At 46.4% G+C, this 144,179-nt stretch overlaps 3 protein-coding genes and 1 pseudogene across 4 annotated transcripts in view; 1 reads left to right on the top strand and 3 right to left on the bottom strand.

Annotated features, from left to right (window-relative positions):
- LOC142564935 (uncharacterized) overlaps positions 1 to 11,231 on the bottom strand; it is a 22,211-nt gene extending 10,980 nt beyond the window's left edge. The window contains exon 1 of the mRNA XM_075676143.1: positions 10,906 to 11,231. Coding sequence (XP_075532258.1) covers positions 10,906 to 11,094 — 189 coding nt within the window. The 5' untranslated portion in view covers positions 11,095 to 11,231. The remainder of the gene's footprint in view (positions 1 to 10,905) is intronic.
- Positions 11,232 to 24,275: 13,044 nt separating this feature from the next.
- LOC142563404 (scoloptoxin SSD14-like) lies at positions 24,276 to 53,409 on the bottom strand. Its single transcript, XM_075673957.1, has 6 exons — positions 53,288 to 53,409; positions 41,651 to 41,773; positions 33,690 to 33,787; positions 30,841 to 31,033; positions 27,205 to 27,368; positions 24,276 to 24,433 (listed from the first exon to the last, which is right to left on the bottom strand). The coding sequence occupies exons 1-6, from the start codon at positions 53,407 to 53,409 to the stop codon at positions 24,276 to 24,278; spliced, it is 858 nt and encodes a 285-aa protein (XP_075530072.1).
- Positions 53,410 to 62,674: 9,265 nt separating this feature from the next.
- On the bottom strand, positions 62,675 to 108,192 carry LOC142563972 (uncharacterized). Of its 2 annotated transcripts, XM_075674727.1 has the most exons (8): positions 107,922 to 108,192; positions 107,070 to 107,210; positions 104,624 to 104,710; positions 104,413 to 104,534; positions 100,637 to 100,754; positions 92,233 to 92,519; positions 74,173 to 74,380; positions 62,675 to 68,093 (listed from the first exon to the last, which is right to left on the bottom strand). In XM_075674727.1, the coding sequence occupies exons 1-8, from the start codon at positions 108,094 to 108,096 to the stop codon at positions 67,993 to 67,995; spliced, it is 1,239 nt and encodes a 412-aa protein (XP_075530842.1). In that variant the 5' UTR covers positions 108,097 to 108,192; the 3' UTR covers positions 62,675 to 67,992. The 2 variants fall into 2 exon arrangements, with proteins under 2 accessions (XP_075530842.1, XP_075530843.1); XM_075674728.1 differs by lacking the exon at positions 107,070 to 107,210 and having other exon boundaries at positions 107,922 to 108,187.
- On the top strand, positions 88,930 to 89,892 carry LOC142564419 (uncharacterized; annotated as a pseudogene).
- Positions 108,193 to 144,179: the final 35,987 nt, after the last annotated feature.

Below are 144,179 nucleotides of genomic sequence, written 5' to 3'. Positions count from 1 at the left end.
TTTTCTATTTCCTTCTATTTATTTTAAGGCTTTTTTTGTTCTATTAAAAGTTTGTGTGTGTTCAAACCAACGGCTTTGTCCTCAATTGGGTTCTCGGAGGCTCCGCCTAAGAGAACCGTTAAAACCTTTGAGTGCACGAACCTTTGCCCCCATATTAGGCTCACAAACATGCATCACAAACGTGCACCTAAATCTAAGCACACGGGTGTTTTCGCATTTGGCCCCCATCGAAATGCGGCCGCCGGGGCCGGGATCCGATCCCGCGACCTCGTGCTCAGCAGCCCAGCACCATAGCCACTGAGCAACCGCGGCGGGTGACGCTTACTAAGAGAAGAAGCGATGAAACGTTCGGTTGACCAAAACGAGAAGTATAACTTGGCAAAAGCCCGAGTGCATGCCGTGCCGGGTATAGGACTGTAAGCCGCAGCCTCGGGATACTAGCCGAAGGACCTAGCGCTATTTATGCAAAGCTCTTCGATGGCAACTGACGTTCGGTATTGGCCGGCCGCCTTCGCTTAAATGCCTGACAACGATTGGCTAACGTCACTTGCTAGGAAAAGTTCTATCGCAAAAATTAACTTCTTCGCGAGTACAGGACTTGTTTGGTTGAGACTACGCGCTTCGAATATTCTATGTTCTAGTCAGGACATTTTGCCCGCCTAAGAGACATAACAAGATGGACAGCCACCTTTTAATAATAACCGATGGGAACAGACTCAATTGCGTATGATGTTCAAAGTATGGAAATCTATTTTTTTTAAAATGCCGTTTGGAGTTGATTTCGCGCAGTCAACAGATATTTGCGAAGAAACTGCAAGCCAACTGGCACGTCCCTTACAAAAAATATTAGTAACATTGAATAAACTTTCTTTAGACAAATGTTACTAGAACCTATCGACATTCAATAAACCGTGTTTAGACACCGTAAGAACTTCCTAGTAACCTGCTACCGACTATTGGCCACCGATGTTGAATTGAAAATATAGATATAAAATGTCGATAGAATTCTTACCGACTGCTAGTTACCTTATGTCGGTAGAATGTGTCAACTGTGAAGCGACTATTTATTAACCACCTTTATACATCCTAACAACTTGCTAGTAACATCCTGTCGACTATGTTATTGACATTGACAGGATGTTATTAGGAAGTTGTTAGGATGTATAAAGGTGGTTAATAAGTGGTCGCTTCACACTTTTTAGGAAGTATACAAAATGTTATTCAGAGATAATTACTTTTGCAATTATATATTGCAAAAATAACCTTTTATTATCTCAATAAAATTTGTATGTACTTCCTAAAAACTGTGAAGCGACTATTTATTAACCACCATTATACATCCTAACAACTTGCTAGTAACATCCTGTCAACTACCTGTCTGTGGCGAATAGTGGTTGCCAGGTGGCTAGGTTTGGCATGGAACAGAAGAAGACAGGTTTACATGTGTGCTTGAGCACATCCACTTAATATCCCCAGGCTATTAATGAGGACGAGTTCTTCAGTTGCCCTGGAAGTACGCTGAAATGTTGCGTTGCATAGTCTAGAAAAGAGAAGAAAAAAAAGCGATATATTGGTTTCGCTACTGTGACATTGCAACACACCGTGCATCTGTTTCTGAAAAAGGAAGTGCACAACACACAAGTTTTCAAGCCTGTGAGCTCTAAACATCTCCACTTGTTTTGTGCAAAGTCGTAAAATGCATGAAATGGCTGAATTAGTGCATTAGAGCTTGGAGCGTGATGGATGTGCGTAACACCAGGAGATCACGACACATAACCTCTATCATACCAATTGTCATCTAAAACAAAAGCTGTAAATCAACTTCAGTTTAATGAACTTCGATATTCGTATCGTGACCAGTACATGGAAGTTTCATGTGTGACTTATCTTGGGAAAGGCAAGGTGCCAGTCGAAACTGTGCTGCAGCTTTGCTTGGGCACAGGCACATAGACGAGTTGACTTATGTGTGGCACTTAAGAACCAAGAAATGATACAAGCAACATGTAACCAGTTGAACAGGCATTATGGACGTTCTATACAGCAAGATTATAAAATGCCGTTGCTGTGCAGGCAGACATTGTCAAAGTGAGCTTCTTACTAAACATGTTAGCTTTCCACAAGACAGGATATTATATTATCAGTGCATACATATGGACAGGACCTCTATCACAAAAATACATATGCCGACAGTAATGACAATGTTCTAGTTATAGTGGCAAGGCTTGCATTATAATACGCTATTATGATCAGGTTAATGGCTATTTTAACAGGAAAGAAAGCACTACCCTAAGATAGCACTGCAATTGCCATGAAAGGAGTTTTGTTGAAAACTGCAGAAAGAATATTAAGATGCTTATTTGTCACACACGTACCGAGTATGGCATTGACGTTCTTGGAATCCAACGGATCCTTCTGTGGAAGGCATTTGATGGCCACCCAAAGAAGGACTGCCCTTCAACCTCTTCTTTTGTAAAAGGAGCTTTAAGGAGGCCTCCCCCCCCCCCCCGAACTGAAAGCCTGAGTTGTTAGCATCCAGGCGCAGCCTCTTCAGCAGGCCCTTTTCAACATATTCATCGTCACCGATGTCTACCTGTGAAACTGGTGTTAGGCTGCTGAGCACAAGGTCGCGGGATCAAATCCCGGCCACGGTGGCCGCACTTCGATGGGGGCGAAATGCGCAAACACCCGTGTGCTTAGATTTAGGTGCACGTTAAAGAACTCCAGGTGGTCGAAATTTACGGAGTCCTCCACTACGGCGTACCTCATAATCAGAAAGTGCTTTCGGCACGTAAAACCCCATTATTAATTTTTTTTAATTTTACCTGTGAAACCATAGAACAAGCACAGATTCATTTTATACACTTTTAATCAAGGAATGGTTAAGAAATAGGGTAAGGTTTGCAAAAACGGAAGTAGCTGCTACTTGTTAATTCTGTTTAAAGAACAAAGCAGCCTTACCTACACCATGCATGCATTGTGCTGTGAACTGTGTATTTTCATTTAAGAATAGAAAAGATTGAGAACTTCAATACAAAAGAAAGATATGCATCTGCCTAGACCTAAGCAAATGCGTCTCACCCCTTCACACAGAGTGAGATCTGGTGCTGTTCTAGCGATTAGCAGACATTGAAAGCTTCAAGCTTGATTGAGTATTGGGCCAAGGGTCAAGTTGTGCTCGATTAGTGACGCACAAGGGCTCGAGAACTGTCAAACAAGATGCAATTGACTTCGAATACAATTGTCTGACTTCCCCTTGCAGATATGCAGTTTTCAATTTACTGACTGCACTTGGGTGTCAAGATTTTGTCTGACAAAGTGAATAAACCACATACACAAGCAGCATTTTCATAGCATAGTCATTAATAGGTACTGATAACTTCAATTTAGAAAGCCCTGTATGTTGGGCCTCATCAAACTAATTTCATAAAGGTTTGTCAAGGTAGAAGTATAGAATTTGAGTCAGTAGAAGACAGGCGAAGTGGGGTAATTATTGCAATTATTGCTGAAAATTAAATTTTAGACAGCTCATCTCAATGAGAAATTGATGCAAGCAGTTTGTACATGCCACATAAGCATTTAGATATCAAAAATAGGGATTAGAGAAAGCCTTCGCTTGGAGGTTCATTATTGCAAGCAGCCATTCCCTCGAGGAGACAACTTCTTTTTCTGTAGGCAGAAATGAGGCTCGAGTATTTTGTTGACACATACATGTACCCATGCATGTACGCTAACTCTGTTGTAAACCTTTTTTTTTTTTCATGTATATGCAAGGTTTGTGTGGAACATCTAATTGTGCAGAAAATGAAATCCATAAGAACCCGACAAGAAGCTAAACAAACAAGAGAGCAATCCCAGTGACAAGCCATGCTAAACCAACGAGACAGCAATCCCAGTAACAAACCGTATCCAAAATTTTACTGACACGGATTCTGACCTTTGAAACATAACATGTGTATATGAATGCTATCTACATTAGGGCGATGGACAACTTTAAATAATGGCTACGCCAACATCAGAACTATGTGGATAAGAAAAAAGTGGCATCAAATGGTTTGGCAGAGCATGCAGCAATGACTAAACACAACAGTGACAACATTCGGCCAGGAAAGAAATTGGAAGCCATGCCTGTACCCGGATTTCCTAGAGATGCAATCAACAGGACACACGCTCATCTGAAACCAAGGAGCCCACCCCCGTCTTATGTTAAACGTATTAAATATGCACTTCTACTTCTTTTGCCCCATTGTGAACAAGGCTTCCATATGGAAGCCGAAATGTATTGCTTTTAATGTTGTATTTGGTTGATCTACCTCTTTCTTTGTCATGTTTCATACCGACCACACTGGCGTCCGTGAAACTCTTGATGATATAATTTTTGTGCGAAAGCATTGCTTAAGGCCCTTTTTCCTAAATTATGTCTTTAGGTGGTAGAATACATGTTTCTAGACGCTCTAGAGCACATTATTCACAGCACGAAACTTCAATTCGTGGTTCTTAAAAAAGGCAATTTGGCTAGATTAATATAGAGTCTATATGGAGTATATCAGGCATAATTACTCAAGCACCCAAATATATTTAACTCTGAGGAGGCTACTTTAAGTAAATTCATTAAACTAAGGGCACTCCACCAAAGCATAAAATTCGTGATCAGCCACTAGGAATCCTGAAAATGGCAATACAGTAAAATGATTGCATATTACACAAATGTATCCTACAACTCGAAAGGTAGCGCCAGTTTTGTATGCACCTTTGTGAAAGCACCTCCAGAGCTGGCATCCTTTTCTGAAAATTTGGTTGGTCTATGTCTTTCTTAAAGGTCGGCGTCTGATTGAAATGTCTCGATTAAAAATAAACCTCGTTATTGTAATATCGGCCTATATCCTCTCTGCAACATAGAAGACAAATACGCGAAAACACTCAAGAACATAAACAATACACACAGGTTCTCGAGACGCGGACCTCCAAACCGAACTGTATACATACAAAAATCGTCATACAAGCTTCTATCTGCTTGAGTGTCAAACATAGCAATCGTGTGCCCATGATACATCGGCGTGTACATTACACATGTACTCTGCTTGCGGGAATGCCTATATAACGAATAACTTCTTGCCAGGAAACTACCGAACGAACAGCAAATTTCAGTGTTTTAGTAACTGTGTGCCCATTCAGACATAGGAATCAAGGCGGGTAGCATATATTTCACAGCAGAATACAAGTACGCTGTAACATCATAGGAAGCTTTCATGAAATTGCTAGCTAAATGTGCACAGCAACATGGCCAACCTACGATCAGAAAGCGCTCTGCTCTAGCTAGTTACACAACTCTCATGTATAGATCGTAGGCTTCAAGAATACTCGCAAGCGCCAAACTTGCTCACATTTCAAGACTTAGAAAACAATCCTTCTTCTCACAGGAACCGAGGCACCGACGTTTTTCTGGCACAACTACTGTAGAACTACCGATGAACTCGAGCTCCCACAAAAGCAAAACCTTCAACAGTCTTCCAAACGCTACGATTCGAAGCCCCAGCACCAGACTGTTCACGAGAGCGCGGGCAGACAGCTCGGCCGGCAAAACAAAGGCAGCTCGGACAGGCACTGTATTAGGACACTCACTGTCAACACTGGCGGATCACAAGAAATACACGGCGAACTAATGGCGTTACACGAGTCCGGAGGGTTTGCGATGGTTAATGCACACGACCAACTAAAAGATTACATTATGTCGAATACTGATGCCTAGTCCATACTCATAACCATTCTTTCAGGGTCCCTTCATTTCATTTTCATTGCCATACCGTTAGGCTTCTGTTTTTGCATCACATATACATTCGAGTTAACAAATTCTACTGTGTTCGTCACGTCATCTACGCAGTTACTTCATCAGTTGTCAACGAGATTGTGTTACTGAGCTTTTTTTCATGACATTTATGCATATGTAATTCTTCAATCATGGTATTTATACTAAAACCTGTAATTTTCTAACCATTTGTTGAAAACTGCTGTACTTTTGTTTTATTACGTTTACTTTGTAAAGGAGGTCCCATTGCAGTCTTTGACTCCGGGACCTCCTCCTGAATATTAACAACTTGTAATCATTCTAATGATCTCAATAAAACCAGTAGCACATTTTGTCTAGGCACTTCTACATTATAATTCAACTACCGCCTTAATGCAAGGAGCCTTAATAAAACCAACCTATTACGCCAAACTACAGTGTACTAGAATACTGTAGTACACTGTAGCCAAACAAATGCTGCAGTAGCGCCACTCTGCGGTGTTTAGAAAAATGTATGTTAAATGAGAAAATTGAGTGTTTTTTCATAATAACAATCGGTAGGGACCCTTTAACAAATTTGTTGGGTCCAAAAAGTGTGTACTTTGTAAAAATATATGCTTTGTACTTTGTCATACGAAGTTTAAGGAAGTGTATATAAAAAAGAAACGAAGCGGATGTTGCCTTCAAGATTCGCAACCGCTTCAGGCGCATGCAGTTTTGCAGAAGCGCGGCCTTCGAATTTGTCACTCAAAGGGAACCGTAGCTGGGAGGAGGGCAGGCATTTAAGCCCCAATTGTTGGGTTTACAGTGTCTAGGCAGGCTTCCTTACTTATAAAGCATATACAAGAACTTAAGCCGAACCATGAGCGAGCTTTAGTTGGCGAACACGAGCCAATCAGCGCGCCGTCCGTGCAGCTCCGTCTGCTTGCAATGGTGGATGGTCACGGGCTTCTTTGACACCTACTGAGCACAAATTCATGATCACCGCTCATATACACGCTTCCTATGGCGCTAGGTGTCGTGTTTTCGAGAATATGTGCCCTCTTCTTGAATTGGTGAGACCATATTTCCTCTTAGCGTCCGGTATTAGGAGTAATTTTAATGAACATTCTACTATCATCTTTTACTAGGAATTTGATTAAAGATTAGGAAAACAGTTACTGTGCAAAAAAAAACCTTTAAAGGCAGCCAGTCTTTGCATATTCATTCATAATTTAGATTATGTCACCGGTTCATTTTTCAATAATTCATTTTTACAAATTTTCTAATAACCAGTGTTATTAGAAAGCTGATTGAAAATGAAGCAAATTTACACCTGTGCATGAAACAAGACTGTCTTGCACAAGCCATGTTCACTGAATAATTATAAGCTTATTAAAAATGTTCATGCATGTTCTGTAACTTGTGTTGCGCACCTTATAAAGCATAATTATTTTTATTAAATTCCTATTAAATGGTGTTTCTAAAAAGTTAAAATAGTGTGTCTTAACGTTCTAGTGACTCTTTTTTAACATACTGAAGTTAGAAAAAAAAGTTACCAACTTTCTTTTGACAAACGTTACTCAAAAGTAAAGGTCTATAGGATGTTACTAAAGTTGACAGAAAGGTAATACATGTTCTTAAGAAAGTGAGGAAGCATCTTTGTATCGGATATTCCTAGTGCTTTGCAAACTGCAATAACTCCGCTTTCAACTTGCCTTGAAAGTGCGTATCAGTCGTGCCAAAAGTTAGTTCCAAAACCGATGGCTCACAACAGAACCCAACACTTATAGATGCAAGTCCGACGGTGACACAGCGTGGCCAAGCTTGCCGGACATATGGAGATCGAGTTAGTTAAAAGGATGCACATGATTTTGCTGATTTGATGTCGACACGCGGTACTTCTTTTTCTTTCGTAGGGTGGGCAAAGGAAGAACAGTTTCACGTAAGCTCTTGGGCAGCTCTCTCGTTGTGGGGCGGAGTGGAGTGGGCTGGCTGTCACTCGTTCGTTCGTTCATTCGTGTTTTTCACTCACATTGACAATTATCGTCAATGGTTTCTGCACAATTTTTGTTTACTATCTGTGATTTGAACTATGCAACCAACCACCTTCGTAATCTTTCTTGAAGTGAGCATTAAAAAATCACAAAAAATAACATTTTTGTTTCACTTACAGGTTTCAAGCATTGCCAAAAAGTAGGCATTTGGGCTGCTTGGTTCATGATTACGAGCAGAAAACAGCGCTAAACAACTGGACGGAGAGAGGGACACAGACCACAGCGCTGACTAACAACCAAGTGTCCTTATTCTTTCAGTCAGCATACGTATACTCTACCGCCATCTCAAAGCATAAGGACAAGAGAAACTCAGCATGCGCAGGGGAAATAAACTGCAATCAATGAGATATTTCCGATGCCTTTCACATTAATAATAGCGGCGGTCTCCTCTCCATTTCTCTCCTTCCGAAGGAGATAGCCTTCCTATCTCATTGATTGCAATTTATTGCCCCTGCGCACGCTGAATTTCTGTCGTTCTTGCGCTTTGAGATAGCGGTAGAGTATATATATGCTGACTGAAAGAATAAAGACACTTGGTTGTTAGTCAGTGCTGTGGTCTGTGTCCCTCTCTTCGTCCTGTTGTTTAGCGCTCTTTTCTGCTTGGTTCGCGCACCTTTCGTTCTTTCACTTAATAATTTTCGGTAAGCATTTCTTTCTTGCCTTATTTATCACCTGAATTGGTCATTACGAACACTTTCTTTGCATAGCAGGCCATAAATATCGAAGCAGAGTTTTGTTTTGCAGCCTACTGGTGGCGTGTCAGGAGGTGATCTCCTGAAAATTGGCACGCGGAGCTTTTCCGGAGTTAGAAGGCGAGTTTCCGAAATAAGATATCTGAAAGAGTGATTTATTTCTGGCTTTTTTCAATGCTTGCCCAGTGACGCAAAATCTGGGGGTCACTTCGAGGGCGCCAGTCTCCCAGGAGCAGGTTACAGACCATGGGATTCGGTTATGGTCGCGCGAACTTTCTTTCATCGCATGTCATGCGGAAGAGCGACAGCATTGCCGGGCGAAAATTGTCCATGCTTCACCAACAACAAATACAAAATGTGTGTTCCACGGTCCTGCGCCACCACAGCACTGGACCATGGCTCCTTTGCCTTGCGGAGCAACTGGGCAGACATTGTAAAAATGCAGGACGCTGTAACAGAAGAACTGTGTTTAGGAGCAGGAACCTGCTCAGTGGTCGTCACGCCATGAGTAGCTCGTAGTTTTTTTTTTTTACTATTTATACTCGGTGTTCTTTGAAAGTGTTCCCAAGAGTCGGCTCAAGACCTCAGCAGACGCCGCGGTGGTCCAATGGTTATTGCATTGTGGCTGGTGAGCACGAGGTTCCGGGTTCGATTCTCAACCTCGGCTGCTGCATTTCCGATGGGAACGAAGTGCCAAAAAAAAAAACGTATGCTTTGTTTGCGCGCTCGTTAAGATAGACGCGGGTGGGCAACGAGCCGATCCTACGGCGTCTCACGTAACCCACTGAGCAGTTTCGGTTCGTCAACCCTGTATTTCCATTCAATTCACCAAGATATAAAACACATTATGTGCGTGAAGTTTCATGCAATAATCACTGGAGGGAACTCAATAGCACCAGTGTATACGGGAGCTGCCGGCAAAGCGTTTAAGCCAGCGTGAAAATGACGGTTAGTAGACAGATTTAGCTTAGGTTGGTCCTTCTGGCTTCAACCGGCTCCGTTACTTCATAAACTCACCATTTTCAACAAAGTACTGCGTTTTAAACAATTGGATAAGCATTGTTACGAGTGTCAGACGGTAGGGTTCGAACACGGAACCTCTCGCACTTGGAAGCCCAATGTGGAAACCATTACGCCACGGACGCATGCATCGGAAAGCGGCACAGAACGCCCTCATGAATTCCTCGAGGACAAGTCAGCGCGTTGAGACGTTTGGCGCGTTTCGATTTGGCCAGCTCGACAGGCTGAACCGGTGCGACTATGCGTGTTCGCGGAGTCCTCTGCATTCACAAAAGTATAGGTTGACTTGAAATTTAAGAAATTGCAGGCAGGTAAAGAATAAGAAACAAAGCCATAACAGCGTCAGAATCCACAAGCACGAAGAGCAGACAAGTCCGTGTACCGCCCATCATTCCCGTGGTAATTGAACGATTGCAGCGCCAAAGTTCCCTTTTGTAAGTATTTTAGGAAACTCCATGGTTCTATATCAGTAAGTATTTTTAGTGCAATAAACGAGAAGACAGGGGGGTTAACCGAGGGAGCCGATTTTTATTAATCATAAGAAGCCAACAAACATTGACACCAAGGACAACATAGGGGAAATTACATTTACTTAATGAGTGAATTAAAGAAACGACCAATTCATGGAAATGAAAGTGGATAAAAAAAAACAACTTGCCGCAGGCGGGAAACGATGCCACGTCTTCGCATTGCACTTGCGATGCTTCCAGAGCATCGCACGCGTAGAGCATCGCACGCGTAACGCGAAGATCGTTCCCCACCTGCGGCAAGTTGTTTTTCCTCCACCTTCATTTCCATTAATTTATCGTTTCTTTAATTCACTTATCAAGGTAGAAGTAATTTCCCCCATGTTGTCCTTGGTGTCCATGTTTGTTGGCTTCTTATGATATATTTTTAGTGCAGGTATATATAACGAGACAAAGTGGCTGCAGGCAGTGCGCGTTGATTATGTCATTCGATAGGTGGGGGGCTATTCTGCAAGTGTCCACCGAGTGAACCTGTTCATTTCGTCTGGTGCTGAAGTGCTGATTGCCTGGGGGCGCCTGTCTTCTGACGTGTGCCCCAGCACAGCCCACCAGAACTCCAGCAGCAGACAAAATGGCCATGTCCACTAGGTGGACACTTGCATAATAGCCCCCTCCACTACTCACCGCCTCCTGCTGTCTTTTACTCTGTCCTCTCCTCTAGACTCACCACTATAATCTCTCTATGTCCTTTTACTACCTTCCCATACTGCATCTCTGCTGACCACCGTTTATGTGTCAGCATACCGCGCTACACAGTTACAATGCGGTCAGAAGCAATGTCCTTCCAATCCTTTTCCTTTGTTGGTTTTGTTCATTTTAATAAACAACCACTCAGGCCTACTTCTTACCTGCGCCACTGTGGAGATGGCCGGGAGGCCTCCGCTGCCGCCGAAGGCGCCCACCAGCTCGGAAGGCGTGGCAGACTTGGTGATGATGGTGGGGACCATGGAGGTCATGGGCCTCTTGCCGGGACCCAACTGGTTAGCCGGTGATGGATCCAGGTTGAACTGCTTTCCAGGCTTGGCGAAGGCGTCCATGTAATTATTGAGCAGCAGTCCGGACGAGGACTCGAAGCCACTCCCGAACCTGTGTTGTTAAGTTATGCGGAGAGACCAGCGGTGACGAAGCCCGCTTCGCGACTCCATCTCTCTCATACTCGCCAGAATTTGACTTAAAGACATGTATTAAATTAATCCAGCATCGGAGCAATGAAAGCATATCACGTGTGATGTGTAAATGGCACTATAATATTACGATAATATTATTATGCAGAAAACACAGGTAATTTTGAATAGCCTGGCAAGGGAACAAGAATTCATGATCCGCAGTCAATCTCTAGAGTCTGTGCAGAAGTTTGTCTATCTAGGTCAGTTACTCATACGAGACCATGATTTTGAGAATGAAATTTACAGAAAAAAACGGGTTTGAGTACATACGGCAGGGATTACCAAATCCTGATTAAGAGCTTATCGCTATCTTTGAAAAGAAAAGCGTACAATCATTGCATTCTACTGAAGGTTAACAAAGAAAATCGAGAACAAATTAAGGACCGCGCAAAGAGCGAAGGAAAGAACATTGCTAGACGTAAACTTAAGAGACAGGAATTGAGCGGTGTGAATCAGAGAGCAAACAGGGATAGTCGATATTCTAGTTGACAATGAGAGATAAAAATGAAGCTGCGCAGGCTACATAATGCTTAGAGCAGATAACCGATGGACAATAAGAGTTACAGAATGGGTTCCAAGGGAAGAGAAGCGCAATCGAAGACGGCAGAAAATTAGGTGGAGTGAAGAAATTAAAAGTTCATAACTTCAATATCATAGCGAAAAAATATTTCTCATCATTAATTATCTCGTCATGACATTGCCTTCACCTCTCCTTTCCCTGTATAATAGCTTGATATATGTATGATTTTTTTTTATTTCTCTGAATGAAAACTTCCATTACCTGATGAGTCAACAAGAAATCCAAACTACCTTGTTCGTCCACCATTTGTATACTATGTATTAGTATTGAATGTATAATAGTTTAGCGTTCTTTCTTATGGTTCCGTCTGCTTGTGTGTTTTTTTTTTGTTTGTCCTTATTACTTTTTTTTATACAAGATGAAAATTGTGAGCTTCATCTATTGTTATCACGCTTTCAGTGCGAGTATGCAACCTATACCCGCGTGCCTTATTCCACTTCAGCATTGGGCCCAGTAATAGCCTTTGGATATGACTCCGAACAGTCCATGGAAATTCGATGTACGCTTCTAATCAAATAAAACTGACTTGAATGAAAACTTAAGAAATTTGCAGGTGTAGGTTGGAATCGGCTAGCACAAGACAGGGGTAATTGTAGATTGCTGGGAGACGCCTTCGTCCTGCAGTGGACAGAAAATAGGCCGATGATGGTTATACTGATGATGATGATAAATATTATGAAGTGAATTCTGAAGGCGTTTAATGAAAAAGGGCGGCTGCTTGGGCTGGTTGGTGAAAATTGCGCTCTGTCCGGTCGCCTTCTTCCTTCCTTCCTTCCATCCAACGACTCTGTGCGACTTTTTCAAACACTCTCTTTAGTGTACGTGTGTGCGTAGGGGAGGGGGGGGGGGGTGTTGAACAGGTTGGCTAACGTTAGCTGGCGCACCCTATATACAGCAGCTGAACTGTAGCAGCAGCAATTGTAAACTAATTGTTGTAAAGATTTAAAGTTAGCGCTACTTCGCCGAGCACATACGTGTAAGAGGACGTGTTTAGGTATTCTAGGTAACATAAGTATTCCGAACACGTTTCGTTATGAATTTCGCCTTATTCTAGCGTATCTCGCTTTTTGTTGCTGGGAAAGGCCACAGAAGCTTCAAGGTATCGTCATTCACCTAACGAATTGAACGCAGCATATTTAGGGGCAACGTAAAGGACACTGACACAAGCGCTGTCACCACACGTGCTGGGTGGTTCGGACACTTCAAGGTGGTGTCGCGTCCTGCAATCCACCTCTCGGAACGTCATCTGTCATACCAACACTCCGTGGTTGATCAAAGGGACGCGGATGGTATCGAGTAAGAGTGATGTATAAATGAATTTCTGCCGGCAATTTTCTTACCAGTAAAGATGTTCGTGCGACTATACGCGGCGTAAAACAACGAACAGAAACACCCACACCAATCAACCGCGCGTAAAACAGTTAAGGCTCCGGTCCCACAGCTCCGGTTCTATTTCAACCGAAACTGTCGAACCGCAAAAAATGCCCTGACGCTATAACCAATAAGCGCACCGTTCACAGCAGCCTCGTTGTCTTTGCAAAGTTTGCTTCCCTGGAATGCGGGTTGAGATTCAGCAAGGTTGCGCTAGTCTGTCGCTATGTTGTTGTTTTTTCTCTTTTTTTTCGTTCTTTATAAATGAAGGTTCGTACAGTTCTCATTAAGCATTCACAAAAGGACAGGACACTTACGCAGCGCTATCAGTTATCAACACACAATCCTAAGACATATGCAACACATAGACGAGCACGTATCAAACGTTCGAAAGCGATAGCTTTGATTACCGTGCCTTAACGCCAAGTTTCACCTGATGTGGCTCAGGACTGCGAACGAGTTGCGACCTTTTCGCGTTGTAAGGTGAGGAAACTCACATTCCGTTGAGTCCGGACGTGACAGACAGAGCGTCGCCGCTGGGCGCCACGATGGTCAGCTGCGCGCCGCCAAAGTCCTCGTCGGGGACGTACTTGATGCCGTAATTTCGTGGCGATGCCAGGGGCTTCGTTTTGTCGTAATTTTGCGCAGCGAATCCGATTACATCGGTCACAATGCTGGTCTGCCTCTGTAATACAGAGACAAATCAGCCCTTCTTGGCGCTGTTCGTGGATAAGTCGGTTCGTTCGCGCAGAAAAGTAGTTAGTCGGGACAAGTTGGTTGACTAACCTTGAAGAAGCATAGTAAGTGGCCGTAGAGTGTTTTCGAGAAGAGATGAGATTAGATAGATAGATAGATAGATAGATAGATAGATAGATAGATAGATAGATAGATAGATAGATAGATAGATAGATAGATAGATAGATAGATAGATAGATAGATAGATAGATAGATAGATAGATAGATAGATAGATAGATGGTACGTGTGTGTGTGTGTACGTGTTTGTGTGTGTGTGTTTGCGTGCATGTGTGTGTGTGTGTGTGTGTTTGTGTGCCTAAATGTTTTGTCGATAGCGATGACAATTAATTCTGTGAATTTACATTTGCCACCGATTTCTTGAAATGTACTCACGTCTTTGACGTTTTGATCGTCTCCAAGCTCCGGCCGCTTTGCCAGGGCAAACTTCAAGGCCTCCACGAAACTTTGAGGAAGAAAGGGAAAGCGCGGTACAGCGTCTCAATCGAGATTTGTTCAGCACAGCTCCAAATCAAATAAAACGAACAGCTTACGTATCAAACTTAAACGTACGTATATATATATATATATATATATATATATATATATATATATATATATATATATATATATATATATATATATATATATATATATATATACGCGACAGCGTTAAGGGCCCTGGTGTTGTAGAAAATCCGGCGTCAGCGTCACACGTCGGCGCCCAGCGTCCAGTGTCGGACGTCTCGGTAAAAAACATTTCGCACCACCTATACCCAGGTCTCCCATGTGGCGCAAGGAGGTTACTGAAATAATTGAATTTCTCAAGCTACAATACGCATAAAATCGTAAAGTACGACTTACACACAAACCACAGACACGATAGCGTCGTATCGTAATTTGGTTTGACTGTACGAGAAAACATAATTCTGTTACGCAAAAACTCAAAGAAGCCTCTTTTTTCACCGTTTCTGCCAACCATAGACCGGCCACGACATCCGTCCTTTGCGCGCGCCGGCACGCGAGTATCTTGGAGACCACGGAGCGGCGCGCCCGGTTCTTTGCAATACCGCCAGATGGCTTCTCGCTTTCGCCGCATCTTGGCCTACGCAAGAGGTCGCGTTTCTACCATAAAGCCCGCCTTCGTTCATAGCGTTCGCGGCCAGTGTTTCCAGTAAACATTACGGTTACATACGCTTTAGTCGCTGGGAAGCGTGAGAAGTCAGGGATCATTGAATGCTATCGCATTCCACTCTGAAGAGTGGGACGCGCCCAATTCCGATGCGGCCTATTCAAATACATGTAAAACGCAAAAACGTTTGTCTGAGATAACTGCTGGACCGATTTTAATAAAATTTGTTGCATGTGAAAAGGGAAGGTTTTTCTTCAAGCGAAAATCGTTCGCTTTTTGCCTGAGCCTACCCACATCATAATGATGTAAATAAAACTGACTTGACTTGACTTGACTTGAAGGTAAATTCTAGTCTCCGTTGAGACGGAATTTCGGTTTAGGGCCTGAATTTTGTTTAAAAGATTTTCAAAATTTGGGAACTTGAAAAAAATAGAAGCCCGAAGTTTAAAAGTGATAACTCTGCATCAAGAACAGGTATCGCGGTTCTGTAAACGGCACCCATTAGAGCATGGAAAGCGGACAAATTTGATGTGTCATGTTATATCTTACGTGAATTTGTTACGTATTGAAAAAGGATTCTGCAAAAGCTGTATTTTCATATTTCTAATGTTTTTAGATTCATGTGTAACATCGATTTTTTCCGCTTTAGATATACTATTAGATGGAATTCACAGCACTCTGATATCATTTTTAATTACTGAGTTAGAGTTGTTAACATGGTAGTTTCGTTTTCTTAAAATTTTCGACATTTGCCAATTTTTGATACAGAAATTGACGACCTAAATGAAAAATTCGAAACCAACAGTCACTAGATTATAAGTTTTCTTTTAAATGCAACAAACCTTGCCAAATATGGTGCAGTGGTTGCCGAGAAAAACGAATTCTCCGGAACGTCCTCCAAATTTTTCTAACTGCAATGGCTGTGATGCTAATAGCTTCGCCGAACAGTTCCTTTCATTTGGCCAGCAGCGGTCTCTCTTGTTTTTGCCTCTGCCATTTAGCGCTGTTCCTTCTCCTCAGATGGATTATTACAGAAAGGAGGGAATGCCCTACGAACCACAATGTGAAATTGTCTCTAAGGTTGCCAACCGTCCCGAATTAGATGGGACCAGGTTTTGTTCACAACGCCTGAGATCTAGCTCGGTTGCACATTCTTCTCTTTTGTCTTTTGTTCTGTTCTCGTAAACATAAAGGCTGTTTAGTTGTCGTCGCGGTTATATTTGAGTTGTTGGTGTTTGTGTTAGCGAGGCAATCAATTACTGCACCTTTCTTTATGTAAATCACCGACGCACGTGGTATAAGACTAAAAAAAAAAAATCGTACCTCTGTTCCACGTAAGAGTGCTCGGCGATTGAAACGCGATACTCGGAGCGCATATGACAGCCGGTCTTCTTGCGACCACCTTGGGCGCTGGAGAACTGATGCATTGCAATATGCGTTGAAAGCTAACGCCGTTATGAGGCATTGTGGCTGAAATTCGCGCCCCAGCAATCAACCGGCGCTCACCAGTAGCACGAAAACCGCCGGCCGTCATGTGGTGTGAGTACCACGTTTCAACCTCTCAGCGCTACACACCGGGGGCTCCTAGCACTGACAGGGTGGCCAGCCGCCAAACACCTCCGCCAAGCCTCTTTAAAACCCTTCGGGACGGAGCTACGTTGGTTAGCGGCCTATTTCTAAGCAGAATTCGGCCGTTATCACTCGATATCTGCGCCTGTATCAGTGTTCCTACGTTAATTCCTTTGAGCACACACCTGCCTTTACCCTTTAATGCCAGTAATATTATAGGCGCAGCATAAGAAGTTCTTTCAGCAATCTTGACTTCAATTATCCCCTCGTAATGGGATGCCGTGAATATTTCGTGCGAATGCCAAACTTCATATGATTTTTGGGAGTATTCCGGAAATTCACGATATCAAGCACGCAGGCCAAACAATGCTTCACACTTATTCGAAGAAAAAGAAGTGAGTCTGAGGCAGTTCCTGGCTTAACTTGCGCAGAGCTGTTTATTTTTCACTAAAGATGACCAGATAATTAACGAATTGCCGACACGACGTTTTCTGGTAACCTATGGCTGGTGAAAATAGTGAAATCATTGTCATTTTTTTTTGCCCTTTCCGGTCGCCAAAAAAAAATTTTTGGTTTTCCTTCCCACCCTATATAGTCGCCTGCATTGTTGTCGTGTGCGGCTGACGGCTGGTCATTGTCTGGTGCTGTCAGAGCTGACGCTGGCGAGAAGCACGAGGCGTAGCAAGGTGGGAGGGGGAGGGAGAAGCATTGCGAACACGTCCCCCCCCACCCCCACCCCCCGCACTCCTCTAAAATTTTGCGTACCAAGGATACCCGTCATAGAATGACATGCGACAACACCCGCCTGCCCCGCCCCCCTACTCAGGTCCAGTGCGGCTCCATGCCCACAAAAAATTTTCCTGGCTCAGCCAGTGGCTATAGGTAGCTGCTTCCCCCGGCCTCTCTTCCTTTCAGGCTGCTGTCATCGCTTATATATCTTCCGGTGCAAGGCGCCCGTGATCCCCTAAAAATCGTAAAAGGACCTAACGTTCCTTCATTGCCGAAAAAAAAAAGAAAAGGCTGTTTCCAAGTCGTTGGACAACATGTTGCTACAGCCACTGAGTGCCGCAACTGCTGAATGGCGCGAATTCGCCACACACAGGAGCGAAAGCGGTAGCGCAAACGTAAATTGCATCCTCAAGCTCACTACACACGCGTCGTAATATCTAGGACGTAAACAATCCGAAGAAAATTTTGTAAGCATGCCGCTGTACTTCCGCAAAAGTAGGGCGTGCCACGAAGTAACCATCTCGGAGTGGCTGAGTAAGGACGGGCCACCACATCTACTGCGGGAGCCGGCCTGGCCAAGTGCACGGGTGTGTTGGTGGCGCCTGAGGAGCATCTAATGTCATGACGATCGCCCATTCACGCGCCCAGCGCGTTCTCTCCGAGATGCCAGTACCAGGCTCGTCGTCACCACTGTCGGTAACATGCATGGCGTACCATAAAAGTGCCCGATATAACGCGATTCACTTACTTGTGTATCCTGGCAGGAGTCATGGTGGGATATATGTGCTCTATCCCAGTCTCTTTGTGGGACCTAACGCTGCGATTGAACAAGAAGTGTACCACGGGTACACGTGCGAGCGTAAAAAGCTTACAGTTGCCAGACTAGACAGTTGCGAGATCGTGCTGCACTCTGCCTAGCATATGCTTGTCTAGAGAAAGCGGTAATGGTACATTCTACCGCAAAGGTTTAGGCACCGCGCGATCTGAGAGAACGCAAGATTTCCGAGCAGTATATGTGACTGCATAACCTGTAAAACCGTACAACATAGTGTTGGTTGGAGCACACTGGTACTAAACTGTAACTACGCTCCAAGGCTGCGGTGGTATTCAGTATTTTCTGATATCCTGCAGTCCGTAAACGTTTGCGGTGGAATTTGCATGCGCCGATTGGGACGTACACTTCGATATACATATGCGATGTCAAATCATGCGTGGCGGTAAAATGTGTACACTAATTCCACATGAATATCAATTAGGTAAGTTAATAATAATATTTGGGGTTTTACGTGCCAAAACCACTTTCTGATTATGAGGCACGCCGTAGTGGAGGACTCCGGAAATTTTGACCACCTGGGGTTCTTTAACGTGCACCTAAATCTAAGCACACGGGTGTTCTCGCATTTCGCCCCCATCGAAATGCGGCCGCCGTGGCCGGGATGATTAGGTAAGTTGTTGTCATTATTATTATTATTATTATTATTATTATTATTATTATTATTATTATTATTATTATTATTATTATTATTATTATTCAGAGTGCTCAGCGATTGAAACGCGATACTCAGAGCGCGTGGCTGCCCGGAACCTTTTACGGTGCAGATGGTTGCCGGGAACACCAAGCTGATGCATCTTTTTTATCACCTGAAAGCGAGATAGTTTGTGATACATTTTCGCATTCACTGGGCCCCTCAGCTATTACTCATGCCTCAGCAGGGGCCCTATAAAGTAAAACTATTGCCATCTCTTTTTATTCCACTCTCCTGATGTCAAATTTACGTAACTGCCGACGTAAGCAAAGGGAAGTGACCCACAGCGTTGTCTTAATAGCTCAATCAAACGTTCTCCTCGTTTGTAAGAGGTCACTTTTGTTTGCTTTAGAAACGAACAACAATACCTGCATTGCGCGGCGTTTATCATCTCATTGGCGAGACGAGAGGCGAGGAGAACGCTCAAGTGGAGAGGGTTTCGATGTGGCCGAGCCAGCGCAGTGAGAATAGATAACCGAATGAGGAGGGTGGTGCCGGCGTCTGCCATTGGTCAGCTACACCTAACTTTGCTTGCGGTGGCTGGTCGAAAATTGGGGCGGCATGCAACGGAAGGTTAATAATACCGCTAGAACGGATCCTCAGCAAGGAAGAGCTGACAGAACGAGGTCGTAAAGGTGCCGAAAGGGCTCGAAAACGTTGTACTGCCATGCAGAAAGTTTTATTGTACGCAAATAAACCCATGCTCTCTGGCAAGCGCGAGTATCCAGTGCCTGATCGGCACTGGCTACTTTTGATTCTTTTCGGAACAGGGCAGTCTCTGGCTATTAAGAACAAAAATCCTTTTTGTTCGTTGTATTAATGCATCTTTAATGCGTACGCCTCACTTTGACGTGCTGAGTTCTCGGGGTTTTGGGACGTCACGAGATAGACAGGCGAAGTAGGCGCAGCCCGAAAACTTTTGGCGCGAAGCAGATGGCTAATGGCAAAGGGTCGCCCAATCAGAAATAATACCGCTTCTTTTGTTCGGCCTAGCCATGCATAATCCGTGTGCACATATTATATCAGACGGCGCGTTTCCATGGTTTTCGTGACATTTTCGTGACAGGTGAAGTGGGGGGGATGGGGGGGAGCCCGTAAATTTTTTGACCAATCGTGAAGGGCTGATTGCGGAATTGGAATAGAAAAGTTTGCAATAGCTTTACGTTATAGCATGAAAAAATTTCAGGCCGCCCTGCGCTCAGAGTACTGCCTTTCAATCGCCGAGCGCTGCGCATACAACGCAACGCGCTCCGTACTGTCATTTACAGTTTCCAGAGCAGAGCAGCCGAAATGCAGCGGGAATATACTTCTCGTTAAATAGTCGCTCTATGCAATATCAACATAGCCATGCGTTATCAGAAGTTGAGAGAGAACGGTTGAAGGCCAAGAAAGATTAGCCAACACAATTACTATCTCATGATGGAGTGCTCGCGGAGATTACTCAATTTGCACACGTTCACGTGACGAGCCTTGCAAATTTCTCGAGGCACACGCAATCGGTCGCAGTGGCGCCTTCCCGCTCTATACATCACTGATCCCTGCAAATCTGTCAATTGCAAGTTTTGTGATTTCAGTAAATACTCATTCAGGCAGTCGTGAGCTCGGTCCCTGCAAACATCCATCTCGGCACGTCTTCTCGTTCTGTCGTGGCGACGATCTTTTGAAATCGCCTGCGGACTAGTGCTGCGGGGTCATGGATCACGACGATCATGGACGATCATCGATGAGCCTTTTAAAAGGACGCTAAACAGCAACAAGCTTTCTTTAGTATTGTTTAATTTTTTGCAGTTTTTATTGCATGCAGTTACGTGCCAAAACCACGTAATAATACGTTTCAGTGGCGATTTAGCGGTATATGCGAGAGAAATGCGCTGACATTACGTCGCACCACCTTGAGGTCCCGATTCGTAATCTAAACCGCGTTCGCCACATTGAAAAGTGTTGTTGAGGAGATCACTCAACACAAGTCCTGCCTCTTAGAGGAGCGAAACGTATACCTACTTGTGGTGGTCCGGAGCAGATTATATGTTAACGCGACAGCGTTAAGGAGCTCGTGTCGCAGAAAAACCGGTGCCGTCGGTGTCGGCGTCCGCGGCGTTGGCCGTGAGCGATAAATCCCGGGAGGCAATAAAAAACAACTTGCAAAATGGGCTGGGTGGGAATCGAACCAGGGTCTCCGGAGTGTGAGACGGAGACGCTACCACTCAGCCACGAATTCGATGCTTCATAGCGGTACAAAAGCGCCTCTAGTGAATGCGTTGTTGCCTTAGAAACGAGCCGTAGAAAGTTATACTGCGGTGTATATCGGTAATTATGACCATGTAACTTACAGAAGTCGCAGTTACACGAGTAGCGAAGTGCGTTTCCGCTACATTTCTTCTGCGCTTTCCGCACACACAGAGCCATCTTGCGGCAAACACAGAAGACCCCCTCCTCTGAATGTACGGCGCTGCCCCGACAGGTGGCGCGCCACGCGTGCATTGGGGTTGTGCGGGGACCGGTGCGGGGACCGGTGCGAGGCGCGTCGCCGCCAGGACTCACGGGTTGCATAATCAAGCGCCGTTCCTTTCTTTAGATTACTATCTGTCTATCTCTCTGCCCGTGCAGATCACGACGTTTGGCTGGCGTGCATCGTTTCCCCCTCCGAGACACCGAGTTCTTTGGTTCGTTCCGCTTGCTCAGGCGCACGTTTCGTTGCCGCACCGAACGCTGCGTTGCTCGACGCTCACCACGTCCGATGCGGGGCGCCTCGTAAGTGATCGCTGCGCCGTAGCCCATTGTCTTACACCCCTTGGCGGGTCGACGGGAACGCTGTCGCGTTCCACTCTTGAAGGCGAAGCTTAAGCGTCCTCCAATTTATATATATATATATATATATATATATATATATATATATATATATATATATATATATATATATATATATATATATACAACACACACACACACAGAGAGATTATATATATATATATATATATATATATATGTATATATATGTTCTTTCAATACCCTACCTCTACCACGTGACCAACTTCGCAAGCTTCACACACGTACCCTTTCTTTCTACTTTGACACTCTCATTTCAGCGCATTACACAAAGACATCAGTCACTTTGGGCTGGTGAAGTGATATCTCGAGACTTCATTTTCGCTAATTTGTCAAGAAAGTATTTGCTATTATCGCAGCAATTATAGGCAGGAGTTCTCGTTCTTGAATGTAGTGTCTAAATCTCATCCGATAATAAGGCAATGTCACGTGGCATATTTCTAAGTATTTCTTTTTCGTATTCAGCTCGCCTTGATGCAGGAAAAAGTGTCCAACAGGCATAGGTTACATATTTAGGTTACTTATAGTTGACATGTCTTGTTTATCAATACAGAATTAACGATAATCTAGAGGCTGGCAGAATGCAAAACGTCACGGCATGTTTGCGTGTGATGATGTTGGGGACCTTCTAATGGCATCCCCTTTGATTCAAGGTTGCGACAGACGGTCCCCTATTGCCTGCTTCAACTACTTTCCTATTAGTACCGTATTGAAATCTATCACTCTGCCATTTTATATCTGCCTCATCTCGTTAAGTTACGTATTTGTGTGACAGTCGTGCACCCGTCTTTAGCTTATTGCTTCTTTTTTTCACCAATACTAGTATTACCTCGACCTCTGACCAGTTAATGCTCAGGTCGAACCCCTGCGCTTCTGAAATGTAGACATTCCCTGCTATTCTGGCTGGCCAAACATCTTGGAATGCTGTTACAACAAGCGTGAGAATACCGTAAAGTAGGTTTCGAGGCAAATATTAAATCAAATCAAGAAAAAGAAAGGCGAATATCGAATACTAGAAAATTTAACGCAAGGTATAATGCGTACAAATTTTGTGCAAGAAAACACGTGCATAGTTGTCTTTGAATGTTTTCTGCAGCAGGCACACGCTTTACCCTTTTGTGAGTATTTGTTCCTGTATTCTTTTTTCCCCGGCAACTAACCCGGACCTCAAAAAAGAAAGCCTTTTTTTTTCATTTGTTCTTTGCCCGTCTCCGTATAAATTCGTGGTCTTTCTTGTTTCCATCCTTTGCGTCTATTTTACCGTCCCTAGTTGTTTCTTTGACTTTCTTTTTCGCCAGTGCGCGTTGTTTATGGGTACTTCCGCTGACCTTGTACTTGATCTCCAACTTCCTTGTCGTCTCTCTCCCTTGTCTGTCCATGTCTTTGTGGTGCAAATATATGTGCATTCTCGCTGCCCATTGCTTTTCATCCATGCTCCGGAGCCTTTCTTCATAACTAACTTTGCTATGCGATTCTCTTACTTCTTCGAGACCCAGTCAATGTCACCTTGAACTACCTCATTCACCGTGGCCACCCAATATGGATCGGCCCATCGCGCTTTCGTTAGCATGCAACCCCGACATGATATCCGATTTTGATCACATAACGGAGCTTGCAAACGTTAGCGCAGTGAGCATTATTCGTTTCCGAATCCGTCGCCCGATTCTCGTATTTATTGTAGCCCTAAAGTACCCCGTTTCATCACAGGCGGATACCGCTCTCACCTGGCTCTCCTTTCATCAACAGCTTTTCTTTGTGCGCATTCGAGCAAACTATTCCTGCGTTTGTGTGCATTTCCAGGTATTACATTGCTCTACTTCAGTGTGATGGCGTCTGTAGACAAGCATCCTGAAGCTAAGGGCCCTTCACTATAGCCTACAGCGCCTTGAAATCAAGGGCGGTAGCGCCACTTTTGTTTTCGGCTTTTTATGTGCTAGCTTACCCGTCGGCCTCATCTCATGGAAAGAGAGACCGCTGTCGTGTTACAAGGATGTATAATTTACTGATACAGCTTAACGTATTACCCATCTTTGTCTTTGGGTTCGACAACTGACGCTGTGATGTGCGCGCGTGCGCGCGCTCGGACTGGTTCCTGCTTCAAACGCTCTCAACAGCCGGCGCTGTAATAACGTGAAAGCATCGGCTAGATGGCTATCCACAGTGAGGCGGGAGCAGCGATAAAGAAACGAACACAGATGAAGGCACATCGAAAAAGGCACGCTGCGCAACGTGTCTTTTTCAATGTGACTTCGCCTGCGTCCACGCCTTCAGTTCTGCCTCCCGCCTGATGCTGTAATACTTGAACATTTCAACTGCAGTGCCATGCAAGCGGCAAATGCGCAGCCGAACCGACGCTCTTTCGCGCCGGCGGTTCTCGCTACCCAAGCTCACTCAACGGGCTCCTCGCTTTGCCTGAAGCTCCCTAGTGGAAAGGGTGATTAGTGCCGCTTAATGCAAGTGCATATATTGGCGTGCCGTTTTCGCCACGTCTCAAGGCAGCATCCTCGGCCTCCCGTCGGATATGCGCGCAGTGCGGCAGGGCGACCCAAAAAAAGCAGGCGTGCACGTGAGACAGAATGACGAAACTCACGCCACGGTTATCTGGTGGACGGCCAAGGCTAGCACAACGCCGGCGCCCGGAATGGGAGCCGAGTGTATGTGCTGGCTGCACCCTATCCTGGAGGACAGCGGATCCTGCCAGACGGGTTGGTATCGCCACAAGTCGCTTTTCCTGAGGGACCCACCTGCGGAGAGAGTGCGAAGATGGAGCGAGAAACGTCGCCCGCGAAACGGCGTACTGTCGGTGCGGATACTTCTCACGAGCAACCCGTCGCAGGATCAAAACAACTCCAGATTATGATCACGAAATGAAGATTCCCTTCCTAACCACTGCGTGGCGCCGGCTGACCTTGTACGACGTTTCCAAATTGCATCTCCGTCTTCTCGCGGCCCACGTGTTCGCGACTATACTGTGTTTGAATTGAGGCACTCCCGGAGGGACCTCACATTAAACTAGCTGCCCGGAAACACTTGTATCTTGCGAAATACTCAAAACCCGCCGAACGAGCTCCGGCTGATTCGACAGCCTGCTACGCTGCTACATCGGCCAGCGCAGTGAGTAGCAGCACAGCAGACGATCGAACGAGCCGGGGCGACTGCCAGAACATCGCGACGTCCTATCGCGGATGTGCGCCCTGATTAGATAACTGTACATTTCGCATCGCCGGCTCGGCCAGATAACACGTGAAATCTTTGAAGCGCATCGCACGGGAAAAAAAAAGAAAATTCTCTCTGCGTCAGCCAGCCATCCACACTGATGCGAACAACGTTGTCCTGGGTTCCGTACTGGTGCAGTGGCAAGGTGGCTCCGAAAAACTAATCGCCCACGCCAGCCGAACTCTCTCTCTCTCTCTCGTGCGGGGGAAAACTACTCGACTACCGGGAAGGAATGCCTCGCCGCGGTGCTGGCAGTTATCAAATTTCGCTCGTAGTTGTACGGCCGTTTATTCAATGTTGTCAGCGACCATCATTCTCTTTGTTGGCTAACTTAAATACCCATCTGGCCGTCTGGCGCTCTGGAGTCTCAGGCTTCAGGAGTTCGACATGACCAAATTTACAAATCATGGAAGAGGCACATAGATGCCGACTGCCTATCGCTGCCACCCGTCGATTCCGCAGGTACCGATGACGTGGACGCTATATGTTTTGGCGTCGTCGACGCCGTCACAATTTGACAGGAGCAGCGCCACGACCCAGACCTAGGCCGAAGTAAAGACGTTCCGCGACTCTATGCAAGGGGACTGCACTCGTTTTGTCCGTAGAACGATGTCCTCCGTGAGAACTTTTCTACCAGTGGCAGCACGTACCTGCTTGCCGTACGGACACCACTTCGAAAAGAAACACTAAACGCGTGCCACGGTGAAGCTACCGCAGGTCACCTAGGCTACGCGAGAACATCGTCCAGACTCCAACGCAACTACAACTGCACAAAGCTACCCGCTGCTGTAAAAAATCACGTGCAAACGTGTGCCCACTGCTAAAGACGTAAAACACCTCGCAGCAAGCGTGCAGGTCTCTTACATCCAGCCCAGGTACCAGGCCAGCCATTCGCCCAAGTTGGAATGGATTTCCTGGGCCCATTTCCAACTTCTGCAGTTGGCAACAGATGGATCATTGTTGCCACCAATTACCTGACGCTCTACGAGGAGACGAAAGCTACACAGCGGGGCACACCAGCCGAAGCAGCTCACTTTCTTCATCGAAAACGTCGTCCTTAGGCACGGCGCCCCAAAAGTAGTCATCACAAACAAGGGAACTGCCTTCACTGCCGAACTCCTTGACTCCGTTCTCAGACTCGGTGGTAGAAGCCACCGGAAGATAACCGCACCTCTCTCCAGACCAACGGACGGTTAGTCGTACCTACCGACGTTCAATTTACTCAGCGCGCCAAATAAGCCAGACAGCTTGCCCGCGTACTTATCTACCTTCAGCGAGACCAAGATGCAAAACGATATGATCTTCGACACAGAATCTGGATACCCATATGCTGTCGTGGCCTTTCCGAAAACCTGCTAAGACGGTACTTTGGGCCGTACAGAGGGATCCGCCGCCTGGGCGACGTGCATGAATTACGAGGCCGTTCCTGACAGTGACAACAGCTCCAGTCGCCGCAAGCCCTTACCCTAAGTGGTGCATGGGGTAAGGATGAAGCCGTACTTGTCGAACTAACTTTAGTTTGTTTCTTCGTTCCTTGTCTTTCTTTTTTTGCCTGCGTTACTCTGTGCCGTTGTACACCGCCCTCATACACTCAAATTGCACTTCGAGACGATGCCTATAGTTCGGAGGCACGCAGATGCCGCGCCTGTTCTCCGACGAAGAAGAGAACAATGTGAGTATGCATGAGCGTTTTTATCAATGCGTAATGAATAAGTCGCGGTTGCGCTCAGCATGAAAAAGGCGACCTGCCGCTGTGCCTCCTGAATAGTGCTCTACGACCCCTGTTTCTTTTCTCTTTTTTTGACGTTGCCACAATATTAAAATGCTCCAATAATTTTGGTAAAATTTTTTGCCAGTCTCATTTCATACGATTGCATGATTTATACGATGAAGAATGCATCAGGTTTATATACATGTGTGTGCAATAACCGTTTCCACATATTGCACGTATAGATAGTAAAAATACAAAGCAGCACTTCTTGTACAGTTCGGGCTCAGATATAACACGAATACTCACTGAGACTCACTAACACCGACACATATATCGCACACATGCTACAGGAAACGTTGACACTTTCTATGAAACTGCAAGTATAAAATTTACCGATGTTACAGGCGAATAAACAAGTACATAAAAACAATAGGTTTACCTACAGTAAACGTAAGTAGTAATTGGGATGAAAAAGGATGGAAAACCATTATTTTCCATTACCCATAGAAATAAGACATCTATAGTACGTTAGCCACCATTATACGGACGGTGTGAATGCGCTGAATCCTGTCTATATAAGTACATTACCGGCGTCAGCAATGTTCTTTTCGATCTCGTCGGCGAGCTCCCCTTGGTAAAGGTACTCCGGGCCGCGTTCGGCCAGCTTTGCCAGCAGCTCGGCGAGTTGCGCCTGGACGAGCTTGTCCCCCTCGCGCAATAGAGCGCCGGTGGCGCTGTTGGAGAATCGCTTCCTGCATCAAAAAAAAAAGAGAAAGAAATGGGGACCACGCTGTTCCAACTAGGGATAGTTATGTTTTTAACGGGGAGATCTCTCTCTCTCTCTCTCTTCTTTTTTTTTTTTTTTGATGTGCAGAAGCCATCCACGATTATTGTCCACGTAAGCGAATATCCGAACGCTTCTAGAAAGTTATTCGCTCTACGTAAAAAGGAACGATGCGCTAGAAGGCGGGTATATGTTGCAGCGACGATATAGATAATAGATATAGAATAGACATAGATAATATAGATAACGTTTGTTGTTTCCCTACGTACTTCCGCGAAGAACAGAGCCGCGAATACACGCAGTTGTAGGGGTAGTACAGGTAGATATAGACCGTTTCATCGGGCGAGGAGGATGGGGCGCGCGGAGAGGCTTTCCTCCTCTTTGGCTTCGGCGATCCGGCGCGGCGCTGCTTGAAAGTATTGCAGTCGCGTGCTGCGGAACGATTTCGAGGTGTTTTAGATGGTACTTTGTGATATCTGCGCCATGTCCGTTCATATAAAGTCGTCAGGGAAGCCTTTCGGTGCATTGGTAACTACAGTAGGCGGAAATATCTCTTGGGGGCACAAAAATGTGACGCGCTTTATCAGCCGCGGTGTACGTACATCATCAGTCGCGGTGTGTGTGTTGTGAACTATTTTGCTTATATCGGTTTTAATTCAACAAAGAAAACCAGTGTCTCTGTATTAGCAGCATAAAATGGTAAATCTGCTCACTATCTGATCGCTTGGCGTAGGGAGTAAAACATAAAGCATAAGAGCGCATGCTCGTGCACGGCCAACCTAAGGCAACCACGAAACATCTATGCGGCAGGCGCTATCAAATATTTGTGATGCACCGGCATCGTTCTCGCGCACTTCAAGTCTAGTAGGCTCCAAATTACCATATTTCTACGCTAGCCTTCCTGCATGAGGCCGATGGCGCTGCTCAGCACAGCGATCACTGCGGTTGGTGAACCAGCACGATACATGTGTAAGCTGTGCGCTTCGGCATTGCCTTTTTGGCCTGCATACAGCCATAATATATGAGAGGGATCGCATAAAAAGAATGAGGACAGAATTTTTGAGGACAGAATTTTCGTAATACATGTTAGTGCGTTGTAGAGAACGGAACGATCACACAATTGGAAAAAAATTCGATTATCATTCTCTTTCTCGAAAAAGCAAGAGGAAACGGGCTAACGCCGCAATAGGACCTCGCATAGTCACGCCGCACAACGTTTATAAATATATAAACGCTGATGCCTTATGCTTGGACCATGCGGTATATAGAACAAAGATATATGTAATCCAGCACCTACCACTGCTTAGGACGCTCGCGCAGTTCGTAAACAGTCCCTTTGCTGGACAAGCTTAATTCAGACTGTAAGGTATGCTGCTATTACTTGCCAAAACTATTTTATTCAGGGGCGGAAACCTCATCCATCGAACCTAGTAGTCACGCAATGTAACCTGCAGCGAACAGGTTGAACGCTTGTCAAAGTATAACATCACAGCTCCTATCGTAGCAGAACGGTACCCACGCCGTTACGATCGTCGCGTATGTTTCATGACTCCTAAACTGCAGCTTAGAAATAGAGGGTAATACTGCAATAAGGTCAGATTAGTGATTGGAACATTCAGAAATACACAATTGATCTCCGAGGCTGATTGTAGGCTCAATTATGCGCGCACACATCGCGCTGCGTGTTCCGTCCACCTCAACGCCAGCAGAAATTCCGGCCATGACGCCTTAAACCACTTCAGCACGTCTCGCAGAACCGCTTACCACGTAGAAGACGCACGTCATACTAAACAGGCCACACGACCGCGAAAACAAACGCCAGAACCTCCCGACAAGCGTATACCTACCATGCAAAAGACCGCTTTCACCCAAGCCAGTATGGCGCTGCTCGTAGGCGGCGCCACTGCGCTCACAATATGGCGGCGCCTACGAAAAAAACGGTCTATACGTAGAAAGCTTATTCGTTACATGTGACGTGTCTCGTCTGCAGCGGCAAGGGCGCCGGCGTGCAAGGCGACAGCCATCCTCCTCTCCCGGAATCGAGGCCCTCTCCCGCCGCCTCCAGCAGAAGGGGGAACAGGACGACTGCCCTTTATGCAGATGCAGCTGCATCTCTGAAGATGCAGCTGCATTTTCATGCAGCTTCATGCAGATGCAGCTCTGAAGCCACCACACAGTGCCTTGCTGAGACAGGGATAGCAAGTTCAACGGACGGCGCGGGGCATATCTAAACGGCACAGAGGTCTGCAAGAAGAGCGCGTGCTGCTGGAACTCGGAGATGTGCCACTCACGTCCCGCGTTTCGGTGCCGCATTCCACCGACTAACCTCAACAAGAACCACACAATCTACAAATCTCTCGCGCGAGAGCAGGTGCGTTTCATAGAGCTACAATCGTTCGCTTTCGGCGGCGAACACACCCCGGGACTCGGTTGGGCGCGAGCAAGTGCCTTTTTTTTTTTTACATCGGCGCCTTTGTATCAGCGTTGAAGGTGCGACCACCGCCAACCGCCGCAAAAGAGCCAAAGAAAGCTACCAATGTGTTAGCACTCTTGGGGTACTTCACGCACCTTCTGGAAGGTACCTATCTGTGCATGTTTGTATCAAACTGATTTCCCGCCTCCGTGGGCCGCTGGGTATATCCCGTGGTCGAACGGTTACAACGCATTGGACTGCTATACTGAGGTAACAGGGTTCGAAACCAACTATTGAACCAACTTGGGTGACTGAGTGTGTGGCAATGTGCAAAGATGAGCACAGCGGTGGTGTTCTCTTGTCTTGCGCAGGTGACTTTGTATGAACCACGTCATAGTAACAAATATTCTGTTCCGGTATGACGACGTGCAGCGCACCGAACTATGTACAAACCATACGGAAAGGCCAAACTATCTTGGAATGTCGACGCCGTGAGTAATCGCTTCTTACGACGACAAACGCACAGCTACCGTTTGCACAACTCCAGAGCGATGGAGGTAGCCCTGCTTGCGTTTTAACCACAACTGCCATAAGGCATAGAGTTCCATGATAAGTGTAGTAGAGGGAAACCGGCGGCGATGCCCACATGCACGAGTAGTAAAACGACTAAGCCGGGGAGGAAGCGATAGGTATTTCATAGATGTGCGGGAACTTGCATGGATTACATAGATGCGTCCTCGTGGCTTCGAAGGCTTCTTTACAATTTATGATCGGAAACCAACGTTAGCAAAGAAATAAGCCGTGAACAAAAATATTTCATTGCCCTATAAGGTAACACCGCGAAGCTATTACGCTGCACAAGCAGTAAAAGATATGCAACGTTCTTTCTCACATAATTAGCGCCGAATCGTATAGTAATTTCTCTCGAGTGCCACAGTTACAGAACGATTGCAGCGTCACACGCTTCTCCGGCAATCTTACTATTAAGCTCATATGATCACTTTCTCCGGCTGAAGGGATCACATACCTGAGGGAAGCCGACACGCTAAGTACATTCTCATAGTTCGCCAGGGCGGCGGCAAGGTGGGATCCGACGGTGAAGCCCTTCTTGGCCAAGCGGATGGCCGGCTGGAACACGTCCTTCCAGGGAAGCTTGCCCACCTTGGTGTGCAGAACCTTCAGTCCTGCCAGCACGCCCGGCACGATCGGAGCGTTGGCGCCTGAGAGGACGGAACGCACCAAAGGCATGCACTGGCACGAGCATGCGCTGGTATTTTTCCGGTGACCATTTTCAACCTCTAACAAGTGTTTAATGTTACAACGGTTCACATCCGGGAACGCACGCGAGAACCCGTGATTACGCTGGAATGTACGATGAGTCGTGAATGAATTGCCGACGCTCCCCGTAGACTAAATATGGACGGCCGCCTACTGCCTGCCTGTCACTAACTGCCTACCTCAATTTGCCAATTGGGCGATGTTCCATAAAGTGAACAGTTAAAGAGCTTATCAGTCTATATTTAATTATTCACTCGAACATCATGATTTATCGTACAAATAATTTCCGTCTCCTCATGCAGGTCGTGTGAATGTGCCAATTTGCGCTATATGAGTGCTCCGTGCGATTTCTGAAATATTTGTTCAAACTAGAAAAAGATAAAGAAACGTTATATAAATGCCATAGCAATATATCTTGCGTCGCTGTTGTATGTTGTTGGCTCCAGTGAATGTAAGTCAAATCGAACCGAACTTTAGGTCTCACCTTACTTGGTGCCTATCACTATCATTATATTCGGCGAATTGTTATTATTCAGGACAGAATAGCCATTATTAAGGATAAATAGTTGCCGGTTTAAGACAGAAACGTGACAACGTATATACCTTTATATGGATGCTGCCGTGTTTGGTAAATTTCAAGTTAAAGAAACACAGCTTGCAGAAAGAGAAAGATGTATGCTCAAAAGCAATGGACTCGAGAAGAATAAAAGACGATCACGCGTAGTCGGGTCCTTGTCGACGTTTCTTCTGCACGGTCGATCAGTCGCGGCCAAGAAGCTTTTAAAGAACATGCTGGAATGGAAGCTCCCGCAGCTTTTGCCCCAACATCGCCTTTGAAATAGATAGAGCCTTGGCGGGTGGCGTCCGCTTACAGTTTGGTGCTTTGGCTGTCTTATTGTAAATGCTAGGTTAATTAGAAAATAATAGCTGGTTGCGCCCAACAAAAAATAATTCCTTCGACTGAGTTTTGATAATGTTATCGCCACTAAAGCATATCGAGGCGTTCAGGCTTCATTTTAAAACAAAGTAACACAAAGACGAACGCCCACCAGCCTCTGTACAGCAGATTAATCCACGTCCGTGGGGATTGTGATGAAAGCGCTTATTTTCGTTCTCTCTGAGCTAACGTACTATGATGCCCTTCCTAAGATGGCGGTGCTCCGGTTTCGCTTTTCGGGACATCATTTAGACTGCAGCACTTTTTTATCGACCGTTTCATAGCCCACTAGTCATAGGAGACTGAGCTAAACCTGCCCGACGCGTTATATTTCGCAATATCAATTTTAAACCAATTGGCTCGAAAGCGAAAAAATGCTAAATCCACATGGCACATTCAGAGTGGCCCGCAAGTTGTACCACACATGTAGCGGCGTCCGCCGTCGCCACAGCCTCGCTCGGACGATTGTATATTCTTCGATCCAGTCATATCTTACCATCTGTCGCTCAGAACGACCGATTATTTTGATAGCAGCAGCACGCTAGCGTATAGGAGACAATGACGAAAAATGGAAAATACTACTACTACTTACTACTTCTTACTGCTGCTGCTGCTGCCACTTATAATAATAATAATAATAATAATAATAATAATAATAATAATAATAATAATAATAATAATAATAATAATAATAATAATAATAAACAATATTAAAGAATAATGAGCACATCCCGTATGTATAAAACATGGTTTAAATATGTCGAAGCATCACATAGGAGCATCAAAGGCAATTGTTTAGCTTGCAGCGCTTGGCGGGCAACAGAAGCTTCCTTGCGCACACAGATCCATTATTATTATTATTATTATTATTATTATTATTATTTAGGAGCATTTGCCGCAGGTCAATTTCTCCCCAGAACTGCGCTTCAGCCACGCGGGCTCCGGCTGGTGCAAACTTGCAAGTGTAGCGCACAAGTGGATGCGAAACTTCAAGGTGTCCGTTTTCCTGAGCCCTGCGCTTGTATCCTGCGCTTTCAAAACTGTAACGGCTTATAAGAGAGAACCGCAGACATGCATCCTATTGTTCGCCACAATTTATGACATGCGGGCTAAAGTACTTGTACCGAACTGGACTTTTTGTAATAAACCACTGGTTTATTGCTTTTACACGTTACAGAAGCTGTACAACTACATTCCCCCCATTTTCCTTATTATCAAGCCCCCCCCCCAAAAAAAAAAGTTAAATAACAAAATTATCTGCCAGCGTTTCACCTCTAATCTATGATGTTTCCTTTCTACATTTCTTAACGCTATGCCTAACATTATACTTTGCATCGTGTGTGGTCATATGTTTACTTTCAATTTCCTTTGCACGCTTCCACATGTTTTCTTACATTAAGTTGCCAGTATAAGAACATCCGTTACTGTATATTGCTCCTAGTCGATTTTTACTATCGTTCAGGTTTAGAAATCAAGTTCAACGCCCCAAAGCAATCCGCGCTTTTGCAGACCTTCCCGACCAGAATGTGCGTGGCCGCTGTAGCCAGGATTCGAACTCATGAACTTTGCAGAAAGCACTCAACCATCGCGAAGGGTCCTACAGTTTTCCAAGTCACGGTAAGGGGAAACCCGGTGACTATCTGGTCAACGTTATAACGTACCGAGTTTCAACGCCGACGCATTGGTTGAAAACATATCCGGTGTGACGCTTGCCGGAGACACTCCCAGGGCGTCCAAGGCTTGGACCTTCATCGTGGACCTGAAACCGACAGAGAACAAGATTTATTGCTCCTTCGAGACGATTCCTGTCTGCAGGTAGCTTTGCATCCGTTATCCGAAATTTAGTTCACGCATGACTCTTTGCGGCCAAGGTTGGGGGGGAAAACGGTATTTGGACTTGGTATATTATTTTGACCGCCACCAAAATCAATTTTGCTCGTGTTAACAATGTTACTAAAGGCAGGCGTGCAAACATCGGCACTAGTATAGGAGCGAAAAGGGCAACAAGAAAGCCGACTGTCACTAAACAGTTCCACAGTGCCGCAGAACAAGGTACACCTCCCCCCAAAAAAAGCTCGTCTGCGCATGCTCAAACGCACGCTTCTCCGTTGTTATAAAAATGAATAAGCCTTTCTTGTGCATTGAAGCTTTGCATATTATTCATTCCGGCAGCACATGCGTAAGTCAGCCCTCGATTATGGTGCACAAAGAAAGATCCTTGTGCCATGTGTAAATCCACAAACACGAGCTGGTGAGTTTTGTGTCCTCCTAGCTTTCCGCTATACTCTGCGGCCCTTCGGTTGATAGCTGGCGTGTTTTGTTTTTATCCCTACTTGTGGCTGTGTGCACAGCACGCCTGCCTTACTACCTGTGACACTTGTGAATGTAAAAAAAAAAATCTAACAATTTCTGCGCATCTACAACTGTTACGGTATGCGTTAGACTAATATCAAGTACTGTGTACCTCGTTAGAGACACTGGACAGGCGGTCATAGGAAAAGACACTCGGACAGTCGTCACATCGGTCGTGAGTGATCAAGGAAGCCAGAGTGCTATCGTTCGCCTCGTGCGGTCTACTGGCCTGCCAGATAGACTGTGACGGTGACGCCTGCCACCTCATAATTTTGTGCTCCAAGTTCCGTTTGAATACTCCTGTTTCTCCCTCCCTAAATAGTCAGACATCCTTTCCCCCATATCGGATGGCAAACCAAACTTTTTTCTAGTTACCTCCCCTGCCCTCTTTCTCTTTCTCTCTCTCCTCTCTCTTACCAACTTGCTCAGCTCCCTGTCGTTTTACGACCGTAATTGCTGGTTGAACTAACTGCCGTCACGTGAGAAATATGACGACAAAGTAGACCGCCGAGGCACTATAGAAATGAGCGAGATAGTTTGCATCCATGCGCCTAGGGGCAACGACGACTGAAGAACACAGGGCGTCCTGTGTTCTTTAGTCGCCTTTGTCCCTGTGTGCTTTCCTTACCACGACACGCTATGCTGATGACTGTGGCATGTATTACAATTCTACTTCTTGAAGTGGATTGCTCGAAGAGACAGGTATACTTTTCACAAGAAATCAAACTGCTTAATTGACTAATTACCAAAACATCGCTAATTAAATTTACTGCACGTATTGCAATCTACGAATTCTGACCGGCGAGTCCGCAAGTCGTATCCCTTTGGAACGAATTTTTATAAACACAGCCGCAATACATGCCTGCACAAATGCTTGATTGTTCTAGGACATGTCAGCTTGCAAAGTCACAAACCTGTTTGAAGCGCAGGAGAACAAACTTCAGGCAAACCCACGCACTGCTTATCTTTCCTGCGACCCTTGAACCATCATATTTGCAGCTCCTACAGCCACTTTCTTTAATTATTATTACTGACAAGTTGACATAGAGGTTGGCACTTATGTGGCAACAGTTACTGCTCGTCGCTTGACAAAGAAAAATGTTATCACAAAACATTTCCCAAAATATGCCACAAAATGTGTCACTAATAAGGTCGAGCGCCTTTACAGTGAAATGACCTGTAAAACGAAGGGATTGTGAGCGTGACTTTTGCAACGAAGTGTCATGTACAACGAATGGTTTCGGGGGCCCCAAGCATGTCGGTATGAAGGCGTTCGACTGCATGCATAGCAAAGTCAGACAGCACGAACACAAAGATCTGAACATGACTACAGACATCCACAGAAGACCAACACGTACACAGCTGCGTATGCAAACACAAGCATGCACTTTGCATTGTCCGAGGACTCGCACAGCAGTTCACAGTTTCGCAGACGAGTGTGCAAAACTTTAATACTATCGGCGTGAAACGAAACGCGAACAGCGGGGCGCGTGGCCGAAGCATAAATAAAGGCATAGAGCGCGCCGTTCACTCATCGCTATTGAGAGATGTGCACATTCGGTTTGACCGCACTGCGCGATGATGCTCTCCCTACACTGCGATATTTTCGTTTCTGTTTTAGTTCTCTTTTATTGAAAGCGAGAAAAGATGGCGGCGCAAACTATACCAAGCGCACCGCTGTTCTCGTTTCATTTGACGTTTCATTACACATATAGGGTACTCCATAGCTGCTTTTCTACCTAACTATCTTAGACTGACATCACCCACAACCTCTCATTTGCAACTTAAATGTTAGATACTGTAAGACTCCGTCTTCAATCTACGTTACATTTTTCTGGTGGAGGTGCTGGGTACATGCTACCACTCCCAGATCGGACACAGCCTACAAGCCCAGTACGAAGTCCGGTCGAGCTGACTCCAGTTCACGTACGGACAAGCCGTCGACTTCAAGGACTGCCACCCGAGCACGAGCCTCTACCAAATCGAGTCATAAGGATGAGTACCTCAGTTCCGTCTTCTTCCTCAACCGGACCGACCGAGGTCGTCCTTAACCAGTCGCGAATCCCCACATCATTTCATGGGGACACCTTCGAAGTTGTTGAGGACTGGCTCGATCACTTTGAGCGTGTCGTGCAAGTCAACGGCTGGACTCCAGAGCGCAAGCTACGCAACGCCTACTTTGCCCTCGAGGACTATGCGCGGACATGGTTTGAGAACCGTGAGGCGGCCCTATCGACATGGGACGAATTCCGACGGCAGCTAATCAGCACATACGCCGGCCTCGACCGCAAGGAGCGAGCTGAATCTGCAATTCAGGCGAGAGTGCAGCGGCCGAACGAAAGCATCGCAATGTTTGTGGAAGATATGCGCCGACTTTTCCGACGCGCAGATCCATCTATGCCGGAAGAAAAGAAGCTCAGGAACTCGATGCGCGGTGTCAAGCAAGAGTTATTCGGTGCCCTAATACGCAACGCACCAAAGACCGTTGCAGGGTTTCTCACGGAAGCTGTATCCATGGAAGAGGCAGTGCAGCAGCGAACAACCGCGACGTGTCGACCCTATCGCGTGACCTTCTCGCTATACCCTTGGACAATACCGACGCCTTGCGGGAGCTCATTAGGCATGTTGTCCGAGAAGAGCTTCAAAAGCTTCAGGTGGCTCCGGTAACGGTACCACGACTCGCTCTGGCTGAGGTCGTCCGGGAGGAAATCAGGCAGGCTGCATGCACAAATCCCGGAACGAAGCGAGATACCACAGCACGAGGTACGGCCACCACAGCCTCGCATGTCGTATGCGGAAGCTGCGAGAAGTTCGTTGTCCCCGACTTTTGACGATGTGCGCGACGTCCCGGACTTTCATGGTGTGCGCGCCGTTGAAAAAGCAACTGGCGACTTCAGGACTCGCCGCACGCCATTCATGTCTGAAACACGACCACCCCGCAAGAGCGACGTATGGCGCACTGCGAACCGGAGGCCCTTGTGTTTTCACTGCGGTGAAGCCGATCACCTCTACATGGCGTGTCCTTACCGCCGAGCTGGGCTCAGCTGATTTTCACTGAATGCGCCGTGCCCGCGCAATGGTGGACGCCCCCTGGAGATTGAAGCATACCTCGCGGACGCCAGGACCTCGTTTGCCCCACGAATCCGTATCCCCCGGTCACCGTCACCCACCCGAAACAGGTCTTCCAGCCCCATCTTCACGCCGAGCGCAACAAGGCGTTGCTCACCCAATCCTGCCTCCCGGGAAAACTGAGTCCAGCGACCTGCAGAGGTGAGGTCGCTGACGTTGCGAACGATGAAGATCCTCCTCTAAGACGACCGCAAGATGACGTAATTGAGACGCAGAGAAAGCAGTGTAGTTCGGTGTCAGTATCTTGCGACGTACCAGATACCATAGATGATCACGAAGTCACGGCGTTAATAGACACGGGTGCGGACACGTCTGTAATGAGCCAGAATCTCGCACGTATACTGAACAAAGTTTCGACGCAATGGACCGGGACTCAGATTCGTACTGCAGGAGGGCGCCTCATAACTCCAATGGGCCGGTGCACGGCACGAGTCAACATTCGGGGCTTCATCTACATGGGCGACTTCGTCATTCTTTCTGAATGTTCCAAGGACCTTATACTCGGCATGGATTTCCTTCAGGCGAACGGTGCCATCATCGACTTGCAAGAGTCTAGAGTCAGCTTCGCTACTACGCAAGCCATAGCAAACAGCAATGCCAACGACCGTGACATCGTGCTTCGCGTAGCTGATTATCACGTCACGTTACCACCCAAGAGCAGCGTGCTTACCCTTGTCCAATGCGACATGGAGGACGACGCCGAAGGAATCGCGGAGGCAAACATCCCTCTGCTTCTTGAGCGCCACATTTGCATAGCCAGAGGGCTTCTTCAGGTGCGCAACAAATGATCAGTCGTCTTGCTAACAAACTTTAGCAACGAATATCGGCATGTACCGCGAGGAACGACAGTTGCATTTCTTCGCGAAATCATTGATGGTACTGACAATGCCACATTGCAAATCGCATCGTCTCAGCAATCTAAGTTACCCAGCCTAAAAGAACGGATTCAAGTTAGCGCTGCTCTGCCTGACCATTACAAAGACCGTCTACTGAGTCTCGTGAATGAATTTGCGGACTGTTTTTCAACGTCGTCCAAAGTACGGCACACGTCCATCACAAAGCACCGCATTATTACGGACGAGTCCTCCCGTCCTGTTCGTCAGCATCCCTACAGAGTGGCTCCAATGGAAAGGGAAGCAATCAAGCATCAAGTGAAAGAGATGCTCCAAGACGACGTGATCCAGCAGTCCACAAGCCCGTGGGCCTCTCCTGTAGTGTTAGTCAGAAAGAAAGACAACACACTACGCTTTTGTGTAGATTATAGAAAGTTGAACCGTGTCACCAAGCGCGATGTTTATCCATTGCCACGCATCGACGACGTATTGGATCGTCGACAACATGCCAATTTTTTTCGTTTTATATTAAATCAGGGTATTGACAAATCGAAGTCGATGATCAGGATCGGGAAAAACAGCGTTTGTGACACCTGACGGGCTTTATGTGTTCAAAGTTCTACCCTTCGGTCTCTGTTCGGCACCTGCCACCTTCCAGCGGATGATGAATACCGTGCTCGCTGAACTGAAATGGCAAACCTGCCTCGTATACTTGGACGACGTCGTCCTGTTCTCGAGCACGTTTGACAAACATGTCGCACGACTCGAAGGTGTCCTCGTGGCAATCCGTACTGCCGGCCTCACCATCAAGCCTGAAAAGTGCTACTTCGGGTTCCAAGAGCTCAAATTTCTTGGCCATGTCGTTGGTCCTAAAGGCGTCCGATCAGACACCGACAAATTAGCTGCCGTAGCAGAGTTTTCGCCACCCACAGGCAAGAAGGCTGTCCAACGCTTTCTTGGTTTGTGCGCATATTATAGGCGCTTCGTCGAGGAATTCTCGAGAATTGCTGAGCCTCAGACACGGCTCACACGCGACGATGTGCCTTTCATTTGGTCGGACAAGCAGCAGCAGTCGTTCAATGAATTGCGCAAGCGCTTGCAAGCGGCCTCAATACTTGCTCATTTCGACGAAGACACTGACACTGAAATTCATACTGACGCCAGCAATACGTGTCTCGGAGCAGTTCTTGTGCAGTGGCAAGCTGGTGCGGAACGCCCCATTGCTTATGCAAGCCGCAGTCTCACCGAGGCTGAGAAAAACTACTCAACCGCTGAAAAAGAATGCTTAGCGGTTGTGTGGGCAATTGCTAAATTCCGACGCTACTTGTACGGTCGACCTATTAAGGCTGTCAGCGATCAACCATGCCCTGTGCTGGCTTGTCAACCTCAAAGACCCTTCAGGCAGACTAGCCAGTTGGAGCCTCCGCTTACAAGAGTACGACATTAGAGTTGTCTACCGATCTAGAAGGAAGCACAGCGACGCCGACTGTTTGTCACGCGCAGCATTCCCTACAACGTCCTCGGACCCTGACCATGACTTGCCATTTGTCGGCGTTATCGACGCCATAAAGATGTCTGAGCACCAGTGCGCTGACCCTGAGCTGCTGCCGCTGATCGTGCACCTTCAAGGAACTGAAGGTGTCTTACCTCGGTGGCTCGTGCGCGGCTTATCATTGTACTCTTTGCACAACAACGTCCTTTACAAGAAAAACTGCGGAAGCAGTCCTTGTCGTGCCGTCAGCGCTGCGCCAAGACATTTTGCAAGCCTGTCATGATGAGCCATGTGCGGGACAACTGGGATTCGCTAAGACATTAGCAAGGATACGACAGAAGTATTACTGGCCCCGGCTTTTTTTCTTCTGTGCAACGGTAGGTCAAGACGTGCCGTGATTGCCAGCGCCGCAAGAAACCACCAGTTAAACCAGCTTGCTTTCTTCACCCTGTGGATCCTCGTCAAGCACCGTTCCAACAAATGGATATACTTGGGCCATTCCCAGTCACCTCTTCGCGCAACACATGGATAGTCGTCGCTACCGTCTACTGAACCCGGTACGCCGAAACCGAAGCTGTTCCGCAAAGAAACTCGTATGAAGTGGCCAAGTTCTTTGTACGGCACATCGCCCTACGACATGGTGCACCGTCTGTTCTGATCACCGACTGCGGTGCAGCATTTAGAGCCGAACTTATGGAGGACGTTCTACAGCTGACGCATTGCTCTCAAGAGCACTGCGGATCACCCCCAAACCAATGGATTAACTGAACGTCTGAACAGAACGCTGGCTGATATGCTCTCCATGTATATCGACGTAGAGCACAAGACGTGGGATGAGATTTTACCCTATGTAACCTTCGCGTATAAAACTGCTGTACAGGAGACTACACAGTTTACCCCGTTTGAACTTGTGTACGGGCGCCACGTCACGTCAACACTTGACGCCATGCTACCTCTGGTTGATAATAGCCCGCCCAGCAAACACGCGGAATAATTCGTAAAGAGCCGAAGAAGCACGCCGGCTCGCTCGGCATCGTATCCGGAGCCAACAGCATACCGCCACCCTTCGCTACAACCAGGGTCGACGCGACGTCCATTGCAATACCGGCGCCTTCGTGTGGGTCTGGACGCCCATCCGTCGCCGTGGACTCTCGGAAAAGTTGCTCCGCCGGCATTTTGGTCCCTACAAGGTTACACGCCGCCTCAGTGACGTGACCCTACGAAGTCGTCCCCTGCATTTCTGACCCCAGTTCGCTCCGTCGTCGTCCTCGCGCGAAAGTTGTTCGTGCAGTGCGCATGAAGCCATACTATGCGGTTAGGTGAACGCCGAGATGCACCTGAGGAGCTCCATTTCTTGTCACCGAAAGAACTTTTTGACGCGACCGAGACGGTCGCTTTTCGCATGGGGGGGGGGGGGGGTCAATTAACACAATGATGTGGGGCTTCACACCGCGGGACGGCGCGGCCAAAGGTCGGCGCCATGAAAGGCTATGAAGCGCGTGAGTTGCACGTTTTTCTCCTGGCCCGCCATTAAAGAGAAGCGTCTATATTATAAGACTCCGTCTTCAATCTACGTTACAATACGCTCAACGTATTCGTATTTTCTATGAAAAGCGACAAGCGCTTTTCTCCGCAGCCTCGCTGTTGGCCAAGAACCAAGTATATTTTTTTTTTGCTCCAGTGTGAATGGTCATTGATCTAGCGCCAGAGTTCCCTATAGTGAGTTTTGTCTGAAATCACGTAATAGTATACACTGAGTCCTTGCGGCGGGTGTCACCGCAAGCTGTCACGCAAATATGCGTAGAATCCGGCTCACTTGTCGTAAAGGACGGCCATCAGACCTCCGCCGATACCGGTGACATGTGGTGCGGTGACGCCCATGCACAGCGACGCGGCCACGGCGGCGTCCCCGATGGCACCGCCCTTGTCGAACATCTCCCTATACGGATAACAGTAAAAAGAAGTCAGCTATAAGTTAGTTGATCACTGATACGTGTTTACGAAGCTGTAGAAATTATACAGAACACGTTTTTGGGGTGTACAAGGATGCCACCGGGCAAGCGTGAAGGTTGAACAACATAAGGTGTTTTCATTTGACACTATATAACGTCGGTATAACGACAGAGCTAGCGTTGTCGACACTATCGCGACGTCATATGACACACCTAAATTCGCTGACATCCAGTGGCAATAACCATTGAGTTAGTATAAATAGAATGCTAGGCATGACGGTGTTGCTCGAAAAGAAAGAAAGAAAGCGTAAACATTTTTCCGGGAAAGGGGAGGAGATGGAAGTATAGAGCTGCAGACAAAAACAGCTTTGCTATATTTAACGTAAGGGGAAGGGCCCAAATGAGCCTCATAAGTCATCGGTTTAAAATGGTTCATCGTCTATAACTAAAACGAAAAAAGAATTACTGCATCTTAGATGCAAAGACCATGACGTTCTGGCAGTGAAGCATGCCGTACATAGTGTGGAACTCCGGATTAATTTTGACTACCTGGCTCTCTAAACGTGCTCCCAAATCTGAGTAGGCAAGCGTTTTCTTGCGGTAGCAATAAAACGTTTGTCAAGCCACAACGGTGGCTGGAAAGCCACCGTTATACTGTCCGGCTGACGGTGCATGCGCCCAGGGTTAGAAACGCTAAGTGCGTTTGGCTGCAAAGAACGACGAGCCGAGGTGGGTTTCACCGTCAGCTCTACGCACAATCACCTCGGCAACGGAGCAAGAGTAGTGATCTGCCTTCCGCTGCTGGCATGTGCGTTGTACGCAGGCACGTTATGTACAACCACACTGGCGTTGCTGCTGAGCTGCTGTGTGTATGCTGCGGTTGGAGTATGTGAACGTCAGGCTGACGTCGACTAATATTTCACTGAGCGCTGCCTAACGCTGACGGTTTACCGTTGGTCTCGCCTCGTTGCATCTTCGAGGTGTGACCGAGTTCGACGAGTGAGACATCACCTGCGGCGCTCGTCACACCAGCATCGTGAGACGCCTCCTCCATGGCACGTAGTTGTCCGGGCACTGTTGTTTCTGCCTGGCAAGAGTTGCCTGGTGTGGTGCGTCGCACCAGCAAGTCGCACCCGCGTATGTAGTGTAGAACACAATCTGTTGAGTTCAGGGTTTTCAGCGAAACGCTAGGCCTTGTTATCACCGTCAATGATTGGCTCTTCGGACGAGACTCTATTTCGCGGCCCCTCGAAGTGAGGCCAATGCGATCGGGATTGAACGCGTGACTTCGAGCTCAGCCACTACAGGTTACCGCGGCGGGTTACCATGTACGTATATAATCAGATATGTTTTAATGCGAAAGCACTGTATGCTCCATTACGCGCAAATCCGGCGGCAACGTTACTGAGCGATGGTACCAAAATGGCCGATGGCGCAAAGAGTTAAAACACTTCAAAAATGCTCGGATTGACGTCAGTTTTCTCAGGGAGGTTCCTGCAAACAAAGAAAACATTTATTTCAAAAGAAAATTTCGCACTTTTCGGTCTGGGTGGGAATTAAACCTCGGCCCCCGGGGTGCGAGATGATCACGCTTCCCCGACACTACGGCGCTGTTTTTTCTTTTTTTTTCTTTATTGCTGGTTTGGCGAACGAACAAGAGAGAACACGGTACATGAAATGTTTAAAAAGGCAGCCACCGCCATTGAGTGGAGCGTCCACCAAAAAACGCTTCAAGTTAGAAAGTTCATCCATCGTACTGACACACTCTGGTGGATCAATTTGACTCTTGAGTGCATTTATTATATAAAATGCTCTCAATAAAGTACTGCCCCGCAAGGCGAGCATCTATATCAGCATTCCGGACTGCTATACGTCATTTCCATAGAGTGTGCAGACCCAGCAACATGACTATATCCAGGGGTATGCTTCCAGAGTTTGGGACAGGTAAAAGCTGGATGCCTCTATGTGACAACGGAAGGTCCTTCTTTAAGGTTCGTTGGTGGATGTCCCACCGGAATGTGGCATTCCAGCATTCGAGGAAGATATGTTCAATGTTCTCGGCCTTTTTGCACAAAGCACAGTCAACAGACCACGAAACAAATCAGCCTTTTTCTTCAAGTGAGGGCTTAATTGGCAACGCCTTGCTGTGAAGCTGGAAAAAGAAAGTGTTTGTTGAGGAACGAAATGGCATTTTTTTAAACTCTTTTCAGAACATCACCTCCTGGACCTGCTCCATATATGGACTGGTACAAAGGCACTGGTAGCATCACATCACATACATCTTTATACAGTTTTCTTCTGTTAACTCTAGATAGGTACTCCAAAGAAAAACGAGCTTTCAAAAGCTGGAAAGTTGAAACAACCTCACGTAAGAAACCGCGGACACTTGTGCGTCTTACATCGTTCGTCGACACAACAAAATCAGGTAACACTCCACTTAGCCTTACTTGTACTAGAGCTCGCAAAAACGGATCAATTTGATCGCGTAAAAAAAAAAAGAAACCTAGACCCCGCCTGTCGAAGAAACAAATGGGCTAGTCCCAGATCTCCCTCTCTCGCAGAGTAAAACAGATTGGTCCGGCTTGTTCGCTTCCAAGTAGAACCTCATACAAAGACTGCGAAAACTGTCTTTTGGGATAACGCATGTTTTACTTCTCCCCAAAACAAAAGATCCTGTTAAACAACTGTCGATAACATGGTATCGACCAATCAGTCTGACGAACGTTGATTACAAAATTTTCGCCAACGTATTTTTTTTAGATTACAAAGAGCGATGAAACAAATCGTGGGACTGCATCAGACGTGCGGGATTAAATGCCCATCAATTTTCACAAACATTCATGTAGCCATAAGTGTCTTAGAGTGTTGCCAGACATCGGGAGAGCGTGTCGCTGTGGTACAGCTAGATTTGGAGAAGGCCGGGTGGTACACAAAATTCTGTTCGAAATCTTAGAACATGTTAATGTCAGCTCAGTAGGATTAGAAGGTTCAGCACAATGCGTTGGCGGGCTAGTTGGTGCGGATCCATAAATAACTTGTTTAGCGTAGTACAACGGACACAAGAAAGGCGACAGGACAAGACGCTGTGTCTTGCGTCCGTTGTATCGCGCTAAACAAATTCTTTATGTATTAGAAGGTGTTAAGCTGGCATATGCAAAGTGTTCCACGAGTCTTGTAAATAAGAGTGTGACAACACCGTTTCAAGTGCTGACATTAGTGCGGCAAGGATGCCCGCTGTCTCCATTGCTGTTCACTATATGCTTAGAACCCTTTTGTTTAAAGGTTGCTCAGAGTCAACACGTGAGCGGATTCGGCTTAATGTTGAGTGAAATTAAAATCTTAGCGTACGCAGACGACGTAGTTGTTTTCTGTAGAGAGAGGGAGGACGTCACAGAGAGAGTTAACATGAACAAATTTTGTCGACTGTCTTGAAGCGCCGTTAATTAGGGAAAATGCCTGGGTTTTCGGCAAGGGAGCTAGGAAACCAAACCGTCTTTGTTTCAAAACATACAAAGGACCGAAAACAGTACAGTACAATGCAACAGTACAGTACAGTACAATACAGTAAAATATCTAGGCATACCTCTGGATCAGTACAAGTACTCATCTGGATCAGTGCTGCTGAGTACTGGAATAGAGGAACTACTTTAGCGTGAGAGAGAAAGTTTAGCTGCAGTGGACGTGAACTATCAATGTTCGCTCGGTCAAACTTGTGCAATTTTTTTATTGTTTCGAAACTTTGATACGTGCTTCAAGTTTTGTGCACGACGAGGGTCAATTTGCCGACACCACGGCGGTTCCACGGTTCTGGCAGGACTAAAGGTGAGCCTGATGCGCGCGTCGTTGCACGCGTCACGTCGCAGTCATCTGGCTGGCTCAAAGTGCGGCCTCGTTCATGCGTCATTGGGCATGTGACGGCGCAGCCAATGGGGAGGAGGTGGCGCCACGTCATGGGTGTATAAAGCGAGCGCGCTGCCTCCCGCGCGTCACTTCCTCCTCAGATTTAATCGGAGCTGTGTTTGCAGTTATGGACTCTCGACGCCACGTCATGAATGTACAACAAAAGAATTTAATGACTTTAATGCATGTCAAAACTATCAATCGAAAACATTTCACAGCGACTATAATGCTTTCGCATTCCCACTGGTGTCTAGCCCATTTTTTTTTTCGGAAACACTTGTCATCGACACATTTTGATATTCTTCCGTTTAATGCAATGGGTGATCCGTGATTCTGGGATATTCGTATCTCTCGCTCTGATGTACGTATCTGGATCGCCGACGTGCCATCGATATCTGATAGGAAGGGTGAATCAGCAGCAGCCGCCACGCGGCGATCTTGCGCTGCATGATGACGTTGCAATGGCGATGCCAAACTGGTTACGTGATGGTCTGCGCTTATCTGATCAAGCATGGTGATGACTCCATGAGTCAACGCTAAGAAAAACCAGCGGGGAGACTGCTTCGGGCGTGCGTGAGGCGCGTGGCGGAGCCAAGGTTAATCGCATAGCAAGCAGCGACGATTGCCGTGTGGCCGGAGAAGTTGGTTTAATCATGCTGCATTCATTCCTTGTGCGAGCAGTTCCAGTCTTAGTGTACTTGCTGAATAGCGTTTCGTTCTCGACAATAACTGCTGCCTCTCCTTCGTGAAAGCTGCCTCGGACCCCGCCCCACAAAGAAGCAAAGGCAGTTCAATACATATATAAGTACACATGGAAAGAGAGCTAGTCAGAAGGCCGGAGGGATTAAGCTTGCATCCCCCCCCCCCGCCACCTTTAGAGGACTAGTTTGTAAGTCTCTGAAGGAACGCAGGAACATAAGAGCGCGTTTCCTGAGGTTGTGCTTAGGTGTGACAGCGATCGGAGGAACGAAGCGAGCTGCCCTATCATAAGGTCATGACACATACCTCACGAAGAACGAGAATTGTTGTAAAATATTTTTGGCACTCTGATGCTTATCGCTACCTTTTTTTATTTCTGGAATTTTGAGGTTTTGGCTTCTTTATCAACACAAAATAATTTTCGTGGGAAATGGAAATGCGCCGGTTAGGTAACCGTTGAACCATTAGGGTTACAGAATGGGTACCAAGAGAAGGGAAACGCAGTCGAAGACGGCAGAAGACTATAGTTGGGTACAACTTTAGAAGAAAGGTGAGGCCACGCCCAAATGACCGAAGCGCGACAGCCGATTGCCTCCATGACATTTGAAATAGTCCCGCTCAGAAGAAAAACGCGTAATTTTCGGCATAAATAAAGACTTTTGTATTTTAATGACCCGTTTGGTAGACCTCTCGTGATTAGAATGCTACAGTATGTGCACGTGCCGGATCTCGAGAGAAAAATAACCCCGTGTCTTCTAAAATGTATGCGCGTCGAATGCTTTTCAGCTTCTTGCAAGGGACAAAAGAAGATATAGCAGCTCCGCATGACTTCTGCGCTGGTCTACACGTACACGGCACATTTACTACACGTTTTCAGAGCTTAAAATGAATCAGTCGCTATTTAACAATTCCTTAAAAGAACAATGCATTTATCGAATGCATTGCAAACCTGGGGCGAGAAGACGATCGAAGCAGGAAAGGTACAAAAAATGCTCCATCCGTCGTTCTAAATAAATACGCTTGGTTTTACATTGCATTAGGTTCATATATATTTCTGTTTTGAGTTTTTACGAACTGATTTTCAAGAATGATGTTTTCTTTTTCGTTCCTTTTCACTTTTTTTTTTGCAAGCCGGCAGTCTCGCCAGCTCGTGTAGCGTAGCGTCAGCGATGCTCGCTCCAATCTTTTGTCGCCGGAACAGTCACGCCTCAGAATAGTCGCACGCGGCACAAATGGTAAATCGTAAACTCGCGGTTATATTACCGGCGTGATAGACCACCACAAACAGTTTGGGAATGCACTCTGGCGAGGGTCAGACGCACACGACTGACGCGATTCGGCCCAGTTCGAAGCGCGGGCAGCCATCTTCTCCATCGGCTGGGTCCCAGCCGTCCAGCTCGTGACGTCAGTCTAAAGTGCGCGCCCATTGGTGGAGGCTCGTGTGCATCCGCCTTGGAGCAGTAAACGCACCTTTTTTTCTAAAGTTTTCACGACTATATGTGGAGCGATGAAATTAGGAAATTCGCGGGCGCTAGTTGGAGTCGGTTGGCGCAGGAGAGGGGTGATTGGAGATCGCAGGGAGAGGCCTTCGTCTTGCGGTGGACATAAAACATGACGATGATGCTGATGATGATGATATGTCACGCAGTACTGCTTTAAACGGACAGTAAATATGAATAATTAGTTTCGAGCGGTGAAGCATTCTTTCACATCTCATTCATTGGGCGAAAAAAAGAAGGGCGGGGGGGGGGGAGGGGGAGCTTTATATAACTGGAGGAAAGTAAGGCCGAACGCCTTTAGATCTTAACTTTCCTGCTTGAATATCTTAGCGTGAAGGTCACGTCAGTGGATTCCAAAGTATGCTGTCCTATTTGTGCCTGTATGACGAGTCAAAGTTCTAGAAACTTGCCCAGTTCAGTTTTCGGTTGTTACAAGGTAGTCCATTCCCACAGATGAGCAAGTACCAGAACCCTAGCAGAGATGATCAAAATCAATAACTTCATGGAGAGCTGGCGCGGGAACTTCAATGTGGTGACGCCGGGCATTGTTAGCTGCATCGTTGTTACGTCTTTTCTTGCTTATCAAGACTGCTCTCGCAGTAAAAACTGGCTATACAGGGCAGTTCCACTTGTTTATTTTTCTATAAGGTCTGTTTAGGTCGTAGGTTCCTTTAGTATGTAATGTAGTTACTTTTCTTCTACAGATAAAATATTTATCTGCCAACGATAACAAGCCTGACATCTGAAACACCAGCCACCTCCGACTGAAATTCCAGTGCGAACGAGCGAGCGTTTTACCACAGGAGTCATTCTCTGCAGATAATTAAACAATTTCGTGTTTTCCAGTGCTCTGTTATTACTCGAATTTTGTATTAAGATCGGATTCTGTGGTACTGACCGTTCAGTGTAACACTTCTTTTTTTCAGTGCGGATTTGTCTTCGTCTTATTGGCGGTCCAAAAGACGCAGAAACATGTAAAAAAAGTACCGGAGAGAAAAGAGTGTCTTTCCTGTATTGTTCTTTCTTTGTATGTTTTCTCGTTTTCTTGTGTGTGTGTGTTTTTTATTTCGCGCCGCAAGAAACAAGCAGCGATACGTTGCTTTCGTCTGTATCCCTCGGTGATATTCACGTTGCACACACCAGCGACTAGTCGTAATCCATCTCGAAGGACATGTTTTCCCGCACAGCAAATGACGGGAGGGACCAGGTGACGCCATATTTTTGTCACGAGAAATTTAGACGAAGATAATACGGCATATTTTTCTTGAAAAACAGCTAAATAACAATGTCAAGCGTTATATGTTAAACTCTCCGGACCATAAGACGTCATCTTGCTGCGAAATCTGAGCAAGAAGCATGCAGACGGTGAAACAAATTGCAGGACAAAAAACGCACTCGCATACACGCACATATACCCACACACGCAATCACTGCAAGAAGACCCTCCCGTCGCAAGCGCTCTGTCTGGAGTGATCACGTGTCTGGCGTGTGCATGAGTGCTGGTGTTATTTTTTTTTTTTTGCACTCTAATTTGTTTTATCATAATGTGCTACCCATTTGCCCAACAGCTAGTTCTTCTAAGAGCGGATGAGCAGCAAGCGCAAAATCATTTGTTGCATCGCAGTAGGTGATGCCTACTTCAGCGTTATTCTTGCCGGAAAAAAAAATAATAATGCGTTCACAGCGAGAGTCCACTTCTGTGCGAGACGTCAGTGGGAGCTAGCCAGCAGTTTGACATTGGGGAGTTTGGTAGACGTTTCGGAATCGCACTACCCGCCGTGGTTGCTCAGTGGCTATGGTGTTGGGCTGCTGAGCACGAGGTCGCGGGATCGAATCCCGGCCACGGCGGCCGCATTTCGATGGGGGCGAAATGCGAAAACACCCGTGTACTTAGATTTAGGTGCACGCTAAAGAACCCCAGGCGATCGAAATTTCCGGAGTCCTCCACTGCGGCGTGCCTCATAATCAGAAAGTGGTTTTGGCACGTAAAACCCCATAATTTAATTTTTTTTCGGAATCTCACTTGGCGACGTTGGCGCAATGCGGCGCGTCGCAGACGACGGCCCACTTCTGGAACGTGGTGTCGACGGGTCTAGGCTCCGCGTGGTTGATCAAGCGAGGCAAGTAGTAGATGATGGCGAGCACGGCAAATAGGATGAAGCACCAGAAGCAGCAGCACATCGTTATGTCAAGCTCGCACTCATCGTCGGTGCGGCTGCGCCGGCTGGATATCAGGGGGGGGGGGGGGGAGGAACACCTTACACGAAAGTTGGCGTGTGCGAATGTTCGAAGCTTTCTAATAAGGAATCGAATGACGTCCTATTTGATTCGAGCTTCGAGTCGAAATAGTTTTCCATAACATTTCGAATGTCTCAAAACGTCGACTTCGCCCGCTTAAGCCTACAATTGGAGAAAAAGTATATTTTTGTTCCAATTGTACGGGGATTAAAACTTGAGGTATATATACCTCAAGTTTTAATCCCCGCGAGCATGGGTATACACATAAAACACGCGTGGTGCAGCAGGCAACGTCACTTACGTAGCACGTCACAAGCTGCGCAGCGACCCTGCACACTCTCTCAAGATCCCTGTGCCTGCGATGAAACCACTCGTCTGCTGCTGATGTTTCATTTGTTCTTTTAATAAACAGCGCTTCATAACGAACCATGTAGTACGTAACAGAAACTTGCTAAGGTTAAGAATACTAGGATGCGAACATCGTTTTATATTAGTTACGTTAACTAGCCCCTGTTCATTATTCGATTATTCATATTTAAAACAGCGCAAGAAACACGGACAAGGGAGGACACAGGACGAGCGCTGACTGCCAACACCACCTTTATTGGAGCCTGCGCAAATATATACAGTTTGCAACAGGCATAAAGAGAGTGAAAGAAGGGGAGCGGGAAGGCGAGTCATCGTCGGTCAACTACTGCTGCGCATGCGTCAATGACATTAAACAATATAAAAGAAACCATAACATGGTGGACACAGGCCAAACTGCTTAACTTCTAAGGAACTTAAGTTCTTTATCACAAAGTGCAATAGAAGAAGAACTAACACAGGTGGCTCCTAACTGACACATTGAAAATGCCTCAAAGATTTCTCTGGCCATCTGATTGCTGTACCTTTTCAACACACGTGTGTGGTCAAGGAGTGGAGTACAGCCACACTTGGCACAATGAACAGCCAGATTACTGCCAGTCTTAATCTTGACACAGTGAGCATGCTCGCGCAAACGTTCATCAATACAGCGTCCTGTTTGCCCTATGTAAGTGCAGCCGCAAGTGGTGGGAATGGAATACACTACATTGGTACTGCAACGTACATGCTTGGCGACATGTTGCTTATTGCACGGTCCAGGTGTTCTCCGGCTTTCGTTTATTATTATTTTTTTTTGCGCATCCTTCCCAACTTGTTAGGTGCAGTGAACACGACCTTTATACCAGCCCGGCCTGCGGCTTTCTTGATGCGATGGGACACACCATGTATATACGGTATGGCAACAGTCTTGGTTAAGACATCACCCGCTTCGCGCTGCTTCTTGGGGGAACGAGCCTCTTGCAATAAAACTTCCGCCAAGGATGACAGCAGTTGTTCAGGATAGCCACTTGTTTTAAGCCGCTGGACTTGATTGGAGAGGCTGCTGGACATCGAGTGGTCGCAAGAGCGAACGACCGCATTTCTAAGGGCCCCTAGGGCGATGGAGCGCTTCACCACTTTAGAATGGTTGGATGTGTAGGGGAGAAGGTGTTTCTTGGAACGCGGGGCATACATCCAACACGTGTGCCCTTCCTGGAGGTGTAGTGCAAGGTCTATAGGAAGCGGATTTGGCCTTTTTCACTTTGTGATAAAGAACTTAAGTTCCTTAGAAGTTAAGCAGTTTGGCCTGTGTCCGCCATGTTATGGTTTCTTTTATATTGTTTAATGTCATTGACGCATGCGCAGCAGCAGTTGACCGACGATGACTCGCCTTCCCCCTCCCCTTCTTTCACTCTCTTTATGCCTGTCGCAAATTGTATTTATTTGCGCAGGCTCCAATAAAGGTGTTGTTGGCAGTCAGCGCTCGTCCTGTGTCCTCCCTTGTCCGTGTTTTTTGCGCTGCTTTAAATACGAATGATCCGCACCAACTAGCTCGCACCAAAACCCTTCTGAGTCATCATTATTCGAAAGCTATTCGACATTCGATTCGATTTTCTAGCACTGTTCGATTCGTATTGGATTCGGTCTGAGAAATCAGCATTTGCACACCCCTATACACATGAGAAAAGATAACAGCTACGAAGCTAAAAAATTAACAGCTAACAGAAACGTTATATGGGAGTCAACCGCGACTTTCCTGTGCAAGTGCAGTACGTGCAGAGCAGTAATATATTAGTTGGTGGTCACAAACTGGTTGCGAAGTGGTTTTGAAGTGGTTATGCCCAACCACTACGCGAAGTGGCTACTCCAATCCTTGCAAAAACTTTGATGAATCCTATCCACAGATATTAGTTCGGCAAAATCTCAGTACATGAGATGCTCCGAATTGGACGTGGTAACCGATCTAATCACAGTAAATGTATACAGAGTTCTTGACAAAATGTGTTAAACATTTCCTAAATTTTGGGAATATCCGATAGTTCAGCGACATTTTTCGGTATTTCTTTCACCGCATACGAACACATTTCACCGCATAGCACACATCCACTACACCACCACGGCGGGTGAGTTGCTCTCTTCGGCAGTTCAGGTTGTTTTCTACGTTATATTACCCGTATAATTCATTACTCTGCGGAAATTAGTAGCGTCAGCTTTTTGCATATGTGAAAGCGGTCACGAACACCTCGGGTGAGGGGCTCCGAATCTTACAGTAGAATAAATCTTTCGACTCGTTCGGTTATAAGGTTAACTAGTCAGATATTTATCATTAATTGTCTAATTATTACCCGAGTAAACTTAAGATGTATAAATTAAAGCAGTCCCGAGGAAAACAAATCATACCATTTTAAAGCAGTTTCTATAGAGTATTTTATGACACACTTGTCATTTTTCACAGCGGAGTTGTAAAAATTATGCTTACTTATCACAGCTTTACCAAAACCGGCAGTCCCCGCTAAAAGAAAAATTCAAGACATGGACAAAAAAAATTCGCAACAGCTCTTATTACGTTTCATCTTTTCGTTCAAGTTAATGTAGCTAATAAAAAACAGTGGATACCGAGCCAAAGCATTTCATCATTTCCGTGTATGGTAGCGTCCGAGGTAAAGAGTAATGGATATTATCGCCGTAAAGTGTTTTGTTTCACTTCTCCCCGTGCGGGCCGTGTCAATCCACGATGCGTCTCAGTGCGTTAGGCTTAACCAGAACGGTCATTACAGCCCTCGTACCTTAACTAACCACTACGACGACCACTTCACATACTTGAAGCCATGGGTGATCGGAACAAATACAGCATGGCCACCGCCACCGCCTCCACCGCCACCGCCTTCACCGCCACCGCCAACGCCGCCAACATCTAAGCCGCCTGGGCATGGGCCATCCATGGTCTTGAGCTCTTGACCGCTCGCGAGAATGAGTGGTTAGCTGGTCGGTTGGTTCGTTGGTTGGTTGGTTTGTCTGCTTGTTGGTTGGTTATGGTGATAATGATGGTGCCTTATTTCCTGGCACGCACCCACTGTGGGTGATAGGCCTCGAACCGGATGGTAATATGATAAAAAAGAAACAAAGCGAAATAAATAAATAAATGAGGATGCGAAACAAACCGATAATAAATAAAATTAGTATGTAATAGGTCAGTGAGCCTTGCATAGACGGATTGTTGGTTTGGCTTCTATGAATGACTCATACCCACTATATAAGAGATTGGCCAAGCCTCGGATGAGTTTGCGAAATAGTAAGCCAAACCCAAAAAAAAGGAAACACTCATGAAAATTTTTGAATAGATCAAGAGAAAAGTAAAATAAGACAGATATTTAAGAATTCAGCTAGGAAATTGTCCTGATTCATTTAGGAGCTTCTCAACAGTTGCATGGTGATGCTTGCTTGTTTGTTTTCCCTCTGCTGATGACTCATACCTACCATAAAAGATTGACGAAGAGTTGAAGGAATTTAGAAGACGTTTAATACACTTACAATAGCCAAAAAGCAGAAATATTTGTGTAAGAATCCAATGAATGAAAAATAACACTAAAGCTACCGAAATTTAACGAGAAATTGAATTTTGGAAACATTTTGAAATACTTCAACCGCTGAGCAAGCATACCTGTGACAGCGTCCAAGAAGATTCAAAAGAAAAAAAAATAATCATCAAGAATTGAAGACTTCATTCCAATTTGTCTAATTGAATGGTACTAGAGGATGCGGCTGTTCTCTCTTTTTTTTTTTCTTCATGTTAATGGCACTTTCCCACTGCGGCGCATTGATTATGACGATGCTGATTTCCTTCCAGAGAGAGGAAAGAGCGAAGGCAGGCATGTTAACCAGAAAAGTGTCTCGTATGGTTGACAGGCAAGGGGACGCAGAGGGCGGACACCGGGCACGTGTACCCCTCTCACCCCGGAAAGGAATTCCTCGAGGCGGTGACTGTGCTCGCAAAAAGTTCCTGAGGCACGTAAGAACATGTACAAGAAGTGTGCACGTGCGAGCCTCTCCCAAAAGTATGGTACAAACTCACGGGGATAGGCCGAGAATCGGGTGTCATTACGTGAACAAAAACAGCGAATATGCGAAGGAAACTGAAACCAAGTCAAAGGAATGCGGTAATGTAGAAGTCACCCGGCGCCAGCCGCGAGGTCCTCGCGTGTTGCATGTCTCAATATATACTCAGACAGGAGCATGTGAATGCACATGATGTCGTTTCAATTTTCTTCAGCACCATATCAATTTTAAGGGATTTTGTATGTTTTTTTTTCTTTTGTCATTGAGGAGATGCACATACTTAGTGCCACGAACTCAATGGCACCTACACAATGGCCTTAAATGGTGCGAAAAAAACTCCGTTAGGTACCGCAGTGCAGACGTAGGAAAGTGCGTGAAGTATCCTAAGAATGCTAATCGCACTAAAAGAATGTGGAAACAAAGCGTCTAAGGCAGAGCAACGAAGAAACAATGTGGAGCGTATCTTACTCTTTGGACGCATTTCCTCCTCGGCACTTGGCAAGGAAAAGCAGAAAACATACCGTCTAAGGACATTCGGAGGATAACCTAACAAGGGTGTAGCTGCAGGTTGCAAATGAAAATATGAATGGATTGAGTTTAGGAGGAGGCTTTAGCACGGGACCAACTCCACTTTCGTGCACAAATACAAGAGAAGTGCGGGAGCACTTCGAGAATCGCTGGACAGATTCGAACGAAATTTGTTCCACGAAGAGAGTAAGGAAAGTTCTACGTACTGTCGGAAGCGCAATTTTGATTTGAGGCCTCAGGTATGTTACGAAAATTGCCGAAAATCCACATCTATGCCCCGAAAAACTGATATTGCAGCGTTGTAAAAGGCAGCTATTACAGCATCTAAAGGGGACATATGGGACATGTTGTTTAAGGGGGACGTGAAATTCTTCCAATGTTTAGTTCAGAACGTTTTGACAAAGCCTCACTTGCAGATTAAGGTTAAATTTCAGAGCAGTATATATAATGCACCAATTTTAACCACTGTCGCAGCATTGCCAGGTGGAGTTTAATAATGTTTAGTAGAATACAAAATCAGTATACAAAAGTTGGCATGCAAACCCCAAGCGAGAGACTGAGAGGCAGTACCAGCAGCTGAATACATTAAAACAGTCACGAAAATTCATAAGTAACAGGTCTAAATGCAATAAATTTCAAAAAAGTTATTTCTTCACGTGTTTATTGCCTGTTTTTTCTTCGCGAGGTTATTTCTTCGAAAGTGTCCAACTTAAGAAATAAGATAAAATTCGCGGAACTGTCAAAACTGCTGAACAAGGCGAAAATAAGTGATATTCGAAATTATAACGTGGAAAAGACTGAAGAAGCCGTAAAAAATGGACGCAGCCTGAAATCAGTGAGAAGGAAACTTGGCATAGGACAAACCAAGATGTATGCGCTGAAAGATAAGCAGGGTAATATCATCAGCAATCTCGAAGGTATAATAAAAGCCGCGGAAAATTTTATACTGACCTGTACTTGTACTTGACCTGTACAAAAGCTTTTCTGCTGAAAAGGGGGCGAGAGTCCAAGCAGTCAACAGTAGATTTGAGTGTTCTTCGTTCCGCCGCATATTCAGGGCACACGCAAAGCTTTTCTCGCTGCGTGTGAGGGAGCTTAGTGATGAAGTGCATGTCCCACTCCTCGAGCTTCGCCTAATGCATCCAGCCAGGCTGCTACCTCCTTGGGAGTGGCAGCTGATACAATGCAATATATCCTTCATGCAAGTTACAAAGCACGCTCCAGAGATTGAAATCCAAATGAATTTCCGGGAACTCCAGTACAAACACTCCTGCACGGAGTTCTACACAGACGCATCGAAGTCACACGACGAGGTGTCCTATGCAGCCGTCGGTCCATCCTTCTCGGAAACCGATGTACTGCATCCGGAAACTTGTATCTTTACGGCTGAGGCCTATGCACTGTTGTTGGCTGTAATGCATATAAAGAAATCAAAACTCCAAAAATCGGTTATATATACTGACTCCCTTAGTGTTGTGAAGGCCTTGGTGTCATTCTGTCCCCACAGAAATCCGGTAATTAATGAACTCTCTTCCGTCCTGTGTAAAGCATATATATCTAACCAACATGTGATTATATGCAGGGTGCCTGGACATAGGGGCATCGAGGGTAACGTTCTAGCGGACCAGATGGCCACATCAATTTCATTGCATGCAGTTAATCCTACTGATTCGGTCCCTGTCACAGGCCTGAACCCTTTCTTAAGAAGGAAACTACGAAACCACTGGCAACGCATATGGGACGAAGAAATAAATAACAAACTGCACTTGATAAAGCCACTGTTAGCTTCTTGGCCCTCCGCAACAAAATCACGGCGAACAGATGTCCTATTCTGTCCTCTCAGGATAGGACACACATATGGCACGCATAACTTTTTACTCACTGAAAATGATCGTCTAACCTGCGGTAGATGTGGGGAGAGGCTGACCGTCCTCCACGTCCTCCTGGAGTGTCGGGCAGCCGAATCTGAGAGAAATAAACATTTTCCCCTAGCATACCGGCAGCACATCCCCCTTCATCCTGTAGTGTTACTCGGCCCACAACCGCTCTTTGACACCATCGCAGTCCTAGGTTTTCTGAAAGATGTTATTAACCCACGTTCGTTGCGTCTCCTCTCTTCAGAGGATGCCGCTGTGATAGCTGTTTCGTATAGCACATGCCTCCAGGCCCTTGTGTTTCAAGGGCTCTAAGGAGGCAGTAGTGCTCCAGCATTTCTTATAACCTGATATATTTTACATATCGTATCATTCTTTTGAAATGCATCTCAATGTTCATAGTGCAAGTCATACGTCATCGCCGTAATCTTATTATACAGATTTTACGCACTTTAGAGCGACTATTTTTAAGGCCCCTTTACAGCCACGTCACACCAACTTCATAGAAATCATAATTACACTGCAAACTCATTACCACAGACATCGCGCTCTTTGGTCATACTTGGCCCTTGCGCCATTAAACATCAAACATTCACTCATTCCCATTGTAAGCACGGAGGCAGTTGAGGCAAGCAATGGATGCATCACCACGTGATCAAACATGGCAGCGCCCACGGGATCGCCGCGAAAAGGGTCGATAACGCGTAGTCACGAATTGCAACGTACTTGCGCAGGTTTGGGCAACATTTATGCAGAAAGAATTATCAAAGCTAACTAGGTCGAGTGCTTATATATAGTTCCCGGGAGATGCATTCTTCCTCATAGATAAATGGTTAAATAGTCAGGGGCAGACTTAGTTCAGATCTCATAACCAGAGTTTTCTACTATAGGGGGAACTCTGGCACTGCGATCCTACATGAGTATGATGGCTGGTACATGGATTTGTCTGATCTTCGTGATTGGGGCTTCAAACGTTCTTGCGCCTTTGTTTACTGCGCTTTAATTACGCTCCTAAATACTGCAACCGCTTTTGCGATTGCAGTATTACCGCTCTCGATATTATTATATTATTTTAGCGCCACTGGAAGGGGCCCCGTCTGGTTTGGTGGGCTCCCGGCGAATTCTTACATTAATTCTGAACTTCGACATGGCACCGCTGCACTATGGGACTACGACAAGGTGAGAAATAGTGTTCGACAGTCTGCAACGCATTTCAGGCAATTATATAGGCTTACGGCACGGCGCCTAGGCTAGACTTGTGACGCAGTTAACGAAAAACAGCGCGGCCGTCGTGGTGCACTTAAATTGAATTAATGAATCATATTGGAAGATGTTTGCGACGCTTTCTATGGAGCCCCGATACTATAGTAAATCATTTCGGTAGCTTTTGGGCACCCTAGTCCCACAGGGTGCTATGACGCAGTTTCGCGTGTACTGAATCTTACTGCGACAATTTTTGGCGCTTTCTCCGATCGCCAACATTATTGTAACTAATTTCGTTACCTATCAAGCGCAGTGGCCGCGCCTGGCGCTGTGACGCAGTTAGCGAAAAGCAGCTCGGTCGTGGTGCGCAATTAAGTTTCGCGTTTTAATGCACTGGCAAGACAAGTTCGTGGCGCTTTTTCTAACGCAGAGCATTGTTGAAAATTATTTTCGGTAGTCTTCTTTTTCTTACTTGGGCACGCTCGCCGCGCCTCTCGTGACGCAGCGAAAAGCAGCTCGGCCGTGGTGACAGTTAGTTTGGCGCATGCTGAATCTTACTGCGACAAGTTTGAGACAATTTTTATGGATCCGCAACAATTTAAGCCTTCTTTCGGTACTCACGCTTGTCCAAAACGCGACGAGGAACTGTCAAGAGTGATACCACGGGAGCGTGTTGCTTGCGCCGGCAGAACGCGCAAAAGATAACGCCAAACGCCAGGAACTAGTAACTCGAAAATTCCGTCTTCTGAAAGGCACCCACGCATTTCTCTTGAGTGCGAGTAGAAGGAATTCTGCGAGCGTCCAGCATGGTCTGATTGAGAGCCTGTGTTGTGGCCACCTCTGTGTATTCGTAGCGTACTATCGCGTCGTTTGTAGCCAAGTTCTGGAAACGCGCAGTAGCCCGTGTATTCGTGCTATTAAAGTGCAGAAAATACGGCCCGGCAAGAGGGGAGTGCTTGGAAATAGAATGCTTTTTTGTGGTATGTACGGTATTGTTTGGGGATGAGTCGGGTATTTTCTACGCCGCGTGTGTAAAAGCGAACTGCTTTTGTTTGTAATGCCGCCCATTCACCACTTTCGCACGCTTCGCCTCTACACGCATTGTTCTTGAATGTTAATACCAAAATGACACTTGTAATTTTTTTTTTTTTTTGAGCAGACGTCGTCTAGTGGAGCTTCCTACGGGAACGACTAGTGCTTACTTGGTGCCACAACGTTGGATGAATGCACAAAGCCAGCAACGAGCATTGAATAAAATAAACATTTCCTCATTGCACAAGGCGTCTTGCGTCTTTCTAAATTTGCACGTGGCACATATCCGGTCGAGGCTTGTGAAGATCGTTCGCAATCAATTTTGCTTAATAATACAACGAATTAGGACGAAGACCGCGCGCGTTTGAGCTCTAGAAGCAAAGAGAAGAAAGAAAAAGCGCAGACGGTTTGACGCGTACCAGATAGCATTCAAAACGCGCGCGCACGAAACCTAAACCGGAAGTGTGCTTCACGTATTAACGCCGATGGTTTGATGTGCTGCAGTCGATTGGGCCGCTGGGCTCTATGGGAGTGTCCGCCCTTGTTGTATTCCTTTCTCTATGGTTGCACCATCAGTGATCTAGAGGTGCGTGCATCTAGGACAGTTGCGCCCGCTGCAAAATTACATTAGCAAGATACGACTAGCGAAGTTTTGCCGAACGAGTGGGCGACCGGACGTTTTCTTTACGAGTGCTCCACTGCCGTATCTAAACATCGACTCGCTTCGAGATGTACGTGCTACTTCGCATGACCTTTAAAGAACCCGCCGTGGTTGCTCAGTGGCTGTGGTGTTGGGATGCTGAGGTCGTGGGATCGAATCCCGGCCGCGGCGGCCGCATTTCGATGGGGGCGAAACGCGCAAACACCCGTGGGCTTAGATTTAGGTACACGTTGAAGAGCCTCAGGTGGTCGAAATTTCCGGAGTCCTCCACTACGGCGTACCTCATAATCAGAAAGTGGTTTTGGCATGTAAAACCCCATAATCTAATTTTTTTAGCTTTAAAGACTTACGATGCTGTCGTTCGGCGAAGAACGCGCCCAGTCACCCGGTTTTGGAAGAACACGCACGCTTTCCATCCGTGCCTTTGTATCGCTAATCCACTGACCGACCGCCAACGACGAACACGAACGAAAGAGGCAAACAAAGCTATTCGCTCTAAAGAAGGCTACCAAGTAACCACAAAAGGTACAGTTCCTCTCAAATTATGTCAAAAGGTCTGTGCTGAATGTTAAAAGTTTCGCAATCAAGTTTTCGTACGCACCCTCGGGTGCTCGCGGATTCAAGCCTGTTGGCGTACTGAATGATCAAGTGCACAAAATACGACCGCATTGTGTTTATACAAAGTGCACGTCGCATAGGAATTGTGTTAAAACGTGCAGATAAATGGCAACACGTTTAGTGAAGTGTGTCCCATCTACTACGTTTATGACCCGCAACAAATTGCGCAAGCCTCGACACATACTATACCATGAGAGATTCGCAACTTACTTCCCATCGTCATGTGAAGGATGTCGATCATAAGTTCTCCCTTCCGGTTCGTTGAACCCACGTGCTTCTTTTTAACCGTCGCGCTGAAAGAGCTTTTTGCCTTCGCTGAATCTATTTCGAGATCCGAAGGCACAGCAGCTCAGTGTGATGGAAAACGCCGCGAAGCGACGTCGCACTTGCCATAAAACTTAATTCAGGGCGTTCGCATATAACTCGCCGCACACGAAAGGGCAACGGCGCAAACATGCACTCCTCGTTAGTTTGTCGACGCTTTCGAAGCATAAATGGTGGTGTGCAATTGTAAACAAACGAAGCCGGCGCGAAGTCCCACGTGACGCCACTAGGCCAATCGTCGGCCTCGGGGAGGGCAGGCTAGGAAGCGGCAAAGCGTGTCGCTGCTTTACGACGTTTCAAGGGTTTTGCCATGGAATGGATGAGACGTTCATTTGAAGGATCGCCAGCCGTTTGTGCGCAGGCGCGAGTAAGAGCGAGCGCAAGAGAGAAAATCTGGGGCCTAGGCACTGCGGAGGAGGTTTCTTAGCGCGCGATGTAGGCGCTTGTCCCTAGGTGTCCAGCATTGCGGAGTGGGGTCGAGTTTGTTTACGCTCGGACGCTGGTGCCGGCACTAGGCGTCCGACGTACTTTCAGAAGCAAAGTTCCGGGTGGTGTTGCACAAGTCGCGGGGGGCGGTAGTGCTGAACTTTGCGTCACAAGTTGGCGGCTGGACGCAACTATATTCAATCGTGTTTTTTTTTTTTTACTAATTGTAACAACGTCTCATTCTTTAGAATTATTGGCGGCGCCTCCACGAAACCAAAGCAGCAACGCGGACACCAGAGCTAGAACCCGGACTGGTCTGTGGGTTGGGGCTCGCCGAGGCCTGCGCGTGCCAGGGCCGGGTGTGTAAGATCGGCTGTATGTTATCGCGGACAGCCAATTTTTTTATGCGAACCCCTGGCACTCTTCGGCCTCCGCGGCCCCAACCCACGGGCCGCACTGCTTCCAGCTTTGTTCCCCCGCTACCCCTTGGAGATCCTGCGCCGCCTGCTGTATTATAACCTCAGGTGCTCTGCTGCGGCCTCCATTTGCCGGTTACATGTGTCTTCCTGGAGCTGTGCTTATACAAGACCAATCAGAACCTTGCCCCTACAGACGCAGCGACCACCAAATGGGGCTTCCGTGCATGCCCACTGCCTCACCGCGCGGGCAGCCAGCCGCGGTGCGTAAATGAACTCGAACGCACTCCGCAATGCCGGCATGTCTAGGGGACAAGCGCCTACAAAAGGTGCTAAGAAACCTCCTCCGTAGTGTCAGGCAGAGTCATATTCAAGGAGCAAAAGCCCCCAGATTTTCTCACGGCTGGCGATCCCTCAAATGAACGTCTCGTTGGAATGGTTTTACCCATGGGTTTTACCATGAGCCGTCATGTTTCGAAGGTGTGGGTTTCTGTAGCAAGCGCGATGATTTTTGTAAAAGTTTTGTAGGGTTGCAGCATGTCACTTTAAGGCATCAGTTTTCGAAATACAACATTGGCTCAAAAATTGCAAACTTAAGCGTATTGTTTTAGCAAATATCAGCCATATTTTGCACGATGTGGCATTTTGCCAATACATATCTAACGACCAATATGAAAATGCGTTTCTGCAGCATTGCATTTTAAAACTTGATGCAGGAATGAACGGAATGCCTTCTGTACCTGCTACGTTCGTGATTTTTGGGAACGAAATGAGGAGGGCCGGAATGCGCGTAGCCAAGGCTGCTATGCTGACACTCTAGTACCCCACTACCTATATACTCGGAAAGTAGAGATATTCCTTTTAAACCGTTTACTTTGCTGGGAACCCCCTTTTTGTAAGAAAGCACCCACACGAAAGTACATTCTGGATACACCACTTGAGAGAGGAGAGGGAGTGGAGAGCAGCAAATTCGAGTCGGCACAGATTCCCACCGCTAGAGTGCGGTGTAGTGCAGAAACACTGGATGACATTACGTGTTACCCACGATTACAATAAAGACACACACATATTGCACTTTGAGAAATAGCATTTAATCGCTTTATGAAAGGTTTACTTCACATACTTTGGCTCTAAGCAGCTTCACCAGCTGTATGAAATTGGAATAAACCATTCAATTGTATGTCTGTTGTAGAGCACTCTCCAGAACATACAACTGCTGAGAACATCTTTAATGCACTTGAAACACAAAAAAATGAAAACCCATTTGACCAGAAGCCACATGCTTGATAAGAAACAACTGCCGGAGCAAATATCACAGAGCTTTCAAACATACATACTAAGACAAATGTTCTGCATAGTGCGCTGCCACCGACAGAGTAGCTACGAAAACTCTTGCCACATCACCTTTTCTATAAGACTGGATACTAGAAAGCATTTTCAAAATCACTTCCAGACAGGTTTGCTGTGACAGTTACTAGCACAAACAAGACTACGGAAGAAAGGTGGGACAGGACAGAACGATCCGTCCTGTCCCATCTTTTTTCTGTAGTCTTGTTCGCACCAGGAACTATGTCATACATGTACTAAATCCATCAACACCGACTAGTCTAACCTGCACTATTCACTTCCAGATAAAATTTTTCAACATTTGAAAGTGCAAGCAAAATTAGATCTTTCATCACCTGACTTTCACCTGGCTCACGTATCGATTTCACCACGTTAATGTTGTGGCTCAGGTTTGAAAACAGTGAAATGGCTGCAATATGCTGTCATTCTCAGTGCTGCACTAACGACCTAGACACCAAAGTTCACTTGGATAACCCTGCAACAATGGTGCACTTTCTGAAGCACTGCAGAGGCTTGACTGATCCTTCAAGCCAAATTTTTACTAATACCATTGTGATATCTGAGAAACTACTCATAAAGCAATAAAGCAACTTGAGATCAGCCAAACCAACAACAAAGTAAGTTTTATAGAGAAAGCATGCTTTGCAACACTGCTGATAAAATAAAAAGCCAAATCAACGATAGTATTGGAACTGACCAGTATGGAAGTTATTGCACAGTAATAAACAATGAATGTGCTTCAAATGGCTTCTACGCTGGCATGGTTGGACGAGGAAAGGTTAAAGGAGAGTTGACAAGACGTTTTAGCATTATTGCGTGAAATTATGCAAGGCAACATCTGTTATTTCAATAGACAAATTAATGTTTACAGAAATGCACAAACCGAATATTTGCATGTTTTTGTTCTACTTCACACCGCAGCAAAAGAGATGTACATCTGTTTCATCTGCTTGTTACCAACGTAGTGGTGTCGTACACATCGAGGACTAAGCTGTCATTTTCTGCCATGTTACAGTGCGTGATCATGCTCTGTGATTCGCTTGCATCTGCCTCAGTGTTCGTGTAGCACCGATTTATACCACTAGTCAGGTGTTCCCGTGCACAGCGCACAAGTTCATGCACTACGCGAAACGAGGCAAGCACAACAGCTTGCGTGAGCGACCATCCGCGGAAGTGCGCCGCGCAGCAAAAAAGGGGCGAGAAAAGAAAGTGGGACCCGTGACGTATGCGCAACGCGATCCTCCAGCCCTCGTAAGGGAGAACGCGGTTAAGGAATTTTGCTTGCAGAGGCATGACTTGTAAAGTGTAGAGATTGTCTATGCTGGCGGTGATGCTCGCCTCCTTAAATCGTAGGTTTGCACTACGTCAAATGGGCCCCCATCACCAGGACACGTAGCAAATTTTGGTTACATGCTGCAAGTTGTTACACGTCCTCTAAGGAGTGTTCTACCGCAAGAATTTTACAAATTAGTTCAATAATAGCATAGACAATGAAGTGCCACGAGCCCATGCTTTCAGGAGGCGACCCTCACCACTTATATGGACACTCTCTCCACTTTTCCTGTATCGCTTCCAGAAGCAAAATTCCTTCCCAGCATTCTCCCATACCAGAGCCTGGGGATTGCGTGACAGGTATATGTCACTGGCCCAGATTCTTTTTTCTCTCTCGCATTTTCGCTGAGTGGCACGCCTCTGGTGACAGTCTCACGCGCGAGCTGTTGCATTTGTCTCATCTCCCGCAGCGGACGATTTTGCACGCTCTGCACGAGAACACCATTTTAGCGGTGTAAGTCAGTGCCAGACAAGCACTGAGGCAGGTGCGAGATAATGAAAGAGCATGGTTGTGGGATGGGGACACGGTAAAAAATGATGGTTTCGTTTTCTGCATGCAAGCATAGAAACAAGCAGACAAGAGGAAGTGCACCTCTCTTGCTACGGCACGACGCAAAACAAAAACACGCAGACATTTTGTTTGCGTGTTATTTTTCTAGTGACTGACGTCTACTCTCCAGCTGGGAGTGCGGCGCACACGAGAAGCGCAAATGGAGTTTGTTGAAATTCAAGCTCTTTCCGTGGTGCGTAGAGACGCAATAGCAGACACGATTGTCAGCGCACTTTCTATGCACTGCGCTTGTCAGCCGAGAATAGCCAGACCTGGTGAGAGGCCCTTTAAATAAACTGAACGCATGAGAAATTGTACAAACATGACCAACATAGGTTGGGTACCTTGGACGGACATGTAGGTTGCAGAAGACGTAATTCACCACCTTTATAGGAAAAATGTGCTGCTAGGTGCTACACCATTCTTGTAGAACTCCAGCTCTTCATACTTCCCACAATGCAGTAGTGATAACACCGACCCTAGAAGCACAAGTTATCAAACAAAGCACCTACCATAGCAAATTTTTCTGAAATTGCCTTTCATTAAATTTCAAACCTATAGGGCTGCATAAATAATTGTTTCTAAAGGGCTAAGAAAACTATTGCGGCTAAACAAATAAATTTCTATGCATTTATTTGCACTGCTCCTTTCTTTCTCGGGCATGTTTCTGTCGTTTTTGTCTTGGTGCAAGATTTGCTTTACCACAGCTTCAAGTAAGACAGGCCTGGAGATCAGACCATGTGTGGTGCTTGCGTAGTAGGCCCTCGTATTCCCAACGACTCCAATGAGCCCCAATGAGTAGAGGCCGAGCCGAAGCAAAGTCACCTGGTTCGACAACAGCACTTGTCACCATCACCAAGATGTTTCCTTGTTTCGATGCAAGAGATAACCATATAAAAACCTGCACATCAAAGTTTGTACTTCCCTTGTCTGCCTACCTGTGCACCCTCATTTCAACGCAGAAATAAAATGCAAGAGTGCACGCCTGCACACAGGTCAGCATTGACAAACTACATGGGCTTGCAGTAAAGAGCAGCATGCATTAAGACAAATAGGCTGTTCAACTTGGGCATCATAACTAACCAATGTATAAGTCATATTGCATGACTGCATTGTGTCACCGTTGAGGAACATTAACGAGGTACAGAAGCCTAACAAGTAAACTACACAGCCAATTATACAAAGGCCGTGTTGTGCATGCAGAGACGGCTGGAAGTTTTGAAGCAAATGCCTATGGCCAGGGCTGGTATTCTTGGAAGATCACTTTTGGCGATGCTTTCTTGAGACTTCACATGTCGTCTAGAAACGACAGTTCTACTAAGCACTGCGATGAGTCAGTGTGCTTGGCACTGTGCTAAGGCTCTCATTCGCAGACACTGATGCACCCAAGGCCAATCACGATGAAGTATCCCCGAAAGCAGTCCTATAAGAATACAGATGTTGTGTGGATGCCATACTGGGGCTCCATATGATTTTCACCATTTTGAAACCAGAGAGATTAACACAGACATCGTAGCTCATACTTTTATTCTTTGTACTGCCAGATGGCGATACTTTTGGTCAATCAGCACCGGAAGTGTCGACGTCTACAGTTGACAGCTCTCCCAGCACTGCGATGCAGCGTGCTTGCCATCATGCCAAGGTGGTCGTTCACAGATGCGGATGCATCCGATGCCAATCACGCAAAAGTGGTCATGCAGGGATACAGCCCCAGGCATCAAGCCACCATACTGGGACTTTATATTACTTTCACTGTTCTGAAACGACACAGGTTCACTCAGACAATGTAGCTCCTAAGCTATGTGTTGCCAGCTGTTTCACAACAGTGCCTACTGCAAGTCCAAATGACCAACTGATAACTCATTTGTGTTGGACGGTAGAACTACTATTACACCAACTATATCTGCAACACAAAGTATGCAGAAGCAGTACGATAGCTATTCCAAACAGTGTAACAGCAACACTATAGAAAAACTTGTGGTGGAATATCGAAGTACCAATGTGCAGTGGAATCTGGACCACTGAACAGAACGACACAAATATACACAAAACAAAACATGCAGCAGGCTACGAAATGTCAAGTAAAAAAAAACAGCAATAATCAGAGTGGCCTCTAAAGAACAGCACATAGACTGCATCAGTAGAGAGTTTTAGCATGTCACAACCTTTACTGTTTCTATAATACCAGAAAAGTGCACAGTACAAGCGGCACTGCTAGCAATACCTTATGGTGACGCTTTGCACAATCACATATTAGAAACACTTGTGTTGCACGAGTGTTCTCATCAAAAGGAAATAAAAGGAATGCATCTTCTTGGTGATGCAAATGCCGACTCTTCCGAACATCAGCTAATTAAAATACAGCTCTTGCTTAAAATAATACCTCTGCATCCTCTATTTCTCACTATGGCACCACAAACATTTTCTCACATGTATGTCTCCCATAAGCTCGTAGTAGCTTGTAAATCACAATATGTATATGCGCAGACTTTTAAAACTATTAGCATACTTGTCATTGTCAAAATTTGTGCTCCCCTTAAAGCCGTGCCCACTAAAGCATGTCAGCCATGTCATTGTTTTGTCATACAAAGCTTGTACCAAATTATAAGCTGATGAGAACAATGATCACAACTCCATGTAAGGTACTCAAAAATGAGATCAACAATGATGCTGGAAATATAAGTGTCAGCCACAGGAACCACATACTGTTAAATTGGGCCATACTTCCTCCAAAGCCTTGAATAAACTAAGAACACACCAAGTATAATTTTAAAAACCCAAGGTAGAGCAAAAAATAAGTATAAAAATGGTGCATAGAAAACAGGCATATTGCACTTACTTCTTATAAACCTTTGTTGATATCACAGCTTGACATTTATTAAAATTTCTTTGACATACAAAAATCACATTGCGATGAAATCACTTGGTTAAGAGTTGTACGAGTAGTTCGTCTTTAAAAAAATATTTTACATGGTTGTGAGAACTAAGCAAAACAACAAAAGCCATGCTATATTGCAATGTATCACAATGAGTTGAAGAACTTCAGGGTAATTCAATGAGAAATGAATCGCAGATCACTCGCAACTTTCCCAAATACTTAGCAACCACACTTGCGGATGCTGAACAAATTTTCCAAGCTGACGTGGACGTCAACGAAATCACAAAGGTGGACTTATTCCAGTTTGATAGTGATACATCATGGCAGAAAGGCTTGACCTCAAGCGTTGTTTGTTTACACCGAACTTGGAGCAGGTATAGTCTGAAAAAGAAAAAAAGATAAAGGTTGGCAGAGAAGGTTGAAAAAATGCTAGACGCTTCGCATGTCCTGTCAATGAAGACATTCGCACACTGTTCAACCTTTGACGCCAGTTGTCGCAAATTTGCGACATACTGCAGCACGAGTGCAGCCTATGGCCTGGCAGCGTATTTTCTGGCTCCTGCCACACATTCACGGCAATGTTTTCCAACACTGACATGCAGTGCCATTTGGGAGCAGTAGCAGGAGGCTGGCAATTATTGTTTGGAGTCGCGATTGATGAGGTGCTCACACATGCAACGTCAACTATTTTCCATATATTTTGTGAATGTACAGAATGTCAGTTCATGCTTCCAAAGTTTTTCTGCGCGTTGTTTAGTAGGAACGCAGTAGGAATAGTAGTAGGAACAGAGTTCGCACACACCCTCCGCCAAAAGATATAAGTGAGGGAGCTGTCTAAGAGGAAGTCGCCGGAAGTCTGGGCCTGTAGCCAGTGACGTAGCCAGGAATTTTTGGACGGGATACGCACTTGACCGGGATGAGGGGGCTGGGCAGGTGGGTGTTCTCACACACTGTTTTGTGGGAGATATCGTTGCTACATAGAAATTGCAAGGAGGGAGGAGCGAAGTCACGTGCCTAGTGTGCATCCCTCCGCTTATGCAAGCTTGCCTGCAAGCTTGCATTAGCACTGACAGCACCAGACGTGGGTCAGGTGTCAATAGCACACGCCGATCCCGGAAGCAACCGGGTGCAAAGCCCGCTGTTTTTGGTGTGTGCAAGGTCTCTGTCCTAACAAAAGGGTCAACTGTTTTCAGAATTTCTAACAGCCATAGGTTCCCAGAAAAAGATGGGCTGTCTATTTGTTAAATGTGTGGTCAACTTTTGTGCAAGCTAACCACGTTTGTGCAAGTAAAGCCAGGAACTGCCTCAGAGAGAGAGATAGGATAAACTTTATTGAAAACTGGTCCGGAAGTTTTCCTTCACTCGTTTTTTCTTGCAATACATGCAAAACATTGTTTTTGTGTTTTATAAAAGCCAGATGGCGCGCGATTCCACAAAATACCACGGAGTTTTAGAAAGTTCATTCTTTACACAGAATATTGGTGGCCTTCGAATGCACGGGCTAAATGAAGCTAAAATGACATAAAACTTTTTCTTTTCTTTTTTTGCTGTGCTTTTAATAATTCGTGTGTTGAAGGGTAACTGCAACAAAATTTCACTTTGGCTAAAGTAGTCAGAAATAAATACAGTAGCCGACCATTTTTTCGGACTTCAAAAATTTAGACGTGCTGGATATTCCGGACTTCCCTCAGGCATCATCAGTTGCAATACAAACATAATATATACAAACAGCCAGCATTTTGGACAACTCGAAGCCAAAAGTTTGATTTTCCGGACAAAATTTGCCACAACCGAGCAGCACTGCGACTCGAGGGTGTTGAAATGCTGTCCATTATAAATTTTCAGCCGCATGGCTAGCTTCGAGTTAGATACGGACTGGCTTGGATTGGTACAGGAATTTAATTAGCAAGTATAGGAGACATCCAAATCTAAGCGGTGACGCCCTCTGTTGTAACAAACTTCAGACTTAAAGGCCAGACTTTTGCCTGAAGCCTGCAAGGGAAGTGATACTGAAAGCCGGAAACAGGTCATATGCAGCCAGTTTTAGACACCACCTAGAAACACCATGTGACACTTACGATACGCACTATCATCAGTTTAGCCTGATGTAGTAGCAGTAAGTAGCCTTGCACACGTTTTCATCCAGCAGTGATCAGTCGACTTTGATTCAGACAAGTGCAGTTGACCCCATCACTATTTGAGTGTGTTGCGGCCTTTCATTCGTGCCTCTCTACTAACTGGGTAGGCGCAACGCCGACATGTTTTCGACACCATGACTCTAGCTCTTCACCCTCCTCCAATAAATGTGCTGAAGAAGCATGGAAAGTATTTGATGATGACGCAGGAGATGGCTGCGATTACCAGGCTTATCGAGCAAAGACGGACCCAAGCCGACATCGCAAAGGAGTTTCATCTCCTTATAATCTCAGATAAGATCTCACCTGCAGTCTACTCGTCGCACCGCAAAAGTAAAAAAATATGACTGGAAAGGACAACACCCAAAGCACGAAGAGGCCTTGCAGCTGTGGTTAAATGGAATCCTATCAAGGAACCTCCCAGTTTCGGGCAACATGCTCAAGCAAGAAGCCAAGACGCTCACTTTGAAAATGGGCATTCAGGACTAAGTTCACTAATGGGTGGCTCCATGGCTTCAAGAAAAGGCATGAAGTTTCAAAAAAAGTTTGTGGGGAGAGGTGCCGCGGAACGATCTACTGTCACCAGGGTGTCTACCAAGTTGACATTTCCAAATTCCCCGCGTTTTCCTGGTTTTCCCTGAGTGCCTTCACAAAATTCTCTGCTGAGTGATGCAGAACTATGTTTTATGTCAAGACGGGCTGAAACCATTATTTGTGGATATTGTCACTCTCTAGTAAGCATATCAAAAAAAATTTTAAAAAGAACGACTTAATCCAATCTGAATACTAAGGAGTAGTGTTTATGTTATTCAAAAAGAGAATAAAGGGAGGGGTTAGTAAAATGCACAGCAAATAAAATGTCTTCAAATATATGCAAATCGAGTCGGACATTCTCAAATACGAATAAAAAGGAGATACATATAGAAGTAAATATTTCCAAATATGAGCTATTTCTATGAACTGATAGCAAGCTCAGTGGTATGAGGCCCGAACTTTGTCACAATTGGGACACACTCTCAACAGCTCGTAAGTCAACCTCAACTGCCTGACATATACTCTCAGCCCGCCCACAACACCTCATTGTTGTGTTTCACTGTTTTAAAGAGTTTGTATTAGTTTGGATAAGGGACACCTGCATCTCGGCATCAGCCAACACTTTGCTTTTTGAGCTCAAGCTCTTTCAAAATGGCGGCAGCGCGCTTCCTTTCCTGTTCATTCCTCAATGCGTAGGTATTTTGTTTTTGTCTTCCTTCTGCCACTCGTTCGTCCCTCAGACCATTTTAAGCATCTTCTTGGTCAGTTGCACAGTTCACGTCCGATTTTTTTAACTCCCTAGGGGCTACGAAAACATCCGAAAAATCGGCCAGTTGGAAAAAATAAATGGTTGTCATTTACTGCCCTTAAGGGCTCGAACCGCCACAGGCACATCCGAAAACACTCTGAAGGCCTGTCGGTACACGTATTAGGCATATAGGTGCCCGTACTGTGACAGGAAATACCGGGTGCATGCGTGCATAATTAAGGAATACATACTGTGTCCCGTGGCAATAGCCCCTTTCCACGCTTATGCTTCAGTGCAATACTTTTGCGTATGCTTCACCAAGTAACATTTCTGTACGGAGGTGAAGTTGACTTTCGGGAACCGGCCATTATGCAACGCACCGTGCTTTCCAAGCTTCTGAGCCAATCGCGAGGACCACAACGGCGGAATCCGTGCCACTGCTGACAGTAGCGAATTCTTTCAATAAAGAACACGGCACCCAACAGCAAGAAGCTTCATAGCAAATGCCGAAGCAGCTAGGCCTAGCGTTGCCGCAGTGGTGGCTACGGCTGCCAGCGGATCTGCGTGCGAGAGCGCCGGTTCGAGGCGGCAAGGTAATCGAAATGGCAGCAGTGGTGGCTTTGATTAATGCCGTTTCGCACCTGCTGTCACGGCAAAACTACCGGAAAATCGGACGGTAAAGAGTTCTTGCGTCCGAAATTTCAGACGTTCCGATACATTGACTCCAAGAGGTACATGGTGGTGCCGCATGGCCGTCCAAATTATCGGCAATCCGGAAAGTCGGTCGTTGACAGCACACTGTCAAGTCCTCCAGCCGACGACAGGGTGTCAAAGACTATTCATTACGATTCCTGTCTGTTACTCACGCCGGCATTACCGCGACTTTCGACCCTTTCAATAAAATTACAGCTAATTTTCCCTGATAGAGGCACAAATTCCCTGAGTTTTCCCTGAGTTTTTCCAGACTACTCAAAATCCCTGAGAATTCCCGGTTTTCCCGGTTGGTAGACACCCTGGTCACACATTACCGGACGAGTAAGTTGAAGTGTCTGATGCAAGGGAATGCACCTGCAGACATTTTCAATTGCTACGAGACAGGCCTATTCTTCAGAATGCTGCCAGACCATTTACTCTTTTTTTTCAGTGAGGCTGGCACTGGTAGGAAGCATAGCAGGGAGAGGGTAACGGTCATGGTCTGGGGAAATGCGGCTGGCTCCGAGAAGCTGCCTCTTCTAGTGATAGGGAAGGCAAAAAACCCTCATTGCTTTAAGCATACGAAGAACCTGCCTGAGACAGCACAGCAGCAACACAAAAGCCTGGATTATCCAAAACTTGTTTGAAGATTACCTCCACTACCTTGACCAGATGTTTGAGCGCCAGAAGCGACAAGTTATAATCATCATCGACAACTGTGGGGCGCACGGCGCCGTAAACAACCTTCAAGCTACTCAACTTTAATTTTTACCACCAAATACGATGAGCGTGGTCCAGCCGATGAACCAAGGGGTCACTAAGAACCTCAAGGTGCACTACTGGTCCCGTTTACTTGGCCGCACACTCATGTGTTTTGACAACTGGAAGACCTACTCTGCTAACCTATTTTCGGCACCTGGTGTGCTGGCAGATGCCTGGACGGCTGAACAGCCTTCAACAATTGCAAATTGTTTTAGGCATGCCGGCTTTGCAACTCTCTGAGATGCCCATGGCCCGGGGCATAAATGGCACCACTGAAGACATTGCCAGCTCAGTCAACGACGTTGAGCAGCTGATTGCTGACTTGGGAGCAGTGGGATGAACTTCCCTGCTGCTATTACATTCCGTGAGTTTGCCGCAATGGATAACAACATAGAGTTGTGCACGGAGCTGACAGACAACGAGATCGTCTGCCAAGTGACCGTGCTGCAGCAAAGCAACTCGGACTCCACACTTCTGACGACGCACCCAACCGCCTGCATCCATCAACAGAAGTCGCCAATGCTCTTGCTTTAACATGCTTGTCCAATGTTTACGACGAGAACATGACACTTGCACAGATGCAAGCAAACGCCATTGCAAGCAGAAGGAATTTACAGCAAGGGACAGTGCGTTACTTTTTCACTCCAGTTTAGCTAGAATAAAGTTCATTTTTGCGACTCACAAGTTTTTCAGACTGTTCCCTTATTTGGACCACTTTTCAGCCCCATCTAGGTCCGTAAGATCGATCAGCTAATGTGTATATACTACTGAAGCAATCTTGGCAAAGTTCAAGACCTGGCGATTATCCAAGATTCTTAACAGCTATTAAACAGCACATAAGCAGGCAACATGAGCAACTAGTGGTTAGCAGATATGACCTGAGGGATTACGCTAATGAGCTGTGCAGATTCTCAATGTGATGGGCTCTGTGTCATTTCTGACAAACAGCAATGGCCTCGATCTTTTTTCAGTTATGGTGTAAAAGCATCTATTTTTGATAGATTTCCATGATGAATACGCCTGTATTTAAATTAAAATTTTGCAAAGAGGCTGCTCGTATGCCTACACTCTGAAACAAGTCTTTTTCGGAGTCCAAATTTTAATCATGAAAACAAATCCTTACACCGCCGCCGACGACAGTGGCACTCACCAGAACCATGAGTGACATCACAACTCGCTGTTCTGCGATTGGTTAAAAACTAAGTTGCATGTAACCAATGAATTGCAGCGAAAACGTAATAATTTATAAATTGATTTTGTCTGCTGTAATCTTATATTGATGCAAACAGATACTGCTGTAAAGAATCACTACAACCACAAAACTAGGTAGGGGGCACATGCCGAAACTAGGCTTGCATGTCCCGAAAAATAAAGTAAATACTGCGCACTTACTGTATGGCATGCATCAAGTGACTATGGCTTCAGTCGTCAGTCATTACATTAGGTTCAATGGCGACAGGGTGGGGGGGACTCATCGCAACTATACTTAAACTGGAATTACTTATTAAGCAGGTACATATTAATGGTTCGACACTGCAGCAGGAAGAGTCGCGTAAATTTGGCACTCCTAGTAATGCGACACCCTTACCTATGACGGCTCCCACACGGATATGGTCCAGTGGCTGCTTGGCGGCTCCTTTGCTGTTCCTTCCCATGAGGCACTTTCCTTGCAGTTCATCCGGAGTGAAGACTATGCGAAGGAGGCAGCGGCCAAACTTGGTTGCACTGGTGGTGTGGGACTTGAAAAGCTCGCCCAGTTGCTTTTCCTCCACCAAGACGCCATTACCGATATCCACCTGAAAATAGGAACAGTACAAGCACATTGGCAACATGAACATCAATTCAAACAGGGACACTAGGCGAGAATAGTTAAGGGAATCCAGGGGGCTGTGCTTCTCTGTTAGTTGCTACCATTTTAAAAAAACATACGGAAGAGAATATGTAGGGGGAATTACCGTATTTACACGATTGTAAGTCGACCCCTTTTTTTAAATTTGAAAGTCTGAAGTTGGGGGGTCGACTTACAATCGAAACCAAAACATGGCCCCGCCAAAAAAAAAGCGATACCAACGGGAGCTACAACGTAGTTACAATTTTATGTTTGCTCTATGGCCCGACCCGTATCTTTTCGCTATCCCGCGTGTTCGTTCGCATTTCGGAAGGGTTTTTCAACATTTTTGAGAGTCTTACAGTGCATGCAACACTCATGGGGGGGGGGGGGGGGGGGTACCGATAGTTGATGGAAGCGCCACTGTTCCCATTTGCGGCGGCACCCTCAGAACGGCGGGACTTGCGGGGAGTATCGGTAGTTCATGGAAGAGCAGACAACGCTCGCGGGTTTCTCTTTCTCTGTTTAAAGGCATTGGTATTGGTTTGACCAACTTTTTGACACGTTCCACTTGACTGCCGGCTACGTGCTACTTCTATGCTTCCCCAGTCGCCATGAGTGCTCCAGGCCCACTAATCGTTCGGCACTCGTTCACAGCAGCGTTCAAGAGGGCTGCCATCCTTTGCGCCGAAGAAAAAAATCACTGCGCAGCCGGCCACAATTACGATGTTTCTAAACAGGTGGTGCGAGAGTGGCGACTGCAGTGAAGCGAAATTTTCACCCTGTGGCTGTGGCGGCAAGTGACAAATTTCCCACGTGCAGAAGTCTGGACGCTTTCCGGAGCTGTAGGCTAAGCTTGCAGCGCACGTCGCTGAAATGCGTGATCGGTCCCAGCCATTGAAGTGCGACGTGGTCATGAAACAAGCCCGGACCTTCGCCTTAATTTTAAGGTTCTGCTCCGCCATGAGTACGAGTGGCTGGCGGCAGAAGACTGCGAAATTCCGCCAACCGGACCTGTCAAAAGAGCCTCCCTGACAGCTGCGTGTGGTTGGGTGCATTTGGCGTGGGCTGCTGTTCTGCAAGATGTCCTGGTGCGGTCGTTTGCCAAATTTGAAATTTCGCTGGACCACGACGCACTGTGGGACCGCAGCAACGATGACGATGGCAGCACTAGTAAAGACGAGTAGCTCAGTGACCATGTCAGCTACTAATAAATTTTCGTTATCGAATGCGCCCTCGGGTATGCTCTCTTATTTTTTTCCGGTCAAGCGATATGGAGGGGGGTGGGGGTCGACTTACATTCGAGTCTACTTACAATCGTGTAACTACGGTAATTGCTATTTAATTGAAGTTTATAAATACTACGGTAAAGCGAAATGAAAGTAGATGAGAATATAGGTGCCAAGTATGGCAGTGCTCTGGGGCCCGAGCACCTTCCAAAATTTCCCAAGTAGGCGGGGGGGGGGGGGGGGGGTGGCCCCCCTTTTAACTTTAAACTTTATTGTGACTAATGGCTTACTGCACCATTGCTGGCACGGATGTACACGGCATTTAATTCATACTTTCACTTTATTTCTGCAAATCCTGACATAGGAGGACAAGTGCATTAGAAGCCAGAAGCGGCAGCTGCCTCATCCATATTTTCTCACTTCAACACCGTTTTAGATATTGCCATTGTAAACACCATGTACAGAGCAGTTCACTGTTAAAGGGAACACTAGAGCATGTGGTATCTGCTCTGTGCCACCGCCGGTCGGTGGCTGCACTCTTTTGTCGTCTGCTACTGTCTGTAGCCACGCTTCGGATTGTTGTGAAGAGAGCAGCTCGTGTAGTTCATACATGAAAGCAGCTTTCCTTCTAGCTGGAAGGAAAGCGATGGGTTTGATCTACAATCAGATAAATGTCGTCCTACACATCAGCTGCAATGACACTGCCATCTTTTCTTCCCCTTACCGATACATAAAGAATTGCCTGCTTCAGGAAACAGTGCGCACAACAATTCCCACTATTCCACAATGACTCGAGTGCCATACAATGAAAGGCAGCGTATTGTTGAACTGTGGATAGGGACATTAAGTCAATGCGCTATTTCAAGATTAATGTAGAGGCCACTGAAAACAGTTAATAGAATTGCTGAAGCATGTAAGAGCAAGCGATGCATAAAGAACGCTCCTCTGAAGCCACGGCATAGGGCCATGAGCCATGCGGAAGACCTTGCCATTGTGGCTGCTGTGGCTGACAAACCCCAGGCTTCTGTTCAAGACATCAGACAGCCTTGGACTTAATGCTTCAAATACAGCTGTGAAGTGCCGCTTGTATCAGGCAGGGCTATAAAGCAGAACGGCTGCATAGAATGTCCTCCTTCACACTGCTAACAAGGACAAGCAGCTTCAGTTTGCAAAGTGCCACGCAGGCTGGACGGCGCAGAATTGGAAGAGGGTTGCCTTTGATGGCGAGTCTACTTTCATCACCTGTAGGGACCAGAAGGCACACATCTGGCACCCTGACTGCCCTTGGTAATACAGGGCCCATATTCTGAAACGTTTGCCTCCCTCGAAACTATCATCTTGGCCACGCCTCTGCCAACAGCGCGCACAGATTCGTTGTTTTAGCAAAACCGGAAAATAAACAGTGCCATCTAGTAGTTCTGGCCGTCATTTTGACGCCATGGTGTCAACAGGTGCTCTTGACATGTATTGAATAGACGAACACGTCTTTTGACGTTTGTTTGATGGTTGAGTGTAGGAAATAAGAGAGGTGGTAGTTTATAGTGGTTGTTTAGGTGACGTCTGACATGCATTGTTTCGCGGCGATACTTGTTGATTCACTTAAAATAAAACATTTCACACTTCCTTTTTCAATTTATTTTACCGAAAGCGGCCGTAGCTAACCGTGGTCAGTGCGCAGAACCCGTACTGCGGCCACTACACTCGAAAAGAACACATCCAAGCCGCTCTGCACTCGCATGGTACGCTTTCTCATGGGATGTGAAGCATTCGACAGTGCGTGTTCTTAGTGCATGCTGACATCCTGGGTAAGCAACCGCTTGATTTATTGAACATGGCTATCGCGGAAGGCAAACATTTCAGAATACGGCCCCAGTCTACGCTCGTTACAATGGACCCACGTACAGCAGACTTTCGGATATAATGGACCATATTTCGGCCTTAGTTTGTTCTACCTATTTTATTAATGCAACAAAGTTCACTTTTAATGGACTGCGCTACAATGGACTATCGGCTACAGTGCATGAAATTAGCGGCAATTGTTTTCAAAATTGGGCGTATAAAACATACTTTTGCCGTGTACACATGAGTTGACAACAGACTTGAGAGGGTCAGCCAACGATCTTGGCTCACTATCGCACATGCAAGGGAGGAAGGCGTGGCGGAAACATGCTGTCTTCTTTTGCGTGCAAAGCAAGGAGATGGAACGAGAGAGAGGCTGTTAGGCGAGAGAGAGGGAAGTTCTACTCTGGCGGCTGCTGCTCACGACTAAAGCCCCTCCATACACGTTTCTGCCGACCAGGTTAAGTACCGCCAACCTGCCCTCCTCCTCCATGCTCCTCTCCCACTCACCGCCTTAGCTTCCGGCAACAAGCGGAACTTACGTAGCTGCAGCTTCCTGTTCAGAGTGGAAGTGACGCTATGTTTTTTAGCGTTGTTTTCTTTCAGGTCAATGGAGAGGCTTTAAATGCACTAGCTGTGGTTTAAACTGTGAATGCGATTCCATCCAAGAACCACCGCCTATTGTAATCAGCGATCTGCTCGTATTTGCTGCTTCGCGTCAACCTACGACGGGTTGTGCCATGAGCGACAACGTACAGTAGAATGTAGTGTCCGGGCGCTTGGAGACCACTGCCGTTTTTTTGTGCATTTGGAAAACAGCGACCGCGAACTATGGAATACAACAGCGGAATACAACAGCTTTTCCCCTTTGCGTTCTTCTTATGGTGACTGCCATAGCTCTGCTAAGCACGCGCGGGTGTCTCACTATCGTCTAACAGCAGTCAAAGCGGAAATTCACGCAGCGCAACTCCAGGAAGCGGAAACGCCGGAACTGGAAATTTTTTAACCGGAAATTCCAGAACCAGATTTGGTGTGAGGGGAAAAGGCGGTGCACAACAAAGGTTGCCGCTACTTAAGAAAGCGGCGGTGGTGCGCGGATGCAGGGGCTTTACTCACGACATAGCCACCGTATCTTGAAAGCGATGTGGAGAAAGTGCACCCAGTGCCGGTAGCTTTGTATGCACTGTGCTTTTAATGTTTAGTTCAGGTTGAAGAAAGACAGCACAAAGGTCAATTCACTCGCTCCTGCTTCCACACTTATCTTGCTTAATTTGCTATTGAAATCGATGCTTCACCTTTCAGGCGAAACTGCAACTTTTTTGTTTCTTTGTTTACTTTGGACGCTCACCAGTAAAGTTGTTAGACATGGCGACAAAAGTTTCGGAACTGGGGCGTTTCACATGTTACAGACTTCGAATAAAACAGATGTTTTTTTTTTGCATTGTCAGGATTCCTTGCAACGAGAGTTGACTGTATATACCTTTAATATAATGTTGCTTCTTGCACGATTTTTCGTTTCCATAACTGATAGTCGGAAACTCTAGTTCTGAGAATTCCTGGAACCACTTGTGAAAGGGGATGATGTTCCATAATACAATACACAGTATCATTTATGGAACCCTACTTGTCACATCACACGCAGCCTATCACAGTTGACAACTGGGAAAAACTGCTCCCAAATAATTATTTCAAGGGTAGCTTGAAAAATGCAAGGACAAATTTTTCTGGTGGCAATATATAGCAATGGTATCAGCATTGACACATTACATTACATTTCAGGGGCCTCTTATGCTGCAAATATAACAAACCAGAAAGAGCAGAGTCATTTCTTACGTTTAAGAGTTTTCCGAAGCTATCCGTAGTTTCATTTTGTGAAAAGCTTTGCATGGCATAAGCTGAACTTTATATATTGAAGGGATACTGAACATCATGATGCAGCGTTGAGTACGCAAAAACGTCCAGTTTAATGTAAAGATCCACAACTTCCATTGCCTGACAGCATGCACTGCAGATCATACGGTGTGCATTATTTCATACTTCAGCTACAGGCTGAAATACATCCAGCGACTCGACATAAGCGGAAGAACAGTCATCAGCATGTGGGGCTGCATGCCAAAGGACGGCCTCAGGCCTCTCATCAGGCTAGGAGGAAAATTCATGGCTGTCAAATACTGCGACGTCACTGAACAAGTTGCCCTCCCTCATAGTGCAAATGGTGCTTCCCAGCCACATGGCTTCCTGTTCCAGCACAACTCCCCAGTGCAAACAGAAAAAAAAAAAAAACTGTCACTGCTGCAGCGTCACCAAGTGCAAGTTCTGAGCTGGCCACCACAGTCTCCCAACTTGAACCCCACAAAATATGTTTGGGGGACCGTGAAGAAGGCCCTAGCAAGTCGGTGCCTGCATGGGCTCTCTGCGGACAGGCTTTGGAGCACTGTCATGGCCAAATGAGAATGTTTGAAACAAAATGCCTCATTCTGTGAAGCCTTCTATGCAAGCCTTCCTTCAAGAATGAAGGTGGTGCTGGAGGCAAACGGCGACGTGACCAGATATTGAGTGATGCATGGAGTTTATACTTTTGTTAAAGCCGGAGAAGATGACGTGAGTTTTTAGGAGCACCTTTGGCGTCAAGTCCTAATAAAAAGAAGGTTATAAGCAATCAGCATTTTGAATGTGTACCATAAAACGCCTACCGTAAACAAAGGCACCATTTGTAAATGTTAACCTAAAGCTTTAGAACACTTTCGCGTGCTTCTAAACTTTAGCCTCCACTTGTGACTAAAGCTTCCGCAACTGCAGGAGCTTAACACGCTACACAAGCCAATACATTTCCTCATCGAGCTTACCACTGAATTCCACTGAATGCTTGTTCAGCCTATGCATTGCAGCGACTCAAATGTGCATTAGTCTGCATGAGATGGCCGCTATACACGGAGAAATGCTCTCTCATATAATTGTGCCACAAAGAGATGTCTGGAAAAAATTATGCTTGTCTCGCGAGTTCGAATGACAAAAATAACTACAAGGTAATAATTTGCACCACCTAATTCTCCATCAGCCTTACAATGGCTAGCTATCTGTGTGTGACCAGGCAGTCTCCGGCCAACTTTAAGGATGCACGAATGGGTTTCTTTGCGATGATGTGAAGCGCGGCCACAGACGGTAGCAGACAAGGAAAAAGCACTGCCCACTACGCTCACTGTGCGTGAAGCTCATTGCAGCTGCCAACCGACAATGGCGCAGAGCAGACACCATGCAGTCCTGTGTTCCCTTCAACAGTGGACCACTCTGTACATACACAATATATTTAAATATATATTACATTTTTAAACAAAAGGAGGTAACCAATTAACAATTATTTCTAAATGTATGGATAGCTTATGCCTAAAGAATGAATAAGTTGCTGTACGTTCACCTTGCTTCAAATTGCTTTGCTTGCTTTTTTAACCCTGAAAAAAAAAAAAACCCTGCAAACTTTAGTGACCCCTTCAACACTTTTATCAACGGTGGGTGAAACGCACATTAATGATATGTCTCCATATTGCTTCTCTTTCCAGTAAGCAATACTAACGACTTATGATCAAAAAACTAACAAAAATCTCTTCTAACAATTTACAATTATTAGGGATGGAAACATTGCTACTTCTCTGCAGAGGTCATAAATATATACTGTATTTACTCTCATAATGATCGCACTTTTTTTGTCGAAAGAATTGAAGCAAATTCAGAGGTGCGATCATTACGCGGGTTAAATTTCTCATGAAAATAAACATTTTCTTTTTTCATCCCGCATTTGCTGCGAGATGACAAGCAGGCGGCTGCCGCTGTCAGTGCGGGACACCAAAACAAAAATGGCGGTCGGCAGAGCAAGCCAAACGTGATTTTTCTTCTCGTGAGTACATTACGCGCATTGAAACAGTTTCTTCCGTATCAGTAATGAATAATATCGTCAATATCGGCAAGTTTGTGACAATAACGTTGCCATGTCCACTTTGAGGGGACAGAAACAGACATGGGCGCGCTTAGCTGCCAGTGACGTAGAAACACATGGGGGGCATGCTGCGGAAACTGCGACATTTGTCTTCACTGCTATCCTAATATGGCATGTTTCCGCTATGGGTAAGCGAGTCTTATCTTAGCTGCGTTACAAGCATCGAATAGGGTACACTTCTAACGTATCAGTGTAAATGTGGCAACTATCGTTGCCACTCACTATTTGTTGCGTGCCCACGAGTGCAGACGAGAAGAATTGAAAGGCACCCTTTATGTTGTTGACCAAAACCATTACGAAGTCTACAAATAATAAAGCCGAGGCAAGTTTGGTTGTAGCTTTTATTTTTCATGGGAGTGTGGAAAGTGATGAAAGGAATGAAATGGCGCAGCTGCTTAAGAATGTTGGGTGCGTGCAGACCGCTTGGTATGTCTTGAGTCGTTTGCGTAGTATGTGACAGATGGTAAGTGCGATCATCATTAGCTAGGCTTGGCACACGACATATCGCTGTGACAAGTTCAGGGTGTGATGATTACACGGGAAAGAAAAAAAATCAAATTTTGACGACAAAATTCATGGGTGCGATCATTATGCGAGTAAATATGGTACAGAGTGTCCCAACTATCAAACACCAAGATTTTTAAAAAGAGCAATTGTGTTACTTGAGGAAAGCCTAGTGCATATTGTTTCCAGTAGAGTGAAGTAGCCAGTCTTTTTCGTTACTGTTATTTAATTAGGTAACTGTAATTATCTAACTCGAGACATACTGCACTAATTATCAAAGTGTCAACGAGGCATTTGTAGGCACAGCCAAAAGACATCTAACTGCGGTATTTTCAGCGAAATACTAATTACGTACTAATTTTTTCCAACTGACAAATAAACCCACCAAAATATGAAAAATACCACATGACTACACTCCCACATCCATCACAAAGCAGCACCCTCGAACAGGCTCTCTCCCAGTTAGCCAGAACCAAATAAAGGAAATAAAGAACATCATGATAGAGATAAGTGCTTTATCTGTTTGGTGTTGGAAACAAGCTGCGATATCGGTTTTTTTAGCATAGATAAAATTTTTTTTTTTTTGCCACTAGACTTATCACCATAAAGTGCTATCACCAGTGCAAAGGTTTAAAGGTTGGTTTTGTTTTGTCCCAGTTGCCACGTCATTGAAAGACAGAAAGCTGAGCTAGTTGGTAAGGATTCATTATGCAAAAAAGAGCTGAGGCATGCAGACAGGACAAGAGAAGTGGACAACAAGAACAATGGACGTGGAAGTGGACAACACGGCGTTCATGTTGTCCACTTCTCTTCTCTTGTGTCCTGTCTGCACGCCTCGCCTCTTTTTTGCCACGTCTTTCTCTAATGAGCTGAAGGCAAAGATGATCCTTGCCTTGGGATCTGCAAATTCCAATAAGAGGAGGCCGCAAATATATATCAGACATGGAAGTGTGGCATAAGACCAAACGCATCGACGATAGTCAGAAATTATGAAAACCGGAGACAAACTGACCGCTTCCAGAACAGCAGCGGAGAACTCCATCTTTGAGCCCTAGCCTACGTGCGGATGTTCTAGCATTTTTGTTCTCAAATCCTCATGCTAATGTGCAGGACGTGGCCGCCCAGGTACCAAAATTCAAGTCGTCAGTTTGGAGGATTCAAAAGCACTCGGCCCTTCGCCCATACCACCTTAACCAGCACCAATGCTTGGAAGGTAGGAGCCTGTAGAATCGTCTAGATTTGTCGAATTAGGTGCTCACAAAAGCTGATGAGTCGCTGGACTTTTTCAGCAACATCATGTGGACAGATAAACCAATTTTTGCAAAAGTGCCCAGGAAAATTTGCATAATGCACACTATTGGAGTGACTCCAATACACACTGAGCAAAGCGAACATGGCACCATAACAGTGGTTGTTCAATGTGTGGTGCAGAAGTTACGCTGATGCTACAATTGGTCCCATCTTCTTCAATCACACAATGACTGGACAGCATTACGAGTAGGAACCCTTGAAGGAGCGGTGGATCAGTTAAGTCCCGCTGTTACATCTTCTGCTTCTGTGGTATCAGCAAGATGGAGCACCAGCACACAGCAGCTGCCCAGCATGAAACAGGCTGGATGCGACTTTTCAAGCGCAATATATTGGAAGGCACGGGCCTGTAATTTGGCTGGCTAGGTGACCTGACCTCTCTCCACTCGATATCTTTCTTTGGGGTTATGACCGTGTTTGCATGATCGATGTCAGATGAGCTGAAGGAAAGGATAATGGATGTCTGCCACAGAATTCCAGCGTTGGCCATCAAGAAAGTCACTGATGATGTGATAAAGCAGGCTCAGGCTACTGAGACTCCATCAATTCAGACTTGGATGGATATTCCGGACTTCATAAATATACTGTCAGTGTTCTAATGCATTTTCACGACCGATATTTTTGACAAATTTATACTCCAAAGTTCGGTTTTCTGGACTAAATCGTTCATGCCGAGCCACGTTACCTGATCTTCGGCTGGCTTGGCTTTCAGTGGCCCGTTCTAGAGCCTCCAAGATTGCAAGGCGCACACAATCAATAGTGTGTGCACACCATCCTCCAGTCTTGGAGGCCATGCTCGCTCTTTCCTTGGCAGATTAAACACTCCAGGGGATGCCACTTTTCTTTGTTTTCAGTAACCACTACTGTCATAATCACTTGGTGCGTGATCCGTTGCGGCTGCTATTTTGCACGTGCTGTATCCACAGAGCAGGTGTGTCTTGGAGACAGCATTGCATCTTTGTGCAGCGCCACCTCATGAGCCTTGATGCGAGCCAAGTGGTGTGAAGAAACATGGCTTGTTTCTTCGATTTTCAGGGCGATTTCCACTGGCAGAGATCACCAATGTGGTGACGCTCATTTCATATGTATATGAAAAAGTCACTCTTGCACAAATACAAGCAAATCTGATCACCTCCATGCGTAGTATGAGTCAGGGCTTTATTAGAGAACTTTTAAAGGTGCTCTAAGCCCAGTAAATTAAATTTTTTTGGCTCGAGTTTTTCTATTTTTCAGTCCCCGCAAGGTCCAGAAAATTGATAGGCAACTGTATTATATTATAGTAAGACTAAAAAGTTGATACACTGAAATAGACATACAGTGGAACCCCGTTGATACGTTTTTCACCGGACCGAGGAAAAAAAACGTAACAGCCGGGAAAACGCAACAGTGAGGAAAGCTCCGAAAATGAATGAAAAAAGTGCAGCTTCAACTATAGACAATTTATTTCCACAGAGTGCACTTAAAACTTTAAAAAGTCTAGAATGGCGGCTTGCCGTTTCTTTCGCTCGCTAGAAATCACACGTTTCTCAATAGCCTGGAAGGCCGCATTGCTGTCAGCGTCACTGTGAGGTGCGGCGTACCTGCGGAGGAGGTCCAGAGCCGCGACGGCTTCTCCAAATCTAGGATTTGGCAACTCCCCGGCATCATGCGGCTCGTGCTCCTCCTCGTCACCGCGCCACGGCAATGGCAACAGACGAAGGAATATCCACAAGAAATTTTGCCCTCTTTGGCGTAATCGTGCTAACGATTGTTTCGTATTGCTGTGCAGCGCGCGCGTCCGAGCAGCCCGGTTGCGCGCAGCGCGGCGTGGTTTCGCGAAAATGTAAAGAGAGGAGAGCTGGCCCGATAGATGGAGCAACGCCATGGGCAACGCCAACTTCCGACGTCAGGGCATAGAATAAAGAAACAAAGGTCAGGGCCTCTCCCGAGTTTCCTTCCTCCGTGGGTCGACCCGTCCAACAAACCATGCGGCGACCATAATCGCAGTGATGATAGTGAGAGCATTTTTCACGAATGGCCACCTAGTGGCGGCCTCTCGAACTGGCGTGCGGCTTCTTGCAGCCAGTTCCATAGCCAAGCCCGGTCAAAACTCGTCAAAAGCCAAAATGGCGGTTGGAGCGCGTTGCCTACTTTAGCCCAGGCGGGTTCAGGTTGCGACGCAACATGCGGGAACGTTTTCACAGCTACTACGTAACAGCGGGGTTCCGTATACATTGGATCTTATGGAAGCTATGCCGGGACCGGATGGAAACGACATAGCAGCCGGGAAAACGCAGCAGTGAGGAACGTAACAGCGGGGTTCCACTGTATTCCGATTCGGCACTTGGACAGTAGTCTGCATCAAAGGAATTGCCGGTCGACTCACTTGCAGCAGAGCAACTAGCGCGCACGCCCATAGCGTAACAGAACCTGCAGCGGCGTGACTATCACCTCCAGAGTCGGTGCAGAGGAGAGCTGACATGCACATAGCATGAGTATCCCGTCGCACCATGGCTGGCAGCCTAAATAAACACTGGCCACATCAGCTACCTTTTCACACCACCAGCCCCACAAGTTAGTGACACTGGATGACTGAGCCCAGCCATGCCAGCGTCAATACCTCACTCTACCAAGGCTTGGGTGAGGTGGCCTTGCGCAATCCAGCAGACATCTCGCAGTTGTAGGGCGTCCGGGAATTCTACATCGACGTGCTGGACATCCGCTTCCCTACCAACAAGGCTCCAGCTGCGTTCCAGGCTCTGGCTGCCCCCGTACAGTTTCATATAAAAATTACTAGAGAGAACTCTGGCGCTAGTTTCTACGGGAGCTGCAATGAGAACGGTTGTCCCAGCATGGGAATTATGGGAAGTACATGGATTTGCCTAAACTTCATATTTTTGGCTGTAAACGGCCTTGAGACTTTGTAAACTAGTCATCTTCAACAATGTACAGTTGAACCCGACTATATCGAACCTGTTTACATCGAATTATTGTATATATAGAACAAAAATAGCAGCGACTCCCGATATATTGAACGTCGAGCGGCAGAAAAGTGCCCCCAAAAGTTGGCTTTCCCTCGCGGTTGCGAGGAAACCTGACAGCGCGGCTCCATCTAACTGCTCTCCCTCCCATGACCTCACTGCTTCAGACGAGCCGTCGATACCCCCCTGCAAAAAATGATCCTGGCCTGCCCGCAGCGCTTGCTCAGACAGTCAATCAGAGGCTCTTGTGCCCTCGTCATGCAAAATGGCGAAAGTGCAAGTTGTCTCGGTGCTTTTCTGGTCCATTGCATGTGCGCCTTGTGGGCCTTCTCCCGCAGTGTTGCCGTGATGAAGCGGCAAAATTTCCCATTTTGTCGTGAAGCTCGAAATCATAAATCGGGTCGAACGCGGTGAGAAGTCGGATGTGTTCCCACAGCGTGAATGATTCCGAGGAACATTCTCAGGACAATCTTGAATAAAGGAGAAATTAGGGCTAAAGCGGCTAAACTCTTGCCCCGGTGCCCGTGGCTCCCGATGCATACGCATGGCCGTGTACGAGTGGTTCAGCCGTGCCGGCTTCTGCATGCTCGGTGATGACTAAATTCTGATGAATGCGACGCAGCTGTTGCCGGTGTTGCCGAAACTTGGAGCGAGTAGTCAGAATTTTCGGAAGCTGTTGACGAATCAACAGTGGATGAGTTTGTGAGTGCAAATGATGGTGTCGCGACCACGGGAGAGCGCAAAAACGAAGACTACATTGCCGACATCGTACCGAGCACAAGCGAAAGTGGGCACAATGAGGGAAGTGACGGTCCTTTGCCTACATACCCCAAAGTGATTGGTGCACTCTTACTAGTCCGGTGTCTCTGCGCGAATGCGGAAGGTTGCGGCCTCAGCTGCTCCCGACTCCATAGACAATGTGGAGAAGTGCGCGCGTCGCAGGCAGCGAAATTGCCCAAGCAGAAAGAAACGCAGAACTATTTCACGCGAAACTAAGCTAGTTTCATCACTAAAGTGATTTTATAAATAGTATGTGCTCTTATGACATCCAATTATTCAGCAGGCTTATATCAAATTATGCTCTATATCGAACTGATAGGCGTTTTTCTGCAAGTTCGATATAGCCGGGTTCGACTGTACTGCGTAATAAATAATTAAATAAACATAATTAAAATTGTCAGCTGGCAGGATTTGAACACAGGAACAGAAGCCTGATATTGAAACCATTAAGCCACGGACGCATGTATGTAACGACAAGCGAGTGCAACGCCCTTATGAATTTATCCCGGGCATGCCAGTGCGTTGAGACGCTTGGCACATTTAGATTTGGCCACCTGGACAAGCGCAATCGTTGCAATTAATAGCAATTGTGCATGTTGGCGGTGTCTTCTGCACTTTGAAGAGTATAGGTTGCGCTGAAATTTACGACAATAAGATTTATATAGCGTAATATACAAAGCCACAAGAACATCTGAATCCACAAGCACGAAGATCAGACAAAGCCATGTACTTTCCATCATTCCCATGGTGATACAATGACTGCAGCGCCAGAATTCCCTCTAGTAATTATTGTAAGAAACTCTATGCTGCTCCACGGAGTGACTCCCGCTCTGAATTGTCTCCGTCTCTCTCATTGGAACACCTTACTCCCGCCCTCACTCTGTCATTGGAACAAACTTGCTCCGAAACAAGCAGAAAAACTTGCTCCGACTCCGCCATTGGAATTCAACATAAGTAAACAGTGGCCCCGGCGGCTCCCTGTTCACGCCACCAGCCATACAAACCAATCGAACCAATGTGAGCGCATGCAAGAAAAATCTATGGTTGTGCGTAATCCTCTGTTGCGTCCCCAACAGGGGAAAGCTGCTTTCGCAAGAGGAATGAAACAGCCACTCAAGATTTGTGGACAGCATAGACGAATTCGTCAATGCATCGAAGAAAAATTTCTCACTGCTCCGATAAGAGCAGCGAAGACACGGTGAGCACCTTTATCTGCGAGATTGGCGTCATGAACATACTGGTGAGCACCACGGCATGTCCGGTGAGCGGACAGCGCGACCTTTGCATCCATGAGTTGGCCAAAAAACGGAAAGGACTTGCGCCATTTTTGGAGTTGTGGTGCAACAGTGCAGCGTGTACCACGTCTGTTATCTCGTCAACGTATTCATCGCGGTGTGCATCTCTAGCAGAAGACGCTAATGGTGGAGCGTGCGCTTCGGCCAGCCCAAGAGAGTTTCGCCGTGAACATCAAGGCAGCAGCTGCGGTGCGTGCAATTGGAGCTGGACACAATCAAGTCGTCCGATTTTGTGCAGTTCTTGGTTTGCCAAAACCAATGCACCATAAATTGTTCACCGCCATAACAAAGAAAGTGCACTTTGCTGCTACAAAAGCTGTGGCTGATAACTTGGAGTTTGCTCGGAAAGTAACAGCACAGGAAGTGGGATCTGCCAATGTAGCTGTTATGTTTGATGGTACGTACTTGGCAGAAATGAGGCCACAAGAGTCACAATGGCATAGACAGCCATTTCTGTGGAAACAGAGCTTTGCCTATACTTTGAAGCTTTGTCCAACTGTTGCCAGAGTTGCAGTACATGCAAGCCATTTGAAAGCAAAGTGGAGGAAGAACTATGGCAAGCTTTTCGTATGCCAGTGTGCGAAAAAAATGTAGATTCCTCAGTTTATGCCATGGATACTAATGCTGCTGAAAGGAAATGGAATAGGACAGAGTCCTACAGTATTCCACTGAGGTTTACAACCCTCCTTAGCAGTGGCGACAGCAAGGCTTATACAGCTGCGTCAGTGGCAAAATTGTATAGAAGTGTGCCCATCACAAAAGAAGCCTGCACCAGCCATGTAGCCAAGTGGCTTGGAACTGCCCTGCAAAAGCTCAAAATGCCACAAGGGCAGAACCTTACAGATGCAGTCATTCAGCAGCTACAGAGTTACTTTCAAGTAGCCATCTCTGCCAACAGAGGCAGTGCGTGCGGAATGTATTGTGCAATCTGGGCATCATTCTTCCATTCACGCTCAACGGGTATAGCCAAGAGCCATAAGTTTTGTCCAGATGGGGAAGACTCCTGGAACAAATTCAAGCGGGCAGAAACGTTGGGTCAGGCAGCCCCAGCGCACGCCCTTATTCTCACAAACAGCTAAGGCGAGACAATCCTGCCCTTATACAAAAGGATGATGGAAGAACAGCTACTCACTCACTGTGTCAAGGGAAAAACAGCAAGATTTGGCTGTTCTGCCCAAAGACGAGGTATGCCTCGCGTATAGTTGTAGAGATGGCAGCAGCACTCGCTGTCTTGTGGTATAACCAGGGTCACAAAGGCTATGAACTAAGAGCTCACTCTGTTCTCCATTCCTTTTCCTTACCCCTTCCACCTACCTCTTTGCTCTTTCTGAGCTGCGCTACAAGCCTAAAAAAGTCATGACATACCAACTCGCCCAACTGCCAAGCTTTTGGGCTATGAACAAGCTCTGCAGGAACTAGGAGTGCTTCCCTCAAGGGAACTAGTTGAGCTGAGCAAGGATTGTGACAAAAGAAGGATTTCCAGCATGTCAATAAAGCTGACAGCAGAGGCAAGGTCTCCCCGTCGCCGTCTAACCAAGGAGGCTTGTCTTGAGCATGCTGCTCACAGACTCTGAGGGAACAACATATGGCGCAGGTGAATTCTAAAGTTGTGCACTGGATCTGGATACCCTGGCCTGCATTATGTGGAATTTTCCTATAGATTTCAGTGCTACAACAACAACAACAACAAAAATATTTTATAACTGTCAATTGCATTTTTCTCAGCTTCATATATTGGGCCAAACATGGCTTTTGTGCACGACATTTGATGTACTTATTGCGGTCCAACCAAGAACAAATTTGGTGTGCATAATCTTTAAGGCGTGTAGAATGCACCCATCTATCTTTTAATGCAATCAGTTTATCTTTATTAAGGATGAAAATTTTTAATGCACTTGGGTACCAGCCGCTGAAGCACCAGATATGAAATTCTCTCAAAACGTTGCCTGTCAAGGGAATTAGATTATCTTGCATATCAGCACTTGGTGGAGTGTTAGGGACAAGAAAAACCATTTGGCACTGCTATGTCATGCTAATTTCTGTCCAGCAGCTGCACAAACGTGCTGTTTCTCAGTTATGCATGGCACTTAGGACATGAAAGCATTGAGCTATCCTAAAAATAAAAACACATTTGGAATGAGGATATCAAGAGACATAAGTGGCACAATTTTCATTTGTCTAGCATTAATATGTAAAAAAAAAAGGGGTTTCTGAGGAGCGTCTCCTCGGGGGACACGGGTCTTAGACCAAAAATCACGAGAAAATCAGTATTTTGAAAACGGTATTTTTGGAATTTCCAACTATTATTCTACCATTTCGCCAAATTTTTCACATTCTAAATCAATATTTTAGCCGCAATATAAACTTATGGCACCAGTCTGGGCTAAATGTGAGCCAAAGTTTCTGTAAAGAAATACTTTTTCCATGGCGCGTGACGGACCCGCAGTCGTTCGGTCGCACCGACCCGTATATCATTTGAAAGAGCAGTCTCTCATCTTCGTTTTCAAGCCACCACTGGCTCCATCCGCACATTGGCAGTGAAGAAATTCCGCCTCAAAAAGAAGACCGAATGCATGCTCTAATTGGTTAACAAAGGCACGTGAACCTCAGCTAGCCACGCCACTGGCTAGACTGGCGTCGTCTGCATCACTCCGGGGCCGCTCTGCGTACACCGTGCATGCCAACGAGGTTTCCCATGATGACAGCGATGCCGACCTTGACTGCGAAGTTCGCTACGAAGTTCAAATTTAGAAAAAAAAAAGGGAATGGAAGTCAGCGTACAACGTTGAGAAACGACACTCCGCCGCGGCGCTTCCCAATGACATCTAGGAGCGTTTATAGTCTGACGTTATCGGCGCACGGGCGAGGCGGGGTGCATCGCAGTCCGTTGGCTGCGTCCGGTTACACTGGCTGCACCAGTATGTCAAACCATTGGTCTAACGATAGACGCTGTTGTTCTCCCCAACGTGACGTAGCATGTGCTCGCGCTCACACTATGTCGAACTATATTTAGCCCGCCCACTGCCGCAATCGGGTGACACCGGAGATCCCGATGGCGTGTTAGGCCTAGTCCCCTGAAGCGCTCCTGACAATGGCCGCGTTTCCTTGACGGTTCGGCACGACGCTACTATTCTGCAGCCAGAATTTTCGCGGCATATTGACAGTGGAACTTTAAGGAAAACTTTAAGCTTTAGTGCCAACTCCTACTACTGACCGAAAATCGGAAGAACTAAATCACGTTGACAACACTGCTGCCGGAACAAACGAGATGCTGGCTACGTCTGCTGAGCATGCATCTGCTGAAGACCTGCAGCGGGTGTTCAGAAAGCATCCCCTTAGTGACACTAGACAGACTACATTCCTGGAGGGTACTAACGCAATAGCACTTGTATATATTCAAATATTTTGTGGTGTTCTGTTATAAAAATAAGCTCTTTCTTTTTCAAGTTTTCTCAGAATCTCATTTTTGGTGTTTTTTAAACTTGCCAAAGCACTATCTCGGTCTTCAGGGCACATAGAACCATAATTTTCAGACCGACATGTAGCTACAAGTGTGCTTACAGTTGTGTTGCTTACACTTTGTAGTATCCAGCCATGTGTCTTTATAATCATTCTGACTAATACTCTTCTTACAGCTGTTCAGATAAACAATAGGTGATTAAATTTAATTATATATCGAACCACTCAGTCAATTTGAAAAGTAATTACATTTTTGGAATCAGCATGAAAAACTGTCTAGGTGACAATTTTTATTAAATTTAGTCAAAAAATAAAAAATAAGGTTTCTAAACCCCTCTTGCGCCCTTAATAAAAGTTGGAAAGTATCAGCTGTGCTGCAAACTGTTCTTGTAAAGCTGTAAAGGTTCTGTAGTTTTGTTGTGAAAGTACCCCAAGACAGAGAGAACGAACCATACCATGGACGAGTCATTACATATGCCGCTGTCCAGTGTGCTGCTGCTTCCACTCATTCTGGGATTCCTCCTGAGACCCTTCCGAAGACCCTTTCGTAGACCCTTCCGTGGAACATTCCTCTGGCCCTTTCTTGAAAAGCTCACGGGACTGTCCTCTTGTTCAGGCAGCAGTTGGCTGTTGTCCGCACTTGTCACGCCGCTGTTCCTGGGATTGTTCTTGTCCCTGTTCGCTCGTTCGGGTACCAGTTGCTCAAGGCTCTTCCCCAATTCGATTATCTTAGAAATTGATTCTGAAAGAAAAGAATGGAAGGAGTTGTGACGATTGTTTTTGCAACCAACCACAAACGTAGTGGCTGCCCACACCCCAAGAAAGCAACAACATTGTTGAGGCAGAAACAATCACTTCTCCTATCATCACTAAAACCATAAGCGCAGATTATGAGAGGGTTCCAAGGCACAGGCCCACTCCGAAATTTTCTGAGAAAATGGGGGGGGGGGGCAGCACACACACCCCCAGCGATGCCAAATCAAATCCCCCCCCCCATTTCTCATTACCAGAGCTCTGTTACCCACATCATTTGAGGATTCTTTTGAGCTGATTCTACCATTTCACTTCAAAGTATATATGTGTATTGTGATAAAAAGCTTACTGCATCACTGCTGGCGCACACGTGCACTGCTTTTATTTCGTGCTTTCGCTTTATTTCTGCAAACCTCATCCATATATTTTCACTTCAACATTGTTTTAAATTGACACGGTAAACACCATGCAAGGACACCATATATTTAAATGTATACACAGGACAAATTTTATGATATCTTATTATAAAAACCTGCAGACTTCAGTGACCCCTTCAGCACCGATTGTCTTGGCTTGGCACATTGGCTTGCTAACTAACAATGCCATAATGTGCTAGTGCAACTGAGCAAGGACATACAAAGAAGCAGACGCACAGAGACAGCACTGTCTCTATGTGTCTGTTTCTTTCTACGCCCTCATTCAGCTGCGCTTACACATTATATCATAGATTCAGACCAAGTAGCCCGCCAATGTTTCTTACTAAATTAACAAGCACGGTGTCACGTGCACACAGGTAAACATGAACACATCTCGCTCGATGAGCGCGGAGACTCGCTGTGAAAATATTGGAATTGGGAATCATGACAGCAGCAGTGATTGAATTGACCTTTGTGCATCTCTTGCTTCAATGTGAACGAAACGTCGAAAGCACTGCATACAAAGTTACCGGCACTATGCGCACTCTGTAAATATCGTAGATCGCTTTGAAGATCATGCCCACACGGACGCGCACTTCGGCCACGCCCCAGATCACTTTCAAGAAACGGTGCCCACATGGCCGAGCCATAAGCAGCAGCAGCAGCCGCCGGAGAATAATACCATCCCCGCCCCCTCTCGCGCGAGAGGAGAGGGTGCGCTTCCAGCCCGCCTTGCTCGCGTACACACGCAAGAATGAGCCACATTTGCTGGCTCAACCTCACATGCTTTCACCAACGCATGCAGCACACAGCGACGATTTTATCACGTGGACTTTGTACCAAACCTCACGGAGGTGGCAATGGCAGAAATGCGCCTGAAGCATCTACATTGTTGCCACCGCAATACATAAAGATCTAACCTAGAAGCAATCGTGTTCGGTGCACTTATTTCTACTGCACTCAATAGCAAATTATCCCACGTAGCTACAGCATGGTGAGAGGAGGCTATCACAGAGACTTGCGGCGGATTGCATACTCGCAGCTGAAAAAGTTAGATCAAATGGCCCGGTCCCACGTAAGGCTCATCAAAATTGCGACAGAAAGTACAGCCCTTACACGAGTCTACATGCAAGTTATATAAGCCATATATGTTCCACTAAACATACACATACTAATTAAAATAACAAGCATAGTGTAATGCACGGACCGTGTAAACTTGAAAATATCTCACTGGATAACCGGGAGCACTCGCCACCACAACACTGGTATTATGAAAAATGCCAGCAGCAGGGCAGGACGGTTCGTACAGCTGCACGATTCACCGCGACTGAAAATTAGATTCATCATCATCTGCCTATCTTTATGTCCACTATTAGGACGGCTTCTGTCAGCAATCTCCAATTACCCCCATCTCTTAACTTACTATGCGATCTGTAACTCTAGACGTGCGGAAAAAGGGCCCAGGAAGGAATACAGAGACCACAAAGTTAGCAGCCATCCCTGCTCGCCCTTTATTATTGTACTCAGCAATGATTACCAACAATGAGATAAAGCATGTGGGCTGCACACAGTGATTCGCAGGTACGGCAGGGCTCGAGGACAAGACACGCGCTCTCCTTCCTAAGCACGTTGGAATGCGCGACTTCCAACTAATCCGAATTATGAGAGCAGGGGAAGATAACGCCCATCAATACATCATCCTTTTCGGTGCACTGCTAAGTGCTTTTTCTCACACCCACAGTGTATGGGTCGCTAATTCATATGGCTTTTGAACTTTACGTGGAACATCGTGGGAACAACAGTGAAAATTTTGCTAGGGCACATTGCTAGGCTTGTTGGTTTGGATTCACAATAGACACGGAACAGTGCAATACGACGGGAACCAAGAATAAAAAGATACAGAGCACTAATCTTCAACTAAACATTTCATTTAATAGCATCTGTTATTTATACAATGACAGCACATCGATAATAAAACCAAGGAGAGACAAACACATAAAGATACAGTACAAAGCCTACATGTCATTGTAATCCCATCGGGTCTGGTCATTTCAAGGCAATGATTCTAGAAATCTTTTCTTTCTCTGATAAGGCCGAAGGTGGAAAGCTCACACATATTTCTTTCATTTTGTCAATTTTATATCCTTCAATTATCTCTTGTGTCATATTAACTCGTTCCCTATGGTTTTGTTATCGTAGACTGGGACGCAGCCGCAGTCATGGCACTAGATTTCTGGGTGGCCTGACACCGCTTTTTTGGATGAACGTGTGTTGTTTAGTGGCGCAAGTGCAAAGCATGGCCAAAGAACGCCATGCCAGTGTTAGTGACTTCGCAGTGGAATGATGAATTTTATGAAGTTGATGTGACGTGGTGGTAGAGGGCCTTAAACTAGTCGCGGTAAAGTGCGTAAAATCTAGGTGTCATAAGACTATGGCCATGTCTAATAACATGTACTATGAGCATTAAAATTCACTGTGAAAAAATGATCATCATCATCACCATCATCAGCCTGGTTATGCCCACTGCAGAGCAAAGGCCTCTCCCATAGTTCAACTACCCCAGTCATGTACTAATTGTGGCCATGTTGTCCCTGCAAACTTCTTAATCTCATCCGACCACCTAACTTTCTGCCGGGTCCTGCTATGCTTCCCTTGCCTTGGAATCCAGTCCATAACCCTTAATGACCATCGGTTATCTTCCCTCATTACATGTCCTGCCCATGCCCATTTCTTTTTCTTGGTTTCACCTAACATGTCATTAACTCGCGCTTGTTCCCTCACCCAATCTGCCCTCTTCTCATCCCCGTTAACACTACACTCATCATTTTTTCCATAGCTCGTTGCACCGTCCTCAATTTAAGTAGAACCCTTTTCGAAAGCCTCCAGCTTTATGCCCCTTAGGTGAGTACTGGTAAGACACAGCTGTTATAGACGTTTTTCTTGAAGGATAATGGCAACCCGCTATTCATGATCTGAGAATGCCTGCCAAATGCACCCCAGCCCATTCTTATTCTTCTGATTATTTCAGTCTCATGATGCGAATCCGCAGTCACTACCTGCCCTAAGTAGACGTATTCCCTTACCACTTCCAGTGCCCCGCTACCTATCGTAAACTGCTGATCTCTTCCGAGACTGTTAAACATAACTTTAGTTTTCTGCAGATTAATTTTTAGACCCACGCTTCTACTTTGCCTCTCCAGGTCAGTGAGCATGCATTGCAATTGGTCCCCTGAGTTACTAAGCAAGGCAATATCATCAGCGAATTGCAAGTTACTAACTCTTATTAACTACTATTAACTCTTATCCCCAATTCTTCCCAATCCAGGTCTCTGAATACCTCCTGTAAACACACTGAATAGCATTGGAGAGATCGTATCTCCCTGCCTGACGCTTATCTTTATTGGGATTTTATTGCTTTCTTTATGGAGGACTACGGTGGCTGTGGAGCCGCTATTGATATCTTTCAGTAGCTTAAAGAGACACTAAAGCGAAACAATAAATCAGTTTAGACTAATGAATCATTGTTTGAGGACCCTGCAGGCAGTCATTTCCAAAAAATAGTTTGATTATTAGATGAGAAAATGAAGGTCCAAGTATCAGTATTCAAATTTCACGCCGAAACCCCAGTGCCGGTACATCAGCGTGACGTCAGGGATTCCAAAGTATGTTTTCGCATTTGGGCCGCGTTGGATGAATAAAGGTTCCCGAAACTTGTCATGTTTGACTACATTGTGTTCTAAAGGAACCAAATATTAATCTGTACTGCTATATATAATTAGTAGGCCCTAGAAGATGCCATCAAAATCCAAGATGTCACAGCCCCCAGGTGCAGGAACTTAAGTAGGCGTCACCACCCGTATTTCGTTCTTGCACTTTTTCTGGCTTGCCAAACGTCTTATCGTTGTAAGAGGTGTTTTTGGTGTTGTAGAACGGTAATTTACTGATGCAGAAGAAATCATTTTTCACTTTAGTGTCCCTTTAACATATGGCTTGTCTACACCCTGGATTCCGTAATGCCTCTACGACTGCTGAGGTTTCGACAGAATCAAATGCTTTCTCATAATCAATGAAAGCTATATATAAGGGTTGGTTATATTCCGCACATTTCTCTATCACTTGATTGATAGTGCGAATATGGTCTATTGTTGAGTAGCCTTTACAGAATCCTGCCTGGTCCTTTGGTTGACAGAAGTCTAAGGAGTTCCTGATTATATTTGCAATTACCTTAGCAAATATTTTGTAGGCAATGGACAGTAAGCTGATCGGTCTTTTAATCTTTCAAGTCTTTGGCGTCCCCTTTCTTATGGATTAAGATTATGTTGGCGTTATGCCAAGATTCTGGTACACTTGAGGTCATGAGGCATTGGGTATACAGGGTGGTCAGTTTTTCTAGAACAATCTGCTCACCATCCTTCAACAATTCTGCTGTTACTTGATCCTCCCCAGCTGCCTTCCCCCTTTGCATAGCTCCCAAGGCTTTCTTTACTTCTTCCGGCGTTACTTGTGGGATTTAAAATTCCTCTAGACTATTCTCTCTTCCATTATCATCGTAGGTGCCACTGGTACTGTATAAATCTCTATAGAACTCCTCAGCCAGAAAAAATGATATGTACAAAATATGCCATATGCAAAAATTGGCTACCACACTACTGCCTCACCAGAGCCCTTGCAACACAAGGGGCTGGAGGCATGTGCTATAGAAAACTACTACCACAGCAGCATCCTCAGAAGAGAGGATGTGCTATGTATTTATGAGGCTAATAACATGCAAGACAACATCTTTCAGGAAACTTAGGACTATACTGGTATCAAAAAACAGTTCTGGACCAAGAAACATTACAGGATGAAGAACGTGCTGCCGGTGTGCTAGGGGGAAATGGCTCTATTTCTCAGATTCGGCTCTATATACTCCAGGAGGACGTGGAGGACAGTTGGCCTCTCCTCACATCTACTACAGGTTGCAGGTTCATACCCACCAGTGAGTAGAAAATTATAGGTGCCAAATGTGTGTCTTATTCTAATATGACAGAATAGGACATCCGTTCAGCGTGATTTTGTTGCGGAGGGCCAGAAACCTAACTGTGGCTTTTATCACGTGCAGCTTATTATTTGCTTCCACGTCCCACATGCGTTGCCAGTGGTTTCGCAGTTTATTTCGTAAGGAAGTCCTCAGATCTGTGACAGGGACAACAGCTGTAAGATTAACAGCTAGTGATACAAATGACATGGCCATCTGGTCTGGCGGAACATTACCCTCGATGCCCCCATGGCCAGGCACCCAGCATATAATGACATGCTGGTTAGATATGTATGGTTTACAGAAGACTGAATAGAGCCCATTAAGTACAGGATTTTTGTGCTTACAGAGTGAAATCAAGGCCTTCACGACGCTTAGGAAGTCTGTATACATAATTGCCTTTTGGAGTTTTCATTTCCTTATATGCTTCACAGCCGACAATAGTGCATAGGCCTCAGCCATAAAGATACTTGTTTCCGGATGCAGTACATCGAATTCTTAGAAGGATGGGACAATGGCTGCATAGGACATTCCGGCATACCGTGAGAAGTACGTGACGACATACTTGTGGCAATCTCTCCTCGGCATTTCCTGTGGATTTCTCAAGCCAACAGGCTGCCGCAGCAGCCTTCTCACAATTTTTAAAAGGCCCCTTTCGGAGCCACGGAAGCAATGCCTCAACGGTGCTCGCATATTGCTTGCCACCCGTGACACCTCTTAATTGTTGTAGCAGTGCCATTCTTTAACACTGACAGCCACAGCTTGTCACACGCAATCAGAGCACCCAGGAAGCAGTTAAACGAGTGAACACAATCAGCAGTCGGATGGAGGAAGGTGGTGGGCAGGGGCACTGGCCTCCCCGCCATTATAGTTTTCTCACATCAGCTCTGCCATTCCCTCTACAGTCGCCGACTGATTTTCCGGACTCCAAAAATTCGGACATGCTCGATTATTCGGTCTGCTTCGCGGCATCACCATTCTCCCCATAGACCATAATGTATAGCAACTGCCGAAAGTTCGGACACCTTGCAACCTCTCGTCTGATTTTTCTGCCATTCCTTGAGCCAAATCGCTCGAGAGCACCGTGCACTGACTCTGACCGGTGCATGGTTCAACTTGCTGAATGCCATTTTTGTTTTGAACAGAGCCTCCTTGCTGCCCCACGAAGTGGCGCTACTGCAAATCCCCGCTCATCATCATCGTTTCTGCCTGGTTCAATAGAGTGGCTCTACAGCAGTTCCGGTTTCAGCTTAGTAAGCTATGTCAAGACAATCCAGCAGCTGATTTTTCTTCATGCACGATGCTGCGAGTAGGCCACGTTTTTAGTTTGTGCGACTGGCGTCGGCGTGGTGATGTTTGCTTTGTGCGCTGTGTTGAGGTTGCGGTAATGCGACGTGGCATACGGAAACATTGCGCCAAGTGTTTAATGGCGCTGACAGTGCCCACGCAGATTGCACTGGGAATGCCGGCAAGCGAGTGCCGGGAGGCCTAGGATTTGTCGCCTTCCAATCTGCTCCCTACTGACGCCAAAAATGTTCTGGCGAGACCTGTGCAGTGGTTGCATTACGATTCCGGACACCGTCTCATTTGACAGTTTCACAGGTGCTGATACTGCTGTACTGACGTGCGCAGAACTCGACGATGGCGAGATCATTCGTCACGTTTCTGCTGCGCCGCTAGACGGCGACTCCGAGTCTGAGGATGACGCACCATGTGCTAGGCTGCTGTTGCATGCAGAGCGTGTACAAGCAGACTGTGCTTTCAGCTGCCTATAGTGACCGTACGACCCTCTCCGAGATTCAGGCTTATCTGATTGCGCATAAACGGAACAGCGTGCAACGGCGCACTTATGATTTCTTCAAGCCTACTGCTGAGCCCGAATAAGTGCGTGGAAATAAAGCATTTTTTTTCTTAATCTGCTTTTTCGGACACCTGTTTATTCTGACATTTCTGCAGTCCCTGTGAGGTCCGAATAAGCGGTCGGCAACTGTAACTGGTCATGGCATCAAACCTGCAGTGGTGTGCCTCGACTACCTCTTTGACTCTCTCGATGGGTTCAAGCAGACGCTCACTGTGTACCTAGGACATGCTGAAGGCGAGAAAGAGCGCAGGCTTGACTTGTGTTCATTGCTTTAAAACATTCCCCTTCTTCGCGCCCAGTACTACCACAGTAGTGAATCAGTGGATCAACTCAATTTTCAAATTGGGCAATGTCTATTTTTTGTTTGGGTATGGGCCACCCAAATTTTTGGCAGCGGGTCAAGTAATTTTTGGGAATGGGCCAGGTCTATTTTAAATGCAAGTCTACTCAATTTTCAAATTTGGCAAAGCAAATTTATTTGGTGTGGGCCACGGCATCTGTCGGACACCGTGGCTGTCCACCATGCAAGCTACAGCAGGTCCAGCAGCGGGAACGTGACGTCATCACTTGGACACGCGAGTTTTGGCACCACTGGGTGTTGATGCCGGACGCTCGCCAGATTTTCTCTTTCATGGCGTGTATAATGCTTTTCCATTAATAAATATTTCTGCTTTAATCAATATTCCAAACTTTCTATTCGGATCTGAAAAAGTTTCCACTTGAAAAATTGAAACTGTGACAGAAGTCTGTAGATTTGCAATCCAGCAGAGAACTTTGATTTCAAGATCCCGCACGATCAATGAAAAACTTACCAGAAAGGAATTTTCTATCGGCGAAATGCTTCTTTAGCTGATCATTCTCCCGTTCGAGCTCCTCAACCCGCTGCAGAAGATAACTGTTTGAAGGAGAAACACCCGAAGAGGAATCATCCTGCAGAGAGACAAACATTAGATCTAACACATGACTTTCTCCACATGCCTGATAAACGTTACTTTGTATAATCCCTCTCACCAGGGAAAGCAATGCTGAATTAGAAAAGAACACCCAAGACATCCGGGACATCGCCACTGAAGATCGCTACATACATAGTATCGGGGAGTTGTGCATGCGGAATGTGCCCTCCTATGTTTAGCAATACCAGGGTCTGCAAACATGCAAAAACGAAAAAAGAAAGAAATTGTAGAGGCTTGTCGCATAGCAAAAGCAAACAATGCTTTTTCTGGACAGATACCTGCACTTACATTGTGTGCGTGCCTGTCAATTCGATTCCTTCATTGCGGGTTTTTCGTCAGACTATATATCGCTGGTGCTTTCTTTATTGTTTAACTAACAGTAAGGCGGCACCACAGTATTTCCTTGTGACAAACGCCAAAAGATCGAACTTTTTCCAAGAGAAGAATCGCTGCAAGCCAAAATTATGCAAAAACGAAAAATGGCTAGCGCTACCACCTTGAAGTTACCACACCCGCTTGCCATGATGTTATGGATAGTGAAGGCATCTCCTCAGGTTGTCAAGTTCTTATTGGTAACGATAAACCACTGCACTTTAAAAAAGTCCAAGGCTACACTTGGAAGTTCTCAAAAAATTTTACAGAGCCACAATTGCTCAAACACAAAAATATGCTTTGAAATCTGCAATGCCACACTGATGTGTTGGCGTTAGAGATACGGAGATAAATTCAAGGAATTTAACTTTGATGTTCATTTTCCCTTTTAATAATCAATTCATAGTAGCAAATTTTCATGAATAAAGCTTTTACTTATGTTTAAGTTCATTTAGTGTTTCTCTTTAATGTCTAGGGGTGTGCAAATTCAAAAATTTTGAATAACGAATCTAATAGTGTCCTATTAAAGAAAATGACATTAACTTGCAAATGCTTCAAGCTTTAATGTCACTTGCGAGACGTCACATGGACAAGCCTACTGTAATTTGCCTTAATGCCATTCGTCATATAATGCGATCACCAGAACTCATTTGACTGCTAAATGCACACTCCCGATGCCATGTTTGCACAGTGCAGTATAACTGTACTTGAAAAGGCATCTATCACATTTTTTTAAAAATTCACGCAGAAACTCCTCTGGGAGTTGTCTAAGTATGCATAAGCATTGTGCTACTTCCTCACCTCCATGCAGCCCGGTGTCATTAACAATGTTATGAAACTTGATCCGGCCAGTACAAACAACAGCGCTACGGCAACACAAACTGGTGTGGACGGTGGTGCAAGGTGCATTGATAACGCAAGCAAAGTACTGCAGGTGGCGGTGCCAGGTGCACTGATGACGTTCCGGTCATTATAAGCCGTTGATCGCTCTTTAACGCTTTATCCATCCATGGCGAACCCTTATGAACCGTGATCAAATGTACTCCAGAAGCGGCTGCATATGGCTGAATGCAAACTATCTGTGATGCGGACAGAGGGTACAGACTGCTGACAGCTCCGCAAGCTGTTCTGTTGCTGCTTTGCATTGAAAAGAGATGCGCAGGCCCACACCTTGAGAGCGATCTGCAAAAGGCGCACCCTGCAAAAGGCACAGGGTGCAGCATGTGCTGAGAGTTTCGTGAGCACTGTGTTCTTGCTGCTTCATTCGTGCTGAAGCGACAGGCAGCACAAAGATAAAGATGCTCACTGTTGGGGGCTCTATCTAGGATACGATCATCTTGACATGACGGATGGACAGGTTTTTCTCGTTCGGTAAGGATAGAAATGCTTACGCATTTAAGAATTTATACATAAGTCTTCAAAAACGCTCCTTTGTACTCGGCGACATTCGACACACAAAAGCAGGCTGGTGTAACCATTGCTACGCAGACCTTTTGCTTCTGGGCTTTGATTTGACATGCAATGGCGGAAGTTACTATGGTCTTGAAGCATAGCAAAAAAAAAAAAGTCATTAAAATTGAACGAGTGGCAGCTCCACTGAAGGAAAGAAATGCCCTCAGGGAACTTAAGGCGTTAAAAATTGAATGCAAGTCTGTGCCCACCTGGCATAAGTTTTACATGTTTGCTATTTGCACCCACGGCATTGAAAAATCCAATTGCATTTAGGAAAGCACAACATACTTGTACAAACATGAAATATGCAGGCAAATTTAAGCCCTCAATAATGAGTTGTGGCAGGGTCGAAAGTGCTGTTGGCCAAGGCAGCAAGTGAGCTATGACGAGTGGCTTAATCAAGAACTGTTAGAGGAACCGTCAGCAGCCGACATGTCGATCAAGTGTTTGTTGCTCTCATAGGCATGCTTTTGTTGACAATGTTTGCGTGAAACGAAAGAGTGCCACAGGAAGATTTTGTTTTGTACCTCTTGACCAAGATACAAAGTCTTCGTAGTGTACATAGAGGGATGCTATATCTCTGCAAAGTAGGTGTGTCACTCGCCCATTCCATGTGACCTGAATTGCCATCAGCCTTACGAAGGATTAAAGATGCCAGCTACTGAGTTGTTTGTATGAAGCCATGCCATCTCAGCTCAAGAGCAACAGGTACTATGATAGTCTGCACTGTAGGCTGTAAACGATATTTCAAGTGATTACTTTGTTACCTCACCAAGCAGTTCACAATTTTTGCTTTTTCTTTCTTTTGTCACATTACTTCATGGCACTATGTTCTTCTGTTTAGCTCCTTGCAGGCATAAGAAGCCAACAAACACTAACACCAAGGACAACATAGGGGAAATTACTTGTGCTTAACGAAGGAAATAAAGAAACGACAAATTAATGAAAATGAAGGTGGACGAAAAAACAACTTGCCACAGGTGGGGAACAATCCCACAACCTTCGCATTTCGCGTGCGATGCTCTACCAATTGAGCTACTGCGGCACCGTTTCCCCATCCACTTTGTTGGGTATTTATGTTCCCTAGTAGAACCCTGGAAGTGTTAGCCAGCGCCACCACTCGCAGACCTTGGCAGCGGATGTGGAACATCTTTTCTGCCGCAGGCGCCACGAGAACATGATCTCTTTGGGTGAAGGCAACCAGTCAATAAACCCACACATGCTACCTGAAGGCATCAATGTTGCCGGATTCGAGACCCTCGTTATGTAATAATCAAGAAGGAAAGGGGTTAACTACGTAGCACAAGACTAAGGAAGTGCATCAAGACAGGACACTGTGTTATGTCAACCACTCATCCTACAACGCATTTGTACTGACAGTCAATACCAATTTTTTGTTCGATGGGAAGCATGATGCATATTTTACCACATTGTCATTGTGGAATCAACTCCTGTCAGACATTAAGCATTGTTCCTCAATCGTCGTTTTCAAAAAGAAATTGCTATCTTATCAATACCTAATGCTTTGAAACCTCGTATTTTGGCACCGCATAAATATTGTTTACTTTGCTTTTTCCCCCCCACTCACTTGACTCTCTGCATTTTTTTAATATACTGCTACTGTATGGCACAGTTATTGTTTAAGTAACTTCCCGATACGTACATATAGCTGCCTGACCCACCTTAAATTGTATTTTTTTCCACCCCCGAAATATACCTTTACGAATGTGTGAACCGAGGAAGTTTACTAATTTATCACACGACAAAATGCAGGCATCTTGCTTTGCCATGAAATTATGGATATTGGTTACCTTGCTCTGCTCTAGCTGTTGGTTTTCATCGGGTACGCCAGGCTTCTCGTCCTCCGATTCCACCAAAATGACATCGTCGTCCATCACGGGCTGTGCTGCTTCCAACGTGTCACTGTCCCAGCCTGAAGTGACAAACGTGACAAGATAGGAGTCGCTAAGTTCCTACCACTCTCGCTCGCTGCAACACAGTTAGGCACTAGGGCTTACGTACCCCGACACACCGACAGGTCGAGCGATGGTGGCCGGGCAGCCAGCCAGCTGACTGAAACAATTTCCTCCTGTCCAAGGACGTTTGCACCTGGTTTGTTGAGATAAAAATCAAACTGTGAGCAGATTAAACTCGGGCAGGATACCACCAAACACAGCAACGTTTCTAAAAACTAAAAATATCTGATACCCCTGTCAAGTGGGCAACTTCGGGACCTTGAGCGACGCTTCAGGCTACGCAGTGCTAAACAAGAAAACGGAGCGCACTCGCACTAAAAAAAAATGGTAACAGACTAAAATCGTGTTTTCTGAAGATGTTGATTAATATAACATAACCTTTTAAAAAGCTACTGCTTTAGTTGTATCATAAATAAAAAACCTTACTCTACATTTACTCAACAAAAAACGAAAATATTTTTCTCATAAGAGTGTTTCAAGTCAAGGCAGGCCAAGACGAATGCCTAGCCAATCCAGAATAAGATGGTGGCGTGCGAAGAGGCGGCATTTGATCCTGCTAGAACAGAATATCAGGAAGTGCTGTTCCGATTATTTTGTTAAAAGCTGTTCAACAGCTAGAATGAACTTCTGTGTCCTTTTTCTATGCATTACATTTTGTATCGTTGAAACCGCTGGCGGCAAGGTTATGCACTTGACCAACAAAGTGCATTTCGTGAACGCACTCCGGCCAGAGCGCGCTCTTCGGCGAGTACACTCCACTTGCGACATTTAGATTTGGGAACGTGCACTTAAAGTCGAGTACACTTTACTTAAGTGCACATAACTTGCCCGCTTGACAGGTGTATAATGCATTAAGGTTCCCAACAACATGAGAAGCGCCTTCATGCTCCAACCCGATATGCATTCCATTTTGAGCATAGAGTTTCATAAAATAATTACTAGAGGGAACTCTGGTGCCAGTGTATACGGGAGCTGCAATGAGAGCAGTTGTATCAGCATGGGAATTATAGGAAGTACATGGAGTTGCCTAAACTTCGCCCTTTTGGCTTCAAACGGCTTTGCGACTTTGTAAACACATCATCTTAAACAATTTACTGTGCAATAAATAATCAAATAAACAGCATTAAAATTGTCCAACGGCAGGATTCGAACACAGAAGCCTGATATTGAAATTATTAAGCCACGGACGAATGTATCGACAAGCAAATGAGACCCCCTTATGAATTTATTGCGGGCATGCCAGTGCCTTGAGACGCTTGGCGCGTTTCGATTTGGCTGCTTCGACAAGTTCAATGGTTGCAATTAGTAGCGATTGTGCGTGTTTGCAGCGTGCTCTGCACTTCCAAGTGTATAGATTGCTCTGAAATTTACAATAATGAAGGCATATAAAGCATAATAAACAAAGCCGCAAGAACGTCTGGATCCACAAGCATGAAGATGAAACAAATCTATGTACTTCCTATCATTCCCATGGTGGTACACTGACTACAGCACCAGAGTTCCCTCTAGTAATTATTGTAGGAAACTATGATTTTGAGGTGTTTAACGCCACAGAGCAGTACTGGGGCTATGTCTCCAAAGACTCTGCAGTGAAGGGCCCCGATATTTTTTTTTTGTACCACATGGGATTTCACATTCTGCACCAATGCCTCCTTTACTAGATGCCAGCCGCGTTGCTCGCTTTCCCATTGCGGCGGCGGTTCCCTTACTTGAAGTTAGTTCAGCATAAATTCCGTGAGGCGGCGCTCGTTGCCTTTTTAACTACCGGCGGATGTGGCAGCGGCGGCTGAATGCTACGCCGGCACTTTATATGCGCGGGCGTCTGTTAGAGAGCGTTATCGCCGGCCTCCGAGATGGCAACAGACGCCATGGTAATCTCGGAGGCCGCAGCACGTGATCTAGGTTGCAGACGTCTCGTTACCTCGTTACTTTTTCGCGGAGGAGAGAAAAGGGAGAGTGCCAGGAACCGAGTTTACGGTCAACGCGGCTGGCATCTAGTAAAGGAGGCATTGTCTGCACCCATCAAAACCCAGCCGCCATAACCGGGGATCAAACCTGCGACCTCGCGCTCAGCGACAGAACGCCAAGCCACTAAGCCACCGCGACGAATCCAATAGCAATGGTGGAAGGTAAATCTAAGGAGGGGCCCTGACGTCACTCTTTGTGAATTCAACAAGTCGCACCGGTGCGCCACTTCATCCAATTATCGTCGCCCCAGGTGCGCGCCGGTGCGATCTGCGGCGAGTGGCGCCAGAAGTCGGCGTTGCCATCGCGTCGGGCCACATTCTCCTCTTGTTTACATTTCTCGCCTTCGGCGCGCTACCACAGGCGCAACCACGCCTGGCTGCGCGCCGTAGCGATTCGACCCACAGGTCCAATCACGGTGTATTCGACCGCGACACAACCTATGGCAAGTCCATGTGCACTTAATGAGATCAAAGACGTATGCTGGCCGTGGCTTCACCGGAATCGTTTTTCGGGCGGCCACTCACAGCGGAGGTGCGGCAATCCACCGAAGACGGGAGAAATATCCCCACGTCGTCCTTCGTCCGTGGCGTACGGCGTTGCATGCGCGCTCGCTTCACGCTTTCTCGTCCAGTTCCACCTGGCCACAACAGCTGGGAGAGCACAATCTAGATAACACAGCGGAACAAAACACGGAGGCCACCTCAATCCTGCACACAAGACGCCTTCACCAAGGTACTAAGTCAACGGAGCAACACGTGTCAGGCGCTGCATGTCAACCAACTAATCTAAAAACGTTGATGTGAGCACACAACCACAACAAAGCCGCCATTGTGGCTCGAGAACATGGCCGCTCACAGAGAAAAAAAAAAGCAAAGAAAATGAGAAATACCACGTGACTTTCTCCGCAGTTTTTTTTCCTAGCGCGAGGAAGGGTGTAGGAACTAATGAATACATTAGGGTCTACGTAATGCAAAAATGGCGTAAGGCGTGCAGACACGGACACAAGTGGACAACACGAACGGGCCTCCTCTCCCCCTCTTTATCTCCATGATCACCCCAACCAATGCCCCAACGATCCTTCGCCTCTCAGCTATTCCAGCCACTGTATCTCAGCTGCAGTGGTTGGTACTGCAACGTATTTTCGCTGCAGTTACGACGCAAATAAGAGGTCTGCAAATGGCCTCGTAAGTGAAATAATGACGGGTCAGCTGCTGTCACACAGTGTTCATCGAGCGGACGTGATGCGGACATCGTGACACCGCTTCTCCGACAGGAACGCTCCTCTGCTGAATGACCGGCAGCGGTTTGAACAAGTAGGAGAGCTGCAAAAAATTCGGGCAACAATAAGAACAAAAGGAAATGTCGAAGACACTTACCGACGCGAGTGTGACAGACTGGCGAATGTCCGCAGTAGCAACACCAGCCGCACTGGACTACCTCGCTTCCGCCGACGTTTACTTCTGTGTGGGAGCGCGAAAAGCCGTCGCATTCGCACTTGTCGCGAGAGCAGCGTCCTCGTGCCACGCCGCGGACGTCGACGTTTGTAAACATTCTGCTTGACCACGCTGCGTTGAGCTGACACAACCGCACCACTCCCGTGCCGCACGTGCTCTACTGCTCTGCCGCGAAGACGTTCGCAGAAACAGCCCAAAAGCCCGCGAACACTGTGAACCAATGGAAGGGCGAATCTCGAGTGTGCGTGTGGCTCCATCTGCGGCAAACTTACGAAACTTTCTTTTAATAGCCTCCGAGATCTGCAACGCAAAGGCTAAGCCAAAAAAGTGGCAACGGCAAAGGCGCCGCTATGTTGCTACCCCTCATTTTTAATTGTGGCTGTGAAAGACCTGTGAAAGGCGATAACTGCTAACACATGCATAGCACGCATGACATGCCACGCATGAGAGTGCATGAGATGGCCCAGTCGTGATCACGTGGTTGTAACAAGTATGGCGCCGGTTAGCTTATCGCGCGCTGTTTCAACTTTCGAGCTTCGTTAAAACAGCATTTTATAGTCTCTTACTTATTGTGTGCTAGAACATTTTAGTTAGTTACTCTGGAAGAGTCGAATAGTGTCAGAGTTTGCGTTCACGAGCGACACTGGGCGCTAGCTTGGAGCACCTCGTTCTTTAGGGCAAGGTCAATTGTGACTGGTGATGTACAGGGTACTGAATATTTGGCTGCGCTTGTTCGAAGAAAGATTTTGCGCTCACCGCTGCACTGTTCCTGCTGAAATTTGGCAGAACGATCGCATTTCGGCGTCGGCTTCGTTTAGTAATAGAGGAATCGTAAAAGAAATCTTTTGACGCCGTGTCGTCGGCTGAAAGAGTTGCCAGTGTACAGTCACGTCCGATCGAATTTCCGCAACGTCTAAAATTTTGAACCCCAAGAACCCTTCGCCGTGACCGCAGGTCCAAAATGTCATTAATCAGAGCACGACCTACCGCATAAGGGGCGACCTGCGCGTGCAGCGCTGCGCCAGCGCCGCTGATTTGCTTTTGCTTGTGTGGCTTCTTTTAGTTTTCCAAACCGCCGCCGCGAACAGTGGTGCTAGTGCTCACCCCCACCTAGAGTTACTGCACATGCTACCGTAGGTAGCACATACAGTAACTCTATCTGAACACACTGCCCCTATCTAGTACACTGTAACGGAATTGTAGTCCCAATTTTTCTCCCTCCTCTCCACATATGCTCATTAGTTCCTGTTCTGACTGATGTGGTAGAAGTCGGTTGCCGGCTTTGCGGGTCAATGTTGCTAGACTGCCTGCCAAATTTAACGGCGGAAGAAAACCGTCAAATGTAACGAATCCAACGAGGCCGTTTCCGAAGCGCACAGAGTGACTAGATCAGGAGCATAACACGCGCGCACGCTCCCAGCTCCCGATAGTACCATAAATTTCCGCGTGCTTTCGAATCGCTTGCTTGTTGAGGGCCCTGTTCTCCGACGGTACGAAGCGCTTTCTTTAGCTGCGCATGCTGTGGTTGCTTCGCGCGCGACGAGGCTTTCGCTGGATCTGAAACTGAAACGCGCTGCATAGCACCAGGGGCGCTATATACTGGCTACATATCGCTGCGCGCTCTCGCTACAACGGTAGAAAAGGGTTGCATCGCCTTGATTTGCACAGGCACATCTCCTGGGGCTTACACCGGTCGCAATAAAGACTTTTCGGAAACTGAGACGCATCGCATAACACTCGGGGAACTGCAGTCTCCTGGGGCTTATGCTGCTCGCATTGAAGACTTTTCTGAAACTAAGACGCGTTGCATAACGCTCGGGGCGCTTTATATCGCTGCGCCCGATCATTGTAAAAAAGCGCGCAGCGATATAAAGCGCCCCGAGCGTTATGAAACGCGTCTCAGTTTCAGAAAGTCTTCAATGCGAGCAGCATAAGCCCCAGTAGACTGCCTATGCAAAGCAAGGCGATGCAACCGTTTTCTACCGCTGCAACGGTCTCATTGCATTCGTTATATTTGACGGTGTTTCCGCCGTCAAATTTGGCAGGCAGTCTGGCAACATTGACCCGCAAAGCTGGCAACAGACTTCTACTACGCCAACGGAGGAACGAAACTCAGGAGAGGTCACGGAGCAAGAAACATTTAGGAGTGGATACCCCGCTGTTTGCGGCGACCAGAAAAAGTTACGTGCCCGCGGAGCCGTTATCGTGCTGGCGGCGCCTGGCGGCCTGGAAAGAAATTACCGCCGTTGAGAGCGCGCCCAAGCCGCCTGCCCGGGCGCTGAATTTTTTTTTTCACTGCGGCTTCTACGACGCGCCGCATGGCGCCGCCACTGTATACGGTCCTGTCGGCGCATACAACAATTGTGACCTTATCTAGTCGCCCGCGCTCGCTCGCGCTGACGGGAGTTTCACCTCCTAAATGTCTTACTCCGTGGGAGAGGCCCTGATTAGGGTACCCTGATGTCACTCTTTGTGAAGCTAAAGTGAAGCCGGAAGTTGGCGTTGCTCGTGGCATTGCTCCGCCTATCGGGCCAGCTCTCCTCTCTTGTTTACTTGGATGGATGGATGGATGGATGGATGGATAGATGGATGGATGAGTGAGGCTCAACCCTTTGAATCGGGGGGCGGCTGCGCGCCCCCCTAGCCTTGAATGGTACTATATGCATGCATACCTATGTATTTACTCCTTTACTTTTTCGTTGATATTATCCACCAATCAGATAGCCTCCGTTTAGTTATTTCTACCTGTTCAAAGTCTATTTTACTTTCACTGTCTTTAAAACCCAAAGCTTTGAATAGTTCCCTGTTACATTCAACCGCAGGGTGAAGTTGTTTACAAGCAAGTATCAGATGTTCAGCCGTTTGCTCCTCCTCTCCACACGCCCCGCACAACAAATCTATCTCCTGGTATTGGCTCGGTACGTTTTAGTCCGCAGTACACCTGTCCTGGCTTCAAACAACAATGAGCTTCCCTTAGAGTTATCGTAAATATTTTCTTCGGCTATTTCTTGCTTAAACGTCCTGAATGTCTCTAATGCTGATTTGGTTTGCATCGCCGTTTTCCACATACCAGTCTCTGTCTCCTTAAGCTTTTTCTTGACGGATGATTCCTTACCTGTCCCCCCACTGCTGCCCATGTATTTGCTCGTCAATTTTCCAGTTCGCTTCCTCCACCTTGTGTCAACATTCCTCGTGTATAAGTAACTGAAAACCTTCCTAGGCCACCGCATTTCCCCCATTTTTCTCAATCGCTACTCAAATGCTACCTTGCTACTAACCTCTCTGCCCTCGAAAGAAGACCATCCCAGATCCCCCTGCACCCCAAGATTTGGTGTCTTGCCATGTGCTCCCAGAGCGAGCCTACCCACACCACGTTGCTTAGTTTCCAACTGTTGCCTGGTCTCTGCTCTCATACATAGAACTGCATTGGCAAAAGTCAGGCCTGGAACCATTACCCCCTTCCATATCGCTCGTACTACCTCGTACCTATTGCAGTTCCACAGTACCATACTCTTCATAATCGCTGCACTTCTGTAATTACCTTTAGTCGTTACATATTTTTCATACTCTGTCATATACTCAATGCCATTATTTATCCACACACCAAGGTACTTGTATTTATCGACTATCTCCAGCGTGGCCTTCTGTATCCCAGATCCCCCTGCACCGCAAGATTTGGTGTCTTGCCATGTGCTCCCAGGGCGAGCCTACCCACACCACGTTGCTTAGTTTCCAACTGTTGCCTGGTCTCTGCTCTCATACATAGAACTGCATTGGCAAAAGTCAGGCCTGGAACCATTACCCCCTTCCATATCCCTCGTACTACCTCGTACCTATTGCAGTTCCCCAGCACCCTACTCTTCATAATCGCTGCACTTCTGTTACCTTTAGTCGTTAGATATTTTTCGTACTCTGTCGAATACTCAATGCCATTATTTATCCACACACCAAGGTACTTGTATTTATCGACTATCTCCAGCGTGGCCTTCTGTATCTTATGCTCGCCGCAAATGTTATCATTAAAAATCATGACTGCTGATTTTTCTTTACTAAACTTAAAGCCTAATCTGTCTCCTTCTGTACCACATATGTCCCTGAATCCCTGCAGATCTTCTGCATCGTCAGCCATTAATACAATATCATCCGCGTACATCAGTCCTAGTAATGACTGTTTAATCAATTTTCCTTGTTTGAAAAATGATAGGTTGAAGCCGAGTCCGGTTTGCTGTATTTTGGCCTATAAACCTCATAGGTACAGCATAAACATCAGAGGTGAGGTGACAGTGGGCACCCCTGCCTGAGCCCCCGCCGAATCATTACAGGCTCCGAAACCTGCTTTTCCCGTTGTATAATCACCCGGTTACCTTTATAGATATCTTTTAAGAAATTGGTTACTCCATCTTGCACTCCTAAAGTTTCCAGAATGCCCCACAAGCCCTCTTGAAGTACACTGTCATAGGCTCCCTTGATGTCCAAAAAAGCCAGCCATAGGGGTCTGTGTTCCTTTTCAGCTATTTCAATGCAGTGTTAGCGAGAACAGATTGTCTTCTAGCCTCCTATGCTTCCGGAACCCATTTTGTAGTTCTCCAAGTACCCCCTCGTTCTCTACCAATGGCTGCAGTCTGTCCTTTATAATCTGCATAACCACCCTGTAAACCACTGACGTCACTGTTATAGGTCTGTAGTTGTTTATGTCAGCTTTGTCCCCCTTTCCCTTATATATCACTCTCATCCTACTTAGCCTCCGTTCGTCAGGTACTTTACCATCCATTAGCATTTTGCTCACCACCTCCATTACTGCTTTCTTAGATTTCGGGCCCAATTTCTTTATTAACATAATTGGAATAGCATCGGGGCCTGTCGATGTGCTGCTTGGTACCCTCTCCTCAGCCCTTTCCCACTCTCTTTGTCCAAGCGAAAGCAGTGGATTGACCGGGCTATCCCTCTCCGACATACTGCATGTTCTGTAGATATTTCCCTTATCATGGTTCCTGTATGCTCCATTGCCTCCTTTCCTTCTAACCGAGTACCTTGAGCTGTTACTATATACCTCTGCTCCAGACTTGTCCTATTACCCAAGAAGTTCAGATGTTCCCAGAATTTCCTAGCTGCCTGTTTATCTTTCTTATTGCTTATTTCTGACAATCATTGGGACCCTTTTGTCTTGATTTTCTCGTTGATCAAATAGGATGCTTCCTTTTTGCATTTTATGTAGTTCACCCACTTCATCTCTACTTCTGTTTCAGGTTCTTCCTTACTTTTGGAACACCTGTGTTCCCTGGAGGCTTCCTGACATTTCTTTATGGCCTTCCTAACCTCTTCATCCCACCAGCTCTTGAGTTTTCGTATCGCCCTTGCCTTGTTTTCCTGACTCGCGCCTTACCTAGCTCATGCTCAAATAGTCTCATTAACTTTGGGTAAGTCCAATCAGTTTCCGTACTCTCTGATATTTCCTCTTCAATTTGTTTGGCCGCTATTTCCACTTGGTCTTCTGAGTAAAAAATCACATCTGGCATTTCATCACGCGTCGTTCGTGCATTAGTTTCCCTCTTAAAACTCGACTTGATACGTTTGTGGTCGCTACCTATACATCTGGAGCCCTGTTCATCGATAATCATGACTCCTAATCTATCGTACATCCTATGTGACATTAACGCATAATCTATTGTCGAGTGTCGACCCCCTACCTCCACATGTTATGATCCCGTCACGTTTCTCGCGAAACCACGCCGCGCTGCGGGCAAAGGGGCTGCTCGGACGCGCGCGCTCCGCAGCAATACTAAACAATCGCGATGACTCATTGCATTACCGTTGCCGAATTCGTCTTGAAAGAAGTTCATAATGAACTTCGCAAATTTGGCCGTGAGGTCGAATCGGCCGCTTTTACCGGCTTTTATTAAAATAAACATGCCTTATAAGGCTTGCCAACTGAACTGTTCTCATCAACCGCAGGTACCGGCCGCTGCTCAGTTCTCGCACGTTTTTAAAGGAAGGTCACCTTTATCGGTGCCTTCTACTTGGTTTTCTCAGCTTGGGCTTCCTGGGGCTCTCAGACGGACTTGCGAACTAGCCGTGTGGCGATACGCAAAAAATGTACGCATTCTCACGGCACTGCAAGAGCGCACTGCAGGAGGCACGTACCACACACCGACCCATTTGCGATCCATTTGGAGTTTATGAGCACAAACACACTCTCGCTTGAGGAATCGTCGTACCTTATTGAACAAAATTCGGGTGACCGCGCATCACTACGACAGCGCGCCAGCGAGGAGGCAGAATGTCATTTCTGACTCCGCGTCTAGATTCATTGACTGCAGCCTGAGGTGCCTTCTTACCACGGTAAGTGAAGCGTCACGTAACCAAAGTTTTGCGATAGCCGGCGCACGGTGCAGAACAGTACGTGCGTAGAACATTCCGGCCTACGTGCGACCATGGAACAGCCGTTTGATGTGTTCGCAGGCGTACGTTGTGTGGAGCCTTGCCGACTCTTGCATCGCATCCGCTAACCTTTACTTCCCTGCGCTTCTCGGGCGCACATATAAGATACGCCTGCGGTAGGGAGGACTCGTTCCTTAAGTCAAAGCATCCGCTTCTTTCCCATCTTCCAGGATGAAGCATCGGCTGGCAGGCGCACGGTGCCGAGGGCAGCAAAATGCACATATTCTGCGTAACGCTCTATCGGCAAATAAATAAAAAAACGGCAAAAAAGGTGAACCTACTACGTCATTTCCCCCACACTTTTCTCCTATAGCGCGCGGAGGGGGTAGGGCCTCTCCTCAGTTTCCTTCCTCCATGACTACACCAGTCAGAACTACAGTATTCTAGACACCGTAGTCAGAACTCTGCCCCATCTGGCTGTAGTCCCTAGAATTTTGGCATATTGACACGTGTACTTATATTTATCGGGTGACCACGTTTCGCCGCCTAACAAATCTTATCGCACAGCGCGGGACGCGCCTGCATGTATCCGAAGTTTCTGGAAAGTTATCTATGCTTCTATCCGCTGTCTGTTGTCGCCGAACCTTGTGTTATCTGATTTCATCGCGTGACGCGAATGGTGTAGAACTTTGTGGAAGGCACGCGGGTCCCAACGATTAGTCTGGAACATTCGATGACTGCTGTATAAAAGCCGACGCGCTGGACCTGCTGGTCAGATTTTCGACGATCGCCGACCGTGTTCGCCGCTATCGTTGTGCTATAAGTGTTGCCTGTTTTTGTGTGCACAGGTTTGCCCAATAAAAGTTAGTTTTGTCCTTCAGAGTATTGCTACTGTGTTCTTCAACGTCACCACCACGTGACAATATTCTAGGTACCATAGTGTGGCTACTGCGTACGGGCCGATACCGGCCGGCTCCGAAAGGAACCAGGATATGCGAGGTGCGTTCGCCTTGTTTACACTAACGCAACATTTATCTCCAGTAACACCACGTTTAACGCCGAGATGCGTACGCCTGGCATGAGAGGTTGTTCACTTTTTGAATGATTTTTGCCGTATATGCGCAGCGCGACACAGACGCGGGACGAAGAATTAACGATATAACCGTGTCGCGCTGCACGTGTACCCCAAGAATGATAAAGGGACACTAAAGGCAAACAAGAAATCGACGCGGACTGTGTAAATACCATTCCAGGAACTTCGCAACGATTGTTTCGTGCCAACAAATGACTTAGTTTACGAGAAAATTGCATCTGAAGGGTCCGAATACTTCTTTCCAAATTGAAATCTCCCGCCACCCAAGTGGCGGAGTGGTGACGTTGCATACGTAATCACCGCCCATTGCTGCTATCGGTGAGTTAAACTAGCAAAACGCCCGACAGACGGCGGCACCGAGCCAAGACAGGCTCGGCTCGGTGCCTTTCTTGGCACCGAGCCAAGAAAGGCGATTGGAGGATTGGTAGCTCAAAAGCAGAGAGGTGACATAAGGTTAAAAGGGTAGGAAGACGTATTTAAAGAAAATCGAGAAATTCAATAACACACAACACAGATAAAAATAAAAGGCAAAATAAAAATCAGCATGGTGGCAACTGCCATCGCCCCGTTTCAAAGGGGACGCTCCTACCTTCCATCCAGAGTGGTTTGAGATTTTGTGGCGGATGGACGTGCTTTCTAGGGCTCCGTCGCGACGATAAAATTATACGTTATTGCGCATGCTTTGAGCTTGCTTCTGTTTTTGATTTGCTGATTTCTTTTAGCCTTTAAATAATAATTGGGTAGTTTTTTTTTTCCGTGTGGGCGGGCGTGTTTCGTGTACATTTTTGGTGGCACGATAGTCAGAGCGTCCTTTCGCGCCACGTGCAGCCGGGTTGGACGTTGCCTTTATAGCCTTTAAATAGTAGCTTGGAAGCGGCAAGACTAAAAGCTATTGGTAGTTTTACTGTGTGTGTGATGGTAGGAAAGTGAGAGCGTGGCCTCGTGTCGTGGCTGAACACGCGCGAAAACGTGCCATACCTTAAGTCTATGCGGCATTGATTGCTTTTAAAACATTCGTGAGAATTACTTTGCGACATTTTATGGATTTAGATCCTGTGCGTATCGGTTTTTGCCGGAAGGCACGTGCTCTGCATTATTATAGTATTAAAGTATTAAAGGCGAAGGGCGTGGACGACTTGCGCTAGCTGCCCCCTCAGGTGCAGATCGTGGTGTGCACGGTGCCTGAGGTGCCTGTACGTGATAGTCACGCACAAGGAGCCATCATCATCAGCAGCCTGGTTACGCCCACTGCAGGGCAAAGGCCTCTCCCATACTTCTCCAACTACCCCTGTCATGTGCTAATTGTGGCCGTGTCCCTGCAAACTTCTTAATCTCATCCGCCCACCTAACTTTCTGCCGCCCCCTGCTACGCTTCCCTTCCCTTGGAATCCAGTCCGTAACCCTTAATTGCCATCGGTTATCTTCCCTCCTCATTACATGTCCTGCCCATGCCCATTTCTTTTTCTTAATTTCCACTAAGATGTCATTAACTCGCGTTTGTTCCCTCAACCAATCTGCTCTTATCCCTTAACGTTACACCTATCATTCTTCTTTCCATAGCTCATTGCGTCGTCCTCAATTTCAGCAGAACCCTTTTCGTAAGCCTCCAGGTTTCTGCCCCATACGTGAGTACTGGTAAGACACAGCTGTTACACACTTTTCTCTTGAGGGATAGCCGCAATCTGCTGTTCATGATTTGAGAATGCCTGCCAAACGCACCCCAGCCCATTCTGATTCTGGTTATTTCAGTCTCATGATCCGCATCCGTGGTCACTACCTGCCCTAAGTAGATGTATTCCCTTACCACTTCCAGTGCCTCGCTACCTATCGTAAACTGCTGTTCTCTTTCGAGACTGTTAAACATTACTTTAGTTTTCTGCAGATTAATATTGAGAACCACCCTTCTGCTTTGCCTCTCCAGGTCAGTGAGCATGCATTGCAATTGGTCTCCTGAGTTACTAAGCAAGGCAATATCATCAGCGAATCGCAAGTTGCTAAGGTATTCTCCATCAACTTTTATCCCCAATTCTTCCCACTCCAGGTCTCTGAATACCTCCTATAAACATGCTGTGAATAGCATTGGAGAGATCGTATCTCCCTGTCTGACGCCTTTCTTTATTGGGATTTTGTTGCTTTCTTTATGGAGGACTACGGTGGCTGCGAAGCCGCTATAGATATCGTTCAGTATATTTACATACGGCTCATCTACACTCTGATTCCGTAATGCCTCCATGACTGCTGAGGTTTTGACTGAATCAAACGCTTTTTCGTAATCAATGAAGGCTATATATAAGGGTTGCTTATATTCCGCACATGTCTCTATCACCTGATTTGTAGTGTGAATATGGTCTATTGTTGAGTAGCCTTTACGGAATCCTGCCTGGTCCTTTGGTTGACAGAAGTCTAAGTTGTTCCTGATTCTATTTGCGATTACCTTAGTAAATACTTTGCAGGGAACGGACAGTAACCTGATCGATCTATAATTTTTCAAGTCTTTGCCGTCCCTTTTCTTATGGATTAGGATTATGTTAGCGTTCTTCCGAGATTCCGGCACGTTCGAGGTCATGAGGCATTGTGTATATAGGGTGGCCAGTCTTTCTAGGACAATGTTCCCACCATCCTTCAACAAATCTGCTGTTACCTGATCCCCTCCAGCTGCCTTCCCCCTTTGCATAGCTCCCAAGGCATTCTTTACTTCTTCCGGCGTTACTTGTGGGATTTCAAGTTCCTCTAGACTATTCTCTCTCACATTATCGTCGTGGGTGTTACTGGTACTGTATAAATCTCTATGAAACTCCTCAGCCACTTGAACTATCTCATCCATATTAGTGACGATATTGCCGGCTTTGTCTCTTAACGCATACATCTGATTCTTGCCTATTCCTAGTTTCTTCTTCACTGCTTTTAGGCTTCCTCCGTTCCTGAGAGCATGTTCAATTCTATCCATATTATAGTTCATTATGTCAGCTGTCTTACGCTTGTTGATTAACTTAGAAAGTTCTGCCAGTTCTATCCTAGCTGTAGGGTTAGAGGCTTTGATACATTGGCGTTTATTGATCAGATCTTTCGTCTCCTGCGACAGCTTATTGGTCTCCTGTCTAACGGAGTTACCACCGACTTCTAATGCGCACTCCTTAATGATGCCCATAAGATTGTCGTTCATTGCTTCAACACTAAGGTCATCTTCCTGAGTTAAAGCCGAATACCTCTTCTGTAGCTTTATCCGGAATTCCTCTAGTTTCCCTCTTACCGCTAACTCATTGATTGGCTTCTTATGTACCAGTTCCTTCCGTTCCCACCTCAAGTTTATGTTAATTCGAGTTCTTACCATCCTATGCTCACTGCAGCGCACCTTTCCGAGCACGTCTACATCTTGTATGATGCCAGGGTTAGCGCAGAGTATGAAGTCGATTTCATTTCTAGTCTCCCCATTCGGGCTCCTCCACGTCCACTTTCGTCTAACTCGCTTGCGGAAAAAGGTATTCATTATCCGCATATTATTCTGTTCTGCAAACTCTACAAATAACTCTCCCCTGCTATTCCTAGAGCCTATGCCATATTCCCCCACTGACTTGTCTCCAGCCTGCTTCTTGCCTACCCTGGCATTGAAGTCGCCCATCAGTATAGTGTATTTTGTTTTGACTTTACCCATCGCCGATTCCACGTCTTCATAAATGTTTTCGACTTCCTGGTCATCATGACTGGATGTAGGGGCATAGACTTGTACCACCTTCAATTTGTACTTCTTATTAAGCTTCACAACAAGACCTGCCACCCTCTCGTTAATGCTATAGAATTCCTGTATGTTACCAGCTATATCCTTATTAATCAGGAATCCGACTCCTAGTTCTCGTCTCTCCGCTAAGCCCCTGTAGCACAGTATATGCCCGCTTTTTAGCACTGTATATGCTTGTTTTGTCCTCCTAACCTCACTGAGCCCACTTATATCCCATTTACTGCCCTCTAATTCCTCCAATAGCACCGCTAGACTCGCTTCACTAGATAACGTGCTAGCGTTAAACGTTGCCAGGTTCATATTCCAATCGCAACCTGTCCAGAGCCAGGGATTCTTAGCACCCTCAGCTGCGTCGCAGGTCTGACCGTCGCCGCGGTCAGTTGCTGCGCAGCTGCTGGGGACTGAGGGCCGGGGTTTGATTGTTCTATATTTGTTCATATTGTTCATATAGGAGGTTGAGGCCAAGTACTGCACCAGGGTGGCCAATCCTGCTCTGGTGAGAGAGTGCGTTACCGGTTCTGGTCACCGGTATCAGGCCGCACTCCAGGTCTGTTCGTGCAATTTTCTCAACACACGGTTTTTTTTTTTGTTTTCTTTTTCCCGTGGAGAATTGCGCGGCACCGGGATTTGAACCACGGTCCTCTTGCACACGAGGCGGATACTCTACCACCCCGCGGAAGTTGTACATCTCATTTAACCTACAGTGGTGCCTTATTTGATCAGTCAAGGTGGACCAATCTGAGCTCGGTTATACCGCACGGATGGCACTCAGCTAGAGAACCTGGTATTTATGACCGGCACATGTGTGGCCATACATATTATAGAAGATTGGTTTTTTTAGGGGGGGGGGGGGGTCCCGGTACAGTGATAAACTAAACGAAAAGACATTAAAAAGGGGGGAAGAAAAAGAAAAAAAGAAGGAGAAATAAAGGAGAGAGCAGGTGATTTGAACTCGTGACCCTTGGATGTTGCGCGGAAAGATATCTCAGTCGGTTGGTCTGTCAGGCCCCAGGTCACTTTGAAGCGCCACACCTCCTGCTCCGAGCCTCATACTTACGTGGAAAGGTGCTGATGTCCGCGATGGTCGATTTTGGGTGGTTTTTTGAGTGGTTGGAAGGCATACTTTCTTGGAAAAGTGGCAGCCCGTGGATAAGAGCGAACTCGAGCGGCTTTGGAGACTAGGAAAAGCTTGATCACGTGCTAGGCGAGCGCGGCACGCTTAGCGTGGGAAGCGTGGGAAAAGAGAACGGCCCAGAAAGCTGTACTACGAGTGTTATGACTGATAATTTTCTATATATATATATATATATATATATATTCATCTCATCTATGGGATTGAATGCGAGCGCTGTTGCTTTGTCTCTGCGTGTAGTAGTTAAGAGAACGAATTTAAGGAAGGAGAAGCAGAAAGAAAAGGAAAGATTCGGAAGCATAATTGCAGCGCCGTGGTTTTAAAGCGCACCCGCGGTAGAGAAACGGAAAGAGATATAAGCGTGCGTGGCCATGATACGCACACGACAAACTGCCTTAAAATATTTAGAGACTTGAGAGAAAGTTTTGTTAACAACCGATAACACGGAGATCAGCACTCGAATACGACGAGAGAAATTATTGAGACGTGGAAAATTCCCTTGAACTAAGTATGGTTTGCGAGACCAATGCTTGTAAGTATTGAACTTTTTAAAAGATGAGTGGAATATGCGCTCACCGACAGGACAGCGTCCGCACAAGACCACACCAGGCACCTTACTGAGACATGGCGCGCTTTGTGGCCGGAACAAAGCCCCCCCCCCCCCTTCTCTACCGGCCAAGTGCAGAAAACGTGCGTTCCGATCGCTCAAGGCTGCGCGGACATAGTATAGCTCTAGAGTCTAGGAAAAGCTTAAACAGGTGCGAGCGCGGCACGCTTAGCGTGGGAAGCTAGCCCGAGTAACTATCTGTGTATAGCTGTGTGTAACTGGCCTTTACTAGAACCTCGTGGTGCAAAACTAGCAAATCTCGACTTGAACTTAGTGCTGCATTCTAAGATGATGTAGAATACGCGGAAGCGAACGGGAGCATGGCGGCGAGTTTCATTGAAAACTTCACGACGTTGTGGAGAACTTCGACGCCATTGTCCACGATTTCTTCCGGTAACGGCAAAATCGACTGCATGCATAGGCAGTTCAACCGCACGTAAGCACCCAGCAGGCGCCGCTTCACGACGCGAAAAAGCCGGAGAAAGCGACTTAACACCGGGAAAGTTAGCGCTTTGTAATAAAGCTGTCGCAGAATGACGACTGTGTCGCCAACGTTTTAACGGCCACTTACTTTTCGCGGAACTGTCGAGTTTGTTAAAAGCAGGGTCGACTGCATTCGTGCCCACGCTATGCACCATTTACGAATATGTCGTGTCGCTTTTTACTGGGGCCTGTAGCTTTTGTGAATTTTCCTGTACATTGACTGGTGCCTTTGGTGTATTTGCATGACGCATGGTGTGATCTTTTTCTGTTATACTCATGTTCGTGTTGCCTGTAGGTTTTGTACATGTACTCCTCTCGTTACGACTTCCTTTCAGCCTTTTCGTTCTCGCCTTGCATACATGCGCTTATTTGCAGTAATCGAGTGTTAATTATTACATAGGAATTCAGTTCGCACCGTGTCTTTAAAGACATTAAGTAAATGGCTCTGTTTACTGAATGTTCATTGACCATTCTAATATATTAATAGGTGATCTGGTATAGCCTGGGAAGCTTCCTTTACTATCATTAGTGTTCTGTTGCATTGTGTGCTCCAGGAGAAGTTCATCGATATCACTTGGAGGTACAGTACAGCAAAAGTTTGCGGAATGCGCGTGACAAAGCGACCCTCCTCCCCTTTTAGCGGTGAACCCCTGTTGTCGAGACCGACGCCTGCACGCATGCGCGTCCCCCCGAAACTGCCAGCGTGCATGTTTCCACGCTTCCTCCTTTCGCGCCCGGCGATATCCGAATGTAGCCGCGAGGTAGCCCTCTTGCGATATGCGCTGTGGCGGCTTCGACGGGCGAACCTGTGTGAAACGTGTTTAGAAGCGTGAACTTGCGGCCGCCACCGCTGCAGCTTTTTTGCCGAGTCATGTGATAGCGAGTCAATGTGATAGCGCCGACAGGCGTCGTTCAGTGTTTGTTATCAGAAGCGGATAAGCAACCGCCAGCGCCTATAAGAAGCACGCGCTATTCCGATTGAAGCATTCTTTGCCCTGGAGCCCGTTGGTCTTCTTGCGCGTCTGCGCGCGTCACCATCCCTGCAGTACACGACACATGGCGACGAAGGTGGAATCGACGCAGGTGGCCTCCCGGGACCGCTGCGGATGCTGACAACATGCGGGCCAGGCTAGGGCGGCGGAACCTCGAGGAAACGGCAACATGTCAAAGGTGGGAAGAGTCGATTGCTTCGAGGAGAAGGCCGAAAGTTTTGACTCGTACGTGGAACGGTTCGAGTTGTATGTGGAGGCAAATGAAGTAGCCGACAGCAAGAAATTAGCCGTATTCTTGACGGTCGCAGGACCGAAATCATACGAAATACTGAAAAACCTGCTCGTGCCCCATGCGCCGTCCAGTAAAACGTACGATGAGGCTGAAGCGGTTGTGAAGAACCATTACAAACCCCAGAAAGCCATCGTAGCGGAAAGTTGCAGCTTCAACCACCGCGTACAGTTTGAACAAGAAAGCGTGACAGACTTCATACTCCAGCTGAAGAATTTAGCCAGAAGTTGCGCATTCGGTGACTTTCTTGACCAAGCCTTGAAGGACAGGCTCGTAGCGGGGCTGCGATGCGCGGTCACCCAGCGGTAGCTGTTTGCGGCTGACGCCGGTGTTCTGACCTTTGAAGGGGCTTGCAAAATTGCTCTGAACCGCGAAGTGGCATCGAAGCAGTCGCAACAAATTAAGTCTGCCTGCTTTCAGCTGTCACGTCCGTCTGAGGAGCTGCTTTGTCAAATACGCAAGCTCTCAGGCCAACAACACCCCGTCAGAGAGAACCGCAGGCGAGGAGTCGGGACAGAACCGATAGAATGTTTCCGATACATGTGGAAAAAAACCACTCGGAAAGAACATGTCGATACCGCAGGTACAAGTGCCACAACTGTGGCACGCAAGGTCATCTCGGGGCGATGTGCAGGCGGGGAACCGAACCACGCAAAGAACTAAATTGGGTGGACGACTCCACGAAAGCATCGGATAATGATTTGCAGATTTGTAGTATCACCAGCAGCAAGTCCGCGTATTATATTACCGTGGATGTACAGGGCCACAACCTGACCATGCAAATAGAGACGGGTGCCTCAGTGACGCTGATGCCAAAGGCAATCACCAGAACAGGGCGCACCTGCCCCTGGATGCGGTGGCTGATCCGTTGAGAACGTACACCGGCGAGCTTGTCCCAGTTCTTGGTTCGGTCGACGTGCAAGTAAAATACAACAAGCAGACTTGCGTCCTTCCCCTGTTAATAATCGACAATGCAGGAAAGCAGTGGTCGTGACTACTGGAAAGAAACTGGCTGAGTCGACTAAGGGTAAAGGGACGAAGTCGCTGCCATAGGGTCAGTAGACATTGTAACTGAGCTGAAACAGATATTTGCGCCTGTTTTTTTTTTCGAAGCACTTAGGACCAGTTTCCGGGTTCAAAGCGCAAATACTAATAAAACCGGACAGCGAACCCATGTTCTGCAGAGCACGTAAGGTACCTTTCGCTCTTGTAACCAGTGGGGAAATAAGCTGGATACTTGGGAGGAAGCCGGCGTCGTGAAGCGGGTAACACGGAGCGATTGGGCAACACCCTTGGACGCTGTGCAAAAAGACGGAGGGGCAGACGCCCGGTTGTGTGGTGACTATAAGCTCGCTGTGAACCCCGAGCTGAAAACGGAGCATTACCAGCTACCAGAAGACTTGTTTGCAGCTTTAGAGGGCTTGAGTGTTTTTTGAGTTTTGGATCTAGCCTCTGCATACCAGCAAGTAGAGCTATGCGAAGACTCCAAGTCACTCTTGACTATAAACACGCATAAAGGGCTCTTCCAATACCAGCGTCTGCCCTTTGGCATTGCAAGCGCTCCGGCAGTATTCCAGTCGCTTATGGACTGAATTCTCTGTGGTATTCCTCACGTAGGATGTTACATTGATGATGTCATTATTGGGGGTACCACCACGTTGGACTGGCGAGAGCGGCTAGAACAAGTACTCCAGCGGTTTCAGGCCCACAATGTAACTCTTCAAGAGGAAAAATGCAAGTTTTTTTCAAAGGGAAGTTCGGTACCTGGGCCACCGGATATCTGCAGCCGGAATCCAGCCTTCGGGCTCAAAAGTTAAAACAATTACGACTGCGCCAGCACCCTCAAATGCAACGGAACTGAAATCATTCTTGGGCATGGTGACCTTTTATTCAAAGTTCTTGGCGACTGTGGCAGCACCGCTATACGCTCTTTTAAAGAAAGGCCTGCGGTGGCACTGGTCCAAACAATGCGCTGCTGCTTTCCACAAAACAAAGCTGCTCAGGCTGAGCCCAGTACTCTGCTGCCACAACCCAAAGCGACCGCTTGTACTCAGTTGCGATGCATCTCAGTACGGACTGGGCGCAGTGATTTCGTATGTGCAACCAAACGGGGACGAAAGGCTCATTGCGTTTGCCTCTCGAACATTATCGGCAGCGGAACGCACGTACTCGCAAATTGAAAGAGAAGCGTTGGCCATAATGTACGGGTTCAAGCAGTTTCATCGATATCTGTACGGCCGTCGTTTTACGCTTTTCACGGACCACCAGCCGTTACTCTGCATCCTAGGTGCCTGCAAGCTGATATACCAACTTTGGCCGCTGCGCGCTTGCAACGATGGGCGCTTATCTTGGCGGGATATCGTTACAAGCATAGGTATCGGAAAGGGTCCCAAATGGACAGTGGCGTAGCCAGAAATTTCGTTCGGGGTGGGGGGGGGGGGGCTCACATTGTAGCTCGGCCTCCTGCTTAAGGGGGAGCTTTAGCTCGTGTGCTACTATGTAAATACATGTAGGAGAATCTGTTTTTTTTTTTCTCGGCAAACACTGCACCAAATTTGACGAAGTTTGTTGCATTTAAAAAGAAACTGCAATTCTAGTAACTGATCTTCTTAGTTTTTCATTTAGGTTGCGAATTCTTTATTCAAAATTGGCAAGAATCCCCAATTTTCAGTAAACGAAACTACCAAGTTTAAAGCTCTCTTAACTCAACAATGTACAATGATATTACAATTCTGTGAATCGCCTCTAACAGTACATTTACACCGGAAAAAAATTGTGTTAAACATTACTCTACAAAAATTTAGTATCATGGAAATGCTTTTGCAGAACCCTTGCACACAACGTAACCAATTCACGTAAGGTACAAATTGGCATACCAAATTTATCTGCTTTGACTGTTATAGTAGATGACATTTACAGAAGCGCGATATGTGTTCTTGATGCAGAGCTGTTAGCTTGTAAACGTCGTCCTTCCATTATCTTCGAACTTTCGAATTTCTCAAAATATATTGAACGTAATTCAGGCCCTAAATCAAATTTCCGCTATCAACAGACACTAGAATTCAACTTTCCCTCTCAAATGCAACAAGTTTTATTAAAATCGATCCATATATTATCTCAGAAAAGCGTTTCTCCCTTTTACATGTATCTGAATAGGCCGCGTCGGAGTTGGGCCCGAGCTAAAGCTTCCTCTTAAAAAGAATTTGTCTTGCGATGAATTGCATAAATAACTGCATTGACATTGCCAAAGATGCTGCAAACGAATTGTTGAACGCTGCGCACTGTCAAAACAAGTAAAATATGTATTCCTTTTATAAAGGAATATACCCGTATGTGCCAAAAATAGTGCCCAAAGTAACTGATATCACTGCTTCCATGTTTTTGTCTAAAAAGTAAACAAAATATCCGAGGAACTTTAGCACTATATCAGTTCGAAACCAGCTAAGCAGTGCATGCCGCTGATACGAAAAATGTAATGGCCACGAAATGAACAGGTTGAGGACCAATATGTTAATGAGACTTTGTCATTGCAGAACCTTGTATACATTCTTTTACACATGGAAGGGCCAGTGAAAAAATCTCAATGACGCTATCATTCGTTCCAATGTATTACGCAGGAGCAGCTGTCGCCAGTCGTGTATCGTGAGTAATTGCACCGAAATTATAGTCGCAACAGAGAGCACGCATAAAAAGCAGTTCTGCAAAATATACGAGGGCGAGTCAAATGAAAGTGAGCCAGTGCTAATATATTACGAATTCGGTACTTTATTTAAAAGTAGTCTTAATAGGCATTTAGATATTTGTTCAGTTGACTAACGAGTTGTCGCGTGATTCCCGTCTCATAAAACTCCTTGGGTTGCTGCTTCAATAAGTCTGCAACTGACTCTTTCACATCATCGTCCGACACGAATCTGGTTCCCTTGAGCTGTTTCTTAAGGTGCCCAAAAATGTGGAAGTCGCAAGCCGACAGGTCTGAGGTGTATGGCGGGTGTTGCAGCGTTTCCCACTTAAACTTTGGCAGTTTTGTATTCACCACATCAGCGACACGGGGACGGGCATTGTCGTGAATCACGACGACCCCGCTCGTCAATTTTCCATGTTGTTTGTTCTTGATTGCGACCCGCAGCCGCTCCGACGTTTCACAATATCGAAAACAATTGAGTCTCTCAAGATTTAGCAAATTCTATCAGCAATGGCCACTGAGGATCGAAAAAAGTCAACACCTTTCCGGCGGAAATTGTGGCCTTTGCTTTATTGGGGGGTGGGGTGAACTCGAATGCTTCCCCTGTAAACTTTGCCGTCGTGTTTCAGGCTCGCACAAGTGGCACCATGGTTTGTCTCCGATCGCAATTGCAGACGACAAATCGTCACCCTCATTCTCATACCTGATCAGATGAGTCAAGGCAGCGCCAAACTTCTCCGTCTTCTGGCGGTGGTTCAAATTCTTGGGAATCCATTGCGCACACGAGAGCCGATAACCGAGATGTTCATAAATATGGCGTGAACCGAACCGTGACTGATGTTCACACTCTCTGTCAGTTCATCGATGCTTTTCCTCCGTTCTTCTCATCAACCTTTGCAATTTTGTCGGGTGTGATTGCACGGTGGCTTTGGCCCGGTCTTGGATCGTCTTTGCAACTTTCGCGTTCTTCTTTGAACCGTTTGCTCCGACGCTTCACAGTGGCCAATGGAATTCAATGTTCAACGTACACGGCAGCAATACGGCGACTGCTTTCTTTTTCAGAAACACCTTCAGCTGTCAAAAAACGTCACCACACCACGCTGCTCAACTTCTGGAGCGTGCGTTACGTCACGCAATCATGTTCAACCCGGTGTATATGAGCATTAAAGAACATTGATTCGCACACCTGCGTGTCACTTTTGCAAATTAGAGATGCCTGTGGGCTACGCGCACGCCTCGCAGATAATGAACCGAAGCATTATTGCGCGGGGTGGGTAGGCTCACTTTCATTTGACTCGCCCTCGTACATCAGAAATGCGAAGATACAATGGCATATACAAATGTGAAGATACAGCTTGATAAAGGGCAAAATGTGTCATACAAAGTTCACTGCACATATACACAAAATCTTGCGACAAGATATTTAAATATACTTATAAGTCTCCAATAAATCTACGTATCTAAGAAACAGTCACTGTACATAATGCGTCAAACAAAGCAAATAAACATGTTGCGCAGTGACAGATTCACACAATCCACGATTTATCGCGCACGACGCGCTTGCTCCCCGCTTTTCTCCTTTGCGCACAAGAGACTGAGCCACCAACGCCACCCCCAACGCTTTCACTCGCACATACAGCATGCGGCGCTCGGTCACGAGGTTATCGGCTTTGGACTTTATACGAAACGTGAGGGCGACGACAGGAATGCGCCTGGAGTGTCCATATATTTGCTATCGCAATAATATAATATGAGTGTCCGCAACTGAAGCGTCCCATGGCCCATTACTTTCCGCAAAAGAAGTAACAAAATCGAACTTTCCCCATGCGCCAATTCGCTGCGCCGCAACAGCGTCTTTTTTTTTTTTTCCTCCTTAGGGGCGCGGGCACTAAAATAAAAAAAAAAAACGGAAAGGAAAGCATCTTGGCCACAACTGAATGTTTACTTTGGGCAACTAATGTGGCTACTGAAGGAGGAATGAACGTTTATTGTCAGTAACAACAAGAAAGTGTTCTTTCTTCGCCCTAGGTGGGCGACTCTTAGTCCAGAAAGCCAATGGCTAATGCTGCACAGCCCGTGCCCGGTCCACCAGATCTCGCTGATCTTCCAGGCTCTGTGCCTTTAACATTGCCTGCCACGTTTCTTCGATCGCTTGTAGCGGTTCTGAGGCACCATCTTGACTGGTTTTCTTGCGGTGTGGGCACACAAACACCATGTGTTGGCGAGTGTTCGGTACATCGCAATATTTGCATAGGTATGAGAATTTGGTGGGGTGCATCCGGTGCATGATAATTCCATGGACATACCCAAGAAAACGTGAGACGTTTGGTCCACAGAAAACCTTAAGCATACTGCTCAGTATCCTGCACCAGCGATACAAGACTTTGCGGAGAGGTGATGCCGGCGAGCGACCATTTTCTTTTTCTCCTCTGCTAGCCAGAAAGCGTGCAGAACTCTGCCAGGCGAAAATGCACTAGGCCAGAGAAAACCGAACGCGCACCAAAGTGAGCCGCGCGGTGGTCGGGGCAACACGAGAAATACGCATGCGTTCGGGTTGGCTCTGGCAGCCCGCGGGTAGGGTAGCGAGAACAAAAAAAATTAAAGCGGCTCAATGTGCCCTCGCGAACGAAAGTCAAAGTAGAAAAAGCAAATAAGAACGTAGTTTCCTCTGCTGGCTTTAGTGTCTTGACATGGATGCTGTGGCGTAGGTAAAAAAAAAATGTCGATATTTTTGTGTGTGAAATGACGACACAAACGAATCACCGCAACGCTTCGTCTCATCGGACCTCTCTGCGTGCTTTGGCAACTTGTCTGATAGTGTGTTGATTTGGCTTGTCTCGTTGTATGTTCCGATGTTCAACTTTAGCAAAGTCAATGCATCTTTGGCGTCAAATGTTTATAACAACAATCAACCCCCAAAGTTCCGCAATTGACAATCTAAAGCACAACTTTGGAAATGCCAATGCACCTTTCACATCAAATGTTTGAGAACTTTATACCCATAAAGTTTCGGAATTGACATCTATGCGCTCAGTAGGTTCCGCGAGATGCATGCCGCGCCGACCCGGTTCGCCAAAACGCCCTTGAAACTTTGTGCTCGCATGCAGTGGCGTAGCTAGGTCGTCTGGCACCCGGGGCCCATAGGTCTTCTGTCACCCCCCCCCGCCGGGTGTAGCCGGCGGAAAGGGTGTCTTCAGGCGTATATGACAACCCCCCTCCCCCACTGGCCCCTTGCACCCGGGGCCCACGGCCCCCCGGCCCCCCCTGTTGCTACGCCACTGCTCGCATGGGGCTGCTTGAGTTATGTGACTCCCGGTGTAAGGGCGTTGCCGCGGAATCCAGCCAGAGTTCACAATGTTCGCGGTGAAATGTTTTTTCGAGCGTGAAAAATACATTTTAGACGAAATCCAGCATGATTTCCGGCGCCGAAGGTTGCTTTGGTCGGCGGTGCATGGTCAGCACGAAAAAATTTCGGGGGGGGGGGGGGGGGTGGCTAAAGCTTCATAAGCCCTTCCCCTGGCTACGCCCTTGCAAATGGAAGTGTCCGATGCGTTATCGAGATGGCCACTTCCAAGTCAAGCAAAGGATGAAGCGGCCAACTGTTTCGCAGTTTTTGAAACGACGCCGCTGTCGGCCAGTGATCTCGCCAAGGTTACCACACAGGACAAAGTGCTGTGCAAAGTTGCTGAACTTACGTGTAGTGGATAGCCACTGCAAGTAGAAGCCGAGCTACGGCCATGCCACACCAGACGAATGGAACTATTGCTAGAGCAAGGATGCGTGACATGGGGTAGCAGGGTCGTTGTTCCGCCCAAACTGCAAGAATATGTTTTGGCATTACTGCATGCTGAGCATCCTGGAACAGTCCGAATGAAGATGTTAGCTCGCGGCCTGCTGTCGTGGCCTGGGCTTGACGCAGCCATCGAAACCGTCGTGAAAAATTGAAAAATCTGCCAAGCAACGCTAGTAGCGCTCCCCGCGCCCCTTTGGAACCCTGACCATTTCCTGCTCGCTGTTGCCAAAGAGTACACTGATTCTTTTCTTTTTTTTTTTTTCGAGTGCGAAGGCGCTTCATTGTTGCTGTGAGTCGACTCTTATTCGAAGTGGATTGATGTCTTTCCCATGAAATCGACAACGGCCTTGCACATCATTGAACGGCTTCGTACCCTTTTTTTTCTGCATACGGGTTGCTGGAACAGCTAGTGTCAGATCATGGCCCCAATTCACGCCGCGAGAGTTCAATGATTTTCTCGAGTCATGGGGAGTGCGTCACACGTACAGCCCACCTTATCACCCGCAGTCTAATGGAGCAGCTGTGAGGTGTGTGCAGACAGTAAAGAAGACCTTCCGTAAGCAACTGATCCATGATAGCGCTTCCTGCAGCCACAAGACGCTACGAGAACGCCTAGACCATTTTTTGCTTGCCTATCGGACAACTCCACGCGCAGTAACGGGCCGCTCACCAGCCAAACTGTTTCTAACGAGGGCGCCGCGTACAAAGCTGTCGCTGCTAAAGCCCTAATTTCAAGAAGACATGCCAAAGGGGTAACAAAAGTCCGAGGCTCAACGCCACCGAGGTCGCTCTCCATGGCACTTCTTCACGGAAGCAGACCGCGTCTACGGTAAAACTGTCAGAGGGGAGAAAAGAGCGTGCACTGAAGGCCGAATGGTGAAGGTCATTAGCCCTGTGACGTACTTGGTGGACACGATGAGCAAAGTGCATTTAGTTCACGTTGATAACGTTGATTCCCAGCACGCAGATACGTCTACCCCATGCCAGTCATCCCAGCCAGCCATTCCAGAGCACCCGCCGTACGCGGGACCCCGGACAGTCCCGGCGGGTATGCCCGGGAGCACGACGGTTGTGCACGAGCGGGACCAGCCCATGCAGGGAGACCGTCAGCCAATGGGTCAACGAGAGCATCTCCAAATAAATCCTGAGGATGAGGCAACCGTCCCGCCCACGACCCCCACACCAGCACGGCCCCTATGCCAGGCACCTGTCCAGTCCACGTCACCCGAGCGCCCTGCCGTACCACGTAGAAGTTCACGACAGCGGCACAAACCTGTTCGTTACGAGTTGGAGGACTTTCGCAAAGGAACTTAACTTGTGGGGGAAGGAATGTGATAGCACTGACAGGCGTCGTTCAGTGTTTATCAGAAGCGGATAAGCAACCGCCAGCGCGTATAAGAAGCGCGCGCTGTTCCGAATAAAGCATTCTCTGTTCCGGAGCCCGTTGGTCTTCTTCCTGGTCACGCTGCGCGCCCGCGCGCGTCACCGTTCGCGCAGTTCACGACAGAAGACTTCGCGGATGCCACGCTGTTCACACTGAACTTCACGACGTTGTGGGGAACTTCGACGCCACTTTCCACGATTTCTTCCGGAAACGGCAAAATCGACTGCATGCATAGGCAGTTCAATCGCACGTAAGCACGCAGCAGGCGCCGCTTCACGACGCGAAAAAGCCGGAGAAAACGACTTGACGCCGGGAAAGTTAGCGCTTTGTAATAAAGCTGTCGCAGAATGACGACTGTGTCGCCAACGTTTTAACGGTCACTTACTTTTCGCGGAACTGTCGAGTTTGTTAAAAGCAGGTTCGACTGCATTCGTGCTCACGCTAGGCACCATTTAAGGATATGTCGTGTCACTTTTTACTGGGGCCTGTAGCTTTTGTGAGTTTTCCTGTACATTGACTGGTGCCTTTGGTGTATTTGTATGACGCATGGTGTGATCATTTTCTGTTCTACTCATGTTCCTGTTGCCTGTAGGTTTCGTACATGTACTCCTCTCGTTACGACTTCCTTTCAGTCTTTTCGTTCTCGCCTTGCATACATGCGCTTATTTGCAGTAATCGAGTGTTAATTATTACATAGGAATTCAGTTCGCACCGTCTCTTTCAAGACATTAAGTAAATGGCTCTGTTTACTGAATGTTCATTGACCATTCTAATATATTAATAGGTGCTCTGGTATAGCCTGGGAAACTTCCTTTACTATCATTAGTGTTCTGTTGCATTGTGTGCTCCAGGAGAAGTTCATCGATATCACTTGGAGGTACAGTCTACAGCAAAAGTTTGCGGAATGCGCGTGGCAAAGCGACCCTCCTCCCCTTCTAGCGGTGAACCCCTGTTGTTGAGACCGACGCCTGCACGCATGCGCGTCCCCCCGAAACTGCCAGCGTGCATGTTTCCACGCTTCCTCCTTTCGCGCCCGGCGATATCCGAATGTAGCCGCGAGGTAGCCCTCTTGCGATATGCGCTGTGGCAGCTTCGAAGGGCGAACCTGTATGAAACGTGTTTAGAAGCGTGAACTTGCGGGCGCCAGCGCTGCCGCTTTTTGCCGAGTCACGAGCGCTGAGGCATAGGTCTGGCCCGGTGGCGAACGCAACAAGTCATTTGTTTTCTGGGCTGCACCTTCTCGTGGCCAGTCTTCGTTGTTTCTTTTTCACGAACGGTGCGTTCTACCGCAGAAGAGTGTGTCGGAAGACGCGCTCTATAGAAGGAGGCAAGACTCTATAGAAGGCAAGACTAAAATGGACAATTGATTTCCGGTGTATAAACGAAGTTCTGACCGTCGAAGCCGCCACGGCGCATATGGCAAGAGGGCTACCTCGCGGCTACATTCAGATATCGCCGGGGCACGCAAAGAGGAAGCGTGGAAACATGGACGCTTGCAGTCTCGGAGGAACGCGCATGCGTGCAGGCGTCGGTCTCGACACCAGGAGTTCACCGCTACAAAGGGAGGAGGGTCGCTTTGCCACGCGCTCGCGCATCCCGCAACCTTTTGCTGTTGACTGTGCATCTCTATGCTCATCGGCGTTCAAAATTTATTGCCTATTGCTAATATTCATGTGCTCAGTTCATTATTTCATTGGTTCAAATGCAGGCAGTGGTGTTGCAAATCTCTCCCGTATTATTGGTATCTCAATACATCTTAACTGAGTCGGGCAGTGATTGCACTGCACAGGAGGCTATTTTATGTGAGGCGAACGAATGTGCCTGTGGGGTTCTTTTTCATTCCTTTCTTTCAATTAAAAATAAAGACTAGCTCTAATGCCCCTTTTGCCAGTCACCAATAGCAGACTGTATGCACAGCCAAATAAGTACAAAGTGTGTGTTTTATTATAAATTACAAGAATTTGGTTTCTGCATCTGTACCAGGCAGAAACGAGCCTGTTTTGATGAAATTAAACGTTGAGCATCATAAATACAGTTATCCATTTAAACATTGCAGAGAATATTAGAAGAATATCACGTATAATTTATTTTGTATTGTGCAGTGTTGCCTTGTGTATTCTTTTTTGTTTGATGGTATCTGCAGGCTTGGAGTGATGCCCGTCACCGGCAAAAGATGCTGAGAGCGAGTGGGGCTATACTAATCCAGGTACAACCAAATTAGGAAGGCCCACTAAGCTTCAACAAGCCACTCTCTCACCAGAACAGGAATTGGCCTCCGTGGTGCATTATTCAGCCACCCCCTCCCACATGGCTCACTCACTTACCCAATGGTCCTCAGTCCCCAGCAACGGCGGAGCACCTGACCAAGGCGGCGGTCAGAGCTGTAACGCAGCAGAGGGTGCTAAGAATCTCTGGATCCTCGCAGGCCACCAATGGAAACTGACCCTTGCAACGTTTAACACCCACACCCTCTCGAGTGAGGCTAGGTTTCCAGGACTCTTTGAGGAATTATCAGGCATTATTTGGGATATCATCGGTCTTAGTGAGATTAGAACTGGTGAGGCTTATAGTGAGGCTTATACATTGCTGCAAAACGGACATGTCCTCTGCTATAGAGGTCTCCTAGATAAAAAGCAATAGGGGGTAGGATTCCTAATCCATAAGGACAAAGCGGGCAACATTGACAAATTCTGCAGCATTAATGAGAGGGTAGCTGTAGTCGTAATCAAGCTTAATAAGAGGTATAGATTAAAGGTAGTACAAGCCTACGCTCCAACATCCAGTCACGATGATGAGGAAGTAGATCAGTTTTATGAAGATGTTGAATTAGCGATTAGAAAAGTGCAAACTCAGTATACTATAGTAATGGGCGACTTCAATGCAAAAGTGGGGGGGAAAGGACGCTGGGGAACAAGCAATTGGCAACTACGGCGTAGATTCTAGGAACGCTAGAGGAGAGATACTGGTAGAATTCGCAGAAAGGAATAAACTTCGAATAATAGACACCTTTTTCAAGAAGCGTAGCAACATAAAGTGGACCTGGAAAAGCCCTAATGGTGAAACAAGAAATGAAATTAACTTCATACTTTCTGCTGATCCCAGCATAGTGCATGATGTAGAAGTGATAGGTAGGGTAAAGTGCAGTGATCATAGGATAGTGAGGGCTAGGATTCACCTCAATTGTTCAAGTAAAATTGGTCAAGAAGAACCAGGTCAACTTAGAGGCAGTAAGGGTAAAAGCAGGCAAACTTAGGCTGGTACCTGCAAACAAATTTGCAGCCTTAGAACAGAGAGATGATGACATAGAGGTAATGAATGACACCGTAACGAGGTTGGCTTCAGAGGCAGCAATTGAAGTGGGAGGCAAGGCACCAAGGCAACCAGTAAGCAAGCTCTCCCAGGTAACAAAGTACCTAATAAAGAAACGACAAAGAATGACAGTGTACAACTCAAGAGATAAGATAGAATTCGCGGAACTGTCAAAACTGATCAACAAGGCGGAAATGAGGGATATTAGAAACTATAACGTGAGAAAGACTGAAGAAGCCTTAAAAAATGGACGCAGCCGGAAATCAGTTAGAAAGAAACTTGGCATAGGACAAACCAACATGTAAGCACTAAAAGATAAGCAGGGTAATATCAGCAATCTCGAAGATATGGTAAAAGCAGCGGGAGAATTCTATACTGACCTGTACAGTACCCAGAGGAGTCAGGATATCTCAATGAGAAACATTATTCATCAGGATACAGAAACTCCTCCTATAGCTAGCGATGAGGTAAGGAGGGCCCTACAAAACAAGAAACAAGGAAGAGCGGCAGGAGGAGATGGAATAACAGTCGATTTAATCAAAGATGGAGGAGACATGATGCTTGAAAAACTGGCGGCTCTCTATACGTAATGTCTATCAATGCGAGGGTCCCAGAAAACTGGAAGAATGCAATCATTATACTAATCCACAAAAAGGGAGGCGTTAAAGAATTGAAAAATTATAGGCCCATTAGCTCACTCCCAGTATTATATAAATATTTCCCTAAATAATCTCCAATAGAATAAGGGCAACACTGGACTTTAGTCAACCAAGGGAACAGGTTGACTTCAGGAAGGGATACTCTACAATGGATCACATCCATGTCATTAATCAGGTAATCGAGAAATCCAGAGTATAGTAAGCCTCTCTATATGGCTTTCATAGATTACGAAAAGGCATTTGATTCAGTAGAGATACCAACAGTCATAACAGCATTACGTAATCAAGGAGTACAGAACGCTTACCTAAATACCTTAGAAAATATCTACAGAGGTTCTACAGCTACCTTAATTCTACACAAGAAAAGCAGGAAGATGCTTATAAAGAAGGGGGTCAGGCAAGGAGAAACAATCTCTCCAATGCTATTCACTGCGTGCTTGGAAGAAGTATTCAAGCTATTAAACTGGGAAGTCTTAGGACTAAAGATCAGTTTGCCGCTGACATTGTTCTATTCAGCAACACTGCAGATGAGTTGCAACAAATGATTGAGGACCTTAACAAAGAGAGTGTAAGAGTGGGATTGAAGATTAATATGCAGAAGACAAAGCTGATGATAAATAGCCGGGCAAAGGAACAAGAGTTCAGGATTGCCAGTCGGCCACTAGAGTCTGTGAAGGAGTACGTTTACCTAGGTCAATTAATCACAGGGAAACCTGATCATGAGAGGGAAATTCACAGAAGAATAAAAATGCGTTGGATCGCATACGGCAGACATTGCCAGCTCCTGACTGGAACCTTAGCATTATAATTGAAAAGCAAGGTGTATAATCAGTGCACTTTACCAGTGCTGACATGTGGGGCAGAAACTTGGAGACTGACAAAGAAGTTAGAGAACAAGTTAAGGATCGCGCAAAGAGCAATGGAACGAAGATTGCCAGGCATAGTGTTAAGAGACAGAAAGAGAGCGGTTTGGATCAGAGAGCAAACGGGTATAGACTATATTCTAATTGACATCAAGAGAAAAAAATGGAGCTGGGCAGGTCATGTAATACGCAGGTTAGATAAGCGTTGGACCATTAGGGTTACAGCATGGGTACCAAGAAAAGGGTAACACAATGGAGGCTGACAGAAGACTAGGTGGAGCGATGAAATTAGGAAATTCTCTGGCGCTAGTTGGAATAGGTTGGCGCAGGACAGGGGGTAATTGGAGATCGCAGGGAGAAGCCTTCGTCCTGCAGGGGATATAAAACAGGCTGATGATGATGATAACTCTGGTACATCGTTACTTGCTATTGTAACAAGGGACAGAGTGCACTGTTTTATTAACTAAGCTACTATAAAACCGTGTATTTATTTTTGCATATTTGCCAAGTTAGCCAAAATTTTTTCTTCATTGTGCACTATTTGTGTATTTCTTCAGCTTACTGACTGTTTTCTATGCTTGCCAACACAAATTGTGACACAGAAAAACAGCTTGATTAAGAACAATGATGCTGCAGAATATCACATGCGTGCTAGCCATTAAGCTTTGGTTTGTGTTCTAGATAGGAAGCACAGATGTGTACCATGTACTCTATGACCTGGTTCCAAGAAAATGAGTTTGTAGCAGGCTAAGCCCATGTTTACAACTACAACATGGGGCACATTGTTAGAGTGTAAGTTTCTTATAATGTGGCCTGCTGCACTAGTAAGCATCCCAGGAACACATCTGTTCTCAGTGTGCATACACGACTAAAAACAGCACTATATTATCAGCTTATTTTAAAAATAACCAAGTAAAGAAAATATTAAGCTTGCAGTAAACTAATAAGGTCGAGTGTCATGAATAAGGGCTGCAGCTAAAGACTGATTCGAAGAAAGCAAACGAATTGTTCTAGCAGTAGTGCACCAAAAGCTTACTGTGAAAGAGCTCAATTTTTCCTTGCCTTTTTTTCAGTCAAACTAGTTTGACTGAACAAAATAATAATACAACTTAAGCAATCTTTTCTTGCCATGCATGTTTCTAGTAAACATGGATTTCATTTTCTTCACACCGCTGTAAATCTTGCTTACTTGTCATAGATAAAGAATGAGCCTGATGGCGTTGTGTAGGCTTTTACTTCAATTTTCTTTTGTCGTAAACAAAGTGGTGTGCAGTTGGCTGATCAATGTACTTGTTACGCTTCTGTTATAGGGAGGCATCATGACTTCCCAGCAACAGTCGAGCAGCAGGAGTTGCTGTAGAGTTGCCTCAACCATTGTGACCATTGCAACTATGCGCAAACACACAGGTGAGGTTCCACATCATTGCAACTACTGCCCTCAGAGTTTATTTTGACAGCGGCCTTAAGTTACAGCAGTGCAAGCCCCTTGTATGTATTGACACAAGACAGCATGCCATCACAATACCACACCAAAGCAATGTAGTCATCTAAGTGCACCTGATGAATTGGCACTAGGAATTTTAATGGGTGTGCAGTTAGCCTCATGGAATTCTGACACATCATTGAGCACAACTTGGACTATATGTTGTTATAAACTGAACTGTATAGTCACTTTACACGATAGCCCGTGTGATTTGACAAGGCGTTGCACCATGTAGCTGTGGCCTGCTATGTTTGAGGTTGCAGTGTCATTTCTTGGAATGAGACTGCAGTGCGTTCCAGTAGCCACGTTTGTGTGGCATTCCTTCGCATGAAGATGCAACAAAGCTATAACTGCCACCATTCCAGAATGTGTTCTGTTACCGCAGTCCCAGCACTCGCCCTAGTTATGAGAATTTGCTCTCCCCTGGGGATCTCGTTCGGGATCAAGTTGTGGTTCAGAGTAATCTGGTCCGTGAGAGCTTTTCACGGCCTTGTTTAAGCCACGCCTTCAGTTCTGGACCGATTCAAATTTGTGCAGGCATCATAGGTGGCCTTGAGGCACGCAAGTGGTTGCTTACCATCAAGCTTGCCGCCGTGTGAGCTGCACAGTTGCCAGTGCCACCTGTGTCTCTGGGGTTCACTTCACCCACATCTCCACTCCTCTTTCTCGTTGGAATCGCCTTACAACTTGTTTTATGTCGTTAAGCTAAGTGCCCTTCCTGGGGAGCACCAAAAAGCATTTTACTGCTTCTAATGTGCCCGTGCATATGTTGTAATGTCGTCTGGTGTCTGTTCCTTTGGTTAGTGCATTGTTTATGGCTTTAACGACAAAGTAAATTGTGTGCAACTTCATGTCGTAAGTTGGTAGATCTTCTACATATTTGAAGAGGCCTCCTCCTGATGCCACGCAGCCGTTCTAGGCTGCCACCGCTACCATCTCATCTGCCTCCCGTGTAGCGTCAGTGGAAACACTGTTTGCGTCGTAACCTGTATGTTTTGAGGTGGCTGCTCTTCCTTGGGACATTGTTCCCTACTAGTCATTCGTGCAATCGGTTTAGGGCCTCTGAACTGTGTATCCTCCCAGGGGGGTATTTCAGGTTTAACGTTGAAGTTTCCATGTGGGACACTGAAATTTGTCGTCCATGTAGCTCGAGAACTTTGTGTCTTGCAGTAGACAGTGCCCACCTGACTTTGTGCCTATATTTCGGGAATTGAGAATCAGTTTGATCGGTGGTAGACCGGCAAACTTGTAGAGATCCTCCACTCTGGTATGTCTTAGGAGATCGGTAATCACTCAGATTTTCTCGGTGAAGACGCTGTAGCTTCTCTTCCTGTCGTTCGTCATAGTGAAGTTGACTGCGCCCCAGCAAGCTGTAGAAGTTAACGCTGCTTGTACCACGGTACGCGCAGTGTGGATACCGGCTCCTCCACAATGGTGTGCAATACGGTGAACGAGGTGCAGAGTTTCGAGCCAATGCTTCTCGACTTCTCTGAGCCGTGCTTTGGTTCCCCCTGACTCATGTACTATCTGGATTCCCAGGATCCTGAGCTGCCTGTACAGAGCTTGTTGAATATCTTTGCTGCCAAGCTTCAGTGTCACCGTACCTTGCACGCCCTCAAGAAGAATGAACTGGGTTGTTTCTGAGGAGGGTTGCTCGATGGTGGTGGTCAGATCTTCTTCTAACGTGTGAAGTGCTTCTTTTATTGTGGCCTGGTGTTCCTCCATTTCATCGAAGGATGCCCCTGTCTCGGTTGATATAGTATTATGATGAGCATATATTGTGCTTTGAACACCAGGTATTTGCCGGATCCAGGTGGCCAGTCCTCTTATCACAGTATTAAACAGGGTAGGCGAGAGGATGACCCCTTGTAGCGTACCTATGTTGTTCTTAAATTAAGCCAGGCCCCTTGCCCCCATTCTAATTTCAAAGGTGCTGTCTGCCAGAAAGCTTTTTGTTGTGTTGCATATTCGTTCTCCAGACCCGCTTCCATTATCGTCGTCAGACTGGTGTTATGGGTTACTGTGTCGAGTGTCTTTTGAAGGTCAACAGCCACCATGATGCCGGGTGCTTTCCTTCTACCCTGCTGGGTGGCTGTCGTTCGCCTCGTTAGGCAAGATATTGCCTGCACAAAGGCCTCGTCTGAAGTCTGTTTGACCTGCATCAAAGTAAGGGTCCTCTTCGCTCACTTCGAGTATGCAAAGTTCAGGTTGTTGAGGGTCATGGGGTTTTTCACTGGTCGACCTGGAGTGGCCGCCCAAATCCTCGAGCGAGCTCGGGTTGCACAAATCCGAATCGGCCAGCGGAGCGCAAGGACGCTCCGTGGGGGATCATACAGGAAGTCTGCGTACGCGTCACGCATATCGGTTCCGGAAACTATGCCCGACTTCCGGACTGTACGTTTCCACGGCAACGAAAGTCTCCGTTTCCCATGTGTAATTTGACCTCGGCAGACGCAGAGTCCGTCATTTACATGTCACGCCCGCATGGACAATGTCTCCTGCGGGCGTGACACACCTGCGTCTCCTCGTAATCATTGTCGTCCGAGCTCTACAGCAGCACTGAACGTAGCTATTTTGTGAAGCAACACAATATTGTGCGGACTGACCGGGTACCCATTTCACTTGAAGACGAAAGAGACGCGAGCTATTTCTGCCCTCTTCCACGCCCCGGTGGCGGTGCAAGTGAGAGCGATCCAGCACGGATAGAGTTGATCCGAAACGACCAGCGGAAAGCACGAACCCGCTCCAGATCGACCAGTGAAATTCGGATTCGTGGCCACGGAGAAAGAAATCCCGCTCTGAATCGACCAGTGCAAAGCGCCATCAGTCTCTCCAGCAATTTGGAAGCTCCAACTGATGTCAATGACACTGGCCTCAGGTTGCCTATGGCATTAGCTGGCTTGCCTAGTTTGGCTAAAAGGACCACCACCGAGTGCTCCCACTCCTGAGAAATATTACCCGACATACGCACGTCAATAATAGCTAAGAGTTCTGCCTTGGCGTCTTCGTCGAGGGACGACTACCGAGTGCTTCCACTTCTGTGGAATATTACCTGATGTCCATACGTCATTAATGGTAGCTAAGAGTTCTGCCTTGCCGTCTTCATCGAGGTTCTTCGGCTTTTTCCACGTCACTCTATCGGGATCAGGAGCACTGTGAACGTTCATCTGCTGCAGAGCTGTAATGAGCTCCGCAGTTGTGAATGGCGAATTGATCCCCTCATTGTTGGACGGGGTTGAATGTTCATAGATGTAGCATTTGTTATTAATGCAACTAAAGGAAACAAAGAGATTAATACTGATGGATGTATTCGGCCATTCTATTATAACTTAACTGCATGCTCTCCTCGTCCACCTCTTCTTTCGACCCTTTTGGTTCTTCTCTCGGTGCCTGAATGCAGCGTGCTTCACACTCTCTGGCTTTCTTTGTTCATACCTCCTGATGTAGTACTTTAAAATATTTCCAGTGGAGGCACACTTTCTTTACCACAGGCTTTCAGATACCATATTGTCTTCAAGATGTGATGCTGTGATGCATTCTTTACCACAGGAAAGGGTCCGTGAAGTTTCACAGTTGAAGTCCCAACGCCTTTTCTTATTAGGACCTCTATGTGTGGTAGTTTATTGTTGCGGCTTCTGTCAAAGTATCTCTTCATGCGTTGTTTGTAGATATCCTCCTCCTACAAGCTTTTATTTGTTTCAGTAAGTTGAAGTTAGCCCAGGATACCCAGTTTGTGATCCACAGGAAGTGTTGGCGTGACTCATGAGATGGCAAAAAGAGGGCAGCACCTCAAGCTACTTGTGTATGAATAATCATGGTGCCTCACTGCAGCCTCTAGGCAGAATTTCCACCCGCTTGCAAACTTTGGGTCCATCATTATAAATTGCTTCACGTCTCGTATGGCAAACTCCGCAAGGCCGTTTCCGGCGGGGAGTTAGGGCGAGCAAAATTTGTTACTCATGCCATGATCTCGAATCCACTTCACTAGTTTAGCATTACGCAATGCAAGTCCATTGCACAAGCGATTGTCTTCATATGTCTAAACCATTGGGTTTGAAGAAGAGCAATGATGCCTCGGGAGTCTTCCTTTCCCGTCTTTTCCGTAATCATTCTGGTGCATTCGTCTATGCAAAGTAGATACGCTTGCATTCTCCAGACACTTTCACCCGCTCTCTTTAGCTCCGCAAAATCCAAGTGAACAACTCCAAATGGGACTCTCGAATGCTCCAAGGTAACCGCAGCATGTCTGTCGCCTATAAAAACTTTACTTTGTTCATTTGACGTATGTGGCATGTTGGTACATGATTCACGGTTGCCGATGTCTTCTTTCGTACTTGGCCATGTAAACCGTTCCAGTAGCTTGTTGTATGTGCGCCAAATCCCATCATACCCACCTGACTCTTGGTGTACCATGGTAAGGGTCGAGAGTCTTCGGAACCACTGTTGGTGGCACGTGGTACTTTCTATCGATGTCTTCCATTTTCTTTGTGCCTTCCCACAGCTTCACGTAATTTATCTTGTTCCGGGTGTTTACTTGTTTCGGAGATGAGCAATCTGGACAAGGCATCTTATTGGTGAGCAGCAGACCAGGGTAGTGTGAAACGGCAAAATGAAATTGTTGGAGCTAGTTAATTAGCCCGCATGGCAATGTGTGCTAGTGGTTGTGCCGTATTGAGGTGTGTCAATGCCTGATGGTGAGTGAAAAGCAGAAATATTGAACAGATTTAAAGATGTGTAGTGCTTCCTTTTCGATGGTGGTGTACTTCACTTCTGCAGGCTTCCATGTATAGCTGTAGAATCCCGTCACATGGTGCCTTTGGTGGTTAGGTTGGTTTGAGAGCTTCCGAGAGAGCACTGCCTTAGTTGCATAATGTGATGCATCAGTGTTCATCACAATTGGTAGAGAGAAGTCAAGAATGCAGAGAATAGGGTTGGGTCGTGTAAGCTTTACTAGTTCATGGTAAGCACTCTCACACTCGTCATTCCACAGGAATGGTACGTCTTTGTGCATCATTCGTGTGAGGCATCTCGTCTTGACTGCATAGTCCCTTATAAAGGCCTTGAAGTTTCCGGAGAGGCCCATGAAGACACACAGGGAATGTAAGTTGTAAGGCTTCACCAACTTAGAAATTCTTTCAACGAATTACTGGTTTGCGCTTTTGGTGCAGCCATCAAATTCCATGCATAGAAATACCAGTTTTTCTAGGAAGAATGCACTTTTCTGGAAGTTACCTTGAGACGTGCGAGGCAGAGGGCATGAAGAACTAGGAAAATGTGACTTTTGTGATCTTTTGTCTTCGAATTATGTTGTCTATATAAACATTGCAAAAGCTGCCCAAGTATGGTTGCAGGATGTCATTCATGATCTTTTGAGACCACGCCGGGGAATTCTTCCATCCGAAAGGTAGGCGATTATATCCAAACAAGTCGAACGGTATAGTAAATGCGGTGTACTTCTTTTAGTCTCCTCGGTCAAGGGCATCTGCCAAAAGCTTTCGCAGAGGTCGATCCATGAAAACCAGTGGCAGCTACCAGTTTTATTGGTGCAAAGACGAATAGTCCCATCCTCTTTAGGAGCAATGGTTATTAGTTGAAGGAAACGGTGAACCTGATGGTCGGATGATGTCAGCATCCAACATTGCTTGCAGCTACTTTTTCAACCAAGCCTTTTTCTTCCGTGACATATTGCATGGGGCTTTCCAAGCCACTGTTTTGTCTGAGGGTTCAAATGGAACTGCATGGGACTTCGTCGCTGCAGGAAAGTTTTCTATGCATACGAGCTCTGAATACTATGCTCTGATGTCTTCTTCACAGTGAATCTGCTTTTTATCAGTTTAGTATTTTCGTCAACCAAAACCCCGTCATCCCAATGAAAGTTTATATTTAGCTTTTTAATGGCAGGACAACACAAAAAGGAAGTCTTAGGGGACGTCAGGGATTGCTGACACGTCACTCTTTATGCAATGTTCATGAACTTGAATTACGACAAATGCCCACTCACTGTGAAAGCTTACTGCCCCAGTGTGACCCTAGACGTGTAAGGTCCTCCCATTGGGGAGACAACTACTGTCTATTCTTTTCTGGTTGATGGTGGACAGAGATGCTTCACTGTCCACGAGTGTGTTCATGTCAACACGATCAATCTTGACAGGGACATGAAGTAGGCTAGAAGATGCCAAGTACAGTTTCGTGAGAGTCTATCATTAGAGGCCAGTCGTCTTTACTCAGTTCTGTGCGCGGTTCAGAGACAAACCGAACGTATAGAATGCTACCAGGACTATTTAAGCAGCAATTCGA

The sequence above is a fragment of the Dermacentor variabilis genome, chromosome 11 (assembly GCF_050947875.1).
Source record: "Dermacentor variabilis isolate Ectoservices chromosome 11, ASM5094787v1, whole genome shotgun sequence".
Classification (NCBI taxonomy): Eukaryota; Metazoa; Arthropoda; class Arachnida; order Ixodida; family Ixodidae; genus Dermacentor; species Dermacentor variabilis.
This window is presented reverse-complemented; position numbering and strand designations above follow the sequence as displayed.

Bases quoted from the DNA above. Each gene is read 5' to 3' on its own strand.
- LOC142563972 (XM_075674727.1), bottom strand. From the start codon at position 108,096: ATGTTTACAAACGTCGACGTCCGCGGCGTGGCACGAGGACGCTGCTCT. The intron at 104,535-104,623 runs GTACGTAAGCCC...TTGTCACTTCAG, and splicing joins CGACCTGTCGGTGTGTCGGG to GCTGGGACAGTGACACGTTG. The intron at 74,381-92,232 runs GTATGGTTCGTT...TCCTATTTTCAG, and splicing joins TATGTAATGACTCGTCCATG to GTGGATATCGGTAATGGCGT.
- LOC142563404 (XM_075673957.1), bottom strand. From the start codon at position 53,409: ATGGATGGCCCATGCCCAGGCGGCTTAGATGTTGGCGGCGTTGGCGGT. The intron at 31,034-33,689 runs GTACGTTATAAC...CCGTCCTCTCAG, and splicing joins TGCGTCGGCGTTGAAACTCG to GCGCCAACGCTCCGATCGTG. The intron at 27,369-30,840 runs GTATGTGATCCC...TTTTTGATGCAG, and splicing joins AGCGTGTCGGCTTCCCTCAG to GAAGCGATTCTCCAACAGCG.